At 39.9% G+C, this 144,179-nt stretch overlaps 1 protein-coding gene across 1 annotated transcript; it reads right to left on the minus strand.

The window, feature by feature from the left end:
- Positions 1-53,820: 53,820 nt before the first annotated feature.
- On the minus strand, positions 53,821-98,177 carry LOC128641393 (DBIRD complex subunit ZNF326). Its single transcript, XM_053694019.1, has 10 exons — positions 97,904-98,177; positions 97,180-97,249; positions 85,778-86,045; positions 77,523-77,673; positions 71,636-71,735; positions 64,070-64,217; positions 63,842-63,935; positions 63,432-63,562; positions 57,513-57,608; positions 53,821-54,271 (listed from the first exon to the last, which is right to left on the minus strand). The coding sequence occupies exons 1-10, from the start codon at positions 97,959-97,961 to the stop codon at positions 54,143-54,145; spliced, it is 1,245 nt and encodes a 414-aa protein (XP_053549994.1). The 5' UTR covers positions 97,962-98,177; the 3' UTR covers positions 53,821-54,142.
- Between the last annotated feature and the right edge of the window lie 46,002 nt (positions 98,178-144,179).

The following is a 144,179-nucleotide window of genomic DNA, read 5'->3' on the forward strand; positions in this document are numbered from 1 at the left end:
CCTGTCGGGGACAGACCTTGGGTGGTTTATCCTCGTCCCCAGAACCACTTAAGGAGAAACCTTTGGTCATGGTTGTCCTTTCCTGGGTGGACTCCTCCATAGTCACCCAGGCTCTTGTTGACTCCGGTGCTGCAAGCTATTTCATTGACAGTGCTTTTGTATCAAAGCACTCCATTCCTGTTTTGCCTCGGTCCGTTCCGCTTGCTATTGAGGCCATTGATGGCAGGCCCCTTCAGCTCACACTCGTTACTCACAAAACTGCTCCGTTGTCCATGGCTGTAGGGGCTCTCCATTTTGAAACCCTCCAGTTCCAGGTGATAAACTCTCCACATTTTCCGGTTGTTCTGGGTTATCCCTGGCTCCAAAAGCACAATCCCAGTCTCGACTGGCGCAGGTCCAAAATTTTGTCGTGGTCCCCGCAATGTATTTCCACTTGTTTTTGGAAACCAGTTAAAGTCTTGTGCACTTCTTTGTTTTCTCAATTGCCAGAGGAGTACCGAGAGTTCCTAGACGTGTTTGACAAGGTGCGTGCCGGTACGTTGCCTCCTCACCGGTCTTACGACTGTGCCATAGACCTGCAACCCAAAGCCATTCCTCCTCGGGGACGGGTGTACCCTCTGTCTGTTGCAGAGAATTGTGCTATGGAGGAGTATGCTGCCGATGCTTTAAACATGATTAAACCCCCCCTGTTCAATAAACCCCCTGAGAAGATATTAACCCTTGATTCCAAGATACAAAAGGAGTCTCACTGAGACCCTATGTTAAGGTTACCCCCGAAAGGTTGTAGCCCCTTGGATAAACAGTTGTAATTACAATACATCCATGATAAAAGTAAAATGAAACGATCTTACCAGAATCTACCCGGTGGAACAGGAACGCGGCCATTCAAGTGTGACAGATAGTAGCGTTGTTTCTGCCATGGACTTGAGAGAAGAAAGCAGGCAGTGAAATTCGTCAACGCTGATTGCTTGTGGAGCTGTTAATATGAGTTGGGATGGTTTCGCAGAACAACTCTCCCTGCATCTCCGGACTCTAACTTTCACACATGCTCTCACTGAGAGACTGACAGGACTACTTAAAACTCCAGTCCCATGCCAAAGAGTACTACCCTCCATAAGAGACTATCGAAAACTTCTGACACTTCTCTGCCAACCTCCTAAGAAGAAAGGCAAAGAATGACTGGGGATGAGGGCAGTGTGAGGAGTATTAAATCCTTTGGCTGGGGTGTCTTTGCCTCCTCCTGGTGGCCAAGTTCTGAATTCCCAAAAGTAATGAATGCAGCTGTGGACTCTATCCATTTATGAAGAAAATGTTGTTTTCTTTCCTAAGATACGGTGCGTCCATGGAATCAACTACTGTTGGGAACCAATACCCAAGCTAGAGGACACAGATGATTAGGGAGGGACAAGACAGGTAACCTAAACAGAAGGCACCACCGCTTGAAGAACCTTTCTCCCACCGGAAACCTCAGTCGAGGCAAAAGTATCAAATTAGAAAAATTTGGAAATATGAAAGAACCAAGTTGCAGCCTTGCAAATGTGATCCACAGAAGCTTCATATTTGAAATCCCAAGAAGACGAAACAGCTCTTGTGGAATTCTCTCAGGATGCTGCTGCCCAGCAGACTCATAAGCCAAACGAATTGTACTTCTCAACCAGAAGGAATGAGAAGTAGCGGTAGCTTTCTGACCTTTATGTTACCCAGAGAAACAGGACAGAAGACTAGCGAAAATACTCAGTCGCCTGTAGATAGAAATTAACAGCTAAATTGTGCAACAAACTATCCTTGTGAGAAGAAGACATAGAAAAGGGAACAACAAATTCCTAACTTAGTACAATGAACCGCCGTATCAGCATGAAAGGCGAATCACACTGCAAAGCTGAGAGTTCCGAGACTCTTGAGAAGAAGAGATAGCAATAAGAAACAAAAAATTCCAAGCTATCAACATAATATCTATGGAAAGCAAAAGTTTCAAATGGAACCAGCTGCAGAACTTTAAGCTGTTGCTCCTCTGTGGAGTTTTAACTTTGTTCTTAAACACAGGCCTGTACTGACCAAGGCCTGACAAAATTATTGCACAACTGGTACATCCACCAGATGCTTAAGTAGCAAAAAAAGGATAATGCAGAAAAATAACCCTACAGGTTACTGACTGCCCTCCTCCAGACCTTCCTGGAGAAAAGACAAAGTCCTAGGAATCCTGACCCTACCCCAAGAGTAGCCCATGGATTCACACAAAAAAAAAAGAAGAAGATATAAGCGCCATATCTTATGGCCGATTCTTCAAGTAACAGACTAGCGAGCCTGAATCATGGTCTCAATGACCGACTCAGAAAAAAACACACGCTTAGATAGAACTAAGCGTTCACTCTCCAAGCGGAAAGCTTCAGAGAAACAAAAGAATGGACCCTGGATTAGAAGGCCCTTCCCCAGGAACCACCAAGGTGGGAGATACATCCCTGCTAGGTCTGTATCCAGATCTTGCGAACCTATGCAGGAACTATTAATACCGATGCTCACTTCTATTTGAAACAAAATAAGACTTGTGGAAGGAGAGCAAACTGAGGAACAGGGATGTCAAACTGAAATCCCAAGGAACCACCAGGGAGTTTAACAGAGAAGTCTGCAGATCACCTGATCTTTAAACTTAACATAAACGTTAGGCGTACTGCCATCAGATCACCCTCCAGCACAACCCATTTGAGGGTTAACCTGGAAAACTGATTACTATTCAGTAGTCATTTCCTGGGGGTAATATGGCTTCCATTAATTTAATGGAAGATTTTCTAAAGAGAGAAAAGGACCGCAAAGCAAATATAGATAAAACATTTGCCAACCTATCGGCTGAAGGTTATAAACCAACAGAAATTGATGACTGGAAATCTGGTCTAAAAGAACTAGGGGAACTGCTTAGAAAACACACACGCTCTGTGTGGAATAAAAGTGCTCACGACAAGTACCTAGCCAAGCACATAATCCCAAGGGGACTAAGAGTAAGGCTGTTCCCATCTTTCAGCTTCCACATAGAAAGCTATAGGGGAAGATGGGAACAAGCCCTAATCTCCTGCTCAGAAGTACTCATCGCTATACTATCGGATTACGAAACCGAAATTGTTGAAGAACTAGGCACAGAAATATCTGAAATAACAATTAAACTAGCCAAATTTGAATCTTTAGATAACTTCAAAACTGCATACAAAAACCTAAGGGAAGAACTTGATTCAAAAGAAAGAGAAATCATTAAAACAAAATGTGATAAATTAAGCAGGGATATAAAAGACTTCGAAAAAGGGAGAGTCTTTACATGGGATGAACAGAACCCAAGACGGAGGAGAAATTTCCTACCACCCAAAGGAGATAAGGATGAAATTTTGACATCTGAATACGAATCGTCAGCAGCTGAGGATATGGAAGAAGGTACCTCTAATAGAAGGTTGCTGGTACCTAGCGCTAACGAAAGACTTGCTATATTATCACAGACAGAGTCAAAAAACGAGAGAAGCACAAAACTAAAAACAAAGGAAAAAGGAGGGGAGGGAAAACCAGAGCGAAATCTCAGGAACAGATCAAGATGGGGGTACGGGAACGACCGGAACAAGGAGGACTGGTCGAAGAGACCGAGGTGGTAAAGACCACAGATTTACAAATCATAAATCTGTCCAATAAGATACTATCACAAGACCATATCAACGTTCTGAAAAAAGGACTTTCCTTCTCCCCAACTAACAACATAGACTATTTTGAAATCATAAAAGATGTGCATCTCTTCACTAGAAAAATGGCTCTGAATAAAATATTTGCTAAACATGAAGATACTGATTGTGACACACAAGCCATTATGGACTTAATATCTCTACTAGAGGATAATGAAAATGAAAACACTGACAGTAATGATTGGAGAAAAGAACTGGTAAAAAAAATCGACATACATGCCTCAAATCTGTCAATTTCCTGAAATAGATACATATCAAAAAGTGGTAATTAGAGATATTCTAAAACTTCGTGATGTGAACACAAAAAATATCAGTGAAAAGGAATCCACAGCACTGAGAGAAATCAAGAAGTGGGAAGACGTGGTAATCAAATCTTCAGACAAGGGAGGAAATGTGATCTGGCCTACCGAATTATACCTAATTGAAGCAAAAAAACAGTTAGGAGATAAAAACTGCTACAAACCACTCTGGGGAAATCCCACACAAGATTTTTTGGCAAAATATAACACGCTAATTGAGACAGCAAAAAAAGACGAACTGATACAAGAGAATAAAAATTCCTAAATGTCAGCAACCCCAAAGTAGCAACATTATATTTGCTACCTAAGGTGCACAAAAATCAGAAAATACCTCCTGGCAGACCGATTGTGTCGGGTATTGAAAGCCTATGTGAACAAGCATCACGATATATTGATCTGAGATTAAGAGATATAGTACTCTCCCTCCCTTCATATACAAGGGATACTATGGACATTCTGAACAAAATTGAAGGCATGACCCTTGATTCTGATACTTGGCTTGCCACATGCGATGTTGAGTCCCTATATACATCGATAGAGCATAAATGGGGGTGCCATGCAGTGGGATACTTCCTTGAAATGGAACCAAGTGTGAATACGCTTAAAAATGAATTCATACTGAGACTCCTAAAATTTGTCCTGAGCCACAATTATTTCGTGTTCAACGACAAATTCTATCTCCAAATACGTGGCACTGCCATGGGCACAGCATGTGCCCCAACATATGCTAACATATATCTCGGATGGTGGGAGCGAGAACACGTATTTGGAGAGAAGATGGAACAATACACTGATAACATACTGTTGTGGCTCAGGTACATAGATGATGTATTCATCCTATGGAAGGGAGAAGAATCGAGATTCAAACAGTTCATTCATGAACTAAACTGCAATGATCTAAACTTAAAACTAACGTTTGAACTCAGCAATACAGCAGTAACCTTTCTTGACTTGACAATCTCAAGGGATATGTTTGGATGTGTACAATCAGGTATACACAGAAAAGAAACGGCTACAAACTCGATACTATCTTTTGACAGTGCACATCACCCCTCTACCAAAAAAGCAATTCCATATGGAGAATTCTTAAGAATACGGAGAAACTGTTCAGAAATTAACACTTTTAAAAAGGAATCAAAAGAACTAAAAATGAGACTGAAAAGCAGAGGATATCCAAACAGCATTCTTAAAAGGGCATACCATAAAGCACTCCATATGAATAGGAATGAGCTATTATTCCCTAAACAAAAACAGAACAAGGACACAAGGATTCGTTTTGTGGGCACATACAACATAGCCCACAAAGAGATAACTACGATATTGAACAAGCATGCTCACATATTGCAACCCGATGTAGACCTAGCCAAAAATGTGGGAAACAAGATTGCCATTAGTTAGAAAAGGGCACCAACGATTAGAGACAAAGTCATGAGAAGTCACTTTGCAAGAAAACCCAGCATTAGAAAGGATGGATTAACAGGTACATATCCATGCGGTGCATGCAAATTCTGTGTCTATATGAAAACTATTAAAGAAATGCCCATCTTTCCAGATGGTGTGAAAAGAATTAATGGTCTGTTTAACTGCAGAACGTACAATGTAATATACTGCTTGGAATGCAGCTGCAACAAAAAGTATGTGGGAATGTCCACTAGGGAACTCAGGAGAAGACTAGGTGAACACCTGGGAAACATAAAATGCCAAAAAAGATCTTGAAAAAGATAAGAAACTAACATCAGTTGCAAGACATTTTTTAGACTGCCATAACAGTAAACCAGAATTGAAATGCTGGGTCCTACAAAAACTGACCTTGGGGATCAGAGGAGGAAATATAGAGAATACCCTTCTAAAGGCTGAATCCAGATGGATCTTTTGGTTACAGAGCATGAAACCAAATGGGCTAAACAAAATGATACAATACAGTGCCTTTTTACACTAACCCTCATAAAAATATTTGACTAGACACAGTACAATAATTCTGTGTCGAGATTATATTTGATAGATCTACAAAAAGCATATACATAAACAACAACAAAAAACACAATTGTGTAATAAATCTATTTATTGGCATACCCTTGTCTGATCAACAATTTAAATAATATACAAAGTATATGTCCAGTTATAAAACCAAATTAATTATATAAACAAAAGTATTTTTTAATTGAGTTTTTTAAAAGAACGAGATAAATTTACCCTGAACAGTCTAAGACATCATGTTTGACTATACATAGTACCTAGAATATAACCAGCCAACTGTAATTTTCAAGGACAATGATCGGAAATATAATGTTCAGCCATCTCATCTATGATAGAAGAACACACATCCCTGATATGGTACTACAATGGCACTATGTGTAAACCATACAAAGATCAGATCAAATCACAAAATCTATATAATGTATATAGTTCAAATGTAAAAATGGCACGTTAATATAAATATAGTATAAAATTGCTATGTATTAAACATGATAAATGTGCATAATGAAATTGTGACTAATTTTTAACATCGAATATATGTGGCACAATAAAATGACATAAGAACATTTTTATCCTATAATATGATCTAGCTATAAAGTGTAAAAAGCACTGTATAAATATAACAGTGCCACAATTGAAGGATTCACTTTGTTTTGGCTGCAACGGGATATACATTACCAGTCCTCACAAATATTTGCTCAAATAACAGCTACAAATAGACAAAGCATACATATGGTAGTCACAAGTAACGTCTGATCGTCTAAATATATATGATAGAAATGTTGGAATCATAAGAAACAAATATTATACAAGGATCTACATATATATTTTCAAATACTTGCTTTGCAATAGATAGTATACATCTATAGTAGTATTAACTATCGTTGATCACTCAATTTACATGCGAGATCAGTCTGACACAAAAAGATAAACATTAGACGAGTAATCTATTGGACACGTTAACAAACACACCCCCTAATCTGATAGGCCACAGCTGACGATGACGCTACCGTGCCATCGTCACATCGCAAGATGGTAGAAAACAGCCGATAGGGTGACAAGAATTTACAAAAATGCAATCAGCCATGTGATTGGCTGAAGGTCCTTTAAAAGCAGTGTGTGGCGGTCGGACCGGACGCCTCTGAAAAAGCAGTTGTGAAACGCGCGTCAGGCGTTCGCATTGCTCCTCTCAATCAGTCCGTTGAAATTAGATTAATTGTTGGCCTCTTTTAGGCACCCTTTACTTTAATTTTTAAAAACTTTAGATGTTAGTCTGGCATAGCGGTTACAGCGGTTACAGCGATTATAGGCTTTAATTGGGAAAGGTTAATACTTTAATCTAACTACAGTTTGTTGGAGCAATATGCTCAAGCGTAAGCTATCGCTATAGACAGACTATCCTGAGTGCCATTATTTTCTGGCAAATACTTTGTGCAGCAAATATCACTAGTGCCTGCTCCTTATAGCGATATTATACCTTGGTTTAATTGATTTGGGCTACCATAAGCCTTATAACAGATGGCTGTCTTTTAAAAGGTTATCGCTTTACATGAGCCTGCACTGCGTTTTTAGACTTTGAACTAACTCAGAATCCCCACCTCACCTGGAATAATTATATTTACCAGGCCAATACCACGTAGATAGTACACCTTAATGGATGATTACTGAGGTTGATTCACAGTAAACAATATACGATTAACATTGCAAATCTGTCAACACTGGCAGCAACAACTATTTTCAATATCGAACTAATGTGAACAATATAAACACCAGGACATATAGGTGTTTATTATAAATCTTTTTCTCACATTTACCTAAATAAAATTACCTGTACACTAACACTTATTAATCTTGTATTTGCCAAATCATACTCTTATAATAGTGTGGCAACACTTTATTGTTAAATAACCCCATTAGCGACTGATAAGCACAAAATCATTTATATAATGATATGTGCAATGGGGAAATTTCAATGAAATAGACCTACATTGATAGAAATGGTACTCATACTCTCATAAAAATAACATATAGTGAAATATCTGATATTTATTTGGTTTCAACAGGACAGTGTGATACAAACTGATCACTGTATCACATTTGAGAGGAGCTTTTGTGTACATAAGAAACAAATATTATACAAGGATCTACATATATATTTTCAAATACTTGCTTTGCAATAGATAGTATACATCTATAGTAGTATTAACTATCGTTGATCACTCAATTTACATGCGAGATCAGTCTGACACAAAAAGATAAACATTAGACGAGTAATCTATTGGACACGTTAACAAACACACCCCCTAATCTGATAGGCCACAGCTGACGATGACGCTACCGTGCCATCGTCACATCGCAAGATGGTAGAAAACAGCCGATAGGGTGACAAGAATTTACAAAAATGCAATCAGCCATGTGATTGGCTGAAGGTCCTTTAAAAGCAGTGTGTGGCGGTCGGACCGGACGCCTCTGAAAAAGCAGTTGCGAAACGCGCGTCAGGCGTTCGCATTGCTCCTCTCAATCAGTCCGTTGAAATTAGATTAATTGTTGGCCTCTTTTAGGCACCCTTTACTTTAATTTTTAAAAACTTTAGATGTTAGTCTGGCATAGCGGTTACAGCGGTTACAGCGATTATAGGCTTTAATTGGGAAAGGTTAATACTTTAATCTAACTACAGTTTGTTGGAGCAATATGCTCAAGCGTAAGCTATCGCTATAGACAGACTATCCTGAGTGCCATTATTTTCTGGCAAATACTTTGTGCAGCAAATATCACTAGTGCCTGCTCCTTATAGCGATATTATACCTTGGTTTAATTGATTTGGGCTACCATAAGCCTTATAACAGATGGCTGTCTTTTAAAAGGTTATCGCTTTACATGAGCCTGCACTGCGTTTTTAGACTTTGAACTAACTCAGAATCCCCACCTCACCTGGAATAATTATATTTACCAGGCCAATACCACGTAGATAGTACACCTTAATGGATGATTACTGAGGTTGATTCACAGTAAACAATATACGATTAACATTGCAAATCTGTCAACACTGGCAGCAACAACTATTTTCAATATCGAACTAATGTGAACAATATAAACACCAGGACATATAGGTGTTTATTATAAATCTTTTTCTCACATTTACCTAAATAAAATTACCTGTACACTAACACTTATTAATCTTGTATTTGCCAAATCATACTCTTATAATAGTGTGGCAACACTTTATTGTTAAATAACCCCATTAGCGACTGATAAGCACAAAATCATTTATATAATGATATGTGCAATGGGGAAATTTCAATGAAATAGACCTACATTGATAGAAATGGTACTCATACTCTCATAAAAATAACATATAGTGAAATATCTGATATTTATTTGGTTTCAACAGGACAGTGTGATACAAACTGATCACTGTATCACATTTGAGAGGAGCTTTTGTGTACCGAGTACTTATCGGACACAATTTTAATATTGTTTGTTTCTTTTTTATTCATTGGTGGAAAACTCCACTCCTTTTTTAATGATTATTGATATAAAAGTTAAGTTTTAATTAATACACGACACACCACACAATTAATATAGCAATGTTTTTTGCCCTTTCAAGTGTGCCCAATATGCTTCACTTTCTCTGTCCCTCTTCTTTGTAATTAACCTGGAAAACACCTCCAGAAGGAAAATCCACTTCCCGGGATGAGAATCTGTCTACTCAGGAAGTCCTTGTTCCATAAGACCACTCCCAGATGTAGATGGCAGATAGACAGCCATTGAAAGCTAGCGTCCATTGAACGAAGCCGAGCCACCTCTTCATGGCTAAGGAACCAGAGTTCCTCCCGAACCACTTTATTGAAAGACCAACTGGAACCTGATAAACCAGCTAGGACAAATGAGGCCAAGTCCTCAGAGCATTAAAATCGCTCTCCACTCCAAGATGTTTTAGAACCAACTCCTCTAGAGTTCGAAGATCAAGCGCCTATAACTAGTTCAAGGCTGCTCCCCAGCCCAGCAGGCGCAATAGGCACAATCACCCAGGAATGTCTCCAGAAACATGTGTAGTGAGACAGATACTCATGAGAATCTCTAAAACTGAACCAGATCTATCCTCAGAGATCTAAATGGCCACCACTCTATAGACTAACCATGCAAAACTGCAGGGCTCTCAGATGACTTGAGAAAAAAGGGAAGACATGCCTGGGACCCTCAGGCCAATTACCTCCATACAAATGAATCACAGAGAGAGAAAGGAAATTCAGCAACAGCTGGATTCAAACGCAATCCTCTGGAAGCAAATGGCTAAGCTATCTACCAGGCTACTAGAGCTAGTTGTGGCCCGAACAGTAGACTGCAGAGAGAGGTAAGAGAAAGAAATCATTGATAATCTGACTTCCTAGGGTCCCCAAAAAATTACCCTTGTAGATGAAACAAGGTAACTCTTCCCCAGATACACCTTTCATCCATCCATGGGAACGTAAAAGGAACAAGAACTCTTGAAAGAGAGACTGCTAGGTGAAAAGATGGCACCCGAACCACACATTGTCCAGGATAGCACCCTTGCAATTCCCCATGACCAAAAAAGTCTTCCTAGGATGACAAAACTCAGAAACTTGAGAAAATCCCTACTAGGAACAATAAGATCCATATCCATCAGGTCTATGTCCGTCATGAACAAACCCTTTAAATCAAAGGAGCATGGCTACTGACTGGAACTGGAGCTATTACTCCCAGAGAGGAAAGGACCTGAACCCAGTTCATGAATGCCTGGATTGCAGATTAGATACTATCCCCTGGACCCAGATTGGTTGAGACCAATCAGCATTCCAAAAGACTGAACTGACCCTGCAGAAAGGGGGGGGGGTGAGACTGTCCTTAAGTCTTTTCTACTTGACGAGAGATAGAAAAACCCTATTTTTTCCACTCGAAAGTCTGCTGTGAAGTCTGCCAGTCCTGTTCCAAACAAGATCTTACCCTTGCAGGAAAGCGCCAGAAGCTTGGAGGAAAAAAATAATATGTTCCATCCAGGTCACGGTTGAGACATGTCTTAGCAAAATTGGATATTGAACCTGCATCTGCAGAGTTAGAAACCTGAGGCTGCGCCACTAAGCCATAGATAGGCTTCTCACCTGATTGAGATTTCAGCCCACGGGCTAGCCCAGCAAGTCTAAAAAAAACTACTAAAGGTATAGTGCACAAGGGAGAGGGAGAAAGGTATCCCTAGTTTCCCCTATTCCTGTGAAATTGTCCATAGCACGTCTAGAAAAGAAAAAAGGAACATCATAGTAATAAGTTACTAAACATTAAAGGGCTGATGACGACAGTTATAGATGTCGTCCAAGTAGCCAAAACCTCCATAAACATTACATAAGGTGTTCAAGCATACATCTGAAGGAGATGACTCCAGCATCAGATAAAGGTATTATACCGTCCAAATCCGAGGTTTCACCCTCAGAAACTACGGGCGAATCCTCCTCACCAATTTTAGGAGAGAGTGACCTGAGTAGCAGAATGTGGAGCAGAAACCTTACTATCTGAAAATGTAAATGTCCGCATGCATTTTCGAAAAAGAAAAGGAAACAGATAAAAACTTAGATACCTCAGGGGATACCTGGGCTGCAGAATCTGTAGGCAAATACACTCCTCCAGGAGATTAAGAAGAACCACAGAGCACTGCATGTGACGCCATAAAGGCTTGGGACGTTTGAGGAGAAAGCTGTGGCATTGCCTGAACAGCATCTACCTAGGAGACATTGCAGCTCAGATGGCATCAAACTGTCTGAACATTCAAAAGTTTGTAAACATGCATAAAAGACCAGATTATAATAATAACCCCATCAGGTTATGAGTGTGAATTGCTGAGCAGAGTTTTTGTGCTGGTATAGAGGTTGAACCAAAAGAATCTATTTTTAAACCCAAATAGTGATATGAGGGACAGAAAAGCTTTAAACAAAAATATGGTCCTCAGGAGCCAAAAATAAGTATTTCTAGGAACAACCCCTGTTCCCATACAAAACATATGCCCCAATTTAATAGTCTGGAAAAATCCAGACGCTTACTAAATACAGAGGATAACTAGATAATTAAGGCACAGACATTAACCCCTTAATGACCGGACCATTTTTCAATTTTCTTACCCTTAATGAAAATGGCTATTTTTACATTTCTGCAGTGTTTGTGTTTAGCTGTAATTTCCCTCTTACTCATTTACTGTACCCACACATATAATATACCGTTTTTCTCACCATTAAATGGACTTTCTAAAGATACCATTATTTTCATCATGTCTTATAATTTACTAAAAAAAAAATAATAAAATATGAGGAAAAAAAATGGAAAAAAACACACTTTTTCTAACTTTGACCCCCAAAATCTGTTACACATCTACAATCACCAAAAAACACCCATGCTAAATAGTTTCTAAATTTTGTCCTGAGTTTAGAAATACCCAATGTTTACACGTTCTTTGCGTTTTTTGCAAGTTATGGGGCAATAAATACAAGTAGCACTTCGCTATTTCCAAACCACTTTTTTTCAAAATTAGCGCTAGTTACATTGGAACCCTGATATCTGTCAGGAATACCTGAATATCCCTTGACATGTATATATTTTTTTTAGAAGACAACCCAAAGTATTGATCTAGGCCCATTTTGGTATATTTCATGCCACCATTTCACCGCCAAATGCGATTAAAAAAAAAAAAAAGTTAACTTTTTCACAAAATTTGTCACAAACTTTAGGTTTCCCACTGAAATTATTTACAAACAGCTTCTGCAATTATGGCACCAATGGTTGTAAATGCTTCTCTGGGATCCCCTTTTTTCAGAAATAGCAGACTTATATGGCTTTGGGGTTGCTTTTTGGTAATTAGAAGGCCGCTAAATGCCGCTGCACACCACACATGTTTTATGCCCAGGAGTGAAGGGGTTAATTAGGGAGCTTGTAGGGTTAATTTTAGCTTTAGTGTAGTGTAGTAGACAACCCCAAGTATTGATCTAGGCCCATTTTGGTATATTTTATGCTACCATTTCACCGCCAAATGCGAGCAAATAAAAAAACATAATTTATGTAAGAACTTACCTGATAAATTCATTTTTTTCATATTAGCAAGAGTCCATGAGCTAGTGACGTATGGGATATACATTCCTACCAGGAGAGGCAAAGTTTCCCAAACCTCAAAATGCCTATAAATACACCCCTCACCACACCCACAATTCAGTTTAACGAATAGCCAAGAAGTGGGGTGATAAAAAAGTGTGAAAGCATATAAAATAAGGAATTGGAATAATTGTGCTTTATACAAAAATCATAACCACCACAAAAAAAGGGCGGGCCTCATGGACTCTTGCTAATATGAAAGAAATGAATTTATCAGGTAAGTTCTTGCATAAATTATGTTTTCTTTCATGTAATTAGCAAGAGTCCATGAGCTAGTGACGTATGGGATAATGATTACCCAAGATGTGGATCTTTCCACGCAAGAGTCACTAGAGAGGGAGGGATAAAATAAAGACAGCCAATTCCTGCTGAAAATAATCCACACCCAAGAATCATGATCTGTTACTTGTTGTGCTAAAGTCTCCAACCAAAAAGTTGAAGCTGCAGCAACATCAGCCAAAGATATAGCAGGTCTAAGAAGATTACCTGAACACAGATAAGCTTTTCTTAGAAAGGATTCAATTTTCCTATCTAAAGGATCTTTAAACGAAGTACCATCTGACGTAGGAATAGTAGTACGTTTAGCAAGGGTAGAAATAGCCCCATCAACTTTAGGGATTTTGTCCCAAAATTCTAATCTGTCAGACGGCACAGGATATAATTGCTTAAAACGTTTAGAAGGAGTAAATGAATTACCCAATTTATCCCATTCTCTGGAAATTACTTCAGAAATAGCATTAGGAACAGGAAAAACTTCTGGAATAACCACAGGAGATTTAAACACCTTATCTAAACGTTTAGAATTAGTATCAAGAGGACCAGAATCCTCTATTTCTAAAGCAATTAGTATTTCTTTAAGTAAAGAACGAATAAATTCCATTTTAAATAAATATGAAGATTTATCAGCATCAATCTCTGAGACAGAATCCTCTGAACCAGAAGAGTCATCAGAATCAGAATGATGATGTTCATTTAAAAATTCATCTGTAGAGAGAGAAGTTTTAAAAGATTTTTTATGTTTACTAGAAGGAGAAATAACAGACATAGCCTTCTTGATGGATTCAGAAACAAAATCTCTTATGTTATCAGGAACATTCTGCACCTTAGATGTTGAGGGAACTGCAACAGGCAATGGTACATTACTAAAGGAAATATTATCTGCTTTAACAAGTTTGTCATGACAATTAATACAAACAACAGCCGGAGGAATAGCTACCAAAAGTTTACAGCAGATACACTTAGCTTTGGTAGTTCCAGCACTAGACAGCGATTTTCCTGAAGTATCTTCTGACTCAGATGCAACGTGAGACATCTTGCAATATGTAAGAGAAAAAACAACATATAAAGCAAAATTGATCAAATTCCTTAAATGACAGTTTCAGGAATGGGAAAAAATGCCAATAAACAAGCTTCTAGTAACCAGAAGCAAAGAAAAAATGAGACTGAAATAATGTGGAGACAAAAGCGACGCCCATATTTTTTGGCGCCAAATAATACGCCCACATTGTTTGGCGCCTAAATGCTTTTTGGCGCCAAAAATGACGCCACATCCGGAACGCCGACATTTTTGGCGCAAAAGAACGTCAAAAAATGACGCAACTTCCGGCGACACGTATGACGCCGGAAACAGAAAAGTTTTTTTGCGCCAAAAAGTCCGCGCCAAGAATGACGCAATAAAATGAAGCATTTTCAGCCCCTGCGAGCCTAACAGCCCACAGGGAAAAAAAGTCAAATTTTTAAGGTAAGAAAAAATGATTGATTCAAACGCATTATCCCAAATATGAAACTGACTGTCTGAAAATAAAGAATGTTGAACATTCTGAGTCAAGGCAAATAAATGTTTGAATACATATATTTAGAACTTTATAAATAAAGTGCCCAACCATAGCTTAGAGTGTCACAGAAAATAAGATTTACTTACCCCAGGACACTCATCTACATGTTTGTAGAAAGCCAAAACAGTACTGAAACGAGAATCAGCAGAGGTAATGGTATATAAATAAGAGTATATCGTCGATCTGAAAAGGGAGGTAAGAGATGAATCTCTACGACCGATAACAGAGAACCTATGAAATAGACCCCGTAGAAGGAGATCACTGCATTCAAATAGGCAATACTCTCCTCACATCCCTCTGACATTCACTGCACGCTGAGAGGAAAACCGGGCTCCAACTTGCTGCGGAGCGCATATCAACGTAGAATCTAGCACAAACTTACTTCACCACCTCCATAGGAGGCAAAGTTTGTAAAACTGAATTGTGGGTGTGGTGAGGGGTGTATTTATAGGCATTTTGAGGTTTGGGAAACTTTGCCCCTCCTGGTAGGAATGTATATCCCATACGTCACTAGCTCATGGACTCTTGCTAATTACATGAAAGAAAAAAAAAAACTTTACATTTTTCACAATTTTAGGTTTCTCACTGAAATTATTTACAAACAGCTTGTGCAATTATGGCAGAAATTGTTGTAAAAGCTTCTCTGGGATCCCCTTTGTTCAGAAATAGCAGACTTATATGGCTTTGGCGTTGCTTTTTGGTAATTAGAAGGCCGCTAAATGCTGCTGCGCACCACACGTTAATTATGCCCAGCAATGAAGGGGTTAAATTAGGTAGCTTGTAGGGAGCTTGCAGGGTTAATTTTAGAGATCAGCCTCCCACCTGACACATCCCACCCCCTGATCCCTCCCAAACAGCTCTCTTCCCTCCCCCACCCCACAATTGTTCCAGCCATCTTAAGTACTGGCAGAAAGTCTGCCAGTACTAAATAAAAGAGGTTTGTTTTTTTTTTTTAAATAAAAATAATAAAGTATTTTAGCTGTGATGGACCCCTGCCTTAGCCCCAACCTCCCTGATCCCCCCTCCAGCTCTCTAACCCTCTCCCCTACCTAATTACCGCCATCTTGGGTACTGGCAGCTGTCTGCCAGTACCCAGTTTGGCCCCAAAAACCCCCCAAAAAGTATTTTTATTTTATTTCTGTAGTGTAGCAGCCCCCCACAATACCCCCACCCCCTCCCAGATACTTTTATATTTTTTTTTTTTAAAAATTCCCTTTTTTTCCCCTTTCTGCCCTCATTCATTGGTGTCAGTGTGGGTAATGGGTGAGCATACGTGCACACTCGCGCATCGTGCACGCGCATCGTGCACCCGGCGGACACTGGCACTATCGCTACCGGTGCAGAGAGGGCCACAGAGTGGCTCTCTCTGCATCGGAGGCTTGTAAAGTGGTATTGCAGGATGCCTCCATATCGAGGCATCACTGCAATACCCTCAGAGCTGCTGGAAGCATTTGTGATCGCTTCCAGCACTCTGTTTGACAACTGACGTACCAGGTACGTCCATTGTCATTAACTGCTTGTTAATGCATGACGTACCTGGTACGTCAGTTGTCATTAAGGGGTTAAACTGTCAAAATAAACTTTTCCAAGAAAACGTTGAATCTTGCCCCATACTTCTATAAGTATAATAGGGAGTAAAGGTACCCTGCCGTTTCATAAAAGTCTCCACTTATCAGAACACTAAAACACACAAGGACGCCGCTCCATTTTCAGCCGGAGAATGAGTTGGGGTCTATGTGGATGAAAAAATAAGATGGCGTGGCTCTGCTGATGTAAGAAAGAGGCAGGAAATCACATTGGCAAGAGAATGAAATGCGAAAAACATTGCACTTCATTATGTTGAACACAGAAGTTAAATTAAAAAAAATCACAAGCCAGTACTAAACAGCCCACACGAAAGTGATCAGCAAGCATATGAAGTTATACCCTATAACAGCAAGAAAACCTCCTGCTCAAGCTATCTCCTTATAAGGAAGTGACATCACCGTTTTCAGAAAGCATACAGGGAGTGCAGAATTATTAGGCAAATTAGTATTTTGACCACATCATCCTCTTTATGCATGTTGTCTTACTCCAAGCTGTATAGGCTCGAAAGCCTACTACCAATTAAGCATATTAGGTGATGTGCATCTCTGTAATGAGAAGGGGTGTGGCCTAATGATATCAACACCCTATATCAGGTGTGCATAATTATTAGGCAACTTCCTTTCCTTTGGCAAAATGGGTCAAAAGAAGGACTTGACAGGCTCAGAAAAGTCAAAAATAGTGAGATATCTTGCAGAGGGATGCAGCACTCTTAAAATTGCAAAGCTTCTGAAGCGTGATCATCGAACAATCAAGCGTTTCATTCAAAATAGTCAACAGGGTCGCAAGAAGCGTGTGGAAAAACCAAGGCGCAAAATAACTGCCCATGAACTGAGAAAAGTCAAGCGTGCAGCTGCCAAGATGCCACTTGCCACCAGTTTGGCCATATTTCAGAGCTGCAACATCACTGGAGTGCCCAAAAGCACAAGGTGTGCAATACTCAGAGACATGGCCAAGGTAAGAAAGGCTGAAAGACGACCACCACTGAACAAGACACACAAGCTGAAACGTCAAGACTGGGCCAAGAAATATCTCAAAAATGATTTTTCTAAGGTTTTATGGACTGATGAAATGAGAGTGAGTATTGATGGGCCAGATGGATGGGCCCGTGGCTGGATTGGTAAAGGGCAGAGAGCTCCAGTCCGACTGAGACGCCAGCAAGGTGGAGGTGGAGTACTGGTTTGGGCTGGTATCATCAAAGATGAGCTTGTGGGGCCTTTTCGGGTTGAGGATGGAGTCAAGCTCAACTCCCAGTCCTACTGCCAGTTTCTGGAAGACACCTTCTTCAAGCAGTGGTACAGGAAGAAGTCTGCATCCTTCAAGAAAAACATGATTTTCATGCAGGACAATGCTCCATCACACGCGTCCAAGTACTCCACAGCGTGGCTGGCAAGAAAGGGTATAAAAGAAGAAAATCTAATGACATGGCCTCCTTGTTCACCTGATCTGAACCCCATTGAGAACCTGTGGTCCATCATCAAATGTGAGATTTACAAGGAGGGAAAACAGTACACCTCTCTGAACAGTGTCTGGGAGGCTGTGGTTGCTGCTGCACGCAATGTTGATGGTGAACAGATCAAAACACTGACAGAATCCATTGATGGCAGGCTTTTGAGTGTCCTTGCAAAGAAAGGTGGCTATATTGGTCACTGATTTGTTTTTGTTTTGTTTTTGAATGTCAGAAATGTATATTTGTGAATGTTGAGATGTTATATTGGTTTCACTGGTAAAAATAAATAATTGAAATGGGTATATTTGTTTTTTGTTAAGTTGCCTAATAATTATGCACAGTAATAGTCACCTGCACACACAGATATCCCCCTAAAATAGCTATAACTAAAAACAAACTAAAAACTACTTCCAAAACTATTCAGCTTTGATATTAATGAGTTTTTTGGGTTCATTGAGAACATGGTTGTTGTTCAATAATAAAATTAATCCTCAAAAATACAACTTGTCTAATAATTCTGCACTCCCTGTAGAGATTGAACTCCTGCCCCATAAGAGAGACGCCGCAAAGTACCAGCGCACACTCTCCAACAGACTCCGGAACATTTCCAAGTCTGTGCATTGCTGAGGGGCTAAGAAAAAGTAAACAAACTTCCTATGCGGGCGCAATATCAAGCCAACTGATATTCGTTGTCCAGTACCTCAAGCAACATTTATCCAAGAGAATAAATTAACATCTTTGCTAGTAATAGAGGGTTAACTCCTTCATTGCCATGAAGACGGTTAACCCCTAAGTCTCCAAAACCACATACATATTAGTACCTGCCCCTGCCATAACCACCCTTCCATGAGGAATTTTTCCCATATTAAGTGCATAGATATTTAACCCCTTCAGTGCCAGCCTCCTAGCCCCAGAAGACAAAAGGCACATCTAGCTGTCCGGCAGGAAGACAGCACACCCGGTATGAGAGGAAGCCACTCCTCACAGAGACCTGTGTAAATAAAAAATTAAAATGATCAGAGCAAGCCTACTCTGGCTTTCAAAATAATAAAATCTTGCTTGGAGAAATAAATCCAAATTTCTTCAGACACCAAAACTTCACCTCCTCCTTGCAACAAAGGCAAAGAGAATGACTGGGGATTGTGGGAAGGGAAGTGATACTTAACAGCTTTGCTGTGGTGCTCTTTGCCTCCTCCTGCTGGAGTGATATTCTCAAAACAGTAATTGATGATTCTGTGGACTCACCGTATCTTAGAAAAGAAATATAATTTAGCTGTTTTTATCTGGAAACCACTAAACTACATGAAAAACAAAATGTATGCTTACCTGATACATTTATTTATTTCTTGACACGGATCATCAGTAATTACTATTGGGAATATCACTCCTCACCAGCAGGAGGCAAAGAGCACCACAGCAAAGCTGTTAAGTATCACCTCCCTTCTCACAACCCCCAGTTATTCGACCGAAGGAAAAGGAGAGAAAGGAAGTAATGCAAGGTGCAGAGGTGCCTGAGGTTTACTAAACAAAAAGACTGTCTGAATAAACAGGGCGGGCCATGGACTCACCGTGTCAAGAAATAAATAAATTTATCAGGTAAGTATAAATTTTGTTTTCTTTCTAATGACACAGTGAGTCCACAGATCATCAGTAATTACTATTGGGAATCAATACCCAAGCTAGAGGACACAGATGATAAGGGAGGGACAAGATAGGGAACCTAAACAGAAGGCACCACACTGCATGAAGAATCTTTCTCCTAAAAGAAGTCTCAGTCGAGGCAAAGGTATCAAATTTATAGAATTTTGAAAAAGTGTGTAGAGAGGACCAAGTTGCAGCCTTGCAAATCTGTTCCACAGAAGCTTTATTTTTGAATGCCCAGGAAGAGGAAGCAGCCCTCGTGGAATGAGCCGTGATTCTCTCAGGAGGTTGCTGTCCAACAGTTTCATAGGCCAAGCGAATTATACTCTTCAGCCACAAAGAGAGAGAAGTAGCCGTTGCTTTCTGACCCTTGCGTTTCCTACAGAAAACGACAAAGCGGAAGACTGGTGAAAATCCTTAGTCGCCTGTAAATCGTATTTCAACGCACGCACCACATCTAGGTAGTGCAGCAGACACTCTTTGTGAGAAGAAGGGTTAGGACACAAAGAAGGAACAACAATTTCATGATTAATGTTCTTATCCGAAACCACTTTAAGAGGGAAACCTAACTTAGCACGCAGAACTACCTTATCCGAATGAAAAATAAGGTAAGGGAATTCATACTGCAACGCCGAGAGTTTAGAGACTACGAGCAGAAGAAATTGCAACAAGAAACAAACTTCCCAAGATAACATCTTAATATCTAAGGAATGCATAGGTTCAAAAGGAGCCTGCTGAAGAACTCTAAGAACAAGGTTAAGACTCCAGGGAGGAGTAACAGGTTTGAACACAGCACACTGGTGAGGGAAAGACCATCTGGATAGTCTGCACTATTAGCACTCTCAGTTGGGACTATTGAGTGGAGAGAAAACAAAGAACAATTAAAAAATAACTTTTATTAGAATTAAACTAAAATAGGGACCAAGTATAGAAACACATTAAAAATAACTAAAGACCAGTTGACAATGTTCCTGTTATTTAATTAATGTTGCCTTTGTGATATGATATATATAGACAGGAATTCACACAGTGCGGTAGCTGCTTATATAAAGCCACCAGATATGACTTGATATAGAGGATACAAGCATAGGTATATATTGTTAAGGTTGGTGGGGAAAAATATATATATATATATATATATGTATGGTATTATTCCAACTCTGGTCTATAGTGGGAGTATAGGTGTAACATTAACAGTATTAACTTGAGTAACTGTTAAATTTAAAGACAATAAAATTGTGTTTTGTAACACCAAATCAGAAAGTGAACACTATGTGAAGTGACACCAGGTTGATTTGGTGTAAATTAAGCCTTTTAATATTGGTAGGATTCTGAACTGTTTAGCTAACAGTCAGATACAAACAGCACAGGAAATTAGTAAGTTAGCAAGGTACTTTGTAGTTCAGGAATAAATGCAAGTAGGAGTCATACAGTCATTAGACATAGAAATCTTATACTTTAGTTAACTAACCAGATCAGATATGCTTGTCTCCCTTCAGTTGAAGCTGCAGCTGACATGCAGAGATGAGATCCTGTGTTGAGGGAGAGAGGCGCGGTGTTTGGAGTGTGATGTCACCACAATCACTTATCCAGAGCTCAGAAGGATTTCTGACAATATTAAAGCTGAAACAATTATGGAACAAGGTTTGAGAGTTACCTTTGATGAGATTGGATATTACACTCCTTAGTTAGGTAAATCAGTCTGTGAAAATGTGGAACAGGCTGCAGTCTGATTAGCTGAGTGCAGCTGGAAGTCTGTGAAAACTGCAGGCATCCGGTTCAGGGAGAGATGAAACAGAAAGGCTGAATCAGTCTGAAATATAAATAAACACTCTGAAAGGATTAGATTAGGTTTGCTCACACAGATAGAAATAGTTGAATAGTACTTTGAAATCCTTAGGTTGTTTAAAGTATAGTTAAATTGGTAGTTAGCTCAGGAACAAGTATTTCTTTCATGTAATTAGCAAGAGTCCATGAGCTAGTGACGTATGGGATATACATTCCTACCAGGAGGGGCAAAGTTTCCCAAACCTTAAAATGCCTATAAATACACCCCTCACCACACCCACAATTCAGTTTTACAAACTTTGCCTCCGATGGAGGTGGTGAAGTAAGTTTGTGCTAGATTCTACGTTGATATGCGCTCCGCAGCAAGTTGGAGCCCGGTTTTCCTCTCAGCGTGCAGTGAATGTCAGAGGGATGTGAGGAGAGTATTGCCTATTTGAATGCAGTGATCTCCTTCTACGGGGTCTATTTCATAGGTTCTCTGTTATCGGTCGTAGAGATTCATCTCTTACCTCCCTTTTCAGATCGACGATATACTCTTATATATACCATTACCTCTGCTGATTCTCGTTTCAGTACTGGTTTGGCTATCTGCTATATGTAGATGAGTGTCCTGGGGTAAGTAAGTCTTATTTTCTGTGACACTCCAAGCTATGGTTGGGCACTTTGTTTATAAAGTTCTAAATATATGTATTCAAACATTTATTTGCCTTGACTCAGAATGTTCAACTTTCCTTATTTTTCAGACAGTCAGTTTCATATTTGGGATAATGCATTTTAATTTAACATATTTTACCTTAAAATTTGACTTTTTCCCTGTGGGCTGTTAGGCTCGCGGGGGCTGAAAATGCTTCATTTTATTGCGTCATTTTTGGCGCGGACTTTTTTGGCGCAAAAATTCTATTTCCGTTTCCGGCGTCATACGTGTCGCCGGAAGTTGCGTCATTCTTTGACGTTATTTTGCGCCAAAAATGTCGGCGTTCCGGATGTGGCGTCATTTTTGGCGCCAAAAGCATTTAGGCGCCACATAATGTGGGCGTCTTTTTTGGCGCTAAAAAATTTGGGCGTCATTTTTGTCTCCACATTATTTAAGTCTCATTATTTATTGCTTCTGGTTGCTAGAAGCTTGTTCACTGGCATTTTTTTCCCATTCCTGAAACTGTCATTTAAGGAATTTGATCAATTTTGCTTTATATGTTGTTTTTTTCTTTTACATATTGCAAGATGTTCCACGTTGCAACTGAGTCAGAAGTTACTACAGGAAAATCACTGCACAGTGCTGGAGCTACCAAGCTAAGTCTGCTATAAACTTTTGGTATCTGTTTCTCCAGCTGTTATTTGTATTGCATGTCATGTCAAACTTATTAATGCAGATAAAATTTCCTTTAGTACTGTTACATTACCTGTTGCTGTTCCGTCAACATCTAATTTTCAGAGTGTTCCTGATAACATAAGAGATTTTATTTATTTTAAATCCATTAAGAAGGCTATGTCTGTTATTTCTCCTTCTAGTATACATAAAAGTCTTTTAAAACTTCTCTTTTTTTCAGATGAATTTTTAAATGAACATCATCATTTTGATGCTGATAAATCTTTGTATTTGTCCAAGATGGAATTTATTCGTTCTTTACTTAAAGAAGTGTTATTTGCATTAGAAATAGAGGATTCTGGTCCTCTTGATACTAAATGTAAACGTTTAAATAAGGTAGTTATTCCAGAAGTGTTTTATCTCCCTGATGCTATTTCTGAAGTAATTTCCAGGGAATGGAATAATTTGGGTAATTTATTTACTCCTTCTAGACGTTTAAGCAAATTATATCCTGTGCCATCTGACAGATTAGAGTTTTTTGGGACAAAAATCCCTAAGGTTATGGGGCTGTCTCTACTCCTGCTAATGTACTACTATTCCTATGGCAGATAGTACTTCATTTAAGGATCCTTTAGATAGGAAAATTGAATCCTTTCTAAGAAAAGCTTACTTATGTTCAGGTAATCTTCTTAGACCTGCTATATTTTTAGCGGATGTTGCTGCAGCTTCAACGTTTTGGTTAGAAGCTTTAGCGCAACAAGTAACAGATCATAATTTTATAGCATTATTATTATTCTATAACATGCTAATAATTTTATTGGTGATACCATCTTTTGATATCATTAGAGTTGATGTCAGGTATATGTCTCTAGCTATTTTAGCTAGAAAAGCTTTATGGATTAAACTTGGAATACTGACATGTCTTCTAAGTCAACTTTGCTTTCCCTTTCTTTCCAGGGTAAATAATCATTTCGTTCCTTTCCTCACAACAAGGAACAAAAGCCTGATCCTTCATCCTCAGGAGCGGTTTCAGTTTGGAAACTATTTCCAGTTTGGAATATATCCGAGCTTTATAGAAACCTATAGCCAGCTCCTAAGTACCTATGAAGGTGCGGCCCTTATTCCAGCTCAGCTGGTATGGGGCAGATTACGTTTTCTTCAAAGAAATTTGGATCAATTCCGTTCTTAATCTCTGGTTTCAGAAACATTGTTTCAGAAAGGTACAGAATTGGCTTCAAGTTAAGGCCTCCTGCTAAGAGATTCTTTTCTTTCCCGTGTCCCAGTTAACACAGCAAGGCTCAGCATTTCTGAAATGTGTTTCAGATCTAGAAGTTGGCTGGAGTATTTATGCCAGTTCCAGTTCTGGAACAGGGGCTGGGGTTTTATTTTATCTCTTCATTGTACCAAAGAAGGTCAATTCCTTCAGACCAGTTCTGGATCTATCATTATTGAATCGTTATGTTAGGATACCAACATTCAAGATGGTTACTGTAGGACTATCCTGCCTTTTGTTTAGCAAGGGCATTATATGTCTACAATAGATTTACAGGATGTGTATCTGCATATTCCGATTCATCCAGATTACTTTTAGTGTCTGAGATTCTCTTTTTAGACAAGCATTACCAGTTTTGTGGCTCTACCGTTTGGCCTAGCCTCAGTTCCAAGAATTTTTTTCAAAGGTTCTCGGTGCCCTTCTTTCTGTATTCAGAGAATAGGGTTTTGGTATTTCCTTATTTGGACGATATCTTGGTACTTGCTCAGTCTTCTCATTTTCGTAGAATCTCATACGAATCGACTTGTGTTGTTTCTTCAAGTTCATGGTTGGAGGATCAATTTACCAATCAGTTCATTGATTCCTCAGACAAGGGTAACCTTTTTAGGTTTCTAGATAAATTCAGTGTCTATGACTCTGTCCTTGTCAGTCAAGAGAAGTTTAACATTGATATCAGCTTGTCAAAACCTTCAGTCACAATCATTCCCTTTGGTAGCCTTATGCATGGAAATGTTGGGTCTTAGGACTGCCGCATCAGATGCGATCTCCTTTGCTCGTTTTCACATGCGACCTCTTCAGCTCTGTATGCTGAACCAATGGTGCAGGGATTACTCAAAGATATCTCAATTAATATCTTTAAACCGATTTTATGACACTCTCTGACATGGTGGACAGATCACCATCGTTTAGTTCAGGGGGCTTCTTTGTTCTTCCGACCTGGACTATAATCTCAACAGATGCTAGTTTTACAGGTTGGGGAGCTGTGTGGGGGTATCTGACGGCACAAGGGGTTTGGGAATCTCAGGAGGTGAGATTTCCGATCAATATTTTGGAACTCCGTGCAATTTTCAGAGCTCTTCAGTCTTGGCCTCTTCCGAAGAGAGAGTTGTTCATTTGTTTTCAGATAAGACAATGTCACATCTGTGGCATACATCAATCATCAAGGAGGGACTCACAGTCCTCTGGCTATGAAAGAAGTATCTCGAATTTTGGTTTGGGCGGAATCCAGCTCCTGTCTAATCTCTGCGGTTTATATCCCAGGTATGGACAATTGGAAAGCGGATTATCTCAGTCGCCAAACGTTGCATCCGGGCGAATGGTCTCTTCACCCAGAGGTATTTCTTCAGATTGTTCAAATGTGGGAACTTCCAGAAATAGATCTGATGGCTTCTCATCTAAACAAGAAACTTCCCAGGTATCTGTCCAGATCCCGGGATCCTCAGGCGGAGGCAGTGGATGCATTTTCACTTCCTTGGAAGTATCATCCTGCCTATATCTTTCCGCCTCTAGTTCTTCTTCCAAGAGTAATCTCCAAGATTCTGAAGGAATGCTCGTTTGTTCTGCTGGTAGCTCCGGCATGGCCTCACAGGTTTTGGTATGAGGATCTTGTCCGGATGGCCTCTTGCCAACCGTGGACTCTTCCGTTAAGACCAGACCTTTTGTCTCAAGGTCCTTTTTTCCATCAGGATCTGAAATCCTTAAATTTAAAGGTATGGAGATTGAACGCTTGATTCTTGGTCAAAGAGGTTTCTCTGACTCTGTGATTAATACTATGTTACAGGCTCGTAAATCTGTATCCAGAGAGATATATTATAGAGTCTGGAAGACTTATATTTCTTGGTGTCTTTCTCATCATTTTTCTTGGCATTCTTTTAGAATACCGAGAATATTACAATTTCTTCAGGATGGTTTAGATAAGGGTTTGTCCGCAAGTTCCTTGAAAGGTCAAATCTCTGCTCTTTCTGTTCTTTTTCAACAGAAAGATTGCTATTCTTCCTGATATTCATTGTTTTGTACAAGCTTTGGTTCGTATAAAGCCTGTCATTAAGTCAATTTCTCCTCCTTGGAGTTTGAATTTGGTTCTGGGGGCTCTTCAAGCTCCTCCATTTGAACCTATGCATTCATTGGATATTAAATTACTTTCTTGGAAAGTTTTGTTCCTTTTGGCCATCTCTTCTGCCAGAAGAGTTTCTGAATTATCTGCTCTTTCTTGTGAGTCTCCTTTTCTGATTTTTCATCAGGATAAGGCGGTGTTGCGAACTTCTTTTGAATTTTTACCTAAGTTGTGAATTCCAACAACATTAGTAGAGACATTGTGGTTCCTTCATTATGTCCTAATCCTAAGAATTCTAAGGAGAAATCGTTGCATTCTTTGGATGTTATTAGAGCTTTGAAATATTATGTTGAAGCTATTAAGTCTTTCCGAAAGACTTCTGGTTTATTTGTTATCTTTTCCGGTTTTAGAAAGGCCAGAAAACTTCTGCCATTTCTTTGGCATCTTGGTTGAAATCTTTATTTCATCTTGCCTATTTTGAGTCGGGTAAGACTCCGCCTCATAGGATTACAGCTCATTCTACTAGGTCAGTTTCTACTTCCTGGGCGTTTAGGAATGAAGCTTCGGTTGATCAGATTTGCAAAGTGGCAACTTGGTTCTCTTTGCATACTTTTACCAAATTCTACCATTTTGATGTATTTTCTTCTTCTGAAGCAGTTTTTGGTAGAAAAGTACTTCAGGCAGCGGTTTCAGTTTGAATCTTCTGCTTATGTTTTTCATTAAACTTTATTTTGGGTGTGGATTATTTTCAGCAGGAATTGGCTGTCTTTATTTTATCCCTCCCTCTCTAGTGACTCTTGTGTGGAAAGATCCACATCTTGGGTAGTCATTATCCCATACGTCACTAGCTCATGGACTCTTGCTAATTACATGAAAGAAAACATAATTTATGTAAGAACTTACCTGATAAATTCATTTCTTTCATATTAGCAAGAGTCCATGAGGCCCGCCCTTTTTTGTGGTGGTTATGATTTTTTGTATAAAGCACAATTATTCCAATTCCTTATTTTATATGCTTTCGCACTTTTTTCTTATCACCCCACTTCTTGGCTATTCGTTAAACTGAATTGTGGGTGTGGTGAGGGGTGTATTTATAGGCATTTTAAGGTTTGGGAAACTTTGCCCCTCCTGGTAGGAATGTATATCCCATACGTCACTAGCTCATGGACTCTTGCTAATATGAAAGAAATGAATTTATCAGGTAAGTTCTTACATAAATTATGTTGTCTCTCAGGGAGTTTTACAAATTACTAAGCAAAGCTTGGGGGTGTGATAAAGGGAGTGTGTACCTGTGATTGGTTAGTACACCTTAAAGGAAAAGCAGCATAACTGAAATACTCTGACAATAGGAAAGTACCATTAATGAGGATTCATGTTGAATGTAATGCTTAAACACATGGTTGGTGTATTAAACACACATTCTCATCAAATGTGTGTTTCTTCCATTCATCAGACCTACTCTCCTTATTGTGATCATCTGTGTGAGAATGAAGCTAGAATACATTTCTCTAGATTGCTGGAACAACTCTTATAGTACAATAAATGTATAAGTGTAGTCACAAACATAATCTGTGTATCCAGTTGATTCCACAACATTATAACATTGTATCTATTCAGCTTCAAATATTTATAGCAAATAAATTGTTGTTCACCACCATATATCAAACTGGTTCAAACTGTACAGAAGATTATGTGGACAATGATCAGGTTAAATTACAGTATTTATAAATGTTAACTTTTGCTCTTAAGTTGCTGGAACCAGTTTCACAGAAATAATAATTAATAGAGCATTAAGTTCAATACCTGAGTAGAGGCTGTAATTAATAACAAAAAGGATCCATGTGCCAGTTATTTTAACCCCGTTATAACATTGTATCTATTCAGCTTCAAATATATGTAGCAAGTACATTGTTGTTATTGATTACCATATACCAAGTCGCTAAAAATTGCCCCGTAGATTGTGTAGACAATATTGTTTATAACTAGCTATCTACCGGCCATCAAAGTGGCCTACCGATATAATGCTCAAGTATAAGTGACAATTATTGTAACTAACTTTTGCTCATAAGTTGCTGGAACCAATTTCACAGAAATACTATTCAGTGGAGCACTGAGTTTAATATGATAGTAATGATTATAACTCTCGCCTATGTTGTCACTAGGTGTAGGACGTCCTTAACAAGTCAGTTCGCCAGCAAATCTAGTAGGAGTCTTTAAATATATAGAGATCATTATATTAAGTCCCTCTCTCTTAATGTCGTGAGAGAACACCTTCCCCTGATGTTCCTAAAAGTTGCTGGAACAATTTTCCCAGCAGTGTGAGTTATACCCCCTACAGGTAATGGAGTATTAAACTTCAAATAATGTAGTCTGTAGGTAGTATGTTACTAGTTTGATACTGTTTCTAGTCGGATGCATATAAAGTCCTAAACAGTGCTGGACCAAGGTTTCATAGCAGCGTGTAATGTGCCATTAATTGAGTCAGAGTATATCTACAATTCTAAAAGGTGCTACAACAGATTACCCAGCAGCGTGTAATGTAACACCAGGAACAACTCAGCCGTAGCTGCCACTAATGTAAATGCTAAGTATTGTGGTACTAGTAAATATAGCGTGCACCTAAGCTATCGTTCAAAACTAGTGACTAGTACTGCCCATAATGGTGGCTTAAACTATATTTAATAGAGCAAAATTTTTGTTAATTTATTATTAAATTACCGCCACTGCGGTCAACAGGTCTGAAGTGAAATTTTAAACTAATGAAGCTCCCTTTAGCTCCCAACCTCCTGACGCGTTTCGCCAGCATAGGGTTTTTTCAAAGACGGCGAGCAGCCGGATGTGTGGGTTTAAGTATGGGCACTGAACCCGGTAAGGAGTTGCTCTCTCCATGATGATTGGATAAGCTGCCTGTCAATCAGATGTGCTTGCTCTAATGAGGGTAATGGAAAAGATTTGTATCCTTTGCAAATAATGACGAACCCAAGAGAGACTAATTGTGCTGATGGAAATAATTAACCATCTAGTGTGTGATTACAAGTTAGTGTAAAACTATGTCACTCATCTGACAGTTACCTATATTATCTCAATTGTGATTCACAGAGGATGCTCTTACAATTATGCATAGGATTGGAGCTTTGCATGGGAGCAAATGTACGGTCCCACAAGATATTATTATTATGGAGCTTGAATAACTAAATTGTCCTTGTTACGGAATTGTACGTTGAATTTGTATAATACATACTAATGGATTTCTTAAGTGTCCCTAAATTATTAATTTATAATCCTAAGGAGTAATATCATTTTCGATTACCAAGCTCTACTATAAATACGGTTAGCTGGAAATGTAAATATGGTGAAAAAAAAAAATCAAATTAGGAAAATTGTTTAATATTAATATTGATCTTTGTGTCATAAGTGTGTGGAAATGCAAATGGGTGAGGGGAAAAAACATAATTTATGTAAGAACTTACCTGATAAATTCATTTCTTTCATATTAACAAGAGTCCATGAGCTAGTGACGTATGGGATATACATTCCTACCAGGAGGGGCAAAGTTTCCCAAACCTTAAAATGCCTATAAATACACCCCTCACCACACCCACAAATCAGTTTAACGAATAGCCAAGAAGTGGGGTGATAAGAAAAAAAGTGCGAAGCATATAAAATAAGGAATTGGAATAATTGTGCTTTATACAAAAAAATCATAACCACCACAAAAAAGGGTGGGCCTCATGGACTCTTGTTAATATGAAAGAAATGAATTTATCAGGTAAGTTCTTACATAAATTATGTTTTCTTTCATGTAATTAACAAGAGTCCATGAGCTAGTGACGTATGGGATAATGACTACCCAAGATGTGGATCTTTCCACACAAGAGTCACTAGAGAGGGAGGGATAAAATAAAGACAGCCAATTCCTGCTGAAAATAATCCACACCCAAAATAAAGTTTAACGAAAAACATAAGCAGAAGATTCAAACTGAAATCGCTGCCTGAAGAACTTTTCTACCAAAAACTGCTTCAGAAGAAGAAAATACATCAAAATGGTAGAATTTAGTAAAAGTATGCAAAGAGGACCAAGTTGCTGCTTTGCAGATCTGGTCAACCGAAGCTTCATTCCTAAACGCCCAGGAAGTAGATACTGACCTAGTAGAATGAGCTGTAATTCTCTGAGGCGGAATTTTACCCGACTCAACATAGGCAAGATGAATTAAAGATTTCAACCAAGATGCCAAAGAAATGGCAGAAGCTTTCTGGCCTTTTCTAGAACCGGAAAAGATAACAAATAGACTAGAAGTCTTACGGAAAGATTTCGTAGCTTCAACATAATATTTCAAAGCTCTAACAACATCCAAAGAATGCAACGATTTCTCCTTAGAATTCTTAGGATTAGGACATAATGAAGGAACCACAATTTCTCTACTAATGTTGTTGGAATTCACAACCTTAGGTAAAAATTCAAAAGAAGTTCGCAACACCGCCTTATCCTGATGAAAAATCAGAAAAGGAGACTCACAAGAAAGAGCAGATAATTCAGAAACTCTTCTAGCAGAAGAGATGGCCAAAAGGAACAAAACTTTCCAAGAAAGTAATTTAATGTCCAATGAATGCATAGGTTCAAACGGAGGAGCTTGAAGAGCTCCCAGAACCAAATTCAAACTCCAAGGAGGAGAAATTGACTTAATGACAGGTTTTATACGAACCAAAGCTTGTACAAAACAATGAATATCAGGAAGAATAGCAATCTTTCTGTGAAAAAGAACAGAAAGAGCGGAGATTTGTCCTTTCAAAGAACTTGCGGACAAACCCTTATCTAAACCATCCTGAAGAAACTGTAAAATTCTCGGTATTCTAAAAGAATGCCAAGAAAAATGATGAGAAAGACACCAAGAAATATAAGTCTTCCAGACTCTATAATATATCTCTCGAGATACAGATTTACGAGCCTGTAACATAGTATTAATCACGGAGTCAGAGAAACCTCTTTGACCAAGAATCAAGCGTTCAATCTCCATACCTTTAAATTTAAGGATTTCAGATCCGGATGGAAAAAAGGACCTTGCGACAGAAGGTCTGGTCTTAACGGAAGAGTCCATGGTTGGCAAGATGCCATCCGGACAAGATCCGCATACCAAAACCTGTGAGGCCATGCCGGAGCTATTAGCAGAACAAACGAGCATTCCCTCAGAATCTTGGAGATTACTCTTGGAAGAAGAACTAGAGGCGGAAAGATATAGGCAGGATGATACTTCCAAGGAAGTGATAATGCATCCACTGCCTCCGCCTGAGGATCCCGGGATCTGGACAGATACCTGGGAAGTTTCTTGTTTAGATGAGAGGCCATCAGATCTATCTCTGGGAGCCCCCACATTTGAACAATCTGAAGAAATACCTCTGGGTGAAGGGACCATTCGCCCGGATGCAACGTTTGGCGACTGAGATAATCCGCTTCCCAATTGTCTACACCTGGGATATGAACCGCAGAGATTAGACAGGAGCTGGATTCCGCCCAAACCAAAATTCGAGATACTTCTTTCATAGCCAGAGGACTGTGAGTCCCTCCTTGATGATTGATGTATGCCACAGTTGTGACACTGTCTGTCTGAAAACAAATGAACGATTCTCTCTTCAGAAGAGGCCAAAACTGAAGAGCTCTGAAAATTGCACGGAGTTCCAAAATATTGATCGGTAATCTCACCTCCTGAGATTCCCAAACTCCTTGTGCCGTCAGAGATCCCCACACAGCTCCCCAACCTGTGAGACTTGCATCTGTTGAAATTACAGTCCAGGTCGGAAGAACAAAAGAAGCCCCCTGAATTAAACGATGGTGATCTGTCCACCACGTTAGAGAGTGTCGAACAATCGGTTTTAAAGATATTAATTGATATATCTTCGTGTAATCCCTGCACCATTGGTTCAGCATACAGAGCTGAAGAGGTCGCATGTGAAAACGAGCAAAGGGGATCGCGTCCGATGCAGCAGTCATAAGACCTAGAATTTCCATGCATAAGGCTACCGAAGGGAATGATTGAGACTGAAGGTTTCGACAAGCTGTAATCAATTTTAGACGTCTCTTGTCTGTTAAAGACAGAGTCATGGACACTGAATCTATCTGGAAACCCAGAAAGGTTACCCTTGTTTGAGGAATCAAAGAACTTTTTGGTAAATTGATCCTCCAACCATGATCTTGAAGAAACAACACAAGTCGATTCGTATGAGACTCTGCTAAATGTAAAGACTGAGCAAGTACCAAGATATCGTCCAAATAAGGAAATACCACAATACCCTGTTCTCTGATTACAGACAGAAGGGCACCGAGAATTTTTGTGAAAATTCTTGGAGCTGTAGCAAGGCCAAACGGTAGAGCCACAAATTGGTAATGCTTGTCTAGAAAAGAGAATCTCAGGAACTGATAATGATCTGGATGAATCGGAATATGCAGATATGCATCCTGTAAATCTATTGTGGACATATAATTCCCTTGCTGAACAAAAGGCAATATAGTCCTTACAGTTACCATCTTGAACGTTGGTATCCTTACATAACGATTCAATAATTTTAGATCCAGAACTGGTCTGAAGGAATTCTCCTTCTTTGGTACAATGAAGAGATTTGAATAAAACCCCATCCCCTGTTCCGGAACTGGAACTGGCATAATTACTCCAGCCAACTCTAGATCTGAAACACAATTCAGAAATGCTTGAGCTTTCACTGGATTTACTGGGACACGGGAAAGAAAAAATCTCTTTGCAGGAGGTCTCATCTTGAAACCAATTCTGTACCCTTCTGAAACAATGTTCTGAATCCAAAGATTGTGAACAGAATTGATCCAAATTTCTTTGAAAAAACGTAACCTGCCCCCTACCAGCTGAACTGGAATGAGGGCCGTACCTTCATGTGAACTTAGAAGCAGGCTTTGCCTTTCTAGCAGGCTTGGATTTATTCCAAACTGGAGATGGTTTCCAAACTGAAACTGCTCCTGAGGACGAAGGATCAGGCTTTTGTTCTTTGTTGAAACGAAAGGAACGAAAACGATTGTTAGCCCTGTTTTTACCTTTAGATTTTTTATCCTGTGGTAAAAAAGTTCCTTTCCCACCAGTAACAGTTGAAATAATAGAATCCAACTGAGAACCAAATAATTTGTTTCCCTGGAAAGAAATGGAAAGTAGAGTTGATTTAGAAGCCATATCAGCATTCCAAGTCTTAAGCCATAAAGCTCTTCTGGCTAAGATAGCCAGAGACATAAACCTAACATCAACTCTAATAATATCAAAAATGGCATCACAGATAAAATTATTAGCATGCTGGAGAAGAATAATAATATCATGAGAATCACGATTTGTTACTTGTTGCGCTAGAGTTTCCAACCAAAAAGTTGAAGCTGCAGCAACATCAGCCAATGATATAGCAGGTCTAAGAAGATTACCTGAACACAGATAAGCTTTTCTTAGAAAAGATTCAATTTTTCTATCTAAAGGATCCTTAAACGAAGTACCATCTGACGTAGGAATGGTAGTACGTTTAGCAAGGGTAGAAATAGCCCCATCAACTTTAGGGATTTTGTCCCAAAATTCTAACCTGTCAGGCGGAACAGGATATAATTGCTTAAAACGTTTAGAAGGAGTAAATGAATTACCCAATTTATCCCATTCTTTGGAAATTACTGCAGAAATAGCATTAGGAACAGGAAAAACTTCTGGAATAACCGCAGGAGCTTTAAAAACCTTATCCAAACGTATAGAATTAGTATCAAGAGGACTAGAATCCTCTATTTCTAAAGCAATTAGTACTTCTTTAAGTAAAGAGCGAATAAATTCCATCTTAAATAAATATGAAGATTTATCAGCATCAATCTCTGAGATAGAATCCTCTGAACCAGAAGAGTCCAAAGAATCAGAATGATGGTGTTCATTTAAAAATTCATCTGTAGAGAGAGAAGATTTAAAAGACTTTTTACGTTTACTAGAAGGAGAAATAACAGACAAAGCCTTCTTTATGGATTCAGAAACAAAATCTCTTATGTTATCAGGAACATTCTGCACCTTAGATGTTGAGGGAACTGCAACAGGCAATGGTACATTACTAAAGGAAATATTATCTGCTTTAACAAGTTTGTCATGACAATTATTACAAACAACAGCTGGAGGAATAGCTACCAAAAGTTTACAGCAGATACACTTAGCTTTGGTAGATCCAGCAGGCAGTGATTTTCCTGTAGTATCTTCTGGCTCAGATGCAACGTGAGACATCTTGCAATATGTAAGAGAAAAAACAACATATAAAGCAAAATAGATCAAATTCCTTATAAGACAGTTTCAGGAATGGGAAAGAATGCCAAATATCAAGCTTCTAGCAACCAGAAGCAAATGAAAAATGAGACTGAAATAATGTGGAGACAAAAGCGACGCCCATATTTTTTAGCGCCAAATAAGACGCCCACATTATTTGGCGCCTAAATGCTTTTGGCGCCAAAAATGACGCCACATCCGGAACGCCGACATTTTTGGCGCAAAATAACGTCAAAAAATGACGCAACTTCCGGCGACACGTATGACGCCGGAAACGGAAAAGAATTTTTGCGCCAAAAAAGTCCGCGCCAAGAATGACGCAATAAAATGAAGCATTTTTCAGCCCCCGCGAGCCTAACAGCCCACAGGGAAAAAAGTCAAATTTTTGAGGTAAGAAAAATATGATAATTCAATGCATAATCCCAAATATGAAACTGACTGTCTGGAAATAAGGAAAGTTGAACATTCTGAGTCAAGGCAAATAAATGTTTGAATACATATATTTAGAACTTTATAAAAAAGTGCCCAACCATAGCTTAGAGTGTCACAGAAAATAAGACTTACTTACCCCAGGACACTCATCTACATGTAGTAGAAAGCCAAACCAGTACTGAAACGAGAATCAGTAGAGGTAATGGTATATATAAGAGTATATCGTCGATCTGAAAAGGGAGGTAAGAGATGAATCTCTACGACCGATAACAGAGAACCTTATGAAATAGACCCCGTAGAAGGAGATCACTGCATTCAAATAGGCAATACTCTCCTCACATCCCTCTGACATTCACTGCACGCTGAGAGGAAAACCGGGCTCCAACCTGCTGCGGAGCGCATATCAACGTAGAATCTAGCACAAACTTACTTCACCACCTCCATAGGAGGCAAAGTTTGTAAAACTGATTTGTGGGTGTGGTGAGGGGTGTATTTATAGGCATTTTAAGGTTTGGGAAACTTTGCCCCTCCTGGTAGGAATGTATATCCCATACGTCACTAGCTCATGGACTCTTGTTAATTACATGAAAGAAAAAGGAATTCTCATGTGAATCATACATGGGTTGTGTGTGTTATGATATGCATAAGGCAATACATATTTATAAGAGGTAACTATCAAATAACTAAAGTAGTGTGATGGTGTGAACAAATTGTGAGATAACTACATAATTTTGGCTATTATAAGCCTAGTATCAAATAAGTGTTCAGGGGATATGAACATTGGGAAACCCAACTAAGGGGATCACGAGGGAAAGGGAGTGGGGGGTGACAAGAAGGGACAAAACTAGCTAGCTGAGATGGTATATAAATTTCATCCCAAGGATAATCGTGGTGTATTTGTGTTACATTTAAGAATAGAAAACAAGGATAAAGTAGTTGAGGTGTATTATGATGTCTCGCATAAGGAAGACCAAATTCACTTATGATCTTAGAGATGGACATAAAAGTAGTTATTCTCATTCAACCCATGAGGTTGTACTGTATTTAGTAAGTATATCAATCTGCTCTCTATTTTTAACACACACAACCCATGATGCACATGAGAACCCCCTTTTTTCCCCTTGCCCATTTGCATTTCCACACACTTATGACACAAAGATCAATATTAATATTTAACACTTTTCATAATTTAATTTTTTTTCCACCATATTCACATTTCCATCCAACCGTATTTATAGTAGAGCTTGGTAATTGAATATGATATTACTCCTTAGGACTGTAAACTAATAACTTAGGGACACTTAAGAAATCCATTAGTATGTATTATACAAATTCAACGTACAATTCCGTAACAAGGACCATTTAGTTATTCAAGCTCCATAATAATAATACCTTGTGGGGTTGTAATTTGCTCCCATGCAAAGCTCCAATCCTATGCATAATTGTAAGAGCATCCTCTTTGAATCACAATTGAGATAATATAGGTAACTGTCAGATGAGTGACACTAACTTGCAATCACACACTAGATGGTTAATTATTTCCATCAGCGCAATTAGTCTGTCTCGGGTTCGTCATTATTTGCACAGGATACAAATCTTTTCCATTAACCTCATTAGAGCAAGCACATCTGATTGACAGGCAGCTTATCCAATCATCATGGAGAGAGCAACTCCTTACCGGGTTCAGTGCCCATACTTAAACCCACACGTCCGGCGGGTCCCCGCCTTTGAAAAAGTCCTATACGGGAGAAACGCGTCAGGGGGTTGGAAGCTAAAGGGAGCTCCATTATTTTAAAATTTCACTTCAGACCTGTTGACTGCAGTGGCGGTAATTTAATAATAAATTAACATAAATTATGGGCAGTACTAGTCACTAAATTTGAACGATAGCTTAGGTGCATGCTATATTTACTAGTACCACACTACTTAGCATTTACATTAGTGGCAGCTATGGCTGAGTTGTTCCTGCCATTACATTACACGCTGCTGGGTAATTTGTTGTAGCACCTTTTAGGATTGTAGATATACTCTGACTCAATAAATGGCACATTACCCTTTTCTCACTCCAATTTTGTTCACATCACTACCGCCATAAGCACACACCTCAAACTGGAAAACAAATTATCATACACCATGGCCTGCTCTGTTGCTGTAACTTATCTGTTGAGTGCTGGTGGAGAGTTATAAAAAATAGTCTTCCTACCCCCACCTCACAAAAACATAATTTATGTAAGAACTTACCTGATAAATTCATTTCTTTCATATTAGCAAGAGTCCATGAGCTAGTGACGTATGGGATATACATTCCTACCAGGAGGGGCAAAGTTTCCCAAACCTCAAAATGCCTATAAATACACCCCTCACCACACCCACAATTCAGTTTAACGAATAGCCAAGAAGTGGGGTGATAAAAAAGTGCGAAAGCATATAAAATAAGGAATTGGAATAATTGTGCTTTATACAAAAATCATAACCACCACAAAAAAAGGGGCGGGCCTCATGGACTCTTGCTAATATGAAAGAAATTAATTTATCAGGTAAGTTCTTACATAAATTATGTTTTCTTTCATGTAATTAGCAAGAGTCCATGAGCTAGTGACGTATGGGATAATGACTACCCAAGATGTGGATCTTCCACACAAGAGTCACTAGAGAGGGAGGGATAAAATAAAGACAGCCAATTCCTGCTGAAAATAATCCACACCCAAAATAAAGTTTAATGAAAAACATAAGCAGAAGATTCAAACTGAAACCGCTGCCTGAAGTACTTTTCTACCAAAAACTGCTTCAGAAGAAGAAAATACATCAAAATGGTAGAATTTAGTAAAAGTATGCAAAGAGGACCAAGTTGCTGCTTTGCAAATCTGATCAATCGAAGCTTCATTCCTAAACGCCCAGGAAGTAGAAACTGACCTAGTAGAATGAGCTGTGATCCTCTGAGGCGGAGTTTTACCCGACTCAACATAGGCAAGATGAATTAAAGATTTCAACCAAGATGCCAAAGAAATGGCAGAAGCTTTCTGGCCTTTTCTAGAACCGGAAAAGATAACAAATAAACTAGAAGTCTTTCGGAAAGACTTAGTAGCTTCAACATAATATTTCAAAGCTCTAACAACATCCAAAGAATGCAACGATTTCTCCTTAGAATTCTTAGGATTAGGACATAATGAAGGAACCACAATTTCTCTACTAATGTTGTTGGAATTCACAACTTTAGGTAAAAATTCAAAAGAAGTTCGCAACACCGCCTTATCCTGATGAAAAATCAGAAAAGGAGACTCACAAGAAAGAGCAGATAATTCAGAAACTCTTCTGGCAGAAGAGATTGCCAAAAGGAACAAAACTTTCCAAGAAAGTAATTTAATGTCCAATGAATGCATAGGTTCAAACGGAGGAGCTTGAAGAGCCCCCAGAACCAAATTCAAACTCCAAGGAGGAGAAATTGACTTAATGACAGGTTTTATACGAACCAAAGCTTGAACAAAACAATGAATATCAGGAAGAATAGCAATCTTTCTGTGAAAAAGAACAGAAAGAGCAGAGATTTGACCTTTCAAGGAACTTGCGGACAAACCCTTATCTAAACCATCCTGAAGAAACTGTAAAATTCTCGGTATTCTAAAAGAATGCCAAGAAAAATGATGAGAAAGACACCAAGAAATATAGGTCTTCCAGACTCTATAATATATCTCTCTAGATACAGATTTACGCGCCTGTAACATAGTATTAATCACAGAGTCAGAGAAACCTCTTTGACCAAGAATCAAGCGTTCAATCTCCATACCTTTAAATTTAAGGATTTCAGATCCTGATGGAAAAAAGGACCTTGCGACAGAAGGTCTGGTCTTAACGGAAGAGTCCACGGTTGGCAAGAGGCCATCCGGACAAGATCCGCATACCAAAACCTGTGAGGCCATGCCGGAGCTACCAGCAGAACAAACGAGCATTCCTTCAGAATCTTGGAGATTACTCTTGGAAGAAGAACTAGAGGCGGAAAGATATAGGCAGGATGATACTTCCAAGGAAGTGATAATGCATCCACTGCCTCCGCCTGAGGATCCCGGGATCTGGACAGATACCTGGGAAGTTTCTTGTTTAGATGAGACGCCATCAGATCTATTTCTGGAAGTTCCCACATTTGAACAATCTGAAGAAATACCTCTGGGTGAAGAGACCATTCGCCCGGCTGCAACGTTTGGCGACTGAGATAATCCGCTTCCCAATTGTCTATACCTGGGATATGAACCGCAGAGATTAGACAGGAGCTGGATTCTGCCCAAACCAAAATTCGAGATACTTCTTTCATAGCCAGAGGACTGAGTCCCCCCTTGATGATTGATGTATGCCACAGTTGTGACATTGTCTGTCTGAAAACAAATGAACAATTCTCTCTTCAGAAGAGGCCAAAACTGAAGAGCTCTGAAAATTGCACGGAGTTCCAAAATATTGATCGGTAATCTCACCTCCTGAGATTCCCAAACTCCTTGTGCTATCAGAGATCCCCACACTGCTCCCCAACCTGTGAGACTTGCATCTGTTGAAATTACAGTCCAGGTCGGAAGCACAAAAGAAGCCCCCTGAATTAAACGATGGTGATCTGTCCACCACGTTAGAGAGTGTCGTACAATCGGTTTTAAAGATATTAATTGAGATATCTTTGTGTAATCCTTGCACCATTGATTCAGCATACAGAGCTGAAGAGATCACATGTGAAAACGAGCAAAGGGGATCGCGTCCGATGCAGCAGTCATAAGACCTAGAATTTCCATGCATAAGGCTACCGAAGGGAATGATTGTGACTGAAGATTTCGACAAGCTGAAATCAATTTTAGACGTCTCTTGTCTGTCAAAGACAGTCATGGACACTGAATCTATCTGGAAACCCAGAAAGGTTACCCTTGTCTGAGGAATCAATGAACTTTTTGGTAAATTGATCCTCCAACCATGATTTTGAAGAAACAACACAAGTCGATTCGTATGAGATTCTGCTAAATGTAAAGACTGAGCAAGTACCAAGATATCGTCCAAATAAGGAAATACCACAATACCCTGTTCTCTGATTACAGACAGAAGGGCACCGAGAACCTTTGTAAAAATTCTTGGAGCTGTAGCTAGGCCAAACGGCAGAGCCACAAACTGGTAATGCTTGTCCAGAAAAGAGAATCTCAGGAACTGATAATGATCTGGATGAATCGGAATATGCAGATATGCATCCTGTAAATCTATTGTGGACATATAATGCCCTTGCTGAACAAAAGGCAAGATAGTCCTTACAGTTACCATTTTGAACATTGGTATCCTTACATAACGATTCAATATTTTTAGATCCAGAACTGGTCTGAAGGAATTCTCCTTCTTTGGTACAATGAAGAGATTTGAATAAAACCCCATCCCCTGTTCCGAAACTGGAACTGGCATAATTACTCCAGCCAACTCTAGATCTGAAACACAATTCAGAAATGCTTGAGCTTTCACTGGATTTACTGGGACACGGGAAAGAAAAAAACCTCTTTGCAGGAGGTCTCATCTTGAAACCAATTCTGTACCCTTCTGAAACAATGTTCTGAATCCAAAGATTGTGAACAGAATTGATCCAAATTTCTTTGAAAAAACGTAACCTGCCCCCTACCAGCTGAGCTGGAATGAGGGCCGCACCTTCATGTGGACGTAGAAGCAGGCTTTGCCTTTCTAGAAGGCTTGGATTTATTCCAGACTGGAGATGGTTTCCAAACTGAAACTGCTCCTGAGGATGAAGGATCAGGCTTTTGTTCTTTGTTGAAACGAAAGGAACGAAAACGATTAGCCCTGTTTTTACCCTTAGATATTTTATCCTGTGGTAAAAAAGTTCCTTTCCCACCAGTAACAGTTGAGATAATAGAATCCAACTGAGAACCAAACAATTTGTTACCCTGGAAAGAAATGGAAAGTAGAGTTGATTTAGAAGCCATATCAGCATTCCAAGTCTTAAGCCATAAAGCTCTTCTAGCTAAAATAGCTAGAGACATAAACCTGACATCAACTCTGATATCAAAAATGGCTATAATAATAAGGGAAGGGGAAAGACAAGGACAAGAAGGGGTTAAATAGCACTCATTTCCTATGTAGAAGGTAGTAGCATTGAGATAATTCAACTACTATGTGTGTAAATCAGTTAAAAAAACCTTACTTTATTAATCACTATTATAAACCAAACTAATAAATATACAGAACCCCTAATAAATGCTTGTGCACAAATAGACTGCAGCACAAGTACTTCTCACAACACTATTACATTCTTAGATTTAGTATGCAAGGACATATTAGCTATCTCCTCAGATATTGATAAATCATTTAATAATCTATCTGAAGAAGAGAAACTTGCACTAAAATCAATAAATCAATGGACTGATGTCCAAATCAAACAGAGTGATAAAGGTGGGAATATTGTTATATGGCCTACCGAAATGTATATAGCAGAGGTCAAGAAACAACTCCATAATCCTAAAAACTATAAAAATCTCTTTGGAAATCCAACAGAAGATTTTCTTAAACAGTACAACAGATTAATTAAACAGGCAACAGCTGAAGGCATTATTGACAAAAAGGAATCTCAATACTTAGATGTCAAAAACCCCAAGATAGCAACGCTCTATCTACTACCAAAAATCCACAAAAATCAGAAATGCCCTCCAGGGAGACCCATTGTCTCGGGCATTGGGTCCCTAACGGAGAAGGCCTCTAAATATGTGGATGCAAGACTAAGGTACATTGTAGATTCATTGCCCTCCTACACGAAGGACACAATGCACATTCTCAATAAGATAAACACACTTACTATAACCCCTCAATCGATTCTCGTCACTTGTGACGTGGAGTCACTGTATACAAGCATTGACAAACAATGGGGATGTAGAGCTGTTTCCCACTTTCTAACAAAGAATCAGACTTTATCCAATGAATCCAAACAATTCATTTTGGATCTATTGGAATTCACTTTGGATCATAACTACTTTGTTTTTGATGGGAGATTTTATTTGCAGCTGTGCGGAACAGCAATGGGGACCTCTTGTGCCCCTACTTATGCAAATATATACCTGGGCTGGTGGGAGGAAACTGTAGTTTTTAACAGCAATCTCCTACAGTATACCAAATACATTACCCACTGGTCCAGGTATATAGATGACATTTTCTTCGTGTGGGAGGGATCTATAGATACACTCAATGAGTTCATTTCGCTCCTTAACAACAATTCTTTTGGGCTTTTTTTAACGATCACACAGGATTACCACAAGGTGGAGTTCCTGGACTTAGTTATTAAGAAAGTAAATGACCATTTAGAAACAGATTCCTTTAGGAAACCGACTGCAACAAATAACATTTTGCATGCGCAGAGCTTTCATCATCCAAACACAATAAAAAGCCTGCCAATAGGAGAATACCTAAGGATCCGCAGGAATAGTTCATCTATTGAATCATTCCAAAAAGCAGCGAATGAACTAAGAGACAGATTGCTACAACGAGGGTATTCTAAGAAATCCTTAAAGAGAGCCTATCAGCGAGCAATAAATAAGAATAGACAGGAACTATTAGAACCCAAAAAATCAGAGGATAATCTCAACTCTGTGAGATTTATCTCAACTTATTCCAGTCAAAGCAATCAAGTATCCAACATAATACTCAAACACTGGCATATTTTACAATCTGATGACCAGTTAAACTCTATAATCCCTACTAAACCCCAATTCACATATAGAAGAGCAGGCAACCTGAGTGACCGGTTAACCCAAAGCCATTTTGATAGAAATGCAAAAAAAAACCCTCTTTACAAAGGTTCGATAGCATGTGGAAACTGTAAAATATGTACACACATGGTAAAAAAGAAAGTAATGATGGACAGATTCAATAAACGGTGGACTATTCAGAGCCACATAACTTGCAAAACTTCTAATGTCATATACTGCTTAACCTGCAGCTGTAATTTATTATATGTAGGTATGACCACAAGACCAATGGGAAAGAGGATGACGGAACATCTTAGTAATATTCGAAATGCTGCAAAAGATATTGAAAATGGCAAACAAATTACAAGTGTTGCTAGACATTTCTTATACCATCATAAGGGTAAAACCAGTACATTCAGATGTTGGGGTTTAGAAAGCCTACGCCCAGGCATTCGTGGAGGAAATATAGAAACAATTTTGCTCCAAAAAGAAGCAAAATGGATATTTAATCTGGATTGTGTGATGCCACAGGGCATGAATGAGAATAATAATTTTTGGGTCTTCCTGTGAATTCGATACAACTGTAAATAACTCTGTAAATAATAGTGTACATATGTAAGAGTTTCATAAAATATCTCTATCTAGACGTGCACCCAGAATTCCCAAGTTAAAGAGATTTTTTGGATCATAACAATATATGTTGAAAATCAATGAGACAAGAAGTCTATAAGAACTATTGATATATGCCTTAGGATATGTTTTGTTTTCTAACCTAAAAATAAACCTAAGTATAGATGAGAGACGTAACTAAATCTTCAAGGGATTGACCTAGGTACATAGAATATGTTTCATTTGTGTGAAATAACATACATTCTGAATCTATCTCATACTACAATAAACAAATATTATTTATCTAGGTGGTGTTTCGCAATCACAAGATAATAAAAACCTTGTTTGATTAACATCATAATACTATCAGGTTAATCATGTTTTTAGTTAGATCAAGGACAATTCATATTCATAATATTTTTAATCTTGTTCTACATGAACAGGATAATAGAATATTGTGACCAATGTGCATAGGTAATAGTCATAGTATACCCTGAGTCTGTGTCAATGGTGCACAGCTCACATTTTCATGTCTGACTAACAACATTGATCTTCTAGGATACAATATCCATAATGCCTTTCACTAATGGGGATAATAATACGGTATCGAGTAGAATCACAGAGAGTAGAAAGGGTTAATAGAATCCATCTCTCTAAATTGCGACCATTCTGTACTCAATACCGATTAAAGTAGATTTTTTCTTTAAAGGGTGCACGCAAGGATAAGAGATATAAATAAGTGAGGTAAAATAATCGCTATATTATTAGTCCTTTCTGTAATACAGTGCTAAGCATAACAACATAAATAATATGGGTGAATCCTGATTGGATAGTAACAATGCTATCACTGCCATTCAGGAATAATGTACCAATGAAACATATGTGTGCAGCACAGCACTGATGATTGGTTCTGAAGGGGGCGTATGCAATTATCGCGCCCCCATTGGTCCCTGCTATACAGAACCGGGCTATTTAAAGCGGTTTCAGCTTCACACTCAGCTTGTCATTTTTTCAAAATAACACATTGAGAAAGGCCGCTACTCGGCCGAAACGCGTTTGTGTGCTCACTCCAGCTTAACTACTTCAGTTTGGCTTTGTTTTTAATACTAATTATATCGCTCCTACGCTTAGCAATAGATTGCACGAGATTTTACAGGAGCACACAGCCATCCCTGGCACCTGAAGCCGGCGTATCCAGTTACCGGCCAGGAATACAGGGGGGTGGTTAGAGTTGCATTCTATCTCTGGGTGCTGCAGTCTATTTGTGCACAAGCATTTATTAGGGGTTCTGTATATTTATTAGTTTGGTTTATAATAGTGATTAATAAAGTAAGGTTTTTTTAACTGATTTACACACATAGTAGTTGAATTATCTCAATGCTACTACCTTCTACATAGGAAATGAGTGCTATTTAACCCCTTCTTGTCCTTGTCTTTCCCCTTCCCTTATTATATACTTATCTAAGGGTCAGCACCAGGGATTACTATATTCCCTTTTTTTCCTATCATTACATTCACAGTGCCAATATAAAATTTCTTCTGCAATATCAAAAATGGCATCACAGATAAAATTATTAGCATGCTGAAGAATAATAATATTATGAGAATCATGATCCGTTACTTGTTGCGCTAAAGTTTCCAACCAAAAAGTTGAAGCTGCAGCAACATCAGCCAATGATATAGCAGGTCTAAGAAGATTACCTGAACACAGATAAGCTTTTCTTAGAAAGGATTCAATTTTCCTATCTAAAGGATCCTTAAACGAAGTACCATCTGACGTAGGAATAGTAGTACGTTTAGCAAGGGTAGAAATAGCCCCATCAACTTTAGGGATCTTGTCCCAAAATTCTAATCTGTCAGACGGCACAGGATATAATTGCTTAAAACGTTTAGAAGGAGTAAATGAATTACCCAATTTATCCCATTCTTTAGAAATTACTTCAGAAATAGCATTAGGAACAGGAAAAACTTCTGGAATAACCACAGGAGATTTAAATACCTTATCTAAACGTTTAGAATTAGTATCAAGAGGACCAGAATCCTCTATTTCTAAAGCAATTAGTACTTCTTTAAGTAAAGAACGAATAAATTCCATTTTAAATAAATATGAAGATTTATCAGCATCAATCTCTGAGACAGAATCCTCTGAACCAGAAGAGTCATCAGAATCAGAATGATGATGTTCATTTAAAAATTCATCTGTAGGGAGAGAAGTTTTAAAAGATTTTTTATGTTTTCTAGGAGAAATAACAGACATAGCCTTCTTGATGGATTCAGAAACAAAATCTCTTATATTATCAGGAACATTCTGCACCTTAGATGTTGAGGGAACTGCAACAGGCAATGGTACATTACTAAAGGAAATATTATCTGCTTTAACAAGTTTGTCATGACAATTAATACAAACAACAGCCGGAGGAATAGCTACCAAAAGTTTACAGCAGATACACTTAGCTTTGGTAGTTCCAGCACTAGACAGCTATTTTCCTGAAGTATCTTCTGACTCAGATGCAACGTGAGACATCTTGCAATATGTAAGAGAAAAAACATATAAAGCAAAATTGATCAAATTCCTTAAATGACAGTTTCAGGAATGGGAAAAAATGCCATAGAACAAGCTTCTAGCAACCAGAAGCAATGAAAAAACAGAATTTATGTTTACCTGATAAATTACTTTCTCCAACGGTGTGTCCGGTCCACGGCGTCATCCTTACTTGTGGGATATTCTCTTCCCCAACAGGAAATGGCAAAGAGCCCAGCAAAGCTGGTCACATGATCCCTCCTAGGCTCCGCCTACCCCAGTCATTCGACCGACGTTAAGGAGGAATATTTGCATAGCAGAAACCATATGGTACCGTGGTGACTGTAGTTAAAGAAAATAAATTATCAGACCTGATTAAAAAAACCAGGGCGGGCCGTGGACCGGACACACCGTTGGAGAAAGTAATTTATCAGGTAAACATAAATTCTGTTTTCTCCAACATAGGTGTGTCCGGTCCACGGCGTCATCCTTACTTGTGGGAACCAATACCAAAGCTTTAGGACACGGATGAAGGGAGGGAGCAAATCAGGTCACCTAAATGGAAGGCACCACGGCTTGCAAAACCTTTCTCCCAAAAATAGCCTCAGAAGAAGCAAAAGTATCAAACTTGTAAAATTTGGTAAAAGTGTGCAGTGAAGACCAAGTCGCTGCCCTACATATCTGATCAACAGAAGCCTCGTTCTTGAAGGCCCATGTGGAAGCCACAGCCCTAGTGGAATGAGCCGTGATTCTTTCGGGAGGCTGCCGTCCGGCAGTCTCGTAAGCCAATCTGATGATGCTTTTAATCCAAAAAGAGAGAGAGGTAGAAGTTGCTTTTTGACCTCTCCTTTTACCGGAATAAACAACAAACAAGGAAGATGTTTGTCTAAAATCCTTTGTAGCATCTAAATAGAATTTTAGAGCGCGAACAACATCCAAATTGTGCAACAAACGTTCCTTCTTTGAAACTGGTTTCGGACACAGAGAAGGTACGATAATCTCCTGGTTAATGTTTTTGTTAGAAACAACTTTTGGAAGAAAACCAGGTTTAGTACGAAAAAACCACCTTATCTGCATGGAACACCAGATAAGGAGGAGAACACTGCAGAGCAGATAATTCTGAAACTCTTCTAGCAGAAGAAATTGCAACTAAAAACAAAACTTTCCAAGATAATAACTTAATATCAACGGAATGTAAGGGTTCAAACGGAACCCCCTGAAGAACTGAAAGAACTAAGTTGAGACTCCAAGGAGGAGTCAAAGGTTTGTAAACAGGCTTAATTCTAACCAGAGCCTGAACAAAGGCTTGAACATCTGGCACAGCTGCCAGCTTTTTGTGAAGTAACACAGACAAGGCAGAAATCTGTCCCTTCAGGGAACTAGCAGATAATCCTTTTTCCAATCCTTCTTGAAGGAAGGATAGAATCTTAGGAATCTTAACCTTGTCCCAAGGGAATCCTTTAGATTCACACCAACAGATATATTTTTTCCAAATTTTGTGGTAAATCTTTCTAGTTACAGGCTTTCTGGCCTGAACAAGAGTATCGATAACAGAATCTGAGAACCCTCGCTTCGATAAGATCAAGCATTCAATCTCCAAGCAGTCAGCTGGAGTGAAACCAGATTCGGATGTTCGAACGGACCCTGAACAAGAAGGTCTCGTCTCAAAGGTAGCTTCCAAGGTGGAGCCGATGACATATTCACCAGATCTGCATACCAAGTCCTGCGTGGCCACGCAGGAGCTATCAAGATCACCGACGCCCTCTCCTGATTGATCCTGGCTACCAGCCTGGGGATGAGAGGAAACGGCGGGAACACATAAGCTAGTTTGAAGGTCCAAGGTGCTACTAGTGCATCCACTAGAGCCGCCTTGGGATCCCTGGATCTGGACCCGTAGCAAGGAACTTTGAAGTTCTGACGAGAGGCCATCAGATCCATGTCTGGAATGCCCCACAGCTGAGTGACTTGGGCAAAGATTTCCGGATGGAGTTCCCACTCCCCCGGATGCAATGTCTGACGACTCAGAAAATCCGCTTCCCAATTTTCCACTCCTGGGATGTGGATAGCAGACAGGTGGCAGGAGTGAGACTCCGCCCATAGAATGATTTTGGTCACTTCTTCCATCGCTAGGGAACTCCTTGTTCCCCCCTGATGGTTGATGTACGCAACAGTTGTCATGTTGTCTGATTGAAACCGTATGAACTTGGCCCTCGCTAGCTGAGGCCAAGCCTTGAGAGCATTGAATATCGCTCTCAGTTCCAGAATATTTATCGGTAGAAGAGATTCTTCCCGAGACCAAAGACCCTGAGCTTTCAGGGATCCCCAGACCGCGCCCCAGCCCATCAGACTGGCGTCGGTCGTGACGATGACACACTCCGGTCTGCGGAATGTCATCCCTTGTGACAGGTTGTCCAGGGACAGCCACCAACGGAGTGAGTCTCTGGTCCTCTGATTTACTTGTATCTTCGGAGACAAGTCTGTATAGTCCCCATTCCACTGACTGAGCATGCACAGTTGTAATGGTCTTAGATGAATGCGCGCAAAAGGAACTATGTCCATTGCCGCTACCATCAAACCGATCACTTCCATGCACTGCGCTATGGAAGGAAGAGGAACGGAATGAAGTATCCGACAAGAGTCTAGAAGTTTTGTTTTTCTGGCCTCTGTCAGAAAAATCCTCATTTCTAAGGAGTCTATTATTGTTCCCAAGAAGGGAACCCTTGTTGACGGAGATAGAGAACTCTTTTCCACGTTCACTTTCCATCCGTGAGATCTGAGAAAGGCCAGGACAATGTCCGTGTGAGCCTTTGCTTGAGGAAGGGACGACGCTTGAATCAGAATGTCGTCCAAGTAAGGTACTACAGCAATGCCCCTTGGTCTTAGCACAGCTAGAAGGGACCCTAGTACCTTTGTGAAAATCCTTGGAGCAGTGGCTAATCCGAAAGGAAGCGCCACGAACTGGTAATGCTTGTCCAGGAATGCGAACCTTAGGAACCGATGATGTTCCTTGTGGATAGGAATATGTAGATACGCATCCTTTAAATCCACTGTGGTCATGAATTGACCTTCCTGGATGGAAGGAAGAATAGTTCGAATGGTTTCCATCTTGAACGATGGAACCTTGAGAAACTTGTTTAAGATCTTGAGATCTAATATTGGTCTGAACGTTCCCTCTTTTTTGGGAACTATGAACAGATTGGAGTAGAACCCCATCCCTTGTTCTCTTAATGGAACAGGATGAATCACTCCCATTTTTAACAGGTCTTCTACACAATGTAAGAATGCCTGTCTTTTTATGTGGTCTGAAGACAACTGAGACCTGTGGAACCTCCCCCTTGGGGGAAGCCCCTTGAATTCCAGAAGATAACCTTGGGAGACTATTTCTAGCGCCCAAGGATCCAGAACATCTCTTGCCCAAGCCTGAGCGAAGAGAGAGAGTCTGCCCCCCACCAGATCCGGTCCCGGATCGGGGGCCAACATTTCATGCTGTCTTGGTAGCAGTGGCAGGTTTCTTGGCCTGCTTTCCCTTGTTCCAGCCTTGCATTGGTCTCCAAGCTGGCTTGGCTTGAGAAGTATTACCCTCTTGCTTAGAGGACGTAGCACTTTGGGCTGGTCCATTTCTACGAAAGGGACGAAAATTAGGTTTATTTTTTGCCTTAAAAGGCAGATCCTGAGGAAGGGCGTGGCCCTTACCCCCAGTGATATCAGAGATAATCTCTTTCAAGTCAGGGCCAAACAGCGTTTTCCCCTTGAAAGGAATGTTAAGTAGCTTGTTCTTGGAAGACGCATCAGCTGACCAAGATTTCAACCAAAGCGCTCTGCGCGCCACAATAGCAAACCCAGAATTCTTAGCCGCTAACCTAGCCAATTGCAAAGTGGCGTCTAGGGTGAAAGAATTAGCCAATTTGAGAGCATTGATTCTGTCCATAATCTCCTCATAAGGAGGAGAATCACTATCGACAGCCTTTATCAGCTCATCGAACCAGAAACATGCGGCTGTAGCTACAGGGACAATGCATGAAATTGGTTGTAGAAGGTAACCCTGCTGAACAAACATCTTTAAGTAAACCTTCTAATTTTTTATCCATAGGATCTTTGAAAGCACAACTATCCTCTATGGGTATAGTGGTGCGTTTGTTTAAAGTGGAAACCGCTCCCTCGACCTTGGGGACTGTCTGCCATAAGTCCTTTCTGGGGTCGACCATAGGAAACAATTTTTTAAATATGGGGGGAGGGACGAAAGGAATACCGGGCCTTTCCCATTCTTTATTAACAATGTCCGCCACCCGCTTGGGTATAGGAAAAGCTTCTGGGAGCCCCGGGACCTCTAGGAACTTGTCCATTTTACATAGTTTCTCTGGGATGACCAACTTGTCACAATCATCCAGAGTGGATAATACCTCCTTAAGCAGAATGCGGAGATGTTCCAACTTAAATTTAAACGTAATCACATCAGGTTCAGCTTGTTGAGAAATGTTCCCAGAATCAGTAATTTCTCCCTCAGACAAAACCTCCCTGGCCCCATCAGACTGGGTTAGGGGCCCTTCAGAACCATTATTATCAGCGTCGTCATGCTCTTCAGTATCTAAAACAGAGCAGTCGCGCTTACGCTGATAAGTGTTCATTTTGGCTAAAATGTTTTTGACAGAATTATCCATTACAGCCGTTAATTGTTGCATAGTAAGGAGTATTGGCGCGCTAGATGTACTAGGGGCCTCCTGAGTGGGCAAGACTCGTGTAGACGAAGGAGGGAATGATGCAGTACCATGCTTACTCCCCTCACTTGAGGAATCATCTTGGGCATCATTGTCATTGTCACATAAATCACATTTATTTAAATGAATGGGAATTCTGGCTTCCCCACATTCAGAACACAGTCTATCTGGTAGTTCAGACATGTTAAACAGGCATAAACTTGATAACAAAGTACAAAAAACGTTTTAAAATAAAACCGTTACTGTCACTTTAAATTTTAAACTGAACACACTTTATTACTGCAATTGCGAAAAAACATGAAGGAATTGTTCAAAATTCACCAAATTTTCACCAGTGTGTCTTAAAGCCTTAAAAGTATTGCACACCAAATTTGGAAGCTTTAACCCCTTTACAGTCCCTGGTATCTGCTTTGCTGAGACCCAACCAAGCCCAAAGGGGAATACAATACCAAATGACGCCTTCAGAAAGTCTTTTCTAAGTATCAGAGCTCCTCTCACATGCGACTGCATGTCATGCCTCTCAAAAACAAGTGCGCAACACCGGCGCGAAAATGAGGCTCTGCCTATGATTTGGGAAAGCCCCTAAAGAATAAGGTGTCTAAAACAGTGCCTGCCGATATTATTATATCAAAATACCCAGAATAAATGATTCCTCAAGGCTAAATATGTGTTAATAATGAATCGATTTAGCCCAGAAAAAGTCTACAGTCTTAATAAGCCCTTGTGAAGCCCTTATTTACGATCTTAATAAACATGGCTTACCGGATCCCATAGGGAAAATGACAGCTTCCAGCATTACATCGTCTTGTTAGAATGTGTCATACCTCAAGCAGCAAGAGACTGCTCACTGTTCCCCCAACTGAAGTTAATTGCTCTCAACAGTCCTGTGTGGAACAGCCATGGATTTTAGTGACGGTTGCTAAAATCATTTTCCTCATGCAAACAGAAATCTTCATCTCTTTTCTGTTTCTGAGTAAATAGTACATACCAGCACTATTTCAAAATAACAAACTCTTGATTGAATAATAAAAACTACAGTTAAACACTAAAAACTCTAAGCCATCTCCGTGGAGATGTTGCCTGTACAACGGCAAAGAGAATGACTGGGGTAGGCGGAGCCTAGGAGGGATCATGTGACCAGCTTTGCTGGGCTCTTTGCCATTTCCTGTTGGGGAAGAGAATATCCCACAAGTAAGGATGACGCCGTGGACCGGACACACCTATGTTGGAGAAATGAGACTTAAATAATGTGGAGACAAAAGAGACGCCCATATTTTTTAGCGCCAAATAAGACGCCCACATTATTTGGCGCCTAAATGCTTTTGGCGCCAAAAATGACGCCACATCCGGAACGCCGACATTTTTGGCGCAAAAGAACGTCAAAAAATGACGCAACTTCCGGCGACACGTATGACGCCGGAAACGGAAAAGATTTTTTGCTCCAAAAAAGTCCGCGCCAAGAATGACGCAATAAAATGAAGCATTTTCAGCCCCCGCGAGCCTAATAGCCCACAGGGAAAAAGTCAAATTTTTAAGGTAAGAAAAAAATGATTGATTCAAATGCATTATCCCAAATATGAAACTGACTGTCTGAAAATAAGGAATGTTGAACATCCTGAGTCAAGGCATATAAATGTTTGAATACATATATTTAGAACTTTATAAAAAAGTGCCCAACCATAGCTTAGAGTGTCACAGAAAATAAGATTTACTTACCCCAGGACACTCATCTACATGTTTGTAGAAAGCCAAACCAGTACTGAAACGAGAATCAGCAGAGGTAATGGTATATAAGAGTATATCGTCGATCTGAAAAGGGAGGTAAGAGATGAATCTCTACGACCGATAACAGAGAACCTAGAAATAGACCCCGTAGAAGGAGATCATTGCATTCAAATAGGCAATACTCTCCTCACATCCCTCTGACATTCACTGCACGCTGAGAGGAAAACCGGGCTCCAACCTGCTGCAGAGCGCATAACGTAGAATCTAGCACAAACTTACTTCACCACCTCCATAGGAGGCAAAGTTTGTAAAACTGATTTGTGGGTGTGGTGAGGGGTGTATTTATAGGCATTTTAAGGTTTGGGAAACTTTGCCCCTCCTGGTAGGAATGTATATCCCATACGTCACTAGCTCATGGACTCTTGCTAATTACATGAAAGAAATCAGTTTCCCAAAGACCCATAAACAGATTAGCATAACTGAGTGAATGGCGCGAAAATGAGGCTCAGTCTATAACTAGGAAGGCCCCCTGACTGGAAAAGGTGTCTAACACAGTGCCTGCCGTTTAATAAACGTTCCCCAAGTTTATAAATGCGAATTGTCAGCATAAATATGAATAAAATGCCCAAATAAAGCAATCGATTTAGCCCATAAAAATGTCTACTAGTTTTTTAGCCCATATTAAGCCCTTTATTCTGTTTGTTTGACTAAGAAAATGGCTTACCGGTCCCCATGAGGGGAAATGACAGCCTTCCAGCATTACATGGTCTTTTTAGAAATATGTCTAGTCATACCTTAAGCAGAAAAGTCTGCTAACTGTTGCCCCCAACTGAAGTTACTTCATCTCAACAGTCCTATGTGGAAACAGCAATCGATTTTAGTTACTGTCTGCTAAAATCATCTTCCTCTCACAAACAGAAATCTTCATCCTTTTCTGTTTCAGAGTAAATAGTACATACCAGCACTATTTTAAAATAACAAACACTTGATAGAATAAAAACTACATTTAAACACCAAAAAACTCTTAACCATCTCCGTGGAGATGTTGCCTGTGCAACGGCAAAGAGAATGACTGGGGTAGGCGGAGCCTAGGAGGGACTATATGGCAACTTTGCTGGGACTCTTTGCCATTTCCTGTTGGGGGAAGAGATATCCCACAAGGATGACGCCGTGGACCGGACACACCAATGTTGGAGAAATAATGTTATATAATTCTGCACATTGTGCACATTATATTAGCCAAACTTTGTAAATCATAATATTCCCTTTTTATTTTGAAAAAATACCGCTGTTTTATAGACCAGCTCTCTGTACTCTGCTGAGCGGGTCTGTTTTTACTGAGCGCATCGGGCCAGCTGTATAGTCACAGCCCGGCCGCGCCATTAGACACAGTGCAGCTCGCTCCCGCTCTGTCTGACAGCAGAAAAAAAATTCAGCCACCTAAACTTTACCACCTCCTTGCAATGCAGGTAATGAGAATGACTGGGGGTTGTGGGAAGGGAGGTGATACTTTACAGCTTTGCTGTGGTGCTCTTTGCCTCCTCCGGCTGACCAGGAGTGATATTCCTAATAGTAATTACTGATGATCCGTGGACTCACCGTGTCATTAGAAAGTTCCTCATTGCAGTAGGTGATTCAGGAATTTAAGGGTAAGAGAAGCATCTCTTTCCACCTTTGCTTTTTAGTGATCTTTAGGTTAAACCAGAACTACAACCTACAGTACATATCTCCAGTAACAAATAGAACAAAAATATGACAGATATTTACATTCACAAAAAGATATTTTTAATCAGACCAGCATTGTCTAAACGACAAGTGGAAACAAAAACAGATCACAGCTTTTGTCAGAGTATGCTAGAAATTATAATGTACAAACACAGAAGCTTCAATTCAGGCAAAGAGCAATGGAACTAAAAATGTTCAAATATCAAACAATGAAAAAAATAAGCCAAAACGTTAAATTGAATATATGCATTATAAATGCAAACTGTGTGTGGGGAGGGGGGGGGTATTAAAAATTGGATTAACATTGTTTTGATAACATTTAATCATATTAAACGGTCACTGATGAACATAGGAAATATTTATGACTCCAATGGTTCAGCTGCTGCTTCTGCATCTACATCTTCAGTGTCTACACGCACATCCCCCTCTACGCCAGTGTCCATATCAGCAGTCACATCAGTTTCCTGACCCTCAAAGGGATTTTCACCCTAAGGGAGTGAAACAAAGGGTTAATGTACTTCTAGTGGTGTAAAGATACTCCAAGACTTGAAAATAAAGCTTGCAGCTACTTCCATTGTTTAAGAAATCTAAAAATAGGAGTGGAAACAAAATGACAGCCCCTTTAAATAAAGGTGGACACTGAATTTATACTATGATTGTGATTTGCAAATAGTGGGTGGAGTGCAGCCGATTAACCTTTTTTACTGCCATTTATTTTCCTTTGTGGATACCAAAGTAGGTAGACTCAGGAATGTTCTGCAGAGACCTAGTCAGTGATTGATATTTCTAGAGCTGCAACAACTAATCGTCATAATCTATAATGAAAATAGTTGTCAACGAATCTCAATCGATTAGTTGGTTTGCAATTAGTTGATCTGTGCACAACTCTAGCTGCTTCATAACACTGAGCTCCTGCACATGGTATTGTGTTTTATGGTTATGTCCTTAGCCTATAGGACGTCTACCAACATATACTTTTCACTTTTTCAGGACAGTATACGTTTACAACTACCCCTGGCTTATGTGCAAACCAGATATAACAGTCATAATTTGGATGGTTTATATTAAATCAGGTTATTTGGAACTATGCTTTGCATGATATAGTGCTGAGCTTGTTATTTACATCTAGATTGATGGAAGTTATTTAAATTAATGTGCACTATTATCTGTTTGCACAATAATTAGCAGATTGCTTGCTATTGCCGATTTTATGTACTGTATAAATAAATGTGTAAGGCTTTGTCCTGTTGATATAGTTAGGTTTGCCACCTCAGCCATGTTTTCCTGGACACTTATGAGTTACACATGACGCAGGGAGGAACATGTATTGTGTTTCTGGACAGCACTATTTAAATTCCTCCTTGCACACCCTGCAGCATGTGTATCTTATAAGTGTTCTGTATTTTAAGGGATGGGTGGCAACCCTATATATAGTCTAGTGCTTTTGGCTTGTTTTTTGTTTTTTTATATTTTTAATCAATTCTGAAAATATGTACCAGATTCAACCTTTATAAGTATATATCTTATTTTTAGAGCGGACTAGATATTTTCCCCTAACCTTATAAGCTGGTTATTTACCATTGTGTATAGATATTTTTTATGTTGGAATGAAGTCAAGGGTAACTTTATTGAGAGGCCCCTTGCCAAGATGGAAGTTCTACCTCTTTTCAAAGAGTTTTTTAGTTTTGTTTAATTATAAACCTGTGCTCTGCTGGTTAAAAATAGGACAAACAGTTGTGTTAATGTAAAGTTTTAGTCTGAAGTTTATATTTGTAACACTAAGTATGTGAATTCTATTTAAAATGTAGGAAACCATTGATTATTTTATCCGATTAATCGAAAAAATAATCGGCCGATTAATCGATTATGAAAATAATAGTTAGTTGCAGCCCTAGATATTTATCTTATCAAAGGCTCACCAAATGTGTTTAGCTAGGTCCCAGTAATGTATTGCTGAGGCCAAGCCAACTTTTCAACAAAGGATACAAAGTGATGGAAGCAAATTGTAAAGTTGCTGCATGTTTTGTTTGAATCATGAAAGTTTCACTTTAAAAAAAAAAAAATACCACATCAGGATAAAAACCAAGCAAGATAGATTAGACCATTAATACATTAGAATTTAACAAACAAATAAAAATGCAATAGCTTAATCAAAATTTTAAAATGTGAGAAATCTGCTTGTTTAAAAATCAACTTGCTGCCCCCATCTGTATTACGTGACAGCCATTAGCCAATCAGACATGTAGGAGTTGGAACCTCAGGAAGTGAGCAGGTAAAGAGATTATACATCAAAATGTGTACAAATTTAAGTCTTAAAAAAGCGCGCTCTAAATAAATGCAAGTTTAACCCCTAATGAGCACAATGTACCATGAACATCACCGGCCGTTGAGGTTTTTTTTTTTTAAGGGGTTATTTTGAGCTTTAGTGTCCCTATGAAAGGCAGGTAAAACATGAATGTACAAACTGTTTCCTAAACCCAGTCTTCAGGAGCCTTACTCAGGCCAGATATTCATTATCTTAACTAGAGCACAGGTGAAACCATCAACTCAATCAGCTAATGTCACTTGCGCTCTAGTTAAGATAAATTAATATCTGGGCTCAGTAAGGCTCCTGAGGACTGGGTTTTAGTAAAAATGTTTTAATGGTCACACCAACCAGCTAATTTTAACGACCTTGCTGAAATTTTAGCCAATATTAAAGGGACACAACAAAAATTGTGTGATTCAGAGAGCATGCATTTCTAAGTAACTTTCTAATTTATTCCTATTCATTTTTCTTCATTTTATTGCTATCTTTATTTGAAAGGCATCTAAGCTAAGGAGCCAGCCAATGCACTTATTTATTGGTGGGTGAATTTATCCACCAATCAGCAAGAACCACCCAGGCTCCTCACCAAAAATGGGCCAGCATCTAAACTTAAAGGGCCACTGTAAGTAAATATTTTCTATGCCTGTTACCAACTACCCCAAATACGCTTTTTATCAATAGCATTTCATTAACATCTACCGTATATCAGAAATCTTGTCTGCAAATTTAATTGTTTTCCAAACCCACTCAGTGGGTATCCTGTGCTCTGTACCAATCCGTTTACAATACCTAGATTTCAAAATGGCGCTTTAAACACAAAGTTATTGGTTTAAGTATTTTGAACATGCAGTGCTGAAAATAGTGGGCAGGATAACGTGACATCGGCGAATAAAAAGATATAACTTTTAGAACGTTATGAAACGGTTTGAGAAAATATAGGTCACTAGGTTTTAATTAATGTTTATTAACTTTAATATGTTTTTTAGCTTACAAATTATAACAGAAAGTAATCCCTTAAGATTCTTGCTTTTCAAATAGATACAGAGAAAGAAAAAAAATGAGTAAAGTAGAAAATATCATGCTCCCTGAAAAAGAAAATTTGTGTTCAGTGTCTCCCTTTAAGCTAAAATGAGCTAATATTTTTCAACTCTGTAAAAAAAAAAAAAGCTCAAATCATTTTATTTTTAAATTATGCATTTTAAGCTTTGGATAGCATAAAATAGGAAGTATTATACTGCTCCAACCTGGTTAGTTTATGCCATCCGACTAGCACCATTGTGTGGAGAACACTAAAATTTACTGACTCTAGAAATACTTTGGTGAAAAGAGGTTTAGGTTATGCAAGCATTTAATGACATCTATAGTCTCACTCAATTTTTGCCGACATGTCAATATTGAACCTGAAAGCAAGATCTCCTTACCTTCAAGAACATTTCATATCGTGCCTTCACACTTGGATTGCTCAAGATACTAGTAGCCGTCAAAATGCTTGATCGCTTTATTTGTTCCCTGTAGGTCTGTAAAAGAAAGTTTACATTTAGTTGTGTAGCTTCTTCATAGAATTTATTAAATTGCAATGATTAAAAAAAACGCTTCAGTCTAAGGGTCATAAATACAACCTTTCACATTTGTTCGAATGCAATTTAAAAATACAAGTTTAAAAACATAATTTATGCTTACCTGATAAATTCCTTTCTTCTGTTGTGTGATCAGTCCACGGGTCATCATTACTTCTGGGATATAACTCCTCCCCAACAGGAAATGCAAGAGGATTCACCCAGCAGAGCTGCATATAGCTCCTCCCCTCTACGTCAGTCCCAGTCATTCGACCAAGAATCAACGAGAAAGGAGTAACCAAGGGTGAAGTGGTGACTGGAGTATAATTTTAAAAAATATTTACCTGCCTTAAAAACAGGGCGGGCCGTGGACTGATCACACAACAGAAGAAAGGAATTTATCAGGTAAGCATAAATTGTTTTCTTCTGTTATGTGTGATCAGTCCACGGGTCATCATTACTTCTGGGATACCAATACCAAAGCAAAAGTACACGGATGACGGGAGGGATAGGCAGGCTCATTATACAGAAGGAACCACTGCCTGAAGAACCTTTCTCCCAAAAATAGCCTCCGAAGAAGCAAAAGTATCAAATTTGTAAAATTTGGAAAAAGTATGAAGCGAAGACCAAGTTGCAGCCTTGCAAATCTGTTCAACAGAGGCCTCATTCTTAAAGGCCCAAGTGGAAGCCACAGCTCTAGTGGAGTGGGCTGTAATTCTTTCAGGAGGCTGCTGTCCAGCAGTCTCATAAGCTAACCGTATTATGCTACGAAGCCAAAAAGAGAGAGAGGTAGCAGAAGCTCTTTGACCTCTCCTCTGTCCAGAATAAACGACAAACAGGGAAGAAGTTTGACGAAAATCTTTAGTTGCCTGCAAGTAGAACTTGAGGGCACGAACTACATCCAGATTGTGTAGAAGACGTTCCTTCTTTGAAGAAGGATTTGGACACAAGGATGGAACAACAATCTCTTGATTGATATTCCTGTTAGTAACTACCTTAGGTAAGAACCCAGGTTTAGTACGCAGAACTACCTTGTCTGAGTGAAAAATCAGATAAGGAGAATCACAATGTAATGCTGATAACTCAGAGACTCTTCGAGCCGAGGAAATAGCCATTAAAAACAGAACTTTCCAAGATAACAATTTTATATCAATGGAATGAAGGGGTTCAAACGGAACACCCTGTAAAACGTTAAGAACTAAGTTTAAACTCCATGGTGGAGCAACAGCTTTAAACACAGGCTTGATCCTAGCTAAAGCCTGACAAAAGGCCTGGACGTCTGGATTTTCTGACAGACGCCTGTGTAACAAGATGGACAGAGCTGAAATCTGTCCCTTTAATGAACTAGCCGATAAACCCTTTTCTAAGCCTTCTTGTAGAAAGGACAAGATCCTAGAGATCCTAACCTTACTCCAGGAGTAACGTTTGGATTCACACCAGTATAGGTATTTACGCCATATTTTATGGTAAATCTTTCTGGTAACAGGCTTCCTAGCCTGTATCAGGGTATCAATAACCGACTCAGAAAAACCACGTCTTGATAAAATCAAGCGTTCAATTTCCAAGCAGTCAGCTTCAGAGAAGTTAGATTTTGATGTTCGAACGGACCCTGTATCAGAAGGTCCTGCCTTAGAGGTAGAGACCAAGGCGGACAGGATGACATGTCCACTAGATCTGCATACCAAGTCCTGCGTGGCCATGCAGGTGCTATTAGAATCACTGATGCTCTCTCCTGTTTGATTTTGGCAATCAATCGAGGAAGCAGCGGGAAGGGTGGAAACACATAAGCCATCCCGAAGTTCCAAGGTGCTGTCAAAGCATCTATCAGAACCGCTCCCGGATCCCTGGATCTGGACCCGTAGTGAGGAAGCTTGGCGTTCTGGCGAGACGCCATGAGATCTATCTGTGGTTTGCCCCAACGTCGAAGTATTTGGGCAAAGACCTCCGGATGAAGTTCCCACTCCCCCGGATGAAAAGTCTGGCGACTCAAGAAATCCGCCTCCCAGTTCTCCACTCCCGGGATGTGGATTGCTGACAGGTGGCAAGAGTGAGACTCTGCCCATCGAATTATCTTTGATACTTCCATCATTGCTAGGGAGCTCTTTGTCCCTCCCTGATGGTTGATGTAAGCTACAGTCGTGATATTGTCCGACTGAAACCTGATGAACCCCCGAGTTGTTAATTGGGGCCAAGCCAGAAGGGCATTGAGAACTGCTCTCAATTCCAGAATGTTTATTGGAAGGAGACTCTCCTCCTGATTCCATAATCCCTGAGCCTTCAGAGAATTCCAGACAGCGCCCCAACCTAGTAGGCTGGCGTCTGTTGTTACAATTGTCCAGTCTGGCCTGCTGAATGGCATCCCCCTGGACAGGTGTGGCCGATGAAGCCACCATAGAAGAGAATTTCTGGTCTCTTGATTCAGATTCAGAGTAGGGGACAAATCTGAGTAATCCCCATTCCACTGACTTAGCATGCATAATTGCAGCGGTCTGAGGTGTAGGCGTGCAAAAGGTACTATGCCCATTGCCGCTACCATTAAGCCGATCACCTCCATGCATTGAGCTACTGACGGGTGTTGAATGGAATGAAGGACACGGCATGCATCTTGAAGCTTTGTTAACCTGTCCTCTGTCAGGTAAATCTTCATTTCTACAGAATCTATAAGAGTCCCCAAGAATGGAACTCTTGTGAGAGGAAAAAGAGAACTCTTCTTTTCGTTCACTTTCCATCCATGCGACCTTAGAAATGCCAGAACTAACTCTGTATGAGACTTGGCAGTTTGAAAGCTTGAAGCTTGTATTAGAATGTCGTCTAGGTACGGAGCTACCGAAATCCCTCGCGGTCTTAGTACCGCCAGGAGGGCACCTAGAATCTTTGTGAAGATTCTTGGGGCCGTAGCCAATCCGAATGGAAGAGCTACAAACTGGTAGTGCCTGTCTAGGAAGGCAAACCGTAGATACCGGTGATGATCCTTGTGGATCGGTATGTGAAGGTAAGCATCTTTTAAATCCACTGTGGTCATGTACTGACCCTTTTGGATCATGGGCAAGATTGTCCGAATAGTTTCCATTTTGAACGATGGAACTCTTAGGAATTTGTTTAGAATCTTTAAATCTAAGATTGGTCTGAAAGTTCCCTCTTTTTTGGGAACCACAAACAGGTTTGAGTAGAACCCTTGTCCTTGTTCCGACCGCGGAACCGGATGGATCACTCCCATTAATAACAGATCTTGTACACAGCGTAGAAACGCTTCTTTCTTTATCTGGTTTGTTGACAATCTTGACAGATGAAATCTCCCTCTTGGGGGAGATAATTTGAAGTCTAGAAGGTATCCCTGAGATATGATCTCTAGCGCCCAGGGATCCTGAACATCTCTTGCCCAGGCCTGGGCGAAGAGAGAAAGTCTGCCCCCCACTAGATCCGGTCCCGGATCGGGGGCTCTCGGTTCATGCTGTCTTTGGGGCAGCAGCAGGTTTCCTGGCCTGTTTGCCCTTGTTCCAGGACTGGTTGGGCTTCCAGCCTTGCCTGTAACGAGCAACAGCTCCTTCCTGTTTTGGTGCAGTGGAGGTTGATGCTGCTCCTGTTTTGAAATTCCGAAAGGGACGAAAATTAGACTGTCTAGCCTTAGCTTTGTCTTGAGGTAGGGCGTGGCCCTTACCTCCTGTAATGTCAGCGATAATTTCTTTCAAACCGGGCCCAAATAAGGACTGCCCCTTGAAAGGTATATTAAGTAATTTGGACTTAGAAGTAACATCAGCTGACCAGGATTTTAGCCACAGTGCCCTACGTGCCTGTATGGCGAATCCTGAGTTCTTAGCCGTAAGTTTGGTTAAATGTACTACGGCTTCCGAAATGAATGAATTAGCTAGTTTAAGGACTCTAAGCCTGTCCATAATGTCGTCTAGCGTAGATGAACTAAGGTTCTCTTCCAGAGACTCAATCCAAAATGCTGCCGCAGCCGTAATCGGCGCGATACATGCAAGGGGTTGCAAAATAAAACCTTGTTGAACAAACATTTTCTTAAGGTAACCCTCTAATTTTTTATCCATTGGATCTGAAAAGGCACAGCTATCCTCCACCGGGATAGTGGTACGCTTAGCTAGAGTAGAAACTGCTCCCTCCACCTTAGGGACCGTTTGCCATAAGTCCCGAGTGGTGGCGTCTATTGGAAACATCTTTCTAAATATTGGAGGGGGTGAGAACGGCACACCGGGTCTATCCCACTCCTTAGTAACAATTTCAGTTAATCTCTTAGGTATAGGAAAAACGTCAGTACTCGCCGGTACCGCAAAGTATTTATCCAACCTACATAGTTTCTCTGGTATTGCAACGGTGTTACAATCATTGAGAGCTGCTAAGACCTCCCCTAGTAATACACGGAGGTTCTCCAATTTAAATTTAAAATTTGAAATATCTGAATCCAATCTGTTTGGATCAGAACCGTCACCCACAGAATGAAGCTCTCCGTCTTCATGCTCTGCAAGCTGTGACGCAGTATCAGACATGGCCCTAGTATTGTCAGCGCACTCTGTTCTCACCCCAGAGTGATCACGCTTGCCTCTTAGTTCTGGTAATTTAGACAAAACTTCAGTCATAACAGTAGCCATATCTTGTAATGTTATCTGTAATGGCCGCCCAGATGTACTAGGCGCCATAATATCACGCACCTCCCGGGCGGGAGATGCAGGTACTGCCGCGTGAGGCGAGTTAGTCGGCATAACTCTCCCCTCGCAGATTGGTGAAATTTGTTCACATTGTACAGATTGACTGGAAATTGTTGATGCGTAGCAAAGAGCGCCAAAAACGGCCCCTCCCTCTCACACACAGCAGTGAAGAGAAACGAAACTGTCACAATTCAAAACAAACTACTGCCAAGTGGAAAATAAAGCCCAAACATTTATTTACTCAGTACCTCAGCAATGTAAACGATTCTACATTCCAGCAAAAACGTTTAACATGATATAATACTTATTAAAAAGATTAGTGACCTTTAACAGAGTAGTTCCGGTGAAGTACCATTCCCAGAATACTGAAGTGTATACATACATGTCATTATAACGGTATAGCAGGATTTTCTCATCAATTCCATTCAGAAAATAAAAACTGCTACATACCTCAATGCAGATTCATCTGCCCCTGTCCCCTGATCTGAAGCTTTTACCTCCCTCAGATGGCCGAGAACAGCAATATGATCTTAACTACTCCGGTTAAAATCATAGTAAAAACTCTGGTAGATTCTTCCTCAAAGTCTGCCAGAGAAGTAATAACACGCTCCGGTGCTATTATAAAATAACAAACTTTTGATTGAAGTCATAAAAACTAAGTATAATCACCATAGTCCTCTCACACATCCTATCTAGTCGTTGGGTGCAAGAGAATGACTGGGACTGACGTAGAGGGGAGGAGCTATATGCAGCTCTGCTGGGTGAATCCTCTTGCATTTCCTGTTGGGGAGGAGTTATATCCCAGAAGTAATGATGACCCGTGGACTGATCACACATAACAGAAGAAATGGGCTTCTAATATCAATTTATCTTTGTTTTCTTGTTGTCCTTTGTTGAAATGCCGAAAAGGTAAAGAGATGGTAGCACTATTTCCTGTCACTTACTAATTTAGAAATGTGCATGCTACCCATCTCTGCAACAAAACATAAGCAAATTTGATAAAATTAAATTGTAAATTTTGGGATTCAGGTCCCTTTAATCAAATGCAAAGATAAGCACTGCTGTGATGGATATTAAAGTTCAGTTTACCTACAGGTTAGGAACAGTTATATGGTCTTACCGCTTTGTTCTTTAAATGTTGAGGAGATTTCAGATGCAACTGTACAGAAATGCGTAAACCAGGAACATAAATATTGCAGGCATTGCAATGCACCATCTCAACTCTGAGCATGTGATCCTCATTCGTAATACCTAAAAAGTAAAGAATGGGGACCAAAGATTATCCTGTGCTAAATATTTTAAAGTTTGTTCTTGCATATCAATACAAATGAGGGACTTGCCCAGCAGCCAGAGCAGCATAAAATACTGCAGTATAAATTGTGCATACACATCCATTTCAGACTCTTGCTTGCAAAAGGTTAAACTGCTGCTTTAATACACTAACTTTCTCCCATGTCCTTTCAAAACATATGGTTAGTATGCGACTCGTGCATTTGAGCACAGAAGCCTGCCAGTACTAGGTTTACATACCTTCCAACGCATCTTTTTCCACTTGGTTTGCAGAGCCACTCTGAGAAGAAGCTTTGCGAGCAGCCGTTTTCTTGAACTTATGTACAATACTTTCCTTTAAATAAAAAATAGTATGTTCTATGTTAGTCAGTTGCCTGTTAAACCATCTGATACACACCAAAGTTTGGGTTAAATATTGCTATGGATTGTTTGGCCATAACAGCACACTGAAAGAAAAATCCTACTTACATGAAGATAGTCAATAGCAGTCTGGTCAAACTTTGTTTGCTTCTGAATATGATTTAGCATTTCCTTGTGGTAATCACTATTTAAATGTTCTTCTGTGCCTTTCTCGTCAAAAGATCGAAATTTGCAAAACGAACATGTGAATGCCAACCTAAAGAGATTTTGAATTACAAACATGGTCTTGCACAAAAACACATATCAATATGCCAGAAGTTCCTTTGGAATATTATGTTTTAGTGATCCTAGGACAATTTAGGAATTTCCTTTACAAATCAAAGTATTAGTTAGAAATTCCAACAGTAAAAACATAATTTATGCTTACCTGATAAATTTATTTCTCTTGTAGTGTATCCAGTCCACGGATCATCCATTACTTATGGGATATTAACTCCTCCCCAACAGGAAGTGCAAGAGGATTCACCCAGCAGAGCTGCTATATAGCTCCTCCCCTAACTGCCATTACCAGTCATTCGACCGAAAACATGCAGAGAAAGGAAAACCATAGGGTGCAGTGGTGACTGTAGTTTAATGGAAAAATTACCTGCCTTAAAGTGACAGGGCGGGCCGTGGACTGGATACACTACAAGAGAAATAAATTTATCAGGTAAGCATAAATTATGTTTTCTCTTGTTAAGTGTATCCAGTCCACGGATCATCCATTACTTATGGGATACCAATACCAAAGCTAAAGTACACGGATGACGGGAGGGACAGGCAGGCTCTTTATACGGAAGGAACCACTGCCTGAAGAACCTTTCTCCCAAAAACAGCCTCCGAAGAAGCAAAAGTGTCAAATTTGTAAAATTTGGAAAAAGTATGAAGAGAAGACCAAGTTGCAGCCTTGCAAATCTGTTCAACAGAAGCCTCATTCTTAAAGGCCCAAGTGGAAGCCACAGCTCTAGTAGAATGTGCTGTAATTCTTTCAGGAGGCTGCTGTCCAGCAGTCTCATAGGCTAACCGTATTATGCTACGAAGCCAAAAGGAGAGAGAGGTAGCCGAAGCTTTTTGACCTCTCCTCTGACCAGAATAAACGACAAACAGGGAAGACGTTTGTCGAAAATCCTTAGTTGCCTGTAGATAAAATTTCAGGGCACGGACTACATCTAGATTGTGTAGCAGACGTTCCTTTTTCGAAGAAGGATTAGGACACAAAGATGGAACCACAATCTCTTGATTGATATTCCTGTTAGTGACCACCTTAGGTAGGAACCCAGGTTTAGTACGCAGAACTACCTTGTCTGAATGAAAAATCAGATAAGGAGAATCACAATGTAAGGCAGATAACTCAGAGACTCTTCGAGCCGAGGAAATCGCCATTAAAAACAGAACTTTCCAAGATAACAACTTGATATCAATGGAATGAAGGGGTTCAAACGAACCCCCTGTAAAACATTAAGAACTAAGTTCAAACTCCATGGTGGAGCAACAGTTTTAAACACAGGCTTGATCCTAGCTAAAGCCTGACAAAAAGCTTGAACGTCCGGAACTTCTGACAGACGTTTGTGTAAAAGAATGGACAGAGCTGAAATCTGTCCCTTTAAGGAACTAGCGGATAAACCCTTTTCTAAACCTTCTTGTAGAAAAGACAATATCCTCGGAATCCTAACCTTACTCCATGAGTAACTCTTGGATTCGCACCAATATAAGTATTTGCGCCATATCTTATGGTAAATCTTTCTGGTAACAGGCTTCCTAGCCTGTATTAAGGTATCAATAACTGACTCAGAAAAACCACGTTTTGATAAAATCAAGCGTTCAATTTCCAAGCAGTCAGCTTCAGAGAAATTAGATTTTGATGTTTGAAGGGACCCTGGATCAGAAGGTCCTGTTTCAGAGGTAGCGACCAAGGTGGACAGGATGACATGTCCACTAGATCTGCATACCAAGTCCTGCGTGGCCATGCAGGCGCTATTAGAATCACTGATGCTCTCTCCTGTTTGATTCTGGCAATCAATCGAGGAAGCATCGGGAAGGGTGGAAACACATAAGCCATCCCGAAGGTCCAAGGTGCTGTCAAAGCATCTATCAGAACCGCTCCCGGATCCCTGGATCTGGACCCGTAACGAGGAAGCTTGGCGTTCTGTCGAGATGCCATGAGATCTATCTCTGGTTTGCCCCAACGTCGAAGTATTTGGGCAAAGACCTCCGGATGAAGTTCCCACTCCCCCGGATGAAAAGTCTGACGACTTAAGAAATCCGCCTCCCAGTTCTCCACTCCCGGGATGTGGATTGCTGACAGGTGGCAAGAGTGAGACTCTGCCCAGCGAATTATCTTTGATACTTCCATCATTGCTAGGGAGCTTCTTGTCCCTCCCTGATGGTTGATGTAAGCTACAGTCGTGATGTTGTCCGACTGAAACCTGATGAACCCCCGAGTTGTTAACTGGGGCCAAGCCAGAAGGGCATTGAGAACTGCTCTCAATTCCAGAATGTTTATTGGTAGGAGACTCTCCTCCCGATTCCATTGTCCCTGAGCCTTCAGAGAATTCCAGACAGCGCCCCAACCTAGTAGGCTGGCGTCTGTTGTTACAATTGTCCAGTCCGGCCTGCTGAATGGCATCCCCCTGGACAGATGTGGCCGAGAAAGCCACCATAGAAGAGAATTTCTGGTCTCTTGATCCAGATTCAGAGTAGGGGACAAGTCTGAGTAATCCCCATTCCACTGACTTAGCATGCACAATTGCAGCGGTCTGAGATGTAGGCGTGCAAAGGGTACTATGTCCATTGCTGCTACCATTAAGCCGATCACCTCCATGCATTGAGCTACTGACGGGTGTTGAATGGAATGAAGGACACGGCATGCATTTTGAAGCTTTGTTAACCTGTCTTCTGTCAGGTAAATCTTCATTTCTACAGAATCTATAAGAGTCCCCAAGAAGGGAACTCTTGTGAGTGGAAAGAGAGAACTCTTCTTTTCGTTCACCTTCCATCCATGCGACCTTAGAAATGCCAGTACTAACTCTGTATGAGACTTGGCAGTTTGAAAGCTTGAAGCTTGTATCAGAATGTCGTCTAGGTACGGAGCTACCGCAATTCCTCGCGGTCTTAGTACCGCCAGAAGAGCACCCAGAACCTTTGTGAAGATTCTCGGAGCCGTAGCCAATCCGAATGGAAGAGCTACAAACTGGTAATGCCTGTCTAGAAAGGCAAACCTTAGATACCGGTAATGATCTTTATGAATCGGTATGTGAAGGTAAGAATCCTTTAAATCCACTGTGGTCATGTACTGACCCTTTTGGATCATGGGTAAAATTGTCCGAATAGTTTCCATTTTGAACGATGGAACTCTTAGGAATTTGTTTAGGATCTTTAAATCCAAGATTGGCCTGAAAGTTCCCTCTTTTTTGGGAACCACAAACAGATTTGAGTAAAACCCTTGTCCTTGTTCCGACCGCGGAACCGGATGGATCACTCCCATTAATAAAAGATCTTGTACGCAGCGTAGAAACGCCTCTTTCTTTATTTGGTTTGTTGACAACCTTGACAGATGAAATCTCCCTCTTGGGGGAGAGAATTTGAAGTCTAGAAGGTATCCCTGAGATATGATCTCTAACGCCCAGGGATCCTGGACATCTCTTGCCCAAGCCTGGGCGAAGAGAGAAAGTCTGCCCCCCACTAGATCCGTTCCCGGATCGGGGGCCCTCGATTCATGCTGTCTTAGGGGCAGCAGCAGGTTTCCTGGCCTGCTTGCCCTTGTTCCAGGACTGGTTAGGTCTCCAGCCTTGTCTGTAGCGAGCAACAGCTCCTTCCTGTTTTGGTGCAGAGGAAGTTGATGCTGCTCCTGCTTTGAAATTACGAAAGGAACGAAAATTAGACTGTCTAGCCTTAGGTTTGGCTCTGTCTTGAGGCAGGGCATGGCCTTTACCTCCTGTAATGTCAGCGATAATTTCTTTCAACCCGGGCCCGAATAAGGTCTGCCCTTTGAAAGGTATATTAAGCAATTTAGATTTAGAAGTAACGTCAGCTGACCAGGATTTTAGCCACAGTGCTCTGCGTGCCTGAATGGCGAATCCGGAATTCTTAGCCGTAAGTTTAGTTAAATGTACTACGGCATCTGAAATAAATGAGTTAGCTAACTTAAGGGCTTTAAGCTTGTGTGTAATCTCATCTAATGGAGCTGATTCAAGTGTCTCTTCCAGAGACTCAAACCAAAATGCTGCTGCAGCCGTGACAGGCGCAATGCATGCAAGAGGTTGCAATATAAAACCTTGTTGAACAAACATTTTCTTAAGGTAACCCTCTAACTTTTTATCCATTGGAACTGAAAAGGCACAGCTATCCTCCACCGGGATAGTGGTACGCTTAGCTAAAGTAGAAACTGCTCCCTCCACCTTAGGGACCGTTTGCCATAAGTCCCGTGTGGTGGCGTCTATTGGAAACATCTTTCTAAATATCGGAGGGGGTGAGAACGGCACACCGGGTCTATCCCACTCATTAGTAACAATTTCAGTAAGTCTCTTAGGTATAGGAAAAACGTCAGTACTCGCCGGTACCGCAAAATATTTATCCAACCTACACATTTTCTCTGGTATTGCAACTGTGTTACAATCATTCAGAGCCGCTAACACCTCCCCTAGTAATACACAGAGGTTTTCCAGCTTAAATTTAAAATTTGAAATATCTGAATCCAGTTTGTTTGGATCAGAACCGTCACCCGCAGAATGAAGCTCTCCGTCCTCATGTTCTGCAAATTGTGACGCAGTGACTGACATGGCCCTAATATTATCAGCGCACTCTGTTCTCACCCCAGAGTGATCACGCTTACCTCTTAGTTCTGGTAATTTAGCCAAAACTTCAGTCATAACAGTAGCCATATCCTGTAATGTGATTTGTAATGGCCGCCCAGATGTACTCGGCGCTACAATATCACGCACCTCCCGAGCAGGAGATGCAGGTACTGACACGTGAGGCGAGTTAGTCGGCATAACTCTCCCCTCGTTGTTTGGTGAAATATGTTCAATTTGTACAGATTGACTTTTATTTAAAGTAGCATCAATACAGTTAGTACATAAATTTCTATTGGGCTCCACTTTGGCTTTAGCACATATAGCACAGATATCTTCCTCTGAATCAGACATGTTTAACACACTAGCAAATAAACTAGCAACTTGGAAATACTTTTCAAGTAATTTACTATAATATGAAAACGTACTGTGCCTATAAGAAGCACAGAAAAAGTTATGACAGTTGAAAATTAATAAACTGAAAAGTTATAGCATCAAATCTTTGTAAAAAACACAATTTTAGCAAAGGATTGCTCCCATTAGCAAAGGATAACTAACCCTGATAGCAGAAAAAAAATACAGAAATAAACGTTTTTTTATCAGAGTCAACTACAATCTCACAGCTCTGCTGTGAGTGATTACCTCCCTCAAAACAAGTTTTGAAGACCCCTGAGTTCTGTAGAGATGAACCGGATCATGCAGGGAAGACAATAAACTTCTGACTGAATTTTTTGATGCGTAGCAAAAGCGCCAAAAATGGCCCCTCCCCCTCACACATAACAGTGAGAGAGATCAGTAAACTGTCATAAATTAAATAAAACGACTGCCAAGTGGAAAAAAATAGTGCCCAAAACATTTTTTCACCCAGTACCTCAGAAAATTAAACGATTTTACATGCCAGCAAAAAACGTTTAACATTAATAAATTGAGTTATTAAAAAGCCTGTTGCTAGTCCCTGCAAATTAGGCTAAAGTTTTATGCATACAGTATAATTCCAGTGAAGTGCCATTCCCCAGAATACTGAAGTGTAAAATATACATACATGACAGCCTGATACCAGTTGCTGCTACTGCATTTAAGGCTGAGTTTACATTATATCGGTATGGCAGAATTTTCTCATCAATTCCATTGTCAGAAAATAATAAGCTGCTACATACCTCTTTGCAGATTAATCTGCCCGCTGTCCCCTGATCTGAAGTTTACCTCTCCTCAGATGGCCGAGAAACAGCAATATGATCTTAACTACTCCGGCTAAAATCATAGAAAAACTCAGGTAGATTCTTCTTCAAATTCTACCAGAGAAGGAATAACACACTCCGGTGCTATTATAAAATAACAAACTTTTGATTGAAGGTATGAAACTAAGTATAATCACCACAGTCCTCTCACACATCCTATCTATTCGTTGGGTGCAAGAGAATGACTGGTAATGGCAGTTAGGGGAGGAGCTATATAGCAGCTCTGCTGGGTGAATCCTCTTGCACTTCCTGTTGGGGAGGAGTTAATATCCCATAAGTAATGGATGATCCGTGGACTGGATACACTTAACAAGAGAAATAAAGATATCTGTACAACAGATGAGCAATATTTTACTACTTGGATAGAAAGTCTCACTAACCGATTAGTCCCAATTGAGGTTAAACACAAATACATTGAGTTCTGTTTATGAAAGAAAAAACAGAATTTATGTTTACCTGATAAATTTCTTTCTCCAACGGTGTGTCCGGTCCACGGCGTCATCCTTACTTGTGGGATATTCTCTTCCCCAACAGGAAATGGCAAAGAGCCCAGCAAAGCTGGTCACATGATCCCTCCTAGGCTCCGCCTACCCCAGTCATTCGACCGACGTTAAGGAGGAATATTTGCATAGGAGAAACCATATGGTACCGTGGTGACTGTAGTTAAAGAAAATAAATTATCAGACCTGATTAAAAAAACCAGGGCGGGCCGTGGACCGGACACACCGTTGGAGAAAGAAATTTATCAGGTAAACATAAATTCTGTTTTCTCCAACATAGGTGTGTCCGGTCCACGGCGTCATCCTTACTTGTGGGAACCAATACCAAAGCTTTAGGACACGGATGAAGGGAGGGAGCAAATCAGGTCACCTAAATGGAAGGCACCACGGCTTGCAAAACCTTTCTCCCAAAAATAGCCTCAGAAGAAGCAAAAGTTAAACACTAAAAAACTCTAAGCCATCTCCGTGGAGATGTTGCCTGTACAACGGCAAAGAGAATGACTGGGGTAGGCGGAGCCTAGGAGGGATCATGTGACCAGCTTTGCTGGGCTCTTTGCCATTTCCTGTTGGGGAAGAGAATATCCCACAAGTAAGGATGACGCCGTGGACCGGACACACCTATGTTGGAGAAAGCTATCCAAAGCACCTTACATTTTTTGGCAAAATTTGTTGAACAAAATTGTTAAATCAACTTGTTTAATCGTGTTAGTGGATTATAGCTTAATATTGGTTTAAAGTGATGGTAAATCCTAGAGATTCCTAAATCTAGGATTTACCATCACTAAAAATAAAGGCCACCTTCATTCATCAGTTTAAAAATCTGGGCCCGGATTTCCACAACAAAGTGTGTTGCAATTTCACAAATAACCAAATGCTGCTGGCTGCCACCATATTCAGCATAAGTTTGCCTCTGGATACTGAATTCACATGCCTAATAAACCTACCAGTTAAGTAACAAGTACCAATAAGTAACAAATCCGTTGGCAATTTGACCCACTATATTTCAATTATATAAACCTAATATAGTTCAATGTTAATATTCAAGTACACTGCAAGCAACTAGCAAAAAAACAATCCTTTTAAGTCATAAGAATAAGGCATTCTTACCAGTATCCATCTCCATATTTCTCAATTAACTTCTCCCTCCTGCGCTTCTGCTGCTCTTTCCGTGCTTCATTGCGGCGTTCTTCCTCGGCAGCATCTTTCACTAGATCATAAAAATAAGTATTGATATACTAAAGTAAAGCTCTCATTTGAAAATAAACTGGGCTCGGCAAACCCAGGGAGCCACTGGCTCCTAGAATTTTACCTCTGCCTCCTAACTTATCCTCCACACATCTATATACAAATTCCGCTGTCTCCTAAAAGTATGCCTGGCCCCTATATTTTGCCAGCTACTTCAACAACAAAATAGACTCCAGAACTGAAATCAGCTAACATACTACCGGTCTCCCACCCCAACAAAAGCTCACAATCATCCAAAACCTACAGCCATAAATTTAGCTCTTTTGCCCCTGTTGAGGATTAAGTTTCTGCCCTTATACTATCCTCACCTCACTACCTGTCCCCTTGACCCCATTCCCTCACTACTTACATCCCTCTCTCCATGAGTAGCCCTTGGATTTGCACCAATAAAGATATTTACGCCATATCTTATGGTCAATCTTCCTGGTAAGAGGCATACATGCCTGAATCAAGGTATCAATGACTGAATCAGAGAACCCTCGCTTAGATAAAATCAAGCGTTCAATCGCCAAGCAGTCAGTTGTAGAGAAATTAGATATGGATGATGGAAGGGTCCCTGAATAAGAAGGTCTGAGAATCAACGTGGCAAAGACCTCCGGATGGAGTTCCCATTCACCCGGATGAAACTACTGTCTGCTCAAAAAAAATCCACTTCAAAATTGTCCACTCCTGGGTTGTAGATTGCGGACAGATAAGAGTGAGCCTCTGCCGACCAAATTATCTTGGATACTTCTGTCATCGCTAAGGAACTCCTTGTTCCTCCCTGATGATTGATGTAAGCCAGTCGTGATATTGTCAGACTGAAAATGGATGAATTTGGCCGAAGCCAACTGAAGCCAACCCTGAAGCGCATTGAATATTGCTCTCAATTCCAGAATATGGATTGGAAGTAGAGACTCCGACCGAGTCCACACAACCAAAGCCTTCAGGGAAGGCCAGACTGCACCCCAACCTAGTAGACTGGCGTCCGTTGAAGCATGTCCCTTGGGACAGATGAACCGGCGACCACCAAAGAGTCTCTTGTCTCCTTATTCAGATCTATCAGAGGAGACAAATTTGCATAATCTCCATTCCACTGTGAGCATGCTCAGATGTAGAGGTCTGAGATGAAAACGAGCAAACAAAATGTCCATTGCCGCCACCATCAATCCAATTATCTTGGAGGCACTGATGGCTGAGGATTGGACTGAAGGGCTCGGCATGCATTCAGAATCTTTAACTTTCTGACTTCAGTCAAGAAAATTTTCATGGATATAGAATATATTTCTAGGAAAGGAACCCTTGTCTGTGGAACTAGTGAACTCTTTTCTAGATTAACCTTCCACCCTGCGAGTCCTTAAAATCTCATACAGACATGGTTCTGTCCTGTCAGTTGATAGATGCCTGGATCAGAATATCGTCCAGATAAGGCGCCACTGCAATGCCCTGCGGTCTGTGAACCGCCAGCAGAGACCCTAGAACCTTTGTGAAGATCCTGGGAGCTGTGGCCAGCCCGAAAGGAAGAGCCACGAACTGAAAATGATTGTCCAGGAAGGCAAACCATAGAAACTGGTGATGATCTTTGTGGATAGGAATGTGAAGATATGCATCCTTTAAGTCCACGGTAGTCATATTGACCCTCCTGGATCAATGGAAGAATTGCCTGAATAGTCTCCATCTTGAAGGATGGAACTCTGAGAAGCTTGTTTAGACTCTTGAGATCTAAAATGGGACAGAACGTTCCCTCCTTTTTGGGAACCACGAAAAGATTTGAGTAAAACCCCTGCCCCTGTATTGGAACGGGACAAATTACTCCCATAGTGGAGAGGTCTTTTACGCAACGTAAGAACGCCTCTTTATCTGGTCTACAGAATTGTGAAAGAAGAAAACTCCCCCCTTGGGAGGGAATTTTTTAACTCCAGTTGATACCCTCCCTTGGGACACGATTTCCAGTGTCCAGGGATACTGATCATCTTATCCAAGCCTGGATAAAGAGAAAAAGTCTACCCCCTACTAGATCTGGTCCCGGATCGGGGGCCGCCCCTTCATGCTGTTTTGGGAGCAGCAGCGGGCTTCTTGGGTTGTTTACCCTTGTTCCAAGCCGGGTTAGGTCTCCAGGTGGACTTGGCTTGTGCAAAATTCCCTTCCTGTTTAGCGGAAGAGGGGACTCCCTTAAAATTTTGAAAGGAACGAAAATTATTCTGTTTACCCCTTTGTTTAGCTGCTTTATCCTGAGGTAGGAGATGACCCTTATCTCCTTTAATGTCAGAAATGATTTCTTTCAAGTCAGGCCCGAACAGGGTCTTTCCTTTGAAAGGAATAGCCAAAAGCTTTGATTTAGAGAACACATCCGCAGACCAAGATTTTAACCATAAAGCTCTAGGCGCTAAAATGGCAAATGCAGCATTCTTAGCAGCCATCTTGGCGATCTGAAAGGCGGCATCCGTAATAAAAGAATTAGCCAGCTTAAGGGCCTTAATTCTATCTAGGATTTCCTCTAAAGGAGTCTGTCAAAAGACTCTAAGGCATCAAACCAAAAGGCAGCCGCAGTTGTAACTGGTACAATACAAGCCTTTGGTTGCAATAGAAAACTTTAATGAATAAATAGCTTTTATAGAAGACCCTCCAACTTTTTATCCATAGGATCTTGAAAGCACAACTGTCCTCAATAGGAATAGTTGTACACTTGGCTAGGGTAGATATAGCTCCCTCCACCCTAGGGACTGTTTGCCAAGAATTCCAAACAGTGTCAGCTATAGGATACATTTTCCTAAAATTAGGCAAAGGTGAGAACAGGATACCCAGTCTTTCCCATTCCCGCGTAACAATTTCCGAAATTCTTAGGAACCTCTAAGTATTTGTCCATCTTACACAATTTCTCTGGTGGTACCACAATAGTCATCCAGAGTCGCTAAAACCTCCCGAAGTAACAGGCGGAGGTATTCAAGCTTAAACCTGAAGGACATGATGTCCGAGGGGGAACTTTCTGACTCTGGAGTATTACCTCAGACAGAAGCTCCCTACCCCCCAAATCAGAACCCTGGGAGGGCACATCGGAGAGAAAGCATCAAAGCATCAGAAGTTGCAGGAATCAAAGGGGCTTCTGTCCTGCCACGTTTGCCCTGTAACACTGGGAACTTGGATAAAACTTCTTTAAGAGTGGATGACATAACTGCAGCCATATCCTGCAGAATCAAAGTGGACGCAGATTAAGAACATGGTGTCACTTGAGTGGGCGTTAAGGACTTTGACACTTGGGGAGAAAGAGTTGGCATACCCCAAGTCTCAGTCTGAGAAACATCCTGATTAAAGAAAATCTGCTCTACATTGTAATGCCCTCAGTGCATGATGGGCAAAAAGTTAGCGGGGGTTCGACATTGGCATTTAAACACATGGAACAAGTACTGGCATTTACATCATCAATTGTTAAAGCAAAAAGTTATTATCCAATACACTTTGTATAGAAAAAAGTTTGTAATATGAAACCGTCTTTAAGAAAAAAAAATTTTTTGTCTAGTACACCGTTATAAGATTTTAATATTTGCAGCTTTGGAGACAAAAAAAAAAAAAAAAAAAACAGTTTTAGAAAGTATCCCTGAAGCAGTCAACTAATTTGGGGCAGTAATTTACACTTTTAAAAATAGCACCTCGCCACAGCGCCTACCTGCTCCCTATGACCCGACAAACAAGCCGTCTAAAAGCAGAGTGTCTATACCGCCGGTTCTACCCACACGGTAGAGACAGACACCGGAGTCACTTACTCCTCCGAATGCCAGAAAAGCACTGCGTGGCTTGTCTCAGCGCACAAACGAGTGCCCCGCCCATCGTGGGCATAACCAATGAAACTCCCAGGCGGCTCTGTATATATAAAAAATGGAGTCGCCGGGACAAATGCGATCTACAACACATTTAATAAAAGTGATCCGCAACACATGTATAACACTGGCAGCCAGTCCCCCAGTAACACCCGGTCTGATAAACGACTCTGGAGTAAACCGGAATTAAATAGTGAAAATCCCCAGCGTCAGCCCAATCCTGAAGGGGTTAATCTTGTTAAACATCCCAATGTACCTCATGCAGCCCCATAAACAGGCCCAATATTTAAGTTAGCCCTCTAGAACCGTGTAGTAAAGCACAAATATAGGTGAAGATGTGCAGTTTACTGAGGAAAATGACAGTCTGTTCTGAGGTACGAGGTGTCACAGAAAGTAATAGACTGCACATACCTCCATGCTGAGTAACAGCAGGACTTGTCCCACACTGCTAGAGGTCCTCCTCCAGGAATCTGTGGGAACAAAACTGGGTCTTAGATCAAATTTGCTAAAACCATATTCAGCAGGGCAGCAGTGTCTGGGAGTCAAAGAAACGATCATATTTGAATCTGTACAGCTCCCCTTGAGTAAAATAGTACACACCGGTAGCATTTAAGATAAATGCTTTAGGAACACCTCACTTTACCTCTTCCTATCACTAACACAGGCAAAGAGAATGACTGGAGTGGGAGGAGCTATATATACACAGCTCTGCTGTGGTGCTCTTTGCCTCCTCCTGCTGACCAGGAGGCGTAATCCCATAAGGACGAAATCCGTGGACTCGCCATATCTAAATTTAGATCTGCCCAGCAGCAGGACAGCTCACTTGGTATGAGAGAAAGGGCATCCTCCCCCACATGGATCTGTGGGGGGGGGGGGGGGAAATAGGAAAGACTGAATAATCCTTCCCAGGCTTTCAAGATAGGGCAACAACTGTTTGGGAGGCACAGTGAGGATTATACCCCACAAGTTCCCAATTGCTTAAAAGCCACCACTGCTTTACTGAAGAGACTGACGTGGACTACAGCTAAACTCCAGGAAAGATCAGAGCAAACCTGCTCTGCTTTAAAATAAAATCTTGAAGAAATTTCTTTCAGACACCTAAACTTTACCACCTCCTTGCAACGTAGGCAAAGAGAATGACTGGGGTTTTAGGGAAGGGAGGTGATACTTAGCTTTGCTGTGGTGCTCTTGGGCTTCTGCTGGCCAGGAGTGATATTCCCAACAGTAATTGATGATTATCCATGGATTTAACATGTCTTAAAGAAATTTGCCAGGCAGAAGATTAGCCAGGCACACTTGCCAAACTACTAAACTTATCTTGGGTCAGTATTGTGGTTTGCTCTTAAAGTGAAGGTAAACTGATCAGTGAAACACTTTAGGCACTAAAAAGCAATTTTAAATTAATGTGTTCCATATTTGCCTAACACTGCATGGTGAGGCTGTAGAATCCATATTCTTTAGACTGCCACTGCATACAGGACACTAAGATTATTAGCAGATGATTCATTTTGAATCCAGATACTTTAATTTACCATGGTTTCATATATGCCGTTGTGAGAAAATGGATGCTACAGTGACTGAATTGAGATATTCCAGTTTGGCAACCAGACTCAGAAAGCTCAATTATGGTCCTAAATTGGTTAACCAGATAAAGTTAAACTTAATTAAGCAATAGGTAGCAAGCATGAAATCCCAGGCTGTATGAAATGCTTGACACCATGTTCGGGAAGCCCTCTAAACGTAAAAATGTAATATTGAGTTGTTGTTGGCTGACCGATTTCACAGCAAAACACAAATATGATTTAGTCATTACTACATTTTATGCCACTATTCCAACCCCAAAACTTAATAGATAAATATGGGAAGGTCATAAAATGCAAGTTATAAATATAATTAGTAAAATTATTTTAGTTCTAAAATGTTATACTATAAAATGCAAGAAAGTATTTCATTACCTTGTGGAGAATTTTTTTTGGTCGTTTGTGTCGGTCCAGATTTTACCACCTTTTGTTTCTTTACAGGATTTCCAGCAGGCTTGGAAGGCTGCACGTTCTTCCTCTTGGCACCTCTTGCCGCTCCAGATTTCATAGCATATCCTCCCCTTTGCTTTAATTAGAGCAAAATATGTTATAAAGGTGATATGGCTTTCTTTTATCTAATCCCTAAATAAACCAATATTTGGAAAAAGAAAAATGTCAATATGACACTTCAACAAATCTTGCTGAACTTGTGTGAAATACTATTAAAGTGAAAGTAAATCCTAGCGTTTCACAATGTTTTGGCTAAGAGGTGACATTTTCATCTCAGCTTTTTTAGCCGTGGGCTGCTGTAGGAGCAAAGAGCGGCAATCGATTGAATCAAACAAAGTAGCTTTCTACATGAAGTATCTTATACTTCATGAATGAAAGTCCCCATTGTTTCAATAGTAAATCCTAGTGTTTATAAATTGCTAGGATTTACTTTCACTTTAAGAAATGAGATTTTAGCTTGATGCCAATATGGACCAGTAATAAAGGCACTTTGCCTTCTACAGGGACTCTAGCCTCATGCTACAGTTTAATGTACCAGGGCACCGTCACATCTGGTAGATTCTAAATTACACTCACCGGTCAAGATAATGACCCTCTATTATTTCATCAGTACAGAATAAAAGCTTACAGGAGAATTTACTCTTACCTATTAAAGGATCATAAAGTGACAATACAAAAGCAAATATCAAATGATTACTTTTCCTAACAAATTTCAGTTAGTTAAATTATCCTTTACCTAAGTTATGTAGCAGAAATCGGTCAACCACAAAATGCATATAGACCAAATTATCACATGATTAGGAGCTGGTGAATCAGAAAGTATGCATATAAAAAGTGAACCTTTTGATAATTGGAAAGTAGTTTTAGCTGCATGCTCTACCTAAAGTTTAATTTTGAATAGTGTTCATTTAAGTGGGGACAATAAAAATTGTTTCTACTTAGCAAACACAAAGTTAATAAAAAATAATTTATGCTTACCTGATAAATTTATTTCTTTTACGATATGACTAGTCCAGATTTCATCCTTACTTATGGTTCATCCTTACTTATGGGATATCGCCTCCTGGTCAGCAGGAGGAGGCAAAGAGCACCACAGCAGAGCTGTATATCTAGCTCCTCCCTTCCCTCCCAGTCATTCAACCGAAGTTAAGAAGAGAAAGGAAAAAACAAGGTGCAGAGCTGACTGAAGTTTAACAAAAATAAAGACCTACCTTAGAAAATGACAGGGTGGGCTGTGGACTCGTCATATCGTAAAAGAAATCAGGTAAGCATAAATTTCCTTTTCTTTTAGAAGACAAGTCCACAGATTTCATCCTTATGGGATACAATACCAAAGCTATAGAACACGGATGAAAGGGAGGGACAAGACAGGAACCTAAACTGAAGGCACCACTGCTTGAAGAACCTCTCTCCCAAAAACAGCCTCAGACGAGGTAAAAGTATTACATTTGGAAAAAGTGTGAAGAGATGACCAAGCTGCAGCCTTGCAAATCTGTTCAACAGAAGCATCATTTTCAAATGCCTATGAGGAAGCCACAGCCTTAGTAGAATGAGCCGTAATTCTTTCAGGAGGCTGCAGTCCAGCAAAACGAATGATACTCTTCAGCCAAAAAGAAGGAAGTAGCCGTAGCTTTCTGGCCCTAACTTTTTCCGGAAAAAACAAATGAAGATGATTGACGAAATTCTTTAGTCGCCTGCAAGTAAAACTTCAGGGCACGGACCACGTCCAACTTATTTAAAAGACACTCCTTAAGATTGGGACACAATGAAGGAACAATAATTTCCTGATTAATATTTTTGATAGAAACAACCTTAGGAAAACCAGGTTTAGTACATAACACTACCTTATCGGAATGAAAAAAAAAAAAGTAAAGGAGAATCACATTGTAAAGCCGAAAAATCAGAAACAGAGCCTGACAAAAGGATTGTGAACATCCGGAATATCTGCCAGACTTTTGTGTAACAAAATAGATAAAGCAGAAATCTGTCCCTTTAAGGAACTTGCTGATAACCCCTTCACCAATCCTTCTTGGAGAAAGGACAAAATCTTAATCTTACTCCATGAGTAACTCTTGGATTCGCACAAATAAAGATATTTACGCCATATCTTATGGTAAATCTTTCTAGTAACCAGCTTATGTGCATGAATCAAGGCATCAATGACCGAATTAGATTTTTAGATAAAATCAAGCGTTCAATCTCAAAGCAGTCAGTTGTAGAGAAATTAGATTCGGATGATGAAGGGTCCCTGAATGAGAAGGTCCTGCCTCAATGGAAGCTTCCACAAAGGCAGGGATGACATGTTCACCAGATCGGCATACCAAGTCCTGCGCAGCCACGCACGAGCAATGAGACTCACTGAAGCCCTCTTGTTTGATCCTAGCAATCACCCAGGGAAGGAGAGCAAACTGTGGAAACACATAGCTAGGTTGAACGACTAAGGCACTGCCAATGCATCTATCAGTTCGGCCTGAGAATCCCTGGACCCGTATCTCGGGAGCTTGGCATTCTGACAAGACGCCATAAGATCCAGCTAATGCCAGCCCCATCTGAGAATCAGGGTGGCAAAGACCTCCGGATGGAGTTCCCATTCCCCCGGATGAAATGTCTGTCCGCTCAAAAAATAAGCTTCCCAGTTGTCCACTCCTGGGATGTAGATTGCTGACAGATAAGAGTTAGCATCCACCCACCGAATTATCCTGGATGCTTCTGTCATCGCTAAGTAACTCATTGTTCCTCTCTGATGATTGATGCAAGCCATAGTCGTGATATTGTCCGACTGAAATCGGATGTATTTGGCCGAAGCCAACTGAGGCCAAGCCTGAAGCGCATTGAATATTGCCCTCAATTCCAGAATATTGATTGGAAGTAGAGACTCCGACCGAGTCCACACACCCTGAGCCTTCAGGGAATTCCAGACTGCTCCCCCATCCTAGTAGACTGGCGTCCGTTGTCACCATCACCCATGAGGGTCTGCGGAAGCATGTCCCTTGGGACAGATGACCTCGACAAACACCAAAGAGTCTCTTGTCTCCTGATCCAAATGTATCTGAGGAGCCAAATTTGCATAATCTCCATTCCACTGTCTGAGCATGCTCAGCTGTAGAGGTCTGAGATGAAAACGAACGGAATGATGTCCACCATCAATCTAATTACCTCCATGCACTGAGCCACTGATGGCTGAGGATTGGACTGAAGGTATCGGCATGGATTCAGAATCTAACTTTCTGACATCCGTCAAGAAGACTGAATTAATGTGGAATTAATTAACTCTTTTCTAGATTCACCCTCCACCCTTGAGTACTTAAAATCTCATACAGACATGGTTCTGTCCTTTCTGTCAGCTGATATGACGCCTGGATCAGAATATCGTCCAGATAAGGCGCCACTGCAATGCCCCGCGGCCTGAGAACCACCAGCAGAGACCCTAGAACTTTTGTTAAGATCCTGGGTGCTGTGACCAGCCCGAAGGGTAGGGCCACAAACTGAAAATGTTTGTCCAGAAAGGCAAACCTCATGAACTGATGATCTGGATAGGAATATGAAGATATGCATCCTTTAAGTCCAAGGTAGTCATATTGACCCTCCTGGATCAATGGAAGAATTGTCCGAATAGTCTCCACCTTGATAGGATTGAACTCTGAGAAACTTGTTTAGACTTGATATATAAAATGGGTCGAATGTTCCCTCTTTTTTGGGAACCACAAAAAGATTGGAGTAAAACCCCTGCCCCTGTATTGGAACAGGACAAATTACTCCCATAGTGGAGAGGTCTTTTACACAACGTAAGAACGCCTCTTTATCTGGTCTACAGACAATCGTGAAAGAAGAAACCTTCCCCTTGGGAGGGAATTTTTGAACTCCAGCCGATACCCTTGGGACACGATTTCTAGTGTCCAGGGATCCTGAACGTCTCTAATCCAAGCCTGGATAAAGAGAGTCTGCCCCCTACTAGATCCGGTCCCGGATCAAGGGCCGCCCCTTCATGCTGTTTTGGGAGCAGCAGCGGGCTTCTTGGGTTGTTTAACCTTGTTCCAAGCCTGGCTGTGTCTCCATGTGAGCTTGGTTTGAGGATAATTCCCTTCCTGATTAGCAGAAGAGGAAAGGGGGGGGGGGGGGGACTCCTTTGAAATTACAAAAGAAACGAAAATTACTTTGTCATCCCCTTTGCTTAGACATCTCTTGAGGGAGGTGACCCTTACCTCCCATAATGTCAGAAATTATTTCTTTCAAGTCAGGCCCGAATAGGGTCTTTCCCTTGAAAGGAATAGCTAAAAGCTTGGATTTAGAGGATACATCCGCAGACCAAGATTTCAACCAAAGGGCTCTCCGTGCTAAGATGGAGAATCCCGAACTCTTAACTGCCAATTTGGTGACCTGAAAGGCAGCATCCATAATATAAGAATTTGCCAGCTTAAGGGCCTTAATTCTATCTAGTATTTCCTCCAAGGAAGTCTCAGTCCTAAGAGACTCTTCTAGAGCTTCAAACCAAAAAGCAGCCGCAGTCATGGCTATTACAATGCAGGCCACTGGTTGCAATAAAAACCCTTGAGAAGACCCTCCAACTTCTTATCCATGGGATCCTTGAAAGCACAACTGTCCTTGATAGGAATAGTCGGACGCTTTGCCAGGATAGAAATAGCTCCCTCCACCTTAGGGACTGTCTGCCAAGAGTCCCGGACGGTGTCAGCTATAGGGTACATTTTCTTAATATGGGGAGAGAACGGGATACCCGGTCTTCCCATTCCCTTGCAACAATTTCCAAAATTCTCTTAGGAACTGGAACATTGGAATAAGGGACCTCTAAGTATTTGTCCATCTTACACAATTTCTCTGGTGGGACCACAATAGTCAGTCGTCAAGAGTCATCAAAACCTCTCGCAGTAAAAGACAGAGGTGTTAAAAGTTTAAATCTTAAAGACACGATATCCAAATCTGTCTGGGGCATCGCACTTCCTGAGTCAGACAGTTCCCCCTCAGACAGGGTCTCCCTACCCCCCAATTCAGAGCCCTGGGAGGGTACATTGGGAGCTATCAAAGCATCAAGTCGCAGGGACCACATGGGCCTCTGACCTGCGGCATTTGCCTTGTAACACTGTAAGAGTGGATGACGTAACTGCAGTCATATCCTGCAGAGTGAATGAAGTGGACGCGGTTGAGGAACACTGCGTCGCTTGGGTGGACGTTAAAGGTTGTGATGCTTGGAGAAAGTTGCGGCATACCCCGATTCTCATCCTTAGCTATATTTGCATTAAAGAAAGTTTGTTCTTTACATTGTAAAGCCCTCAGTACATGCGGGACAAAAAGTAATAGGGGTTCCACATTGGCATTTAAAACACTACAGGTACTTTCCTGAAGAAGTTCAGCCATGATGAACTAATAGCAATATTGGTCTGATTCTCTAAAATCCCAAATAAAATAAAAAACGCAAATACTTTGGAAAAAGTTGCTGAAAAAAAAAAAAAACAGGTGTACTGTCTCTTTAAATATTAAAGCTGCCTGAGTTTGCTGCCCTGCAATAAGTTGCATTGATTTGGAAACTAAGATTTATAGAAACTTATACTGTAAGTGTATTACCGATTAACTCATTTCAGGTCTAAATTATCCCCCTTGCATAGAGCTGTGGCGCCTACCTGTCCAAAAATTAAACACTGGATAGACGTGGACGGCCCTCCTAAAGTCGCTTGTGAATTATGCAGACACAGGCGACTTAGGCCACACCAGAGCCTAGATAGATGCTGCTCCAAGACAGGATCTGGATAGAAAATTTGCGTCTGAGCGTGCAAAATTCAAGCTCCGACCCTCGTGGGCGCAACTAAAGTTCCTGGTTAAAGCAAGTACAGCATGGTAAACAAACATGTCCGTTCTATAACAAAACCTCGAATCACCAATTTGCCCCTTCACATAAACACACACTAGTCTAGTAGTGTCAAAAATAAATACTTTGTTGCGCATGCCACATTAAAATAATCATATAAAGCACTGCGCACTAAAAGATTGATCTGTGTCAAGCCCATAGTAAAAACATAGCCCCTGGTTAACCCTTTATTAGGCTACTGAATATCCAAACAAAAAAGGTAATACTTATGCACATAATCCTGTAATGCAAAACGATTACCCTTTTCCCTGTACAGGGAATAAGTGCCAGTCTGTTGAGATACTTAAGTCTCCCCAGAAATAAATGACTGTACATACCATAACGCTGAACACAGTATGAAGCTGTCCCACACAATGAAGATGTTCCCTTTCCTCACCTCCAGCACTTCTGTGGGGACAAATAGGGTCTTAGATAATATCTGCTAAGACCATCAGCGGGGCAGCAATAAATATGGGAGCGTGTTTTGCAGAGTGAGAATATCCCCGTCTGAAAAGCCAGAAGCTCTAGCCCTTAGAAAAAAAAATAAAAGTACACACTGGCACCATTTAAAAATAATAAACTGTTGATTGAAGAATCTAAACACCTCACTTTACCTCTTCCTATCACTAACACAGGCAAAGAGAAGGACTGGGGTGGGAGGGAAAGGAGGAGCTATATATACAGCTCTGCTGTGGTGCTCTTTGCCTCCTCCTGCTGACCAGGAGGCGATATCCTATATGGATGAAATCCGTGGACTAGTCATATCTTGTAAAAGAAAAAGATCTATACAGGTGAAACTTTATATCCAAACTCCTTGGAATTGGAAAAGTTTTGGATATCGTGAATATCTGAATCTGTAAAATGGGGACGGAACCAAATGTGAATGTCTTTATTTAGGCAATATTTACGTCAATACAGTTTATCCAAGCAACCTAAAGGCAGCGTTACATTAATACTTTTGTATACATAGTACCATTAGAAAGCTAGTACAGTAATGTAATCAGAAAGGTAATCGTTTTTAAATAAGGCTATTTGCATTTAACACAAAACACCAGACAGGCAGAGAAGATTACAAGCAGGGAAAATAATTTTAACATTTAATTATAAAAAAAATAAGTATTGCAGAATTTGGGGATTTGTATCTCAAAACTATATTGTGGGGGCGTTAATCGCTCATACGGAGCAGTTTTTCACTACTTAATATGTCTGTCTATTGCATTTTAAGGCTAAACTTACGATTATAATCTTATGTTTGAGTTTATTTTTGACCTGTCTACCTCAAGGCTTTCCATTTTAACTGACATAACTTTCCAATACACTTCCTTTATCTAAATGTAAACAATCTTTATTTACACAGTTTGACACCAACTCCTACTGAGCATGTGAGACTCACAGGATATACATAAGCATGTTGTGATTGGCCGACTGTCACATGATGAATCAGGAACAAAAACAATTTACATTTGACAAAAAAAAAAAATGTAAGTCATTTGAAGCAAACTAAATTGTTTTTGCATTGTTTTGGGCATTTACTGATGCTTTTCGATCGTGTTTAGGGGTCCTTGACGTTATAGGTTTAAGCTGAAGTTGAGCTATTTTGTGAATTTGTTAGGACTGTATCCACCAATAAATTATAGTATAAAGTTTAGATGAAAGATTAACACTGAAAAAGTAAAAATTTTAGATGATTAAGTCTGAAAGGCAATTCAGAGGTAGTTTTGTAAAAAAAATGACTGAACTGTTTAGCTACCAAATAGGAATTGGAACCTGAGGAAACTGCCACTGCTGAGGGTCAAGTAATCAAAGCTAGAATCAGTTAAATATTTTATAGATGACTCGACCTTAGACAGATGTTAAGTTTTGCATAGTTTAAACTTAGAACTATGATTAACATTTTCTAAAAGGGAAATTTGTTCAGAATAAAAAAGTTATGTAAAATAAACCCAATAAAGGTGCAATTAATTAAAATAAACCATAGACCAAGTGTTCGAAACTACCAAGTTAAATTTCATACATTGACACTTATTACCAACCCTCAACCATTAAAAATTAGTCATCTCACACTTGCAAGGACGTGATTGTGAAGGAAAATCATATATCCTTCAGCGCAGTGTCGCCCTTCTTTCATAATAGAGTAGAGTATAAGTATTTCCATTAAGCAAACAAGTTTTTAGCTATTTAAACCAAGGGTAAACTATGGCTTACTAAATTGTTTAGTTGTTTCTACTACAGCATGGACAGTATATGCCATTTTAAAGTACTGGTCTTGTAATGGACAAAGTGACTTATCAAAAGAAAAAAATCGGAAAGATTCTGTACTTACTCCTCTGCCACGACCTCTGCCTCGTGATGATCCTCCAAAAGCAGCAAAGCTGCTGCCAAATGCACGGCCATGAAAACCAGGCATTCCTCTCCCCAGAGAGCCTACAGCTGCAAAGCTATCCCGGTAGTTTTCATAGCGATCGCCAAAACTATCTCCGAAGCTGTTGCGTTTGAGATCACTATTACCATAGCCAGATCTGTACAGATCTTGCCCAACCAGAGAAGACCTCAAGTCATAAGACTCATAAGGTTCAAACCTGGAAAATTTGCTGTGAGGAGAAAAATAGTGTATGAGCATAATGCAAAGGCATAGTATAAGCATTAGTTGACATTTATCAACTTTTTAAAGTTTGTGCATTTTGTTAAATATTTTTCTTGACTGCTTACATAAGCAAACAAAATAGTTGTAGGCATACCATAACCAGTCTGAAACAATATTGTGCTTCAAGTCTGCAGTATGGCACTTAAGTTCATTAGGAGGCAAAGATCTACTGGGTTACCAAGATTCACTTCTAGTATCTTAATGATACATTTTAGAATTCCCAACAGCTTTATCTGGATCAATACAATTATAAAATTAACATACCACCTGAATTGAAGATTGTGATATGCAATTTTAAAAAAAAAGGGACATTAAACAAAGATTTGAAGCTGCATAAAAATAGCCTCACAAAAGAGAAACATTTTGCAACATACTGTGCAGATTATCTGTTCTTAAAGGTATTTTTATGCTTTTGAGTGCCTTTTTCCACATAGCTCCACCACCCTTTGCAGACCAATCAAAGGATACAAACGGATACATTAGTATTCTTGACCATGTACAGTAAATTAGTGCATAGCAGTGCACTCAAGCTTGTGTTCATACAGAACCCATTCAATTTCTTCACTTTCGGTGGGTTTCCATTGATTCTGCATTTCTATAAAACATTTTTAGTAATTACTTGAAGTATTTTATAACTACAGTTTAATGTCCCTTTAAAAAAAAAAAAAAATACATGTCTGGGATACATGTATGCACATTTTGTACTTTGTGAACTTTAGCATTAAAAGCCACGTATTAGCAAGTGCATTTGTGAACAGGAAAATTCTGTTTTTTATGCTGATGGTTCAAAAGCATCAAGCAGTTTATGTAACTAATACAGGTGTCAACTAAATCAAATTTAGGTTTATGAAAAGGTCAGTTACTCAAGTTATCACAACAAAAGCAAAAAAAGTGTTTAAAAAGGTTGCATGCATACAAGTTAAAAGGGATTAAGGTTATTTTGAAATAGCCTATTTAAAAAAAAAACATATGAAAAGGACATAATATCCATATTCTAAATCACTTTAAATTGATTCAGCATAATTAAGCAGACAAAATATCACCTGAATCTATGTAAAAAGGGAGCTATTTTACCACAAAAATACTTCAGCTCACAATAGTAAGTATTTGTAGTCTTGACCATGTACAGAAAATTAGTGCATAACGGAGCACTCATAAGCTTGTGTTCATACAGAACGCAATTTCTTCACTAAGGTTCATTGATTCTGCATTTATAAACATCAATAAAAAATTACCTTGTGCTTAACTACAGTTTTATGTCCCTTTAAAGAAAAAAAAATTACATGTCTGGGAGACATGTATGCACATTTTGTACTTTGTGAACTTTAGCATTAAAAGCCACTTATGGATTTAGTTCAAACTATTACAAAAACTTTTCTGAGATTCTAGCCCCTAAACTTTTGATTTACTTCATCTCCCTAGGCACAGATACCCTCTTCGCAAAAGAAATGCTAGAAGCTAGGATTATAGTATTACCTAAAACTGGTAAAATTATAGACCAATCTCTTTATTGAATAACAATGTAAAAATATATGCTAGACATATTTAATAGGACATATAAAATATTACCTGAAATTAAAAATATTGACCAAGTAGGATTTGTGCCAAGAGAAGCTAGAGATAACACCATTAAAGCACTACATATAATACGCTAAACTATATAAGATACCTTTGGTTACACTCATTAAATGCTGAAAAGGCGTTCGACTGGCTTGACTGGTCCTTTTTACAACTAACTTAAAAAATTTGGTTTTGGGAAAAAAAAAAAAAAAAAAACACAACGTATATTCCATCTGTACACATCGTCTGCTAAAGTGAAAGTTAATGGGGTGTTCTCTGAACCGTTTAAGATTTCCAATGGCACAAGACAGGGTTGTCCCCCTTATTTGTCATCTTCATGGAAATATTAGCGGCCAATATTCTTTGATTTAAATATTTAAAAAAAAAGGTATAAAAATAGGGAAACAAGAATATAAGATCTCATTGTACGCAGATGACGTTCTGTTAACAATAACGGACCTAGTAAGGTCTATTCAAAACCTAGAACCTATCTTTCAGGAATTTGGGAAATACTCAAATTTTCTTAAGAATAAGTCGGAAGCGATTAAGTTTTCGATCTCACCTAGGAAATATCTTTAATGCAAAGCACATAGTTCATTCATCTGGAAAGAAACCTCTCTAAAATATCTGGGGGTACAATTAGCAGATGATTCACAACTTTTCTCTGATAATTACTCTAAACTATTGACTAATCTTCAAGCAGATCTTTGAACATGGAAGTCAAAAACTATCATGGTTAGGGTGGATACATACTGTAAAGAGGAATATTCTTCCACGTATCCTATATGTATTTCAGAAAATTCCTATTAATATTCCTAACACATACTGCAATAATCTTCAGAAAAAAATCTTTTATTTGGAAACAAACTAAACCTAGAATTAAAGCTTCTATTCTTTATATGGTAAGGAAAAAATAAGGGTTAGGAGTACCAAATTAACTACTATAGAGCAACATTACAAAGGATATTAGAAAAAAAAAATATATCAAACTATACCACTAATTAAATTTATAGATAATGGGAGAATTAAATCACAACAGGATCTAATGAATCTTGCTGAAGGAACTTAAGGCAAATGGTTAAAATAATTTACAAATTTATAACTTCCTGGAAATGCATCCAGAAAAAGCTAAACTCGGCAATTAACCATCTTTGAAAAAGTATGTTATAAGGAAACCCCTATAAGAAGTACCATCTCATTTAGTTCTAAACTTAATACATCTGAAGAATTTATAAAACAGATTTATACAAAAATGGGAAAAAGATTGTCCCATGGTGAAAAATGCATGGGGAGTATTCTCCAGATGCATTCAGCAGATAAGTCGGAAGGAAGATTTACAATTTGAGATAGATATATAGCCTTATTAAATAAACCCATTAAAGGTATTTGTAAAATAAGAGCTAAACTTATGTTTGTACTAAATGCAATAAAATCCTTATTAGCCAGAAACTGGAAAAAAACAAAATGTCCCTGAAACAGAAATGTTATTTTCATGAATTAATGAATTATTAATGTTGGAATACGCCTATTTAAGATCCAAGAGAGAAGAGGTATTTCAGATATGTGTCCATAGGGAAGAATTTATACATATAAATCAAGTATAGGTATATACGATTCTCAGGTATAGCGTGGAAGAGCGGAGAGAGGAATAGGATCCCCCTACTCTTTTTCCTTCTTGTTTTTCTGGGGTTTTGTTAGGTATAAATATTAACAGGTCTATTAGAGAGTGTTAGCCCAAAGGGCATTACACCTGTATATTAGGAACATTTAGTCTGGAATAAGGAATTGTGTATGCAATTCATGTGATTTTATACTTATTTTGTTTATAATTTTAAAAAAAAGCCACTTGTTACCAAGGGCATTTGTGGACAAGAACAGGAAAATTCAGTTTCATGCTGATGGTAGCTAATAGATGTCATAATTTAATCAGATTTAGGATTATGAAAAGGTTAGTTATAAGAGTTAACATGACGGATAAAGTAAAAAAAAGGAAATTTATGCTTACCTGATAAATTTATTTATTTTACGATATGACGAGTCCACGGATTTCATCCTTACTTACGGGATATCGCCCCCTGGTCAGCAGGAGGAGGCAAAGACCACCACAGCAGAGCTGTATATATAGCTCCTCCCTTCCCTCCCACTCCAGTCATTTGACCGAAGTTAGGAAGAGAAAGGAAAAGCCAAGGTGCAGAGGTGACTGAAGTTTAACAAAAATAAAGACCTGTCTTAGAAAATTGACAGGGTGGGCTGTGGACTCGTCATATCGTAAAAGAAATAAATTTATCAGGCAAGCATAAATTTCCTTTTACAATATATGACGAGTGCACAGAAAATGTCATCCTTACTTTTGGGATACAATACCAAAGCAATAGGACACGGATGAAAGGGAGGGACAAAACAGGAACCTAAACAGAAGGCACCACTGCTTGAAGAACCTTTCTCCCAAAAACAGCCTCAGACGAGGCTAAAGTATCAAATTTGGAAAAAATGTGAAGAAACGACCAAGTTGCAGCCTTGCAAATCTGTTCAACAGAAGCATCATTTTTAAATGCCCATGAGGAAGCCACAGCCCTAGTAGAATGAGCCGTAATTCTTTCTGGAGGCTTCTGTCCAGCAGTCTCATATGCCAAACGGATGATACTCTTCAGCCAAAAAAGAAAGGGAGGTAGCCGTAGCTTTCTGGCCCCTACGTTTTCAAGAAAAAAAAAAACAAAAAAAAACAAATGAAGATGATTGACGAAAATCTTTAGTAGCTGGCAAGTAAAACTTCAGGGCACGGACCACGTCCAAGTTATATAACAGACGCTCCTTAGGATTAGGACACAAGGAAGGAACAACAATTTCCTGATTAATATTCTTATTAGAAACAACCTTAGGAAGGAAACCAGGTTTGGTACTTAAGACCATCTTATCAGAATGGAAAATAAGATAAGGAGAATCACATTGTAAAGCTGAAAGCTCAGAAACTCTGCAAGCAGAAGAAATAGCAACCAAAAATAAAAACTTTCCAAGATAACTTCTTAATATCTATGGAATGCATGGGTTCAAACAGAACCCCTTGAAGAACATTAAGAACTAAATTCAAACTCAGAGGAGCAATTGGTCTAAACACAGGCCTGATTCTAATCAGAGCCTGACAAAAAGATTGAACATATGGAACATCTGCCAGACGCTTGTGTAGCAAAATAGACAAAGCATAAATCTGTCCCTTTAAGGAACTTGCTGACGACCCTTTCTTTAATCCTTTGAGAAAAGATAAAATCCTGGGAATCCTAACCCTACTCCATGAGTAGCCCTTGGATTCGCACCAATAAAGATATTACGCCATATCTTAAGGTAAACTTTTCTAGTAACAGACTTGCGTGCCTGAATCAAGGTATCTATGACCGAATCAGAGAACCCTCGCTTAGATAAAATCAAGTGTTCAATCTCCAAGCAGTGAGCTGATGGAAGAGTCCCTGAATGAGAAGGTCCTGTCTCAATGGAAGCTTCCACGGTGGCAGAGATGACATGTGAATCAGATCGGCATACCAAGTCCTGCGAGGCCACGCAGGAGCGATGAGAATCACTGAAGCCCTCTGTTTGACTCGAACAATCACCCAGGGAGGGAGAGCAAATGGAGGGAACACATAAGCTAGGTTGAACTGCCAAGGCATCTATCAGTGTGGCATGAGAATCCCTGGATCCGTATCTCGGGAGCTTGGCATTCTAACGAGACGCCATGAGATCCAGCTCCAGCCTGCCCCATCTGAGAATCAGGGTGGCAAAGACCTCCGGGTGGAGTTTCCACTCCCCCAGATGAAACGTCTGTTCAAAAAATCTGCCTCCCAGTTGTCCACTCCTGGGATGTAGATTTCCAACAGATAAGAGCCTCCGCCCACCGAATTATATTGGATACTTCTGTCATTGCTAAGGAACTCCTTGCCCACAGTCGCAATGTTGTCCGACTGACATCGGATGAATTTGGCTGAAGCCAACTGAGGCAAAGCCTGAAGATAATTCCTATTGATTGGAAGTAGAGACTATGACCGAGTCCACACACCCTGAGTCAGGAAATTCCAGACTGCATCCTAATAGACAGGCGTCCGTTGTCACCATCACCCATGAGGGTCTGCAGAAGCATGTCCCTTTGGTCAGATTATCCAGAGACAATCACCAAAGAAGAGAGTCTTGTCTCCTGATCCAGATCTATCTGAGGAGACAAATTTGCATAATCTCCATTCCACTGTCTGAGCATGCTCAGTTGTAGAGGTCTGAGATGAAAAACGAGCAAACAGAATGATATCCATTGCCGCCACCATCAATCCAATTACCTCAATGCACTGAGCCACTGACGGCCGAGGATTGGACTTAAGGGCTCGGTGTGTATTTAAAATCTTTAACTTTCTCACCTTTGTCAAAAAGATTATCATGGATACAGAATCTAATAGACTTCCCAGGAAAGGAACCCTTGTCTGAGGAATTAACTCTTTTCTAGATTCACCTTCCACCCGTGAGTCCTTAGAAAGGACCGGACTATGGCGGTATGAGACTGTCAGTTGATAAGACACCTGGATCAGAATATCGTCCAGATAAGGTGCCACTTCAATGCCCCGCGGTCTGAGAACCGCTAGCAGAGTCCCTAGAACCTTTATGAAGATCCTGGGTACCGCGGCCAGCCCAAAGGGAAGAGCCACGAACTGAAAAGGTTTTTCCAGAAAGGCAAACCTTAGGAACTGGTGATAATCTTTATGGGTAGGAATATAAAGATATGCATCCTTTAAGTCCATGGTAGTCCTATATTGATGCAAAACAGAATGAGAAGCAGTCTGCCAGGAACGAACAGCAGCATCAATAGCTTGTTCTATGGCCTGGTTGCCACCTGGTAGTAGCTTCTTTCTGCCCAATTGTGCTTTTCACAGAGGAAAACTTTCCTGTAGTATATCAGTCTGATCGCGCCGACATGGTCAGTCCAGCCCCGAAATACCAGGCAATTCTCCTCTGAACAAGGAACATGACAACCCCAGACGATCGTTTCGGCCTCCTTTGGGCCTCGTCAGTGAGGTGCAGTCATATCCCTCTAAGCACATTGGGCAAGGAGTCCACGTCTGGTTTCCCCCATCACCCTCAGGGAGACTATCCCCAGGGCCCTATATTGACCCTCCTGGATCAATGGAAGAATTGTCCGAATAGTCTCCATCTTGAAAGGATGGAACTCTGAGAAACTTGTTTAGACTCTTGATATCTAAAATGGGTCGGAACGTTCCCTCTTTTTTGGGAACCACAAAAAGATTTGAGTAAAACCCCTGCCCTTGTTCCAGTTTCGGAACGGGACAAAGAACTCCCATAGTGGAGAGGTCTTTAATGTAAGAACGCCTCTTTTTCGCTGGTCTACAGACAATCGAGAAAGAAACCTTCCCCTTGGGAAGGAACTCTAACTCCAACTGATACCCTTGAAACACGATTTCTAGTGTCCAGGGATCCTGAACATCTCTCATCCAAGCCTGGATAAGGAGATAGTCTGCCCCCAGATCGGAGGCAGCCCCTTCATGCTGTCTTAGTAAAAGTAGCAGCGGGCTTCTTGGGTTGTTTACCCTTGTTCCAAGCCTGGTTGGGTCTCCAGGTGGGCCTGGCTGGAATATGGCCCTTTGTAAACAGACCCCCAGCAGCTATTGTCAAAGAGCAAAAATAAATTTGAACATAGGAAACTATTCCTTGAACTCGGAAAATTAACTCAATGCTTAGTGCGTTTGTTCCTAGTTATAATTTATTGAAAATAATACACTCAGAATAGGACGGTACCGTCTAATTCTGAAAGAAACTTATCCTTGTGAAAGTTTGTACCATCCCATGCAATGATTAAAAACAAACAAAAACAGCCACAATATTAATATAAATCAGTGTAACTAATACAGTTTGCCTGACCTCACTGGGGATCAAACAAGCAACCCTCAAGTTCCTACAGATCTCAGCCACAGTGCATTAGCATGCTGAGCTATTTCCTCTATATTAACAAAAATCTTTTTTTTTTTTTTAAAGGAACATGTTATCTCTTGGAGACAAACCAGTAACAGATATTGCTACAACAAGACATTGTTATGTATATGAAAAACCTGTCAAAGGATGAAGTAATATAAACAGCCTCAAGTCTTTTAATAAAGTTTATACAGTAAACATGTTAATGTCTGTATCAGCGTCAGAAAATATACAATTAGCATTGTAAACTCACTGAAGTAGACGTTACTATGCCCATTAAAGTAACAACGTCATGTGCAGCAAACTCTGTCGGTTTGTTTACAGTCGCTGCTGTATAAATAACTACCGGGATAACATGCCCCATATTTGTTTACAACACAAATTAACAAGTAGTTGCCATGCAAGAGGGTTGTCAAAACATATATGCTGTCTGTATACTCTCCTAAGATAAACAAGAGGATGCATACCTGCAAAGAGCCCATATAATATGCAAAGGGCTGCTCAATCCTAAAGTGAGATGCCAAATCCTTCTGAGGCCTTCTGTCTGTTTTCTAATCCCAGAAACAAAAATGGCACTTACCTGACAAGCTGCCGACAGCAAAGGCAGCACTCAGGCGTGTGAAATCAAACTGCTCACATGGACCTGAAGGATACAAGAAAAATACTGAGCAAAAGACTGCTTTTTTTTTTTACCTCTGATATGGCAGCAACAGTATATGGGAGGTGCAGTGAGAATTAAGTCCCACAACTCCCATTGCTTTGAAGCCACCAAATGCTTCTCTTTTTGCACTGAAGAGACTGATTTGGTCTAGGCTAAACCCCAGAACAAAGTAGCACACTTTGGCACCACTTTAAATAATAAACACTTGAAGAATCTATAACACATCACTCTGCCTCTTTCTATCACTAACACAGGCAAAGAGAATGACTGGAGTGGGAGGTAAGGGAAGAGCTATATATACAGCTCTGCTGGGAGGCATAATCCCATAAGGATGAAATCCACTGACTCGTCATATCTTGTAACAGAAAAAGTGTTTAAAAGGCTGTATATGCATACAAGTTTAAGGGACAAATGTTATTTTGAAATAACCCATAAAAAAAATACAAACACATATATGAAAGGGACAAAGGGGGAGAGCCGTGATTGGAGGATGACCTATCCATCATTTCTGACATCAGAAATGTCTTGCATTGATTAGAAGCTGGAGCTGCTTAAAAGTTAAGTATTTTTTCACAACACGATCAAGTGTAAATTGATAAATTTAAGCGATTTTTTAAAAACCAGACACTTTAGCATCAAAATTTACATTCAGATTAAGAACCAGCCCATTTATTGGTTAAGTCGACACTGGGTTATGCTTGCTTATTGGTTTGCTAAATGTAGCCACCAATAAGCAAGGGCTATCCAGGGTGCTGAACATAAAATGGACTGGCTTCAACGTTTTAAATAAAGATAGAAAGTGGAAAAAATTGATAGGGGTAAATTTAAAAGTTGCTGCTCTATCTGAATCATGAAAGAAAGAAAATGGGTTTAGTAACCTTTAAAAGTACATATTATATTTTGTCTATTCCAACTTGTTTTGTTCCTTTAACAGGACCCGTTTTTATGTTCATTTTTTCTTTGTGCATGGTTTCTTATTAGTTATACAGTGCTTTAAATTTAGACAGCTGTGGACATGAATCACATCTGCTTATGAGAAATAAATGTGATACAAATTAAACCATTGCTGTACATGTTAAAGTAAACAGAAGACATGCTCTTATGTTAAAACATAGAAAAGATAAAGGAACACTGAACCCAAATTCTTTCGCGATTCAAATAGAGAAAGCAAAACATAGTCATTAACGTGAAGGTAAACTTTGGTGGATGAAAGCCTTTTTTTTTCTTTTAAATAAAGGGCACTTTCATTCATCAAAGTTTACAAAGCATCTGTTTTGTTAAAAAAAAAATCACTACCTTTTTCTTTCACTGCTACAGCAGTTTCCCCCACCTAGAGATCCTCTATTCACACGTCAGCAATGACTAATATGGCTTCAGGCAATGACTACCCTGAGGTGAAGGCTGTGATTGGAGGAAGCTGGATTAGTCATTGTGGACGTGTGAATAGAGGATCTCTAGGTGGGGGAAGCTGCTGTAGCAGTGAAGAGGGGGAAAAGGGTAATTGTTTTTACCAAAACAGCTGCTTTGTAAACTGTCCCTTTAAGTAAAAAGGATCTGTTTTTATGTTTATTTTTCTTTGTGCATGGTTTCTTATTAGCTATACAGTGCTTGAAATTTTGACAATCTGTTGACATGAATCACATCTGCTTATGATAAATAAATGTGATACAAATTAAAACTTTCCTGTGCATGTTAAAAAGTAAACAGAAGACATGCTTATGTTAAAACGTCATACAAAAGATAAAGGAACACTGAAACCAAATTCTTTCGCAATTCAAATAGAGAAAGCAAAACGTAGTCATTATGAAGGTAAACTTTGGTGAATTAAAGCCTTTTTTTAAAAAAATATAAACAGACTCACTTTCATTCAAAGCTTACAAAGCAGTAGTTTTGTTAAAAAAAAAAAAAACTACCTTTTTTTTTCTTTTCACTGCTACAGCAGTTTCCCCCACCTAGAGATCCTCTATTCACACGTCAGCAATGACTAATATGGCTTCCTCCAATCACAGCTTTCTCCCCAGGGTAGTCATTGCCTGAAGCCATGCTGTGATTGGAGGAAGCCGGATTAGTCATTGTGGACGTGTGAATAGAGGATCTCTAGGTGGGGGAAGCTGCTGTAGCAGTGAAGAGGGAAAAAAAAGTAATTGTTTTTACCAAAACTGCTGCTTTGTAAACTTTGATGAATGAAAGTGCCCCTGTTTTTAATAGTATTTTTAAAAACGGGCTTGCATTCACCAAAGTTTACCTTTACTTTAAAGCTGCTATGTACTGTGGAGAAAATATGCTATTACAACATGCAAAAAGCTTATGTCCCTTTAACTTCAAAAGCACACTGCCCCTAAAGGTATGACAAGCAGAAAGAATAAACTATATGCTCAATGATAGTGTTTGAAACATTAGGTATGGTCTCAATGATAACTATGCCAAAAACGTCAGTATTTTAGTTTACCTATTTTCTGCAAAAAAAGCAGATATGGCAAGTGAGATTGAGAAGGTTGAAATACAAATTAATAACGAGGAAAATCGTGTGGCAGCAAACCACACACTTAAAAGGTACAACAGCCTGGTCACTGATCGGTCAAACAGAAAGCAGAAAACCCAAGGAAATAATTTTATATCAAACCTTTAGTGGTTATATTTCAAATGGAGACTGATTTTACAAAACATGCAAATTTGGTAGTTTGCCTATTCCTATATACTGTAGTAAAGGATAACAGGGAAAGTTAAACTTTCCCACATTTAGAAACATTCATTGGCTCCCTGGCACTAGATGTTTGTCTAGCCGTGAAAGAAACGTATAGGCGAACTCAACCCTGAGCCATACCACATCAAGAAATAAGGGGTAACAATTTAGATGATTGTCAACCCCTAATAAAGCAGGTTCCTCTATAGTCTGCATTACCTTTCCCTTGCGTAGGATGGGCCACCGAAGAAGTCTAGTTCTCTTGAAGCATTTTTATAATCTAAAATAGCTGAAAAGAGAAGAAAGTTAAATTAAACATTATAAAAGTATTTTTTTTTTATCTTGTATAAAAAAAATGGGCAAACTGCATTAATCTTCAAAGCAACCAATCTAAACGTGTTACAGAAGTACACTGAGTTGGCCTCGCTATTTTGCTTTCCTAATCTCCATTGTCCATTCAGATTAATTGCAGGAAAGCGGCCAAAATAAAGTAATGCAAAGTTACATATAAAGATAATATTTAGGATTACAATCTCTAAAAGTGTTTAAGACCCGTTTAAAACGGGGCTAGAATTCCTATTCACTCGATGCAGAAGGCGGGGACTGATCTCAGGCCTACAACCGCAGAGAACCTCATCGGCCCCTATTACACGATCTCTTCTGCAAAAAAAAAAATTATATATCTAAATTTCTCTATCATATACACACATATACTGGTATATATATATATATATATATATATATATATATATATATATATACACGAAGAGTTTTAAAAAGCTAGAGTAGCATGCCTGACAATTGCCTCAGGCCCTGTGCTTTGTCTGATAAAGGCCTCGCTAGCTTTGTACGACCATATTTCATAACACTCAAAACTACCTCACAATTGAACATATATATAAAATGTATAGTAAAATAAAGTTATTGTAAGAATAAATTGTACCGTCATTTAAGCGAGCACGGGCTTCAGCAGCGCGCATTCGTGACATAGGTGACGCCATTACTGCAACTCAGGGCCTGGTTTTCACCTCACAAATTGTACACAGCAGAGAGTAGAGTCGACCGGAGCCTTCCAAAAACCGTACAAGGGCGGTAGCCTAGAGTAGTAGACGAAAGAGAACTTCGGTATAACGGTCAGCCGCACTCACTACTTCATCAGGGAGAAAGCTACTGACACACAGCCCGCGAACTTAAGGAAAAAAGAAGCAGGATGTGGCGTCACGTTAAATTAACTCGTACGCGATTGGCTGGCTAGGCGGATCCTTGTCACGTGGTATAAGAGAGGGTTGCGTTTTATTACGTATTTACGTTAATGATATGCCCTTGTGTCACGTGACGGGGAACCGCCTAGACTACATTTACCTGTTACAGCCAGGATACAATTGCTAACAGTGGTTTATAAAACTTTCATATAACCAGGATTGTTATATTTCTAATAGTTTCAGGAATAGATTTTAACAATGAGTTATTTACAACAAATATATATAATACTAGTTATCTACATTAAAGCTAAAATTAACCCTACAAGCTCCCTAATGAATCCCTTCAGTGCTGGGCATAATACACGTGTGGTGCGCATAGGGTTTCCATCTCCGCCATCTTTTCCTGGACACTTAGAGTTACACATGCTGCAGGGAGGAACATGAATAGTGCTGTCCAGGGTCACTATTTTTGTGCTGTCCAGCAGCATGTTTCCCTCTGCACACCCTGCAGCAGGTGTGACTCATAAAGTGTCCATGAAAACATGGCTGAGGTGGCAACCCTAGGTGCGCAGCAGCAAATAGCGGCCTTCTAATTACCAAAAAGCAATCCAAAGCCATATATGTCTGCTATTTCTGAACAAAGGGAATCCCAGAAAAGCATTTACAACAATGTGTGCCATAATTGCACAAGCTGTTTGTAAATAATTTCAGAGTGGAAACTAAAGTTTGTGAAAAAAGTTAAAAAAAAAGTTTTATTTGATCGCATTTGGCGGTGAAATGGGCCTAAACCCTAGATCAATACTTTGGGTTGTCTACTACACTACACTAAAGCTAAAATTAACCCTACAAGCTCCCTAATTAACCGCTTCACTGCTGGGCATAATACACATGTGGTGCGCAGCATTTAGCGGCCTTCTAATTACCAAAAAACAACGCCAAAGCCATATATGTCTGCTATTTCTGAACAAATGGGATCACAGAGAAGCATTTACAACCATTTCTGCCATAATTGCACAAGCTGTTTGTAAATAATTTCAGTGAGAAACCTAAAGTTTGTGAAAAAGTGAACACTTTTTTTATTTTATCGCATTTGGCGGGGAAATGGTGGCATGAAATATACCAAAATGGGCCTAGATCAATTCTTTTGGTTGTCTACTAAAAAACAATATATACATATCAAGGGGTATTCAAGGATTCCTGACAGATATCAGTGTTACATTGTAACTATTGCTAATTTTTAAAAAAAAAAAAATGGTTTGGAAATAGCAAAGTGCTACTTGTACTTATTGCCCTATAACTTGCAAAGAACATGTAAACATTGGGTAATTTTAAACTCAGGACAAAATTTAGAAACTATTTAGCATGATTGTTTTTTGGTGGTTGTAGATGTGTAACAGATTTTGGGGGTCAAAGTTCGAAAAAGTGTGTTTTTTTTTCATTTTTTTTCATCATATTTTATAAATGTTTATACAGTAAATTATAAGATATGATGAAAATAATGGTATATTTAGAAAGCCTAATGGCGAGAAAAACGGTATATAATATGTGTACGTCGTCAGGGGTTTCAAGTGGTGGAAGCGATCCTGATCGCTTCCAGCTACTTTCATGTTATTGCAGTGATGCCTCTGTATATGATTTTATAGAAGACAAATAGGGCTTTCTTTTGACATCAAATATTTATATATATTAAGTATAATTTATAATTGTTAACTACATGATTTTTAACCTTCATATCTGAGAATAATTTTCACCTCTTAGCCAACAGCCGTGCAGTAAATCTGGCTCCCATGGGCGCCAAACCGGCTTTACCGCACGGCTATTGGCTAACAGGTGAAAACGTCACCTCTTAGCAAAAAAAAAAATTCTTGGCCGTGGGCTGCCATAGCAGCTAAGAACGGCGACCAGTTGAAACCAATAAAGGCACTTTCTGCATGAAGTATCTTATACTTCATGAATGAAAGTGCCCTTTATTTGTTTCAACAGTCAACCCTAGCGTTTCAAAAACGTTATGGTTGACATTCACTTTAAGTGAAAAAAACTATGTTTACTGTACTGTCCCTTTATCGTTTCAGTTAGGTCAGTGGGGTGTTTTTCTTAATGTGATGTGAACTTGGATTAGCCGACAGATACTGGTTGGCAAATACATTTGTTTGAGTAGCTATGTTCTCAGACATGTTGCCAGTTAGATTATTTATGTATATGAATTAGCTGGTATTGTGCTTTTAACCTTTTCGTGACCGGGTTATAAAGTCTACATTGGAACAACGTTCTGATGTAGACAAATTGAAATCACGATCGCGAGATTTCAATGATGGGATCGGGTCTGGGGGGCGTCCCTATGATGCTAGGAACGCCCTCCAGACCGCGATCAAATCCTGCAAGCGCAGTAGGCTTCAGGCGATGGTGCCTTTGACAAAGCAGTTGGCGAAACGCGCGTCAGGCGTTCGCACTGCTTCTTTTGTGCTTTTGTTAATGATATTTAACTTATGGTTTAACTAATTATTTAGATTTAATACTTGTTGGCCTCTTTAGGCTTTTTGTTATCTAGTCAACTAAAACATATGGGTAAACCAGGGGCATCTTAAATTTGGAAAAACATTTGCTTTAGTGTTTGATATTTAATAGCAGCACTTGATACTCTCACAACGCTGCGTCTGTCCTTAACAAAAAAAACCACAAGACTTGAAATATGTTAAGAACCACGTATAACCCAGCTTCCGATAGCAAGTCACTAATCTGAGTTTACAGCAGCATCATATGCTAACTTACTGCCGCGTTAGACTCTAACACCCTCAAATTTTAACATGTAAATGTGTTAAGTGCACCATATAAACCAGTGAGTAATAGAAAGCTACGTGGTCTGGGGCGAGACATAAATCAGCAGCATATAATATTTCCACACTGCAACACTAAACTTTAATAATCGTTAATGGATATTTAATATGCTATGTGCTTCGTTAGATCGAGCACTCTATAAATAGTTACTGTGGTGGTTTTTTGTATACAGAACTACGTGCTCCTGTCACGATTGTGTATTACCTACAACCTTATATCTGATGGTTAGATGCTCACGGCACCGTTATATGTATCAGCCTTTTAATAAGTAATTTCCAAGTATCTTAGGTAATAGCGGCAGGACTCTGTGTCTTTGGCACGACTATACATCCCCAAACCACCAGAGTTATGATTTCATAATCAATCCATACTTTCTTGTCCTTGGTACCTATAGTATTCAGTTTACTAGTAGATAATCCTGGTGATATCCTGAAATGTACTTACACAAATAAATAGTTACCAGTTTTTCTGGATTAAGCACTATCCTAACAGTATTAGTGCTTATAACACTCATACCACTATTGATATGATCAAATATATAGTTTAAGTACACCAGGGTTACAGTATACTACCTGAAAGTTATTGTGAACTACACTGACTTAAATTTGTGGGAAGCAACACTGTCTGTGTTCACTATACACAAAAGAAGCTAGTCCACTCTCATCCTCACTATAGGGCAGTTTCTTTCGGAACTAACCTATGAATTAATTTTTAACCAAATCAACCACACTATACACATGCTTCTCCATGTATCAAATGTAGCCTGGCATTAATTCTGTCACCTCCATAGATGTCCTAGTGCTATTCCCCTCTACTACTCAATAAATTTTGTTCCCAACATCCTTTTGACACAGGGTGTACTAGTTTAAGGGTATGACATTATGGTATAGAGTAAATGCACTGTACAAGGTCATCACACACTTTTCTTCTTGGCTACATTTATGCTTTTAATTAAAGACAATTCTCTCATGTATTTATAATGTTTTTTTTATTTTTTGTCAAAATAAAAGTTACATTTTAACTAATTATCAATAATCTTCGTGCTAACTTATGATATAGCTACTCAGGCTCTTTAAACAGTGTGCCACACGATACCTCTCTTTTTTCTCAATAAATATTACCTAGTATATTCTGGTATCAGGCACTGCCCTACTGAGATACGTAGGTTTATCTTGTAGGGAATTTAAGAGCCCGACACTCGTTCCCACCTTCAATTCCCCCTAACCAAGGGAATTCCTGTTCCTCAGCCATTGGCTATGGCTATGACGTTGTATTCCATCATAACGGCTTTAAAGCCCAGCGCCGTTGTGACGGAATACAACGGCATAACGGCAGTAAAAGGTTAAACCACAGCCTATTGAAATGGGTTGAGCTTGCTGGGAATATCAGATCTTGTTATATCACTATTATGTACACACACCTGCTTCATTATCTTATATCTGTTTGTAAAACAAAGCTTAAAGGGACAGTGTACACCAATTTTCATATAACTGCACGTAATAGACAATACTATAAAAAAGAATATGCAGATACTGATCTAAAAATCCAGTATAAAACCTTTTATAAACTTACAGTTTAGCACAGCTGATGAGGTTAGGCTGGGTAACCTAGTGAAAGGGGTTGAGGAAGCTGGAAATCTGTAAAAATACAGATTACACAAACAACAGCAGCAGGAATCTGTAGACCTGGGTATAAATCTGATACTTTGGGGCTTAGATAGAATACTGAAAATCAGCACAATGTTATTAAAAAATAAGCAAAACTCTACATTGTTATAAAAACACCACCAGATCGGCTGTATAATTGTATCATCTACAAACCATTTATGCAAAGAAAAATCTAGTGTACAATGTCCTTTTAATACTAACTTAGAGAGAAAACTGGAAAATTAAAATTTTATTACTTAAAGGGACATGAAACCCGAAATTTTTCTTTCATGACTTAGAAAGAGCATGCAAGTTTAAACAACTTTCCAATTTACTTCTATTAATTTGCTTTATTCTCTTGATATTCTTTGTTGAAAAGCTAATCTAGATAGACTCAGTAGCTGCTGATTGGTGGCTGCACATAGATTCCTTCGTGTGATTGGCTCATCCACGTGAATTGCTATTTTTTCAACAAAGGATAGCTAAAGAATGAAGCAAATTTAGATAATTGAAGTAAATTGGAATGTTGTTTAAAATTGTATTCTTTATCTGAACCATTAAATATTTTTGGGGGGTTTCATGTCCCTTTAACTATTCTGCACCCCACTGGGAGTTTAATTCCTTCTGCTGGGTGTTTATATAGGGTTGTCAATAGCCTCAACTCCAGTATAGAAACTTTAAGTGTAGGTTGGGATTCCACAGGCTAAATCAGCTATTTAAAATCCTTAAATAAGGGTAAACAATCTACTGGTAAACAATTAAATACATTCCAGTAGGTAAAATACATCATTGGGAACAATTTAAAGGGGAGACAAATTTGGGGTAAACTGTCCCTTTAAATGTCACAACCAGCAAATCAGTTATTTCTGTCCCTAATATCTTTTACAATTCTATTAGCACTTTTATCTGGTCCAAAGGCTTTCCCACTAGGCATCTTTTAAAAACTTTTTCTACGTCTTCCTTTATAATTACTCTATTTAAATCTAATAAATCGTATGATACCCAGGAGATCTAATTTTTTCCCAAAAAGTTTTATTTTAGCCTCTTCATCTATTTTTTGAGAAAACATAATTTATGCTTACCTGATAAATTTATTTCTCTTGTGATGTATCGAGTCCACGGATTCATCCATACTTGTGGGATATTCTCCTTCCCTACAGGAAGTGGCAAAGAGAGCACCCACAGCAGAGCTGTCTATATAGCTCCTCCCATAGCTCCACCCCCCAGTCATTCGACCAAAGGCTAGGAAGAAAAAGGAACCTCTCCGATTACCAGAATAAACAACAAACAATGAAGATGTTTGACGGAAATCTTTAGTTGCTTGTAAGTAGAACTTTAAAGCACGAACCACATAAAGATTTTGCAACAGACGTTCCTTCTTTGATGAAGGATTAGGACACAGTAAAGGAACAACAATCTCCTGATTGATATTCCTATTAGAAACAACCTTAGGAAGAAACCCAGGTTTGGTACACAAAACCACCTTATCTGCATGGAAAACAAGGTAAGGTGAATCACACTGTAAAGCAGATAGCTCAGAAACTCTTCGAGCCAAAGAGATAGCTACTAAAAACAAAACTTTCCAAGATAGAAGCTTAATATCTATGGAATGCATAGGTTCAAACGGAACCCCTTGAAGAACTTTAAGAACTAAGTTTAGGCTCCATGGTGGAGCAACAGGTTTAAATACAGGCTTGATCCTGACCAAGGCCTGACTAAATGCTTGAACGTCTGGGACATCCGCCAGACGTTTGTGTAACAGAATAGACAAAGCAGATATTTGTCCTTTTAAGGAACTAGCTGATAATCCCTTCTCCAATCCTTCTTGGAGAAAGGATAATATTCTAGGATTCCTAATCTTACTTCATGAGTAACCTTTGGATTCACACCAATAAAGATATTTGCGCCAAATCTTATGATAGATCTTCCTGGTGACAGGCTTTCTAGCCTGAATCAGGGTATCAATGACTGACTCAGAGAAACCACGCTTTGATAGAATCAGGCGTTCAATCTCCAAGCAGTCAGACGCAGAGAAATTAGATTTGGATGCGTGAATGAACTTTGGATTAGAACCGATGACATGTCCACTAGGTCTGCATACCAAGTCCTGCGTGGCCACACAGGTGCTATCAGAATCACCGAAGCTCTCTCCTGCTTGATTCTGGCAACCAGACGTGGGAGGAGAGGAAATGGTGGAAATACATAGGCCAGATTGAAGGACCAAGGCACTGCTAGAGCATCTATCAGTACCACCTGGGGATCCCGGGACCTGGACCCGTAACAAGGAAGTTTGGCATTCTGACGGGACGCCATCAGATCCAATTATGGTGTGCCCCATAGCTGAGTCAGCTGGGCAAATACCTCCGGATGGAGTTCCCACTCCCCTGGATGAAAAGTCTGACGACTTAGGAAATCCGCCTCCCAGTTCTCTACTCCTGGGATATGGATTGCTGAGAGATGGCAAGAGTGATCCTCCGCTCATCCGATTATTTTGGTTACCTCCATCATCGCTAGAGAACTCTGTGTTCCTCCTTGATGATTGATATAAGCTACAGTCGTGATGTTGTCCGACTGAAATCTGATGAATTTGGCCGCAGAAAGCTGAGGCCACACCTGAAGCGCATTGAATATCGCTCTCAGTTCTAGAATGTTTATCGGGAGGAGAGTTTCCTCCCAAGACCATAAGCCCTGTGCTTTCAGGGAATTCCAGACTGCACCCCAGCCTAGCAGGCTGGCATCTGTCGTCACTATGAGCCACTCTGGCCTGCGGAAACACATTCCCTGAGACAGGTGGTCCTGAGACAACCACCAGAGAAGAGAATCTCTGGTCTCCTGGTCCAGATGCAGTTGAGGAGATAAATCTGCATAATCCCCATTCCACTGTTTGAGCATGCATAGTTGCAGTGGTCTGAGGTGTAGGCGGGCAAAAGGGACTATGTCCATTGCCGCTACCATGAGTCCGATTACCTCCATACACTGAGCCACTGATGGCCGAGGAATGGAATGAAGAGCTCGGCAAGTGGTTAAGAGTTTTGATTTTCTGACCTCCGTCAGAAATATTTTCATTTCTACCGAGTCTATCAGAGTCCCTAGGAAGGAAACTCTTGTGAGAGGGAAGAGAGAACTCTTTTTTATGTTCACCTTCCACCCGTGGGATCTCAGAAAAGCCAACACGATGTCCATGTGAGACTTGGCTAGCTGGAAAGTTGACGCCTGAATTAAGATATCGTCTAGATAAGGCGCCACTGCTATGCCTCGCGGTCTTAGAACCGCCAGAAGGGACCCTAGCACCTTTGTGAAAATTCTGGGAGTGCCTGTCCAGAAAGGCGAATCTGAGGAATTGATGATGATCTCTGTGAATAGGGATGTGTAGATACGCATCCTGTAAGTCCACGGTAGTCATCTTGAATGATGGTACTCTGAAGAATTTGTTTAGAATTTTGAGATCCAAGATTGGTCTGAAAGTTCCCTCTTTTTTGGGAACCACAAACAGGTTTGAGTAAAACCCTAGCCCTTGTTCCTCTTTTGGAACTGGACGGATCACTCCCATGGTATGTAGGTCTTCTACACAGCGTAAGAACGCCTCTCTCTTTGTCTGGTTTGCAGACAATTGAGAAATGTGAAATCTCCCCCTTGGAGGGGAGTCTTTGAAGTCCAGAAGATATCCCTGGGCTACAATTTCTAAAGCCCAGGAATCGTGAACATCTCTTGCCCAAGCCTGAGCGAAGAGAGAGAGTCTGTCCCGTACTAGTTCCAGTCCCGGATCGGGGGCAACCCCTTCATGCAGTCTTGGAGGCAGCAGCAGGCTTCTTGGCCTGTTTACCCTTGTTCCAAGCCTGGTTAGGTCTCCAGACTGACTTGGATTGGGCAGAATTCCCCTCTTGCTTTGCAGCAGGGGAAGCTGAAGTGGGACCACCCTTGAAGTTCCGAAAGGAAAGAAAATTATTTTGTTTGGTCCTCATTTTATTTGTTCTATCCTGAGGGAGGACATGACCTTTCCCTCCAGTGATGTCTGAAATAATCTCTTTCAGTTCAGGCCCGAACAGGGTCTTTCCTTTGAAAGGGATGTTCAAAAGTTTAGATATTGATGACACATCAGCAGACCAGGACTTAAGCCATAACGCCCTGCGTGCTAAAATGGCAAAACCTGAATTCTTTGCCGCTAATTTAGCCAGTTGGAAAGCGGCATCTGTAATGAAAGAATTAGCCAACTTAAGGGCCTTAATTCTGTCTAGTGATGTCGCGAACTGTTCGCCGGAGAACAGTTCCCGGCGATCTTAGCTTGTTCGCGTTCGATGCGATGTTCGATCCGCCCCCTATTCGTCATCATTGAGGAAACTTTGACCCTGTATCTCACAGTCTGCAGACACATTTCAGCCAATCAGCAGCAGACACTCCCTCACAGACCCTCCCAGCTCCTGGGCAGCAGCCATTTTAGATTCATTACAATCCTGCATTCTTAGTGAGAGGAGGTTTAGTGCTGCTGCTGCTGATTTTATAGGGAAATAGATAGCAAGGCTAGTGTATTTAGTGTCCACTACAGTCGAAGGACTCATCTAATCTCTGCTGTAAGGACAGCACCCCAAAAAGCCCTTTTTAGGGCTAGAACTTCAGCCCAAAAAGCCCTTTTTTTCAGTTTTTTTTTTTGTAATTTTATTTGCATTTGCCTGCCTGTCAGCCTGTGTGTGAGGCTCACAGCATATACTGTGATTAGTGCCACCACTGATATCTGCTTAACATTAGTGTAAATTAAAAAAAAAAAAAACTTTTACATCATTTTGCTAGTGTAATCTAATTTCATTTTCTATCAGGCCTGTGTGTCAGGCCCACATCATATACTGTGATTAATTCTTATGTGCCCCACTGATATCTGGTTAACATTAGTGTAAATTAAAAAAAAAAAACTTTTACATAATTTTGCTAGTGTAATCTAATTTCATTTTCCATCAGGCCTGTGTGTCAGGCCCACATCATATACTGTGATTAATAGCTCTGTTTTCCACCACTTATATCTGGTTTAACATTAGTGTAATTTAAAAAAAAAAAAAACTTTTACATCAGTCTTCTAGTGTTATTTAATTTTAGTTGCCAGGCCAGCCTGCCACTAGTGCCAGCCTGTGTGTCAGGCTGCCAGCATATACTGTGCCTACTTCCATCCTCAGTGCCACCACTCCTATCTGGTGTAACATTAGTGTAACTTTTTTTTTTTTTTTTAAACTTTTACATCAGTCTGCTAGTGTTATTTAAATGCAGTTGCCTGTCTGCCAGCGTGTGTGCCAGGCCCACTTTCCAACTAGTGCCACGAATCATATTTGTTATAACAGTAGTGTAAATATTTAAAATAAAAACTTTTTTGACTGTGAATCATCAGTCTGCTAGTGCAATTGAATTGCAGTTGCCTGCCTGCCAGCGTGTGTGCCAGGCCCACTTGCCAACTAGTGCCACCAATCATATTTGTTATAACAGTATTGTAAATATTTAAAATAAAAACTTTTTTGACTGTGAATCATCAGTCTGCTAGTGCAATTGAATTGCAGTTGCCTGCCGGCCAGCGTGTGTCCCAGGCCTACTTGCCAACTAGTGCCACCAATCATATTTGTTATAACAGTATTGTAAATATTTTTAATAAAAACTTTTTTGACCGTGAAACATCAGTCAGCTAGTGTAATCTAATTGCAGTTGGCTGCCTCCCAGCGTGTGTGCCAGGCCCACTTGCCAACTAGTGCCACCAATCCTATTTGTTATAACAGTAGTGTAAATATTTAAAAAAAAAACTTTTTTGACTGTGAAACATCAGTCTGCTAGTGTAATCTAATTGAAGTTGCCTGCCTGCCAGCGTGTGTGCCAGGCCCACTTGCCAACTAGTGCCACCAATCATATTTGTTATAACAGTATTGCAAATATTTAAAATAAAAAACATAATTTATGTAAGAACTTACCTGATAAATTCATTTCTTTCATATTAGCAAGAGTCCATGAGCTAGTGACGTATGGGATATACATTCCTACCAGGAGGGGCAAAGTTTCCCAAACCTCAAAATGCCTATAAATACAATCCCTCACCACACCCACAAATCAGTTTAACGAATAGCCAAGAAGTGGGGTGATAAGAAAAAAGTGCGAAAGCATAAAAAATAAGGAATTGGAAAAATTGTGCTTTATACAAAAAAATCATAACCACCACAAAAAAGGGTGGGCCTCATGGACTCTTGCTAATATGAAAGAAATGAATTTATCAGGTAAGTTCTTACATAAATTATGTTTTCTTTCATGTAATTAGCAAGAGTCCATGAGCTAGTGACGTATGGGATAATGAATACCCAAGATGTGGATCTTCAACGCAAGAGTCACTAGAGAGGGAGGGATAAAATAAAGACAGCCAATTCCGTTGAAAAATAATCCACACCCAAAACAAAGTCTTAATCTTATAATGAAAAAAAATGAAATTATAAGCAGAAGAATCAAACTGAAACAGCTGCCTGAAGTACTTTTCTACCAAAGACTGCTTCTGAAGAAGAAAACACATCAAAATGGTAGAATTTAGTAAAAGTATGCAAAGAAGACCAAGTTGCTGCTTTGCAAATCTGATCAACCGAAGCTTCATTCCTAAATGCCCAGGAAGTAGAGACTGACCTAGTCGAATGAGCTGTAATCCTTTGAGGCGGAGTTCTACCCGACTCAACATAAGCATGAAGAATCAAAGACTTTAACCATGATGCCAAAGAAAAGGCAGAAGCCTTCTGACCTTTCCTAGAACCAGAAAAGATAACAAATAGACTAGAAGTCTTTCGGAAATCTTTAGTAGCTTCAACATAATATTTCAAAGCTCTAACTACATCCAAAGAATGCAACGATCTTTCCTTAGAGTTCTTAGGATTAGGACACAATGAAGGAACTACAATTTCTCTACTAATGTTGTTAGAATTCACAACCTTAGGTAAAAATTTAAATGAAGTTCGCAAAACCGCCTTATCCTGATGAAAAATCAGAAAAGGAGACTCACAAGAAAGAGCAGATAATTCAGAAACTCTTCTAGCAGAAGAGATGGCCAAAAGAAACAAAACTTTCCAAGAAAGTAATTTAATATCCAGCAAATGCATAGGTTCAAACGGAGGAGCTTGAAGAGCCCCCAGAACCAAATTCAAACTCCAAGGAGGAGAGATTGACTTAATGACAGGTTTTATACGAACCAAAGCCTGTACAAAACAATGAATATCAGGAAGATTAGCAATCTTTCTGTGAAAAAGAACAGAAAGAGCAGAGATTTGTCCTTTCAAGGAACTTGCAGACAAACCTTTATCCAAACCATCCTGAAGAAACTGTAAAATTCTAGGAATTCTAAAAGAATGCCAGGAAAAATGATGAGAAGAACACCAAGACATGTAAGTCTTCCAGACTCGATAATATATCTTCCTAGATACAGATTTACGAGCCTGAAACATAGTATTAATTACGGAGTCAGAGAAACCTCTATGACTGAGAATCAAGCGTTCAATATCCTGATGGAAAAAAGGACCTTGCGATAGAAGGCCTGGTCTTAACGGAAGAGTCCACGGTTAGCAAGTAGCCATCCGGACAAGATCCGCATACCAAAACCTGTGAGGCCACGCTGGAGCCACCAGCAGAACAGACGAACACTCCTTTAGAATCTTGGAAATCACTTTTGGAAGAAGAACTAGAGGCGGAAAGATATAGGCAGGATGATACTTCCAAGGAAGTGACAATGCATCCACTGCTTCCGCCTGAGGATCCCTGGATCTGGACAGATACCTGGGAAGCTTCTTGTTTATATGAGAAGCCATCAGATCTATTTCTGGAAGTCCCCACATTTGAACAATCTGAAGAAAAACCTCTGGGTGAAGAGACCACTCGCCCGGATGTAACGTCTGGCGACTGAGATAATCCGCTTCCCAATTGTCTATACCTGGGATATGAACCGCAGAAATTAGACAGGAGCTGGATTCCGCCCAAACAAGTATTCAAGATACTTCTTTCATAGCCAGAGGACTGTGAGTCCCTCCTTGATGATTGACATATGCCACAGTTGTGACATTGTCCGTCTGAAAACAAATGAATGACTCTCTCTTTAGAAGAGGCCACGACTGAAGAGCTCTGAAAATCGCACGGAGTTCCAAAATGCTGATTGGTAATCTCGCCTCCTGAGATTCCCAAACCCCTTGTGCTGTCAGAGACCCCCATACAGCTCCCCAACCTGTCAGACTTGCATCTGTTGAGATCACAGTCCAGGTCGGAAGAACAAAAGAAGCCCCCTGAACTAAACGATGGTGGTCTGTCCACCACGTCAGAGAGTGTTGTACAATCGGTTTTAAATATATTAATTGTGATATCTTTGTATAATCCCTGCACCACTGGTTCAGCATACAGAGCTGAAGAGGTCGCATGTGAAAACGAGCAAAGGGGATCGCGTCCGATGCAGCAGTCATAAGACCTAGAATTTCCATGCATAAGGCTACCGAAGGGAATTATTGAGACTGAAGGTTTCGACAAGCTGAAACCAATTTCAGACGTCTTTTGTCCGTCAGCGACAGAGTCATGGACACTGAATCTATTTGGAAACCTAAAAAGGTTACCCTTGTCTGAGGAATCAACAAATTCTTTGGTAAATTGATCCTCCAACCATGTTCTCGAAGAAACGATACAAGTTGATTCGTATGAGATTCTGCTAAAAGTGAAGACTGAGCAAGTACCAAGATATCGTCCAAATAAGGAAATACCACAATACCCTGTTCTCTGATTACAGATAGAAGGGCACCGAGAACCTTTGTAAAAATCCTTGGAGCTGTTGCTAGGCCAAACGGCAGAGCCACAAACTGGTAATGCTTGTCTAGGAAAGAGAATCTCAGAAACTGATAGTGATCTGGATGAATCGAAATATGCAGATATGCATCTTGTAAATCTATTGTGGACATATAATGCCCTTGCTGAACAAAAGGCAGAATAGTCCTTATAGTTACCATTTTGAATGTTGGTATCCTTACATAACAATTCAATATTTTTAAATCCAGAACTGGTCTGAAGGAATTCTCCTTCTTTGGTACAATGAAGAGATTTGAGTAAAACCCCAGCCCCTGTTCGAGAACTGGAACTGGCACAATTACTCCAGCCAACTCTAGATCTGAAACACATTTCAGAAATGCTTGAGCCTTCACTGGATTTATTGGGACACGGGAAAGAAAAAATCTTCTTGCAGGAGGCCTTATCTTGAAGCCTATTCTGTACCCTTGAGAAACAATGTTCTGAATCCAAAGATTGTGAATCGAATTGATCCAAATTTATTTGAAAAAACATAATCTGCCCCCTACCAGCTGGGCTGGAATGAGGGCCGCACCTTCATGTGGACTTGGGAGCTGGCTTTGGCTTTCTAAAGGGCTTGGATTTATTCCAGACTGGAGATGGTTTCCAAACTGATACTGTTCCTGTAGGGGAAGGATCAGGCTTTTGTTCCTTATTATGACGAAAGGAACGAAAACGATTAGCGGACCTAAATTTACCTTTAGATTTTTTATCCTGTGGTAAAAAAGTTCCTTTCCCCCCAGTAACAGTTAAAATAATAGAATCCAACTGTGAACCAAACAATTTATTACCCTGGAAAGAAAGGGAAAGCAAAGTTGACTTAGAAGACATATCAGCATTCCAAGTTTTAAGCCATAAAGCTCTTCTAGCTAAAATAGCTAAAGACATATACCTGACATCAACCCTAATGATATCAAAGATGGCATCACAAATAAAGTTATTAGCATGTTGAAGAAGATTAACAATGCTATGAGTATTATGATCTGTTACTTGTTGTGCTAAAGCTTCTAACCAGAAAGTTGAAGCTGCAGCAACATCCGCCAAAGATATAGCCAGTCTAAGAAGCTTTTCTTAGAAAGGATTCAATTTTCCTATCTAAAGGATCCTTAAAGGAAGTACTATCTGCCGTAGGAATAGTAGTACGTTTAGCAAGAGTAGAGATAGCCCCATCAACCTTAGGGATTTTGTCCCAAAACTCTAATCTGTCAGATGGCACAGGATATAATTGCTTAAACCGTTTAGAAGGAGTAAATGAATTACCCAAATTATTCCATTCCCTGGAGATTACTTCAGAAATAGCATCAGGGACGGGAAAAACCTCCAGAATAACTACAGGGGGTTTAAAAACCGTATTCAAACGATTAGATTTAGTATCAAGAGGACCAGACTCCTCTATTTCTAATGCAATTAAGACTTCTTTAAGCAAAGAACGAATAAATTCCATTTTAAATAAATAAGAAGATTTATCAGTATCAATCTCTGAAACAGAACCCTCTAAACCAGAAAAATCAGTATCAGAAACAGAATCAGAATGAAGATGTTCGTTTAAAAAGTCATCTGAAACTTAAGAAGTTTTAAAAGACCTTTTACGTTTACTGGAAGAAGGAATAACAGACATAGCCTTCTTAATAGATTTAGAAACAAAATCTCTTATGTTAACAGGAACACCCTGAATATTAGATGTTGATGGAACAGCAACAGGTAATGGAACATTACTAAAGGAAATATTATCTGCATTAGAAAGTTTGTCATGACATTCATCACAAACAACAGCCGGAGAAACAGTTACCACAAGTTTACAACAAATACACTTAACTTTGGTAGATCCAGCATCAGGCAGCGATTTTCCAGAAGTAGCTTCTGATTCAAGGTCAATCTGAGACATCTTGCAATATGTAATAGAAAAAACAACATATAAAGCAAAATTATAAAATTCCTTATATGACAGTTTCAGGAATGGGAAAAAATGCCAATGAACAAGCTTCTAGCAACCAGAAGCAAATAAACAATGAGACTTAAATAATGTGGAGACAATAATGACGCCCATATTTTTTAGCGCCAAAAAAGACGCCCACATTATTTGGCGCCTAAATGCTTTTGGCATTTTTCTTTTTAGCGACAAAAATGACGCCACATCCGGTAACGCCGACACTGGCGACTGAGATAATCCGCTTCCCAATTGTCTATACCTGGGATATGAACCGCAGAAATTAGACAGGAGCTGGATTCCGCCCAAACAAGTATTCAAGATACTTCTTTCATAGCCAGAGGACTGTGAGTCCCTCCTTGATGATTGACATATGCCACGGTTGTGACATTGTCCGTCTGAAAACAAATGAATGACTCTCTCTTTAGAAGAGGCCACGACTGAAGAGCTCTGAAAATCGCACGGAGTTCCAAAATGTTGATTGATAATCTCGCCTCCTGAGATTCCCAAACCCCTTGTGCTGTCAGAGACCCCCATACAGCTCCCCAACCTGTCAGACTTGCATCTGTTGAGATCACAGTCCAGGTCGGAAGAACAAAAGAAGCCCCCTGAACTAAACGATGGTGGTCTGTCCACCACGTCAGAGAGTGTCGTACAATCGGTTTTAAATATATTAATTGTGATATCTTTGTATAATCCCTGCACCACTGGTTCAGCATACAGAGCTGAAGAGGTCGCATGTGAAAACGAGCAAAGGGGATCGCGTCCGATGCAGCAGTCATAAGACCTAGAATTTCCATGCATAAGGCTACCGAAGGGAATTATTGAGACTGAAGGTTTCGACAAGCTGAAACCAATTTCAGACGTCTTTTGTCCGTCAGCGACAGAGTCATGGACACTGAATCTATTTGGAAACCTAAAAAGGTTACCCTTGTCTGAGGAATCAACAAATTCTTTGGTAAATTGATCCTCCAACCATGTTCTCGAAGAAACGATACAAGTTGATTCGTATGAGATTCTGCTAAAAGTGAAGACTGAGCAAGTACCAAGATATCGTCCAAATAAGGAAATACCACAATACCCTGTTCTCTGATTACAGATAGAAGGGCACCGAGAACCTTTGTAAAAATCCTTGGAGCTGTTGCTAGGCCAAACGGCAGAGCCACAAACTGGTAATGCTTGTCTAGGAAAGAGAATCTCAGAAACTGATAGTGATCTGGATGAATCGGAATATGCAGATATGCATCTTGTAAATCTATTGTGGACATATAATGCCCTTGCTGAACAAAAGGCAGAATAGTCCTTATAGTTACCATTTTGAATGTTGGTATCCTTACATAACAATTCAATATTTTTAAATCCAGAACTGGTCTGAAGGAATTCTCCTTCTTTGGTACAATGAAGAGATTTGAGTAAAACCCCAGCCCCTGTTCCAGAACTGGAACTGGCACAATTACTCCAGCCAACTCTAGATCTGAAACACATTTCAGAAATGCTTGAGCCTTCACTGGATTTATTGGGACACGGGAAAGAAAAAATCTTCTTGCAGGAGGCCTTATCTTGAAGCCTATTCTGTACCCTTGAGAAACAATGTTCTGAATCCAAAGATTGTGAATCGAATTGATCCAAATTTATTTGAAAAAACGTAATCTGCCCCCTACCAGCTGGGCTGGAATGAGGGCCGCACCTTCATGTGGACTTGGGAGCTGGCTTTGGCTTTCTAAAGGGCTTGGATTTATTCCAGACTGGAGATGGTTTCCAAACTGATACTGTTCCTGTAGGGGAAGGATCAGGCTTTCGTTCCTTATTATGACGAAAGGAACGAAAACGATTAGCGGACCTAAATTTACCTTTAGATTTTGTATCCTGTGGTAAAAAAGTTCCTTTCCCCCCAGTAACAGTTAAAATAATAGAATCCAACTGTGAACCAAACAATTTATTACCCTGGAAAGAAAGGGAAAGCAAAGTTGACTTAGAAGACATATCAGCATTCCAAGTTTTAAGCCATAAAGCTCTTCTAGCTAAAATAGCTAAAGACATATACCTGACATCAACCCTAATGATATCAAAGATGGCATCACAAATAAAGTTATTAGCATGTTGAAGAAGATTAACAATGCTATGAGTATTATGATCTGTTACTTGTTGTGCTAAAGCTTCTAACCAGAAAGTTGAAGCTGCAGCAACATCCGCCAAAGATATAGCCGGTCTAAGAAGCTTTTCTTAGAAAGGATTCAATTTTCCTATCTAAAGGATCCTTAAAGGAAGTACTATCTGCCGTAGGAATAGTAGTACGTTTAGCAAGAGTAGAGATAGCCCCATCAACCTTAGGGATTTTGTCCCAAAACTCTAATCTATCAGATGGCACAGGATATAATTGCTTAAACCGTTTAGAAGGAGTAAATGAATTACCCAAATTATTCCATTCCCTGGAGATTACTTCAGAAATAGCATCAGGGACGGGAAAAACCTCCGGAATAACTACAGGGAGTTTAAAAACCGTATTCAAACGTTTAGATTTAGTATCAAGAGGACCAGACTCCTCTATTTCTAATGCAATTAAGACTTCTTTAAGCAAAGAACGAATAAATTCCATTTTAAATAAATAAGAAGATTTATCAGTATCAATCTCTGAAACAGAACCCTCTAAACCAGAAAAATCAGTATCAGAAACAGAATCAGAATGAAGATGTTCGTTTAAAAAGTCATCTGAAACTTAAGAAGTTTTAAAAGACCTTTTACGTTTACTGGAAGAAGGAATAACAGACATAGCCTTCTTAATAGATTTAGAAACAAAATCTCTTATGTTAACAGGAACACCCTGAATATTAGATGTTGATGGAACAGCAACAGGTAATGGAACATTACTAAAGGAAATATTATCTGCATTAGAAAGTTTGTCATGACATTCATCACAAACAACAGCCGGAGAAACAGTTACCACAAGTTTACAACAAATACACTTAACTTTGGTAGATCCAGCATCAGGCAGCGATTTTCCAGAAGTAGCTTCTGATTCAAGGTCAATCTGAGACATCTTGCAATATGTAATAGAAAAAACAACATATAAAGCAAAATTATAAAATTCCTTATATGACAGTTTCAGGAATGGGAAAAAATGCCAATGAACAAGCTTCTAGCAACCAGAAGCAAATAAACAATGAGACTTAAATAATGTGGAGACAATAATGACGCCCATATTTTTTAGTGCCAAAAAAGACGCCCACATTATTTGGCGCCTAAATGCTTTTGGCATTTTTCTTTTTAGCGACAAAAATGACGCCACATCCGGTAACGCCGACACTTTTGGCGCAAAAACGTAAAAAAATGACGCAAAAAAATTTTTGTGCCAAAAAAGTCCGCGCCAAGAATGACGCCATAAAATGAAGCATTTTCAGCCCCCGCGAGCCTAACAGCCCACAGGAAAAAAGTCAAATTTTAAGGTAAGAAATCATTGGTTTATTCATATGCATTATCCCAAATATGAAACTGACTGTCTGAAATAAGGAACGTTGAACATCCTGAATCAAGGCAAATAAATGTTTAAACACATATATTTAGAACTTTATAAAAAAGTGCCCAACCATAGCTTAGAGTGTCACAAAATAAAACTTACTTACCCCAGGACACTCGTCTACATGTAGTAGAAAGCCAAACCAGTACTGAAACGAGAATCAGTAGAGGTAATGGTATATATAAGAGTATATCGTCGATCTGAAAAGGGAGGTAAGAGATGAATCTCTACGACCGATAACAGAGAACCTATGAAATAGACCCCGTAGAAGGAGATCAATGAATTCAAATAGGCAATACTCTCTTCACATCCCTCTGACATTCACTGCACACTGAGAGGAAAACCGGGCTCCAGCCTGCTGCGAAGCGCATATCAACGTAGAATCTAGCACAAACTTACTTCACCACCTCCATGGGAGGCAAAGTTTGTAAAAACTGATTTGTGGGTGTGGTGAGGGGTGTATTTATAGGCATTTTGAGGTTTGGGAAACTTTGCCCCTCCTGGTAGGAATGTATATCCCATACGTCACTAGCTCATGGACTCTTGCTAATTATATGAAAGAAACTTTTTTGACTGTGAATCATCAGTCTGCTAGTGCAATTGAATTGCAGTTGCCTGCCGGCCAGCATGTGTACCAGGCCCACTTGCCAACTAGTGCCACCAATCATATTTGTTATAACAGTAGTGTAATTATTTAAAAAAAAAACTTTTTTGACTGTGAAACATCAGTCTGCTAGTGTAATCTAATTGAAGTTGCCTGCCTGCCTGCCTGCCAGCGTGTGTGCCAGGCCCACTTGCCAACTGTCGCGATCACTCAGCTCAGCTGCCGATCGCTTCCTTTTCTCTCTGACAGCGCAGTAGCGCTTTCCTGGTTGCTTAGCAACCCTGTTCTCTTCGGCCCCTTCTGCTGACGTCACTGGGCCTTCTTATTCTGGCGTCTCCTCACCTCGGGGCCTGTTTGTTCTATTCCTGGCTTGTAAGTAACTTTTGATTACTTGTTTGAAATACGAATTGCTGGCTTGTTTAATTCCTAAACCCGCTTAACCCTTCCTGCCTGATTTCTGTTATCTGGAATATTGCTTGTTTGGACATTCTACTGTTTAACCCCATACTGCCTGATTACACGCTGCTGGAACTTTGCTTGTTTGACCATTCTACTGTTTAACCCCATATTGCCTGATTACACGCTGCTGGAACTTTGCTTGTTTGACCATTCTACTGTTTAACCCCATACTGCCTGATTACACGCTGCTGGAACTTTGCTTGTTTGACCATTCTACTGTTTAACCCCATACTGCCTGATTACACGCTGCTGGAACTTTGCTTGTTTGACCATTCTACTGTTTAACCCCATACTGCCTGATTTCACGCTGCTGGAACTTTGCTTGTTTGACCATTCTACTGGTTAACCCCTGCCTGCCTGATTCCTTGTTGCCGGTTTTTGCTTGATGGATTACTCTTTTGGTTTACCCTAACTACCTGAAGTTCTTCTCCTGACCCTGCTGTACCATCTTCCAGTTTATTTCTGTGAGTATACTATTGCAGCTGTCGCAGGGTCAGGTCCTGGAATATACTCACAGTGCTAGAGTGTTATTCTAACATCATTTTAGCATTTGGGTCTAACTCTGGACTTAACCTATCCTGACACCAACTAGTGCCACCAATCATATTTGTTATAACAGTATTGTAAATATTTAAAATAAAAACTTTTTTGACTGTGAATCATCAGTCTGCTAGTGCAATTGAATTGCAGTTGCCTGCCTGCAAGCATGTGTGCCAGGCCCACTTGCCAACTAGTGCCACCAATCGTATTTGTTATAACAGTATTTTAAATATTTAAAATAAAAACCTTTTTGACTGTGAATCATCAGTCTGCTAGTGCAATTGAATTGCAGTTGCCTGCCTGCCAGCGTGTGTGCCAGGCCCACTTGCCAACTAGTGCCACCAATCATATTTGTTATAACAGTAGTGTAAATATTTAAAAAAAAACTTTTTTGACTGTGAAACATCAGTCTGCTAGTGTAATCTAATTGAAGTTGCCTGCCTGCCAGCGTGTGTGCCAGACCCACTTGCCAACTAGTGCCACCAATCATATTTGTTATAACAGTATTGTAAATATTTAAAATAAAAACTTTTTGACTGTGAATCATCAGTCTGCTAGTGCAATTGAATTGCAAATGCCTGCCTGCCTGCCAACATGTGTGCCAGGCCCACTTGCCAACTAGTGCCACCAATCATATTTGTTATAACAGTATTGTAAATATTTAAATAAAAAAACTTTTTTGACTGTGAAACTTCAGTTAGCTAGTGTAATCTAATTGCAGTTGCCTGCCTCCCAGCGTGTGTGCCAGGCCCACTTGCCAACGAGTGCCACCAATCATATTTGTTATAACAGTAGTGTAAATATTTAAATAAAAAAACTTTTTTGACTGTGAATCATCAGTCTGCTAGTGCAATTGAATTGCAAATGCCTGCCTGCCTGCCAGCATGTGTGCCAGGCCCACTTGCCAACTAGTGCCACCAATCATATTTGTTATAACAGTATTGTAAATATTTAAATAAAAAAACTTTTTTGACTGTGAAACATCAGTCAGCTAGTGTAATCTAATTGCAGTTGCCTGCCTCCCAGCGTGTGTGCCAGGCCCACTTGCCAACGAGTGCCACCAATCATATTTGTTATAACAGTAGTGTAAATATTTAAAAAAAAAAATTTTTGACTGTGAAACATCAGTCTGCTAGTGTAATCTAATTGAAGTTGTCTGCCTGCCAGCGTGTTTGCCAGGCCCACTTGCCAACTAGTGCCACCAATCATATTTGTTATAACAGTAGTGTAAATATTTAATAAAAACACTTTTTTGACTGTGAAACATCAGTCTGCTATTGTAATCTAATTGAAGTTGCCCGCCTGCCAGCGTGTGTGCCAAGCTCCATTTGCCAAGTTAGTGGCACCACTCATATTTGTTGTAACAGTAGTGTAAATATTTCAAACAAAAACTTTTTTGACTGTGAAACATCAGTCAGCTAGTGCAATCTAATTACCGTTGCCTGCCTGCCAGCGTGTGTGCCAGTCCCACTTGCCAACTAGTGCCACCACTCATATTTGTTATAACAGTAGTGTCAATATTTAATAAAAAAAAACTTTTTTGACTGTGAAACATCAGTCTACTATTGTAATCTAATTGAAGTTGCCTGCCTGCCTGCCAGCGTGTGTGCCAGGCCCACTTGCCAAGTTAGTGGCACCACTCATATTTGTTTTAACAGTACTTTTAATATTTAAAAAAATAAACATTTTTGACTTTGAAACATCAGTCTGCTTTTTTGTGTCAGGCTCACAGCGTATACTGTGCCACTTGCCCAGTGCCACCACTCATATCTTGTTTAATATTAGTGTAAGTGTACATTAAAAAAAAAAAAACTTTTTGGATTGTGAAACATCAGTCTGCTTTTTTGTGTCAGGCTCACAGTGTAAACTGTGCCCACTTGCCCAGTGCCACCACTCATAATTTGTTTAATAGTAGTGTAAGTGTACACTTAAAAAAAAATGACAGGCAGAAGCAGGCCACCCCGCAGGTGCCGTCGTGGTCGTGGTACTGTGATTCCCTTAGACCCTACAACTATGCACAGTGTTCAGAGGCCACGTGCCATGGACGCAAAAAGTTCTGAGGAGGACCTAGTTGAATGGCTAACACAGGACACCCAATCTTCTACAGCTTCCGCTCCTAACCTTGACGCACCATCCACCTCCAGCTTAGCTTCGGGCACCTCTCAAGTGACTAGTGCCACTCGCCCGCCTGCCGCCACCACCAACACTAGCACCACAACTGCTTCACTTGATCTGTCAGAGGAGTTATTGACACATCATTTGGAAGAAATGAGTGATGCGCAACCATCATTGACAGAGGATGTAGATAACAGTGATATGTCTCAGTCAGGCAGCATTACAGACATGGACGTACTGTGTGATGATGATGATGATGATGATGTTGTACCCGCTGCTGCTTCCTTTGTTGATTTGTCAGATACAAGTGAAGCGGTTGATGATGATGTGTCCGTGGATGTCACGTGGGTGCCCGCTAGAAGAGGAGAAAAAGAGGGGGAAAGTTCAGATGGGGAGACAGAGAGGAGGAGGAGGAGACGAGTTGGAAGCAGGGGGAGGTCATCGCAAGGCGCTAGTGGCACAGTCAGACAGCATGCATCGGCACCCGGGGTCAGCCAGACAGCACGCCAATCAACGCATGCTGTTGCCACCACCAGAATGCCGTCATCGCAGAGCTCAGCAGTGTGGCTTTTTTTTGTGTGTCTGCCTCTGACAACAGCAATGCCATTTGCAACCTGTGCCAAAAGAAACTGAGTCGTAGGAAGTCCAACACCCACCTAGGTACAACTGCTTTGCGCAGGCACATGGTCTCACATCACAAACGCCGATGGGAAGAACACATGAGTAGAAGCAGCACACAAACTCAAAGCCGCCATCCTCCTCCTGGTCCAGCATCTTCAGCCACGTCAACCACTGCTGTCCTCCTTGCCCCCTCTCAACCATCCTCCACTCAGTCTCTCTTACGTAGCAGTTCCTGGTCATCTGCCCACAGTCAGGTGTCTGTCAAGGACATGTTTGAGTGTAAGAAGCCAATTTCCCAAAGTTACCCCCTTGCCCGGCATCTGACAGCTGGCTTGTCTGAACTCTTAGCCCGCCAGCTTTTACCATACAAGCTGGTGGAGTCTGAGGTGTTCAAAAAAATTTGTAGCTATTGGGACACCGCAGTGGAAGGTACCCGGCCGAAATTTCTTTTCACAAAAGGCAATCCCCAACCTGTACTCGATTGTGCGAAAGGAAGTAATGGCATGTCTGGCACACAGCATTGGGGCAAGGGTCCATCTGACCACTGATAGCTGGTCTGCAAAGCATGGTCAGGGCAGGTATATCACCTACACTGCGCATTGGGTAAACCTGCTGACGGCTGATAAGCATGGAATGCGTGGCTCTGCAGAGGAGCTGGTGACACCGCCACGACTTGCAGGCAGGCCTGCTGCTACCTCCTCTACTCCTCCTACTCCATCCTCTTCCATAACCTCTTCCTCGGCTGAGTCCTCTTCTGCTGCTGCGTCTTGCTCCACTTCAACAGCACCCCCCAGCTCCCCAGGTACTATTCAACATCCCGAATACGGCAGTGTCACGCCGTCTTGGGGTTGACTTGCCTGAAAGCCGAGAGTCACACCGCACCAGCACTCCTGTCCGCCCTGAATGCACAGGTGGATCAGTGGCTGACTCCGCACCAACTGGAGATTGGCAAAGTTGTTTCTGACAACGGAAGTAATTTGGTGGCGGCATTGAAATTGGGCAAGTTGACACATGTGCCGTGCATGGCACATGTGTGTAATTTGATTGTACAACGATTTGTGCATAAGTACCCAGGCTTAAAGGACGTCCTGAAGCAGGCCAGGAAGGTGTGTGGCCATTTCAGGCGTTCCTACATGGCCATGGCGCACTTGTCAGATATCCAGGGGCGAAAAAACCTGACAGTGAGGCGCTTGATTTGCGACAGCCCGACACGGTGGAATTCAACACTCCTAATGTTCGACCGCCTGCTCCAACAAGAAAAAGCTGTTAACGAGTATTTGTATGACCGGGGTGCTAGGACAGCCTCTGGGGAGCTGGGGATTTTTTTGCCACGTTACTGGACGCTCATGCGCAATGCCTGTAGGCTCATGCGTCCTTTTGAGGAGGTGACAAACCTAGTCAGTCCCATCAAAGGCACCATCAGCGACATCATACCATTTATTTTCTTCCTGGAGCGTGCCCTGCGAAGAGTGCTAGATCAGGCCGTAGATGAGCGTGAAGAGGAAGAGTTGTGGTGTCCATCACCACCAGAAACAGCCTTATCAGCATCGCTTGCTGGACCAGCGGCAACGCAGGAAGAGGATTGTGAGGAAGAGAAGTCAGAGGAGGAATGTGGCTTTGAGGAGGAAGAGGAAGACCAAGCACAACAAGCATCCCAGGGTGCTCGTTGTTGTCACCTATCTGGTTCCCGTGGTGTTGTACGTGGCTGGGGGGAAGAAGATAACTTCAGTGAGATCAGTGAGGACGAGGAACGGGACATGATTAGCTCGGCATCCAACCTTGTGCAAATGGGGTCTTTCATGCTGTCGTGCCTGTTGAGGGACCCTCGTATAAAAAAATCTGAAGGAGAACGAGCTGTACTGGGTGTCCACGCTACTAGACCCCCGGTATAAGCATAAAGTGACTGAAATGTTACCGAATTCCCGCAAGTCGGAAAGGATGGAGCAGTTCAAAAATAAATTAAAAAGTATGCTTTACACAGCGTATAAGGGTGATGTCACAGCACAACGGGAATCTAACAGGGGAAGAGATGGCATATGTGGTGGTATTTCATGCTGTTGTGCCTGTTGAGGGTCGGGGACCCTCGTATAAAAAGGCTGAAGGAGAACGACCTGTACTGGGTGTCCAAGCATCTTTTTCCATATCCCGGTTCCTAAAAATTATCTCCGGGTTCCTAAAATCGATGCCATACCTGTACTCTATTGTGCAAAAGGATGGCATATGTGGTGTTTCATGCTGTTGTGCCTGTTGAGGGTCGTGGACCATCGTATAAAAAGGCTGAAGGAGAACGACCTGTACTGGGTGTCCAAGCATGTTTTTTGTTCAATTTCCCTGGTTCCTAAAAATTATCTCCTGGTTCCTAAAATCGATGCCATACTTGTACTCTATTGTGCAAAAGGATGGCATATGTGGTGTTTCATGCTGTTGTGCCTGTTGAGGGTCGGGGACCCTCGTATAAAAAGGCTGAAGGAGAACGACCTGTACTGGGTGTCCAAGCATCTTTTTCCATCTCCCGGTTCCTAAAAATTATCTCTGGGTTCCTAAAATCAATGCCATACCTGTACTCTATTGTGCAAAAGGATGGCATATGTGGTGTTTCATGCTGTTGTGCCTGTTGAGGGTCGGGGACCCAAGTATAAAAAGGCTGAAGGAGAACGACCTGTACTGGGTGTCCAAGCATCTTTTTCCATCTCCCGGTTCCTAAAAATTATCTCCGGGTTCCTAAAATCGATGCCATACCTGTACTCTATTGTGCAAAAGGAAGTAACCTTACCATGGGTCTAAGACCGCATGTTTTATTGTTATACTTTGTCAGGGTAATCATGCAGGCCATATAGACCTCCCCCGATAGGGGGAGTAACAGGGATTAAACTGCTAAGAATAGTACTACTTAACACAACCTAGTTACCATGGGTCCCAGACCACATGTTTTATTGTTATACTTTGTCAGGGCAATCAGGCAGGCCATATAGACCTCCCCCGATAGGGGGAGTAACAGGGATTAAACTGCTAAGAATAGTACTACTTAACACAACCTAGTTACCATGGGTCCCAGACCGCATGTTTTATTATTATACTTTGTCAGGGTAATCAGGCAGGCCATATAGACCTCCCCCGATAGGGGGAGTAACAGGGATTAAACTGCTAAGAATAGTAATACTTAACACAACCTAGTTACCATGGGTCCCAGACCGCATGTTTTATTATTATACTTTGTCAGGGTAATTATATATCTATCTATTTATCTTCTATCGATTCTATCTAACTATCCATCTATGTATATCTATCTATCAAATCTATCTATCTCGTGGCCGGACTGTTTTGTGACAGCCACTTGTGTTTCGGCCAAATTTGAAGTAGGAGGACAGACCGAGCATCTTCTTCCATCTCCCTGTTCCAAAAATGCAGGCCATATAAACCTCCCCCGATAGGGGGAGTAACAGGTAGTAGTAAACTGCTAAGAATAGTACTACTTAACACACCACGGGTCCCAGAACGCATGTCTTATTGTTATACTCTGTCAGGGAAATTATATATCTATCTATTTATCTATCGAATCTATCTAACTATCAATCGTATCTATCAAATATATATTGCATCTATTGATCTATGTAATTCGTATCTATCAAATGTATATTGCATCTTTTGATCTATGTAATTCGTATCTATCAAATGTATATTGCATCGATTGATCTATGTAATTCATATCTATCAAATGTATATTGCATCTATTGATCTATGTAATTTATATCTATCATATGTATATTGCATCTATTGATCTATTTAATCTATGTATCTATCTATCAAATCTATCTATCTCGTGGTTGTGCAAATGGACTGTTTGCGGTTGTTTGCGGTGCGTTACACTGAGAGTTTGGTCTGTCACTGTCAAGCGGGCGTAACCCTTACACTACCTGATCGATACAACATCATACCTGATGTTTTAAAGCACGTTATTCCAAACAATTTAGGAATGTTAGGTGATTTAGGCCCTTTATGGCTTAAAACCAGACTCTGCATCAACTATGTAATTTTCCGTGGGAGTTTTGCCATGGATCCCCCTCCGGCATGCCCCAGTCCAGGTGTTAGTCCCCTTGAAACAACTTTTCCATCACTATTGTGGCCAGAAAGAGTCTCTGTGGGTTTTAAAGTTCGCCTGCCTATTGAAGTCAATGGCAGTTGCCCGGTTCGCGAACATTTGCGGAAGTTCAAGTCCGCCGTTCGCGAACTGAAATTTTTAGGTTCGCGACATCACTAATTCTGTCCATAATATCCTCTAATGGAGTCTCCATCTGAAGAGCCTCTTCTAGAGCCTCGAACCAGAAAGCAGCTGCAGTAGTTACAGGAACAATGCACGCAATAGGTTGGAGAAGAAAACCTTGATGAACAAAAATTTTCTTCACGAGACCCTCTAATTTTTTATCCATAGGATCTTTGAAAGCACAACTGTCTTCGATAGGTATAGTTGTACGCTTAGACAGAGTAGAAATAGCTCCCTCCACCTTAGGAACTGTCTGCCACGAGTCCCGCATGGTGTCAGATATGGGAAACATTTTCTTAAAAACAGGAGGGGGAGTGAACGGAATACCTGGTCTATCCCACTCCTTAGTAATAATATTCACAATCCTCTTAGGGACTGGAAAAACATCAGTGTAAACAGGAACCTCTAAGTATTTATCCTTTTTACACAATTTCTCTGGGACCACTATAGGGTCACAATCATCTAGAGTCGCTAATACCTCCCTGAGCAATAAGCGGAGGTGTTCAAGCTTAAATTTAAAGGCCGTCATATCAGAATCTGTCTGAGGGAGCGTCTTTCCTGAATCAGAAATTTCTCCCTCAGATAACAAATCCCTTACCCCTACTTCAGAACATTGTGAGGGTATATCGGATACGGCTACTAAAGCGTCAGACGGCTCAGCATTTGTTCTTAACCCAGAGCTGTCCCGCTTTCCTTGTAAACCAGGCAGTTTGGATAAAACCTCTGTGAGGGTTGTATTCATAACTGTGGCCATGTCTTGTAAAGTAAATGAATTTGACGCACTAGAGGTACTTTGCGTCACTTGTGCGGGCGTTACTGGTTGTGACACTTGGGGAGAGCTAGATGGCGAACCCTCATTTTCTTCTGACTGAGAATCATCTATTGCTCTATTTTTAAGTGCTAAAATATGTTCTTTAGGCATTTTGTTATATGAGAGACTGTTCTTAACCTCTAAGGAGAGCTTTGACTTGACCCTGATCCGGATTGATAACTCTAACACAAAGACAGACGAAATATAGCTGCCTGCGCCATTGAGGCCTACTTTGTCTACTAAACCCAGATTGGTGACTCTATCAGGCTTGAGAGGGACAGCGTGTGAGCGATATATCTCGACAGAGCCATGGAGCCGAACGCTATATGGGAGGAGGATTTCAAGCGAATGGTGGATTACCGGTTTGAATGTCTAACACAGTGCCTTACAACATGGGTGGCTGAGGTGACGCAGATTTCGGACTTCGACATCACTCAGAAGCCGGTGGAGGTGGATTCACTTGAGCCCCTACAAGGTGAACAGAGTGGACCGCTTCTCTCTACGACAGTAGTCTGTGCTGAACGATCAGCTAACAGGGGGCTATTTGCTCTAACAGGGCACCACTTTGTACCTATCCCACCTCCTACAGCGATCTTGGGAGGTTTCCTTCAGGCAACGATGCCATGTGGTGCTGCAGCTGCGAAGCACTCTGCTGCAATGTTTTTCAATCTACCCAGCACTTCATCGACTCACAACAATAAAGCTGAAGCTGAGGAAACACAGTTAGCTAAAATTCTGACACATCGGAAGCTCCATAGAGAATGGATTTTAAAACTCCTCAGACTCGGAGTTGGCTAGGTAATTCTATCCTCAGTCTGAAAGAGGACTCTGCACAAAGTTCATTTCAGCTTGCTCACGCTACTAAGAAGTTCAAATAGTTCAGTTATTATTGAATGTTCAGTGCTGTCTTATATACGTTCAATTGGTAAAGATTGGTTATGTTTGTTTTTTTCTGATCTACTTCATCTTTAATTGTTTGCATTTTCCACTATCGTTTAAGCCTTTTCTGCTGATGTGCTACAAAGTGGACTGAATTTTCCAAAACTCTATTAGTCCTTTATGGGATTTGATTACCAGTGGGAACTCTTATTAAAGGGACAATGGGGTTACTATCTAAGTGTGGGCTACGAGTGAACAAAAGCTACCTAATTTTTACAACTATAGTTTGGTCTAAAACATAATTTATGCTTACCTGATAAATTTATTTCTCTTGTAGTGTATCCAGTCCACGGATCATCCATTACTTATGGAATATATTCTCCTTCCCAACAGGAAGCTGCAAGAGTCCACCCACAGCAAAGCTGCTATATAGCTCCTCCCCTAACTGCCATATTCAGTCATTCGACCGAAAACATGCAGAGAAAGGAAAAACCATAGGGTGCAGTGGTGACTGTAGTTCAAATGAAAAAATTACCTGCCTTAAAGTGACAGGGCGGGCCGTGGACTGGATACACTACAAGAGAAATAAATTTATCAGGTAAGCATAAATTATGTTTTCTCTTGTTAAGTGTATCCAGTCCACGGATCATCCATTACTTATGGAATACCAATACCAACGCTAAAGTACACGGATGATGGGAGGGACAAGGCAGGTACTTAAACGGAAGTTACCACTGCCTGTAAAAAAACCTTTCTCCCAAAAATAGCCTCCGAAGAAGCAAGGTATCAAATTTGTTAAATTTGAAAAGTATGAAGCGCAGACCAAGACTCCGTCTTGTAAATCTGTTCAACAGAAGCCACATTTAAAAAAGGCCCAAGTGAAAACCACAGCTCTAGTAGAATGAGCTGTAATCCCTTCAGGAGGCTGCTGTCCAGCAGTCTCATAAGCTAAATGAATTATGCTTTTTAACCAAAAAGACAGAGAGGCTGCTGAAGTCTTTTGACCTCTCCTCTGTCCAGAATAGACAACAAACAAGGTGAACGTTTGATGAAAACTGTAGTAGCTTGTAAGTAAAACTTTAAAGCACAAACCACGTCCAATATTGTGTAATAGACGTTCCTTCTTTGAGGAAGGATTAGGATACAAGCATGGAACAACTATCTCTTGAGTGATGTACTTGTTAGATACCACCTTAGGAAAAAACCCAGGTTGGTACGCAGGACTACCTTATCCGTACGAAGGACCAGATAAGGAGAATCACATTGTAACACAGATAACTTGGAGACTCTACAAGTCGAGGAATTAGCTAGCCAAAAGGAACTTTCCAAGATAAAGATTGATATCTATGGAACAAAAAAGGTTCAAACGGAACTTCTTGAAGAACCTTAAGAATCAGGTTTAAGCTCCATGGTGGAGCAACAGTTTTAAACACAGGCTTGGATCTAACCAAAGCCTGACCAAATGCCTGAACGTCTAGAATACCTGCCAGACGCTTGTGCAAAAAAATAGACAGAGTAAAAATCTGTCCCCTTTTAAGGAATTAGCTGACAACCCTTTTCTCAAAAACATCTTGGAGAAAAGATAATATCCTGGGAATCCAGACTTTACTCCATGAGTAACCCTTGGATTCATAACAATCAGATATTTACACCATATCTATGTTCAATTTTCCTAGAGACAGGCTTTCATGTCTGTATTAAGGTATCAATGACTGACTCTGAGAAGCCATGCTTTGATAACATCAAGCGTTCAGTCTCCAGGCAGTCCATCTCAGATTGATTCTATTTAGATGGTTGAAAGGACCCTGAGGTAGAGGGACCTGTCTCAGAAGCAGAGACCGTGATGGAAAGGATGACATGTCCACCAGATCTGCATACCAGGTCCTGCGTGGCTACACAGGCACTGTCAAAAACACCAAAGCCCTCTCCTGCTTGGTCTTGACCTCCGGAGGAAATCCCACTCCCCCGGAAGAAAAGTCTGACGACTTAGAAAATCCACCTCCCAGTTCTCAACACCTGGGATATGGATAGCTGATAGACAAGAGCGAGTCTCTGTCCAGTGAATTATTGTAAGACTTCTAACATCGCTAGGGAACTTCTGTTCCCCCTTGATGGCTGATGTAAGCCACAGTCGTGTATATTGTCCGACTGAGTATGATGTACCTCAGAGTTGCTAACTGAGGCCAAGTCTGAAGAGCATGGAATATCACTCCCAGTTCCAGAATATTTATTAAAAGGAGGGTCTCCTCCTAAGTCCACTATCCCTGAGCCTTCAGGGAGTTCCAGACTGCATCCCAACCTAAAAGGCTGGCATCTATTGTAACAATTGTCCCATCTGACCTGCGGAAGGTCATACCCTTGGACAGATGGACCCGACATAGTCACCAGAGAAGAGAATCTCTGGTCTCTTGGTCCAGGTTTAACAGGGGGACAAATCTGTGTAATCCCCGTTCCTCTGACTGAGCATGCATAGTTGCAGCGGTCTGAAATGTAGACATGCAAACGGTACTATGTCCCTTGCCGCTACCATTAAGCCGATTTCATTCATGTACTGAGCCACCGAAGGGCGCGGATGGGATGAAAAAACACGGCAGAAATTTAGAAACTTTGACAACCTGGACTCCGTCAGGTAAATTTTCATTTCTACAGAATCTATCAGAGTCCCTAGGAGGGAAACCCTTGAGATTGGGGATAGAGAACTCTTTCCTTGTTCACTTTCCACCCATGTGATCTCAGAAATGCCAGTACTACGTCCGTATGAGACTGGGCAATTTGGATGTTTGACGCCTGTATCAGGATGTCGTCTAAATAAGGGGCCACTTCTATGCCCCGCGGTCTAAGGACCGCCAAAGCGACCCCAGAACCTCCATAAAGATTCTTGGGGCTGTAGATATCCCAAAGGAAAGAGCTACAAACTGGTAATGCCTGTCTAGAAAGGCAAACCTGAAAAACGATGGTGATCTTTATGCATCACAATGTGAGGATAAGCATCCTTCAAATCCATTGTAGTCCTCTATTGACTCTCCTGGATCATAGTTAAGATGGTACGAATAGTTTCCATCTTAAATGACGGAATTCTGAGGAATTTGTTTAAGATCTTTAGATCCAAAATAGGTCTGAAGGTTCCCTCTCCTTGGGAACCACAAACAGATTTGAGTAAAAACTCTGTCCCTGTTCCTCTCTTGGAACTGGATGGATCTCGTACACAATGTAAGAATGCCTCCTTCTTTATCTGGTTTGCAGATAATTGTGAAAGGCGAAATCTCCCCTTTTTTGGGGGGGGAATCTTTGAAATCCAGAAGATATCTCTGGGATATAAATTCCAATGCCTAGGGATCCTGGGCATCTCTTGCCCACGCCTGGGCGAAGAATGAAAGTCTGCCCCCTATAGGATCCGTTACCGGATAGGGGTCCGTTCCTTCATGCTGCCTTAGAGGCAGCAGCAGGCTCCTTGGCCTGCTTATCTTTGTTCCAGGTCCGATTGTCTCCAGACCGCCTTGGACTGAGCAAAAATTCCCTCTTGTTTTGCCTTAGAGGAAGAGGATGCCACACCTGCCCTGAAGTTTTTAAAAGGTACGAAAATTAGACTTTTTTTTTTTTTTTTCCCTTGATTTAGACCTATCCTGAGGAAGGGCATGACCTTTTCCTCCAGTGATATAAGCAATAATCTCCTTCAAACCAGGCCCGAATAGGTATTGGAAAAACATCAGTACACACCGGCACTGCATATTATTTATCCAGTCTACACAATTTCTCTGGCCCTGCGATTGTACACATTCATTCAGAGCAGCCAAAGCCTCCCTGAGCAACAAGTGGAGGTTCTCAAGCATAAATTTTAAATGTAGAAATATCAGAATCAGGTTAAATCATCTTCCCTGAGTCAAAAAAAATCACCCACAGACTAAGCATATTGTGAGGTAGTATCATACATGGTTCTTAAAGCGTCTGTATGCTCTGTATCTACCCCCAGAGCTAACTGCTTTCCTTTAATTTCAGGTAGTCTGACTAATACTGCTGCCAGAATATTATTCACCACCTTTGCCATGTCTTGTAAAATAAACGCTATGGGCGCCCTTGATGTACTTGGCGCCATTTGAGCGTGAGTCCCTGAAGCGGGAGTCGAAGGGTCTGACACGTGGGGAGAGTTAGTCGGCATAACTTTCCCCTCGACAGAATCCCCTGGTAAAAGAAACGCTATGGGTGCCCTTGATGTACTAGGCGCCATTTGAGCGTGAGTCCCTAAAGCGGGAGTCAAAAGGTCTGACACGTGGGGAGAGTTAGTCGGCATAACTACCCCCACGACAGAATCCTCTGGTGATAATGTTTTTAAAGACAAAAAATGATCTTTATTGTTTAACATGAAATCAGTACATCTGGTACACATTCTAAGATGGGGTTCCACCATGGCTTTAAAACATAATGAACACAGAGCTTCCTCTATGTCAGACATGTTAGAACAGACTAATAATGAGACTAGTAAGCTTGGAAAACACTTTAAATCAAGTTAACAAGCAAATATATAAAACGTTACTGTGCCTTTAAGAGAAACACATTTTGTCAAAATTTGAAAAACAGTGAAAAAAAGGCAGTAAAACAAACTAAATTTTTACAGTACATGTAATAAGGTAACAGAGCATTGCACCCACTTGCAAATGGATGATTAACCCCTTAATGCAAAAAACAGATAAAAAAAAACAACCACATAGACGTTTTTAAAAACAGACACAACAAACTGCCACAGCCAACAGTGGGAAGCTTCAGTTAACTGTTTCTATGCAAAATTTAAGCCAGCCATGTGGAAAAAACTTAGGCCCCAATAAGTTTTATCACCAAACATATGTTAAAAAACAATTAAACATGCCAGCAAACGTTTTAAAACACATTTTTACAAGAGTATGTATCTCTATTAATAAGCCTGATACCAGTCGCTTTTACTGCATTTAAGGCTATACCAACATTACAGTGTTATCACCAATGTACGTTAAAAAACGATTAAACATGCCAGCAAACGTTTTAAAACACATTTTTATAAGAGTATGTATCTCTATTAATAAGCCTGATACCAGTCGCTATCGCTGCATTTAAGGCTTTACTTACATTACTTCGGTATCAGCAGTATTTTCTTAGTCAATTCCATTCCTAGAAAAATATTTTACTGCACATACCTTATCTGCAGGAAAACCTGCACGCCATTCCCCCTCTGAAGTACCTCACTCCTCAGAATGTGTGAGAACAGCAAATGGATCTTAGTTACGTCTGCTAAGATCATAGAAAAACGCAGGCAGATTCTTCTTCCAAATACTGCCTGAGATAAACAGCACACTCCGGTGCCATTTAAAAATAACAAACTTTTGATTGAAGAATAAACTAAGTAGAAAGCACCACAGACTCTCACAACCTCCTATCTATGTTGAGGCTTGCAAGAGAATGACTGAATATGGCAGTTAGGGGAGGAGCTATATAGCAGCTTTGCTGTGGGTGGACTCACTCTTGCAGCTTCCTGTTGGGAAGGAGAATATATTCCATAAGTAATGGATGATCCGTGGACTGGATACAAACAAGAGAAATAAGCAGCTCATATTTGTGTTTATGATAATTTGTTTGTCTGTTACATTATGTTTTCTCAAAGGTTACCTAGATTTGCTGTTTCTATATTTGATTTGTATTACACTATACAGACCTAGATTGCTTGAGTTATATATTTAAAGACAAGCTATATGGCAGAATTTGGCTTTAAACTAATATTCCTAGATAAAGGATGCAATAGCCATTCTATACCACCAGAGGGGAGTCATGGTTTAATTTCAACCTGTTCACCACGATGTTTTGTGCTCAATATTTTTTAGAAGACAGGAGTTGGATAAAAACATTAACCCCTGGCTATGTATGAACTCACTGTACACACATATGCTGAGCTTCATGTTATTGATATACACCATACTACCTCCCATTTCTCATATTTATATCACACCCAATTAATGTTTGCTCTGATATTCTTATAGAGATACAACAGAGTTACTGGCCTCAGATATTAAGGGCTAAAACAATTTCTGTTATTCCTTTCTAACCTTCAATTAAAGAGCATGATCTGTACTATTGCCATTAGTTAAGGGTGGTCTTACACCTTACATTATATTTATCTTACCATCTCCCCCCCACACACATAATGAACCTCCTTTTTTAGGAGGACTACTCATGCGACTTATCTCTTTCTTGTGCCGCAACCTTACTACAGTTTTTATTAATAATAACCCTTGCAGTAAGTCTTGATGTTAACTTTGTTTTATTATATCTACCGTAGCAGGACTGCTTGGGTATTCAGAGCAATATATTTACTTATCTCATCATATCCTTTATACAGTAAACTGATACTTTCATTTCATTTTTGCTATCATTTCAAATGTCTATTACTCTACTATTCTAAGTTTACAGGTTCAAAAGTGATAATTTGATTTTTGTTTTACTCTTGGCTTATGTGGAAAATGACAACAAAGAAAAAAGAAAACGGGGTTCCAGTCTCTACTATTAGAATGTCTATATTGGGAATTTCTTTTTCTTTGTATCTATAGAGACTCTGTTAAAATGGAATACATTATTCATGCTTGTTATTATGATATGATATTCCATATAAGTTGTATTGTTTCAGCAAAAGCTCAATAAATAAAATATATATATAAAAAAAAATAAAAAAAATATGTTCTTTATAGTTTATAGACATATCAGTGCAAGTGGGACACATTCTAAGAGGGGGTTCCACAATGGCTTCTAAACACATTGAACAAGGCTTTTCCTTGGTGTCAGACATGTTAAACAGGCTAGTAATGTAACAAGCAAGCTTGCAAAACACTTTAATCAAAGCAAATAACACTTAGAAAAAAACGGTACTGTGCCTTTAAGAGAAAAAAAGCGGCCCAAACTCTGCAAAACAGTGTAAAAAAGCAGTAAACTCAACGAAATTTTTACAGTAGAATCATAAAGCCTTAGTAACTTTGCACAACTATGCAAATAAACAATTAACCCCTTAATGTAAAAACCGGATTGACAAAACGTCAAAACCGGTAAAAAAAACGTTCAGCACCTTGCCACAGCTCTGCTGTGGCACCTACCTGCCCTTTAGGAACGATTTGTGGGGAAAAATACTTATTTACAGCCCTCAAATACAGAAGGAACCTCTGGAGAAGCAGTTGGAGGTCTCTGAGGAAAATAAACTGCGCAACGGAGGAGTAAAAATAGGCCCCTCCCACCTCACTCAATGTTTTGGGGCCTAGCAGAAACACAACAGAGTGTTTCTTAAACTAGCCATGTGGGTTAATAACCCTAAAACAAGCCACAATGACCCCTTAAAGTCCCTCAAAAAACGTTATATTTGCATCTTTTCTAAATAAACAAAAACGTTTTTTCCTATCAGTGTCACCAGTAACTAATGAGCCCTTCATGCAATCTGGGATTCCTACCAAGTGTCTGAATACAGCTTACCCTTTCCTCATGGGGATATTGCCAGCCTTTTCTAGAATTAACACAGTCTGTCTAGAAAAAAAAATAGACTGAACATACCTCAATGCAGTTTACCCTGCAAACCATTCCCCCAACTGCAGTTTTCCTGTACTCTTCAGCCCTTGTGAGAACAGCAGTGGATCTTAGTTACAAAGTGCAAAGATCATTATCCTCCTTGCAGAAATCTTCATCCCTTTTCTGCCAGAGAGTAAATAGTACACACATAGTAAAACACCACAGGAAGCCAGTGAATATATTAGGTCCTTATAGGTACATAGTATATATGACTCTATTGATGGAGAGTATCAGTGTGTTTCGCTTATACTACAATCTCGGCTAGGTTCCCTGTTTTTGTGTGCTGTTTTTGTGTGTGTGTTTTCTTTTTTTTTTTTTGTGTTGTCTTTTGCTTTAAAAAAACCCAGAGGCAGGAATGGTTAACATAGTATCATGGAATGTGGGGAGGATAACCTCCCCAGCTAAGAGATCCATAATCTTAAAACTTCTAAAAAAGAAGAATCCAGATATTGTTCTATTACAGGAGACTCATCTCCAGGACGAGGAGATGGGTAAACTTAAATACAATTGGGTAGGAGAAATAATCTCGGCCCCGGGACCTAAACGTAAGAGAGGGGTAGCGATTCTTTTTTCAAGAAAATTTGAGTATAAAATTATTTTACAAGAGAGGGATGTAGGGGGGAGATATATTATATTAGAAATAGAATATGGAGGTACTACATTAGTCATTTGTAATGTATATGGTCCAAATGAATTAGACTCAAGGTTCTGGGATAAATTATTTATTAAACTTTTCCCTTATATAAATAAGAATTTAATCATTGCTGGAGATTTTAACATGACAGCAAACCCAGTGATAGATAGAATGAGGAGGGGTGATCGCCCTGCAGGCAGAAAAGTAGAAGAAAGACTATTTAGTAAATTTCGCAATAAACTCAATCTGTATGATGTATGGCGATTAAAAAACCCTGACTCAAAATCCTTTTCATGTATATCCAAGACACATAGAACAATGTCTCGTATAGACCTCTTTTTAATAAATGAAGTAATGCTATCGCTTGATGTAAATCCAACAATAGATGATATAGTCATTTCTGACCACGCGATAATTGGATTGGAGATAGATGGTATTAAACTTAATAAATCAGGAGCCAACAATTTTTTCTTTCCGAAATATCTTGTACAAGATATCAAATTTAATAGATTTCTAGTACATAAATGGAATCAATATAGATCAGAAAATAAAAACTACTATTACAAGATAGAGACGTTTTGGGAAGCTGCAAAAGCGGTGTTACGTGGCGAAATAAAAGCATATTTGGTTAAGTGGAAAAAAAAGATACGGGCGCAGGATATACAATTGGCAAATCAATTAAAAAACAACTATAAACTATATGTTAACAACCCTAATAACATAACTTGGATCAGTTATATGAAAGCTAAATCAGATAGAGAGGGGTTCATAAGGGGTAAAAATGCCAAGCAGGATAGAAGAGCGAATGCTTTTTTTTCTAGTTATCATGGGAGGTCAGTAAAATTTTTAGCTAAGATAATTAAGGGAGGGCGGAGTGGTAGTAAAAATATTGCTTGTATCAAGAAAGGCGACACGAGAATTACATCACCAAGTCAAGTGAGATTTGCCGGGTAATGTATGAGTATTTCCAAGAAATGTACACAGTAGGTCCATGTAATGAAGAGGTTAAAAAGCAATTTTGTAATAAATTGCTCCTACCACAAATTTCATTAGAGGAACTTACAGAACTGAATCAACCTATAATGGTAGAAGAAATTTTGAAAGCTATAGACAAGGTTAAAACAAATAAAGCACCTAGACCGGATCAAATACCCGCGGAATTTTACAAAATACTTAAAAATTATGTTGGGGATACGCTCCGAGACCTATTTAACCAATATTTTATTAAAAATTCTTTAGAATCTAGTCTCTTCTGTGCCTCTACGGTTATCTTATGACATAAAAAGGATAAAGATCCAGAAAACCCTAATGCATATCGACCAATCTCATTGTTAAGCAATGATTATAAAATCCTTACAGCCATAATTGCAGAGAGGTTGAAAAATTTATTAACAATTTGATCCATACTGATCAATCAGGCTTTATGCCAGGGAGAAGTATATCCAAAAACATACGAAAAGTCTTGTTTGTTTTGAGTCATTATTGGAATAAAATTAATTCGGATGATATATCAAATAAGGTAGATCTAGCTTTATTAACTTTTGACGCTGAAAAAGCATTTGACGCAATAGTTTGGGACCACTTATTTACTGCACTTTCACATTTTGGTATAACTGGTAAATTTCTTAACTTCATTAAGCTGATATATATGGCCCCTTGTTCTTCTCTTTACATTAATGGGTATCTCTCACCAAAAATAATATTGACTAAAGGGACTAGACAAGGTTGTCCCTTGTCACCACTATTGTTTAACCTCTCGATAGAACCACTAGCGGTTAAATTAAGACAAGGGCTAGAAGGAATTAAGCAGGGAAATGATAAGGTAATTCTATCATTATATGCGGATGATATAATACTCTTTTTGTCTAGAACAGCAAGTTCTATTCCAAGATTATTAGATATAATCAATGAATTCGGTGCATTTTCAGGGTATAAAGTAAATTATTCTAAGTCAGAAATTCTATGGATTAACCGTATCAAAAGGCCTCTTTTTCATCATCCTTTCCGCGAAGTTGAGCATATTAAGTATTTAGTTCTATATTTAAGTTTAAATCCTTCCTTGTGGTACACATTAAATCATCTTAAGTTCTTCCATGAAAGTAAAATCTTGCTAGAAAAATGGAGACCACTACCTATTTCGGTGTCTGCGAGAATTATGGTATTAAAGATCTTTTTGTTTCCGCGTTTATTGTACATACTTCAGAATCTGCCAATTTTCATTACACATATGGATATGAAGAAATATGAAAAAGAATGTAACTCCTTTATATGCGGTAAAAAAAGAGCTAGATTTGCAAAGCAAATCCTATATTTAGATAAAGATAGTGGTGGGTTTGGACTCCCAAATCTTAAAATATATAATCATGTTACAATGTTAAAGGTGGCAGTTGATTGGTTAACGGAAAAGGAACATTGCTCTCTTATAGACATCAAAAATAGTCTGGTTAAACCATTTGCATTAAAAGCGATACTACATACCCCTATAAATAAACTACCCGCACTGGTATTGGATAACAAGACTATTAGTAATGTGGTTAGAGCTTGGCAAAAATTTTGTTTAGATCTTAAGATAAAATTTAGGTTCTCTAAGTTTATGCCTATTGTAGGGCATCCAGAGTTTATCCCAGGATTAAGTTTCGGCATTTTCCATAAATGGAAAAGAAAAGGTATAGAGTATCTGGAACAATTAATTGATAAAGACCTGGGAGTATTAAAAACTTTTACACAATTACAACAAGAATTTGATTTACCTAGACAGCATTTCTTTGCCTTTTTACAGATTAGACAATTCTATAAATATTTAACTCTCTTACCCTCAGATAGTAAGCAGTGGGGGATAATAGAATCTGGCTTACAGATATATCGGATGGGTTTCCATTCAATTTCATTCTGGTACAAAATGAGAATGAAAATCCTTGGTAGCAGACATTTAGAAGTGCTTACTCTAAAGTGGCAAAAAAAATTCCCTGATTTATTAGCTCAAGACATTAAACAAAGTATAGCGTTGAATGGGTATAAGTATATTTCTTGTAAAGAATCGCACAGTTATCTGATAAATCAAGCTTATATTACGCCTTCTCGTTTAGCTAAATGGGATAAGAGGTCTAACGGGAACTGTTTCCATTGTTCTGCTCCCCGGGCAGACATACTCCACTGCTTGTGGTCCTGTCCTAGGATATTTCAATTATGGAATAAAATAGCTTATTGGCTGAATAGGTTTGTGAAACAATCTGTGACATTCACTCCCGAGAGTATCTTCTTTTTCCTCTTTTCCATACAATTCACTAAAGAGGAATATATCCTTATTATTACAGCAATACAAATAGCAAGGAACCTAATTCTTCGATACTGGAAAGTTAAAAGGTACCCAAGTATAGCTGAATTTGGGCAAAAAATTATTACACAACTAACTATAGAACAAATGAATATAGAGTCAAATAATGAAAGTCAGTTTAAAGGTTTCTATAATAAGTGGATAGGTATCATCAGGTCACAATCAGTGGAGTTTCAAACTGATATTTTGAGACCTTTTTATAAGGCCGGCTTTTTAATTCCGGGGGAGGAGTTAGTTACTAGGTAGTTGGGAAGCCCTACAATTTTAGTGGGTTTGTTTAGGAAATGCCTCTGGGTTTTGTGTTGTGTTGTTGTTGTTTTTGTCTTGTGTTCTCTGTGTTGGTCATCCAATATATATGTGTTTTTAGGTTGGGGAAAAAAAAAACATTTCAGGCATTAAGGAAAACTGGATTTTGGTTGTAATAGATAGGTTTATTGGTACAGAGGGATCTCTATAAAGAAAGATCTTATATTGATATATATATTTTTTTTTTTTTGAGGAAAGCTGAATTGTGTTGTTTTCTGACTCATCTTTCCTATGTGCTATGCTTTCCTTTTGTATTTTAGTTAATATGGAAAAGTGGAGTTTGAGCACAGCCGATAAGATTTATGAGTAGGATAACTGGATCATTTTGTTCTTGATGTATGTTTTGTTTCTTGTTTTTTATGTTTTTTTTCCCTTCTGTTCCCTGTATGCTGTGTTTTCATTTATTGTAACTATGTGGAAGATATGCTGAATTGGTGTGTAAATAAAGAATTTTTTTTAAAAAAAATAGTACACACCGATACCATTTAAAATAACAAACTTTTGCTTGAGAAATAAAAAACTAACATTTTTGTCACCACACTCACTTCACCCTTCCTAGTACTTAGAGTAGGCAAAGAGAATGACTGGGGGGTGGAGCTAAGGGAGGAGCTATATAGACAGCTCTGCTGTGGGTGCTCTCTTTGCCACTTCCTGTAGGGAAGGAGAATATCCCACAACAGGCAGGTAAGTAGCACTCTAATTAATCATCAAAGGTATACAGGTGCATCCTAGAATAAAGAATATTAACAACATAGAGAAGAGAGTAGAAACCTCAAAATAACATAATTTATGCTTACCTGATAAATTCCTTTCTTCTGTAGTGTGATCAGTCCACGGGTCATCATTACTTCTGGGATATTAACTGCTCCCCTACAGGAAGTGCAAGAGGATTCACCCAGCAGAGCTGCATATAGCTCCTCCCCTCTACGTCACTCCCAGTCATTCGACCAAGGACCAACGAGAAAGGAAAAGCCAAGGGTGAAGTGGTGACTGGAGTATAAATTAAAAAATATTTACCTGCCTTAAAAACAGGGCGGGCCGTGGACTGATCACACTACAGAAGAAAGGAATTTATCAGGTAAGCATAAATTATGTTTTCTTCTGTTAAGTGTGATCAGTCCACGGGTCATCATTACTTCTGGGATACCAATACCAAAGCAAAAGTACACGGATGACGGGAGGGATAGGCAGACTCTTTATACAGAAGGAACCACTGCCTGAAGAACCTTTCTCCCAAAAATAGCCTCCGATGAAGCAAAGGTGTCAAATTTGTAAAATTTGGAAAAAGTATGAAGCGAAGACCAAGTTGCAGCCTTGCAAATCTGTTCAACAGAGGCCTCATTCTTGAAGGCCCAAGTGGAAGCCACAGCTCTAGTAGAATGAGCTGTAATTCTTTCAGGGGGCTGCTGTCCAGCAGTCTCATAAGCTAAACGAATTATGCTACGAAAAAAAAAAAAAAAACAGATTTAAGCAACTGCCAAGTGGAAAAATGGTGCCCAAACATTTATTCACTCAGTACCTCAGCAAATGAAAACGATTTTACATTCCAGCAAAAACGTTAAACATAATCTCTAGTTATTAAACAGCTTTATGTCTTTCTTACAGTGTAATTCTAGTGAAGTACCATTCTCCCAGAATACTGAAGTGTAAAGTATACATACATGACATTATATCGGTATGGCAGGATTTTCTCATCAATTCCATTGTCAGAAAATAAAAACTGCTACATACCTCTATGCAGATTCATCTGCCCGCTGTCCCCTGATCTGAAGTTTACCTCACTCCTCAGATGGCCGAGAACAGCAATATGATCTTAACTACTCCGGCTAAAATCATAGCAAAACTCTGGTAGATTCTTCCTCAAACTCTGCCAGAGAGATAATAACACACTCCGGTGCTATTTTAAAATAACAAACTTTTGATTGAAGATATAAAACTAAGTATAATCACCATAGTCCTCTCACACGACCTATCTAGTTGCTGGGTGCAAGAGAATGACTGGGAGTGACGTAGAGGGGAGGAGCTATATGCAGCTCTGCTGGGTGAATCCTCTTGCACTTCCTGTAGGGGAGCAGTTAATATCCCAGAAGTAATGATGACCCGTGGACTGATCACACTTAACAGAAGAAACGAGGATTCTAAAAGTCTAGGCAAAAATTTGCACAACTGTGAAGAATAAGGACATTCAAAGGATTCTTAAAGTACAAAAAGTTTAATAAAACATAGCTTCATACATCCAAACATTCAATCCACAAGTATGGATGAATCCGTGGACTTGATGCATCTTACAAGAGAAATATAGACTGCCTTATAAAATTCTAAAAAGACCTGCTAATTCTGCAGTTTTTTTTCTTTTAATTGAGATTTTTGCACAAACAAAAAAAAATATACACATCTTGTTATTACAAAGTCTACGTCTCCATCTTTCTGTGAGGACACAGTAGAAAGTCATAAAGGCTTCAAAAAGGAATAATCATCAGCCAATAGGATTAAATCAAATAAACACTTGTGAGTATCATTTGTCATCTCATAAATATTAACACATCCTTATAGAGGAAAAAAACCTTAAAGGGACACTAAACCCAAGTTTTTTATTTCATGACTCAGATAGAGCAGCAATTTTAAGCAACTTTCTGATTTACTGCTTTTATCAACTTTCCTTTGTTCTCTTGCTATCTTTATTTGAAAAGCAGGAATGCAAAGCTTAGGAGCTTACCCATTTTTGGTTCAGAACCTGAGTAGCGCTTGCTGATTGGTGGTTAAATGTAGCCACCAATAAGCAAGGGCTATCCATGGCGCTGAACCTAAATTGGGCCGGCTCCTAAGCTTTTCATTCTTGATTTTCAAACAAAGATGGCAAGAAAACGAAGAAAAAATTATAATAGGTGTAAATTAGACATAAATAACCTAATTTTCTTCTTTTTCTTATTTCTTCAGTTTTCTTAAAAGAACATGGAACCCAAAGTTGTTATTTCATTTTTCAGATAGAGAATACATGTCTCTAACTACTTCTATTATCAAATTGTCTTCGTTCTCATAATATTCTTTGCTGAAGAGATACCTAGGCAGGTAGTGTGCACATGCCTTAAAGCGGTGCCATAAAACATGTTGAGATCTGTGCATATCCTAAATGGGCTAATTAAAGGGACATTAAACCCCCCAAAAATATTTCATGATTCAGATAAAGAATACAATTTTAAATAACATTCCAATTTACTTCTATTATCTAATTTGCTTAATTCTTTAGATATCCTTTGTTGAAGAAATAGTAATGCACATGGGTGAGACAATCACATAAGGCATATTTGTGCAGCCACCAATCAGCAGCTACTGAACCTATCTAGATATTCTTTTCGGCAAAGGATATCAAGAGAATGAAGCAAATTAGATAATTGAAGTAAATTAGAAAGTTGTTTAAAATTGCATGCTCTTTCTAAATCACAAATTAAAAAAAATTGAGTTTATGTCCCTTTAAGTAAAAATAGTTTGCTTAAAAAAATGTTTAAAAATTGCTGGCAACTATTTTAAAATTACTTTAACAAATAAGCAAAATGACTTACATAGCCATGCTGTCTGTAGTAGTCTGATCCACCCGCACCCTTTTTTAGTGTTTAGCTTCAGAAACACAGGCATTGTATTTCAACTGAGTTTACAGCTGCTAATTTGCTTCTAGGCATGCTCCAGCATGTCATGAGCGTGCACAAGTCACAGCCACATGCACAGTTTGATCCTGGGAGTTGAGAAACATATTTTGCTTGCATTCACCCCTAGGGCCTAGGCTAACAGGCATAGGAGGTGACAATTCATGGTGCAGGGTGGAGTGCACAAGAAACTGCAAAACAATGTGCAGTCTGCAAAGATGTAATTTGTAAAGTAAGGCATTATAACAGCTATGCATTCTAATTTTGATGGAGGATACAAGTCCTCAGAGGGTGCGCAGGTGATGACAAATAGTTGATGTAAAGAAACTCAAAGGCGATGGCTGCACTCCCGATATTCGGTCCCGATGGAATCCGGAGCTGTGAGAAAGGAAGAGAAGAGAGGCGCCCAAACCATAAAACAGTATCGTGGTATACTAAAATATGAGCCCCTCGCTGCCAGATAGCCCCGCTGATCAAGATACTCACAAGAATGGCGGCACGGATGACGTGCCTCAAAGCGCAGGTCGGGACTATTGGGAGTCGCCCGACTGACACACCTCCGTGAGCGTACGTCACTCCCCGTCCACCAATCGGTAAGCACCTCTGTTGGCCTTGTATGTCTCCAAACAAACCCGAACACTGTCACTGAAGATATCAGGTATACTGCTTCGGGCACAGGCAGCAGATCTCGGCTTACAAAGGGGGATAGTGTGTGGTAGTAAAAACAACAGGATCGGACAGGTATATAAAAACGTCTGTATTTATTTTGAGAAGAAAACAACAGCAACACAACGGGGAGTGACGTACGCTCACGGAGGTGTGTCAGCCTGCGCTTTGAGGCACGTCATCCGTGCCGCCATTCTTGTGAGTATCTTGATCAGCGGGGCTATCTGGCAGCGAGGGGCTCATATTTTAGTATACCACGATACTGTTTTATGGTTTGGGCGCCTCTCTTCTCTTCCTTTCTCGCATTCTAATTTAATTGCTAATGAATCCCATTACATAGTTCTAATACATTTCTTATTCTTATTTTAGGAGACACACCCATATGAATATATATATAAAAATATGAATACAAGGGAGTGTTTTGTTTTGGTCTTTGTGTCTTAAAAAGCAAGTACACACACACACACACATATATACATATATATATACATATACAAAAATACTCAGCACTCCTAACAGGTTGCAATCAAATGATTTAATACTAATGAAATAATCATACAATTTCAACAGTATAATACATTGGAAAACTAATGTCAAAAAGACATATCAAAAAAGGGTACCTAACCTATCCTCACACAGACGAGCATACAGCATACACAGGCATACATAACACTCCCCCTTAGGCGTCCCTAAGGAGAAGAAAAGAGGCATATTTACAAAAATTACATAGTTCAATGGTGTGAACCAAAAAGCCCAAGATTTGTTGATATTTTGTAATCCATATATGTAATAATGTATTAGGCTTGATTGAAGCTCACTACAAACTTTATGTGAGTGGTAA

Source organism: Bombina bombina, chromosome 10 (genome assembly GCF_027579735.1).
Source record: "Bombina bombina isolate aBomBom1 chromosome 10, aBomBom1.pri, whole genome shotgun sequence".
NCBI lineage: Eukaryota > Metazoa > Chordata > Amphibia > Anura > Bombinatoridae > Bombina > Bombina bombina.

What these genes read in the sequence shown, in the direction of transcription:
- LOC128641393 (XM_053694019.1), bottom strand. Translation starts at nt 97,961, where the DNA reads ATGGCGTCACCTATGTCACGAATGCGCGCTGCTGAAGCCCGTGCTCGC. An exon ending in GCAGAGGTCGTGGCAGAGGA is followed by an intron (nt 77,674 to 85,777) that starts GTAAGTACAGAA and finishes CTCTAATTAAAG; the next exon opens with CAAAGGGGAGGATATGCTAT. An exon ending in CTGCTATTGACTATCTTCAT is followed by an intron (nt 63,936 to 64,069) that starts GTAAGTAGGATT and finishes TTTTATTTAAAG; the next exon opens with GAAAGTATTGTACATAAGTT.